Source organism: Emydura macquarii, unplaced genomic scaffold, assembly GCF_026122565.2.
Source record: "Emydura macquarii macquarii isolate MOO-44397 ecotype Brisbane River unplaced genomic scaffold, CSIRO-AGI_Emac_v2 contig_1626, whole genome shotgun sequence".
In the NCBI taxonomy this organism is placed as follows: domain Eukaryota; kingdom Metazoa; phylum Chordata; order Testudines; family Chelidae; genus Emydura; species Emydura macquarii.
In genome coordinates this window covers 155,772-282,356 of record NW_027131763.1, presented here as the reverse complement: position 1 = coordinate 282,356, position 126,585 = coordinate 155,772, and the positions used below count along the sequence as shown (strand labels likewise).

Sequence of the window (126,585 nt, the reverse complement as noted above, 5' to 3'; positions counted from 1 at the left end):
GGAGTGCAGCTCCAACGCCCGGCACGTGGCAGTATAAACTACTGTTGTGCAAAGAGGAGTACAGCTACAACGCCCTGCAAAAACGGCCAATATATTTTCTTTTAAAGAAGGTGTGCACACCGGATTTAACAATACATACACCAATTCTCCCCCTTCGCAACTCTCCACCAAAATGTTCCACTTATGAAATGAACAGCAGGATCTTATTCAGGGACAAGGCAGTATGCCGCCTTTATTATGAATACAGAAAATATTTGAAAAAGCAATTGCCTAAAACACAGTTACACACACACACACACACGCACACAAACACACACACAGAGTTCTGCAGCAGGGATATAATTACCAGCCTCTGTGTTGCTTGAGTTGAACCACTGGCCATGTGACTCAGACACGAAGACGGAGCTGGGCTCTGTCGGTCACGACAGGATGCTCCCTGGGGTTTGCAGAACGAGCCCAAAGTCCAGGTTTTTTCACCCCATTTTTGTATTTATTTATTTGTATTTGGGTCTCTGGGTTTTGTTCTGTTAGCTCGTCTCTTGTTTGATGTCATTGTCAGTTACGTTTGCTATCACAGGTGTGACAGCTTTCCCATTGTTTTTTCATTTTTGTTTACACTGTCTTGTTTTTCTCTTTGTGCGTTAAGGTCTCTGTTTTCCAGGGTTATCTCGAAGATGATCTTCAGCCCTCTGGGTTGTAAAAGTGTTTTAAACAAAAGCATTTTTTCTCCCTCCTGCCTTTAGAGGTGGAGAACCATTACCTCAGCAATCACTTCCCCCCCGTCTTATTTCAACAGACACACTGCATTCAGTCCTCACTCAGATTTACTGAAAGTTATTACATTCTTATCCCGTTCCATTGGTACATTACCTTCTACTTACTTACTAACATCATAAAACCCTTATACCTCCACCAATGCTATCAATACCAATTTTACTAAGAGGAAATAAAAGGAATCTTATTTGCCCTCTCACTGCCCGTGATTTACAAGTTAGCTACATTCCTGATATGCGTGGGGCACCTTACTTCACTTGTAAGTTATCACAAGTCGATTTCAGGATGTTCCCAAACATTCGTAGGTGGGTCTTCCCAAACAGCGCCCCAACGGGTCATAAACGTGAAATCACAGAACGTTTAGGCAGGCTGGTCCCACTCCTATGTTCAAGCAGTCAGTTATCACAGTGGCGCCTGGGGTGGCCGGAACAAACAAACAATGTGTCTGGAACACCCCATCCATAATGCCTGGTTTTATTTTTCTTAGTGTGAGGAGTGACTCTTAAGCTCCAAATACGTATCCATGGTCCGGGCCTGTTCTGGTCCAGGCCTCACCACGGGCCAGGCCTACATCATCAGCGGGCTGGGCAGGTGCTGCTGTTTGCCGGAGCTGGGCATGCTTGACAGGGTAGATCACGGGCTGTTCATCCCCTCGGAAGCACCTGGCAGTGGCCCCTGCGGACCGACAGGGTGCTGGGCAGGATGGACCATCGCTCTGACCCAGTCTGGCCAGTCTCACGTTTACCAGCCAGCATCGGCAAAACCCCTCCACTTATCACACGTTCCTGCTGCCGAACCCACGGCCTCTGCGTCCCCCACAGCCTCTGTCCTGAGCTCCTGCCTCCAGCCGGCACCAGCCCAGATCCCGAAACACGTCCACGCCAACCTGCAGACCCCGAAGCGGGAGGGGACGTCAGCCTGGCCCTGCAGCCGCCTGCCCCAGACGTCCTGGGCCTGATCAGCGACCGCCGGTGAAAACAGGAGCCTCCGGGACATCCCACCCCACAGGTCCCTGCTCAGACCCATGTCCTGGCGCAGCAGGGCTGGGCCATTCCCTGCACATCACGGGGTGAACACGCTGCAGCTCCCCATACGCTGAGCTGTGGCAGTGTCTGGGGCCAGCCCCTCACCTCTCCCCCTCCCCCCGCCATTGGGGGAAAGTTGTCCAAGAGCCAGTGGGGAAGGAGGGAACGTTGGGCAAGAAACTCACTGAGCAACAAATCTGGGGGGCAGTGCAGAGCCCTGAACTGGAGGGCTGGGGCAATGCAGAGCCCTGAATTGGGGGGCTGGGGCAATGCAGAGCCCTGAATCCTGGGGGGGGGTAAGGTGGGGGGATGTTTCCATCTCCTGGATCCCACCCAGCAGCGCGAGCACGTTCCTACCCCGCCAGTGCAGGGCCTGGGGGCAGAGCTGGGGCAGGAATTAGCTGAAGGGGGGGTTGCAATGGGGGCTGTGGGGAATTGGGGAGCTGGGGGTACAGCGAGTAGCGGGGTGGGGGAGGGGCGGGACACTGTTGCGCTGTGGCTTTCTTACCCAACATCCCCTCCCCTGGGGCCTGTTAGGCAACAACCCTGCCCCGCCCCCGCCCCCGCCCCCGCCCCCGCTCCCACCCCTGCCCTTCGCCTGCTCTGGGACCAGCCGGGCAGCCTCGCCCTGCACCAGCCCTGATCAACCTGCGCAGCCCGGACCATGGGTCGCCCGGCTGCCCCCCACGCCCTCACACGGGGCAGCGCCTGGACAGGCCTACTCCTGGCAGGTGAGGGGCAGGGCAGGGCTGGGCTAGCAGGGGGCTGTGGGTCGGGGGTGGGGGGCAGGGCTGGGCTGGGGGGAGGCCCCACTTCTGACACCCTGTCCCCCCCCCCCCGCCACAGTCTCTGTGATTTTCTCCTGCCTCCCGCTGGCCGAGGCCATTGATTTTGGGGTGGCCGTGGTGCCCCCCCACCCCGCCGTGGGGCAGACCGTGACCCTCCTGGTGTGGGGAGCCCGGGGAGTCGCCCAGCGCTGCACCTGGTACCGCAGATTCTCCACGGTTGAGGCCAATCGGATCCTGACCTTCACGGCTCCGGCCACATTGGACCAGGGCCCGTCGGCCACGGGGCGCGAGAGGCTGGGGGCCGACTGCTCCCTGCGCATCACCGGGCTGCGCCCGCAGGACCACAGGACCTTCACCTTCATCATCAGCGCAGCGGGTCAGACCCACGTGCGCTCCGTGCTCCTGCAGCTCTCTGGTAAGAGAACAGGGGGAGCCGTGGGGCAGGGAGTGGGGTGGGGGGGTGAGCAGGGGGTGCCGTGGGGCAGGAGCAGGGGCTCAGCGGGGGAACCGTGGGGCAGGGAGTGGGGTGGGGGGGTGAGCAGGGGGTGCCATGGGGCAGGAGCAGGGGCTCAGCGGGGGAGCCGTGGGGCAGGGAGTGGGGTGGCGGTTGAGCAGGGGGTGCTGTGGGGCCAGGTCGGGAGCTCAGCGGGGGGCACTGTGGGGCAGGGCTGAGTGGGATCAGCGGAGGAGGGGGGATAGACCGCACCCGCCCCCTCTGACGCTCCCTCTTTATTCACAGGCTGACCAGGTGCTGCCGGGAGTCCCCCCCCCCACCCCCCGGGGTCCTGGTGTGACCCGATCCCAGCCCGGCCCAGCCACCGCCGCGAGGGATGCCGACCCGAGGCCCCCCCACCCCACCCCCCAATAAAAGTCCGGGATGAGCCCAGCCTGGATCCGGGGCTGTGTCTGGGGGGCGGGGGGTAAATGGGGTGTCGGGTGCATAGGGTGGGGGCCGGGGGGGGGGGGTCTGGGTGATGGAGGGTTCCCCCGTCACCGGGTTGGTCTTGGGCCCAGCTGGGGGGGGAGGGTGACACCCCTGCTCCGGGATCCATGGGACCAGAGCGATGGAGTTCAGGGGGGCTGGAGCCCCCCAAAGGGGAAACTTCCCACATTGCCCCCCCCCACCCGCAGGCACTTGTCGGGGGGAGGGGGGCTCCCAGGGCTGGGAGGGGTCCTGGGTCTCAGCCTCCGTCTGGGGGGCAGCGTTAACCCTGCAGTCCCCCCTCCCCCCAGGCTCTGCTGCTACGTCGGCATCGTCTTTCCCCCCCCCCCCCCCGGGGCAAACCGGCCCCTCAGTCTGTGCCTTGCTTCAGAGGGACACGGCCCCACCACGCCGGTTTGTGCGGGGGAGGAGCTCTCTGCCCAGCCCCACACACCTCTGCTCCCACTGACTCCCCGGCTCCCGCCCCTTCTACCAGCTACCCCATTCGGGGGGGCTGTGCCCCATAACCTGGGGGGGACAAACCCACAGAGCACGAAGGGATTCTGGCCCGGGAGGGGCGGGGCAGGGGGAGAACAGAGTGCCCAGGATGTGGGGGGCAGATGCAGAGTGGGGCAGGGTGCAGGGCAATGGGGGGGTCAGGATTCCTGGGGGGGAGGGCAGGGTCCCTGGCATGGGGGGTCACAGCGTCTGGCCTAAGCTCCAGCCTCATGGGCTGACCCCTCAGTGGGCCAGTCCCCAAGGACCCCACGTGTGGCGGGGGGACAGGCCTGTGGCCTCCAGAATCTGCCCCCCCCCCCCGAGGGCCCTGCCGGGGGTTGCTGACTCCTGCCCGTGCGAGACCCTGGAGTCTTTCCAGCAACCCAGCCGCCTGCAGCGCCTTCATACGGCCCCTCTCGGGGTGTCCCGCTGACGGGGGGGGAGGGGACTTGTCCAGGCCTCGGGCAGCTCATTGTCCGGCTCATGGACCTGCTGGTGCTTTGGGGGCGTTTCAGCCCATTTTTGGATGGCCCAGCCCATCCCCCACACAGCCTTTTACAGGCAGAGTGCAGAGGGAAACTGAGGCACAGGCAGGTTTCATAGAACTGTCCCGAGGGGGCTGCCGTGGGGGCCGAGTGGTGGAGCAGAGGGGCAGTAGCTCTGCCCTGGCCCCGATGGGTGCATTGGTATGCCTGTTACGGCCTCACACCCCAGCACTGTGGGGAGGGGCCGGGGCACTGAGGGGGGCACAGGGCCGTTAAGGAATGGGCGGTGGGGGGGGCAGGACTCCGTCACTCTGTGAGTTTCTTACCCAACATCCCCTCCTTGCTCAGGCCTCTTGGGCAACCCCCCCCCCCACTCACCCCCCTCCAGCAACGTTCACACAACACACACGGGCCCTGGGGCGACTCCCCCGCACCCAGCCCCTGTCCCGTCCCTCCCGCAGGGGGCAGCTCTTGGATGTGCCAAATCCTGGCAGGTGAAGGTGGAGGTTTACCCAGGCCTGGGAGAGCGGGAGGGCTGCGGGTCAGGAGTGGGGGGGCACTGGCGGGGGGGGGGGGGGGGGCCCCAGTTCTGATGCACTCTGCTATTCCACCACCCACCCCTGCAGTCTGCGTCCTGCTCTCCGATGGCAGCCTGGTGCCGGGGACCCCAGCCCGTGTGGGGCAGGCCGTGCCCTGGCCGTGCGGGGATCTGGGGACTTGTCCACGCGCCGTCCCAGTGCACCCTGCTCTTTGTGCTGCATGGGCGCGGCGCCGGGTGCGGGTCCGGCCTGCCCTGGGTGCAAGACACCGGCCAGCGGCTGCTCCCTGCCCATCGCCGGCTTCCTCGGGGCGCCTGCAGGGCTCTGGTAAGAGCAACAGGGGGCGCCAGGGAGGCCAGGCCAGGGCAGGGGCGCAGTCGGGGGGGGCTGTGCTGCAGGGAGGGGGCGCAGTGGGGGGCAGCACGGGGCAGGGCTGGGAGGGGTTCGGGGCGGGTGGGGCTGTGACCTTCCCCCGTGATGAAGTTTCCTGTTTTCCAGGGTGACTAGATGGGGCTGGTTTCACCCCTACTCACGCCCAACTGCGGCAGAGAGAATTGGGGGGGCAGCGACCAGCCTCCCCCCATCCCAGCAACCCAACCCCTCCCCCAACCCCCTTGAGCCTCAGTGAAGGTCTTTGACAGCAGAGCCCAGCCTGGGGCCGGGGGTGGGGGGGGGCAGGGACGAGGAAGGACTGTCTGGCTAAGGGCAGCCCCCTGAGTCTCCATCCCACCCGCCCATTTCCAGCTCCCCCCTCCTCCCCCGCACAGCTGGACCAGAGAAAAGGGGAGACGGAAGCAGAGGAACCAGGTTTAATAGTGGGGCGCTGCTGGCCCCCCTCTGCTCCCAACCCTGGCCTCCAGCTCTGTCCCCAGTGGTTGGATCCAGCCTCCGGCAGCAGCGGCCCCGGGGGGCTCTGTGCGGTGGGGGGGTCCCTGGATATGCTGCTCAGGGACAGACCCCCAGGGCGGGCTGGGGGCAGTTTACAGGGGGATTATGGCTGCCACAGGGTCCCCCGGGGATGCTGCAGGGGCCAGTCTGGGTGCGCAGAGCTTTCCATTGAGGTCCCTGGGAGAGCACCCCAGCTTTTCTGGGGGCTCCCCATTGGTGGGGTCCCTGCAGGGGGGTTTCCCACAGCAGAGGGGGGTCTCCAGGGGCTCCCTGTGGCAAGGGCTCCATGTTGTGGGGACCCTCGGGGGGTTCCCGTGGCGGAGGGGGTGTCCCGGGCAGTTCCCTTGGGGGAGGTTCTCCAGGGGTTCCCCAAGTGGGGGGTTCCCCCTTGTGGACTCTGCGGCCGGCGTCACCTCTGGATCTGGGCGTACACGGACTCCGCTCGCCGCAGCAGCTCCTGCCGGGAGAGGGGTTGTTAGGGACAGACAGACGGGGGGGGGATCCCAGACACACAGACCCTCCCAGCCCTTTATATCCCCTGCCCACAGGAAATTGAACTGGGGGGGCAGAGGGGGACTCACCGTGTAGTTGGGGTCCGGCTGGGGGGCCCTAGGGGTGGCCTGCAAGAGACAGACAGAGAGACACGGGGGGGGAGAGGGGTTCGTTATAATCGGCCTTGGATCCCACAGCGCCCTCCAAGACCCCTGGCATGGGACAGACCCCAGGGAGATGCAGGAGCTTGTGGGGGAGGGGCCGCACAGGCAGGGTCTGGAGGGGCTGCGTGCAGGGGTTCGTGTGGCCTGCCCATGAGGTCCCCAGGGGGCTATGGGGCGGTGCCTGGAACATACAGCCCCACTCACCGGGAGCGCTTGGGGCTCAGATCCAGGCCCTCTCCCCTCGAGCTGCGGCAACTCCAGCGGAGACTCCATCACCTCGTAAATCGGCTCCATGTCATCTGGGGAGAAAACTGGAGCTAGAACCCAGGCGTCCGGGCTCTCAGCCCCCCACCCGACCCCGCAGCAGGCTGGGACTCACCCCTGGCAGATCTCGCTGGTTTCTTCCCCTTGGGATCCAGTCTCCCTGTGGAGCTAAGCAGAGAAGGAAGCTGGTGACAGCAAGTGTGATAATCCCAGGGAATCCCCTCACCACCAGACAAGAACCCAGGAGTCCTGGTTCCCAGCCCCCACGCTCCCCTGCTCTAACCACTAGCCCCCACTCCCCTCCCAGAGTCGGGGAGAGAACCCAGGAGCCGTGCCCCCTCCTTACCCTCCGGCCAGGTCCGACTGCTGCAGGACCAGGTGGTAGATGATCACAGCCCCCAGCGCTCCGGCCAGCAAAACCCCGACCACGACACCCGCCACCACCCAGCCCAGGACCTGGGGGGTGCTGGGAGCTGCTGACGCCGAGGGGGTCCCCGTGCCTGAGTCAGGGGGGGGCAGTGTCCTTGCGGTGGGAGTGGTTGCCGGCACTGTGAGGAAGAAGAGAGATGGGGAGAGGTTATTGGGGGTCCTTGGGGTCAGAGCAGAGGCCTGGGGTGGGGGGAGGAGGGGTGGCTGGTGGGGTTTGGGAGGGGTCACCCTCTGGCTCCCCCGGGAGCTGAAGGGTTGGGGGTCCCTGGGGGGGATGGGGGTCCCTGGAGTGACAGGCACCTCTGGGAGAGTTCTTGGGGTCCCACGGGGGATATGGAGAGGGGCTGAGGGGTGCAGGGGGAACTGGGGGTCCCTGTTTGCACTGACGACACAGAAAACATGGAGCTTCTTTCACCCAGTCTGTCATCAACACCCTGCCCCGGCCAGGCCGCTCGGCTGCTCTCTGCCCTTTGCTGCCGGGCACGTCAGGACGTGGGGAGCGGCCAGGCCCTGGTGCCGGCACCAGCCCAGCAGCCAAGCCCCTTCCTCTTCCGCTTCCACTGCCATCGTCTGCGTTGGCGGGACACGGGCAGACGGCGCCTCGCACTCTGCTCCCGGCTGGCACGGGCAGACAGTGCCTCGCACTCAGCTCCCGGCTGGCGGTGTTGGCGGGACACGGGCAGACGGCGCCTCGCACTCAGCTCCCGGCTGGCGGTGTTGGCGGGACACGGGCAGACGGCGCCTCGCACTCAGCTCCCGGCTGGCGGTGTTGGCACCGGAGAAGGGAAATGCCGCTGGGGCTACGTCTGCGGAGCCGCAAACAGGAGCTCGTCACAGCCTGGGCCTGGCGACGTCTGCACAGCCTGGGCGAGGGGCGCCGTGCTGGGCCCGGGACGACCAGCGTGAGGAAGGGACGTGCCAGATGGGCAGATTTGCAGAGCCGGGCAGGCCGGGTACGGAGGGGGTCATGGAAGGTCAGCGCCAGCGCGCCCCGCAAGAAGCCCAGCGGCTCATCGGGCTTCACCCCGCCTGGGAGGTTTTGCATCGAAGTTCTGGAATTTCCCACCAGTGCAAGAAGCTGCAGAGGAGACGACGTGTTTCCTGCCTGGCTGTGGAGGGCCCGGTCACATCCACAGCGGCTGTGCCAGCAGAGGGGCCTGGCCACGCCGCCCCGTGTCACCCCCCGGCAGCAAAGCAACTCGCTGAGAGAAACCAGCCAGGGAGCCCTCCCGCCGGGTGCCAGCTAGCGCCTCGGCTCTGCCGGTGCCCGGCTCGCTCTGCCAGGCGGCCCCCGTGCAGGGAGACCCAGAAAGGGACTGGAAAGGACCCAGCTGTTCTATCCGGAGTCCCTGAGCGAGCGCCTCTGCCTGGTCATGCCAAGAGTGAGCAGGGCCCCCCCGCCACCCCCACAGCACAGACCCTCATGGCCCACCCTGAGCTCACCACCTGCACCCTGCATTGCCCCCCAGGGCGGGCTGGTGCCGCTTCTCCAACCGGCCGTGTCTGGGTGAAACCCCTGAGGGGCCAGACTCTACCCAGGGCTGGGTTCGCACCAGCCGGTTCAGGCTCCGGCTAGAAGCAAGTCGGAGCCAGTGAGTACTTGAGAGCACTGAGACTGGAGAAGCTCATCACACAAGCCACACCAGGCCCCGTAGCCAGAAACCAGCCACTGCCAGAAACCCACGTTTCCCGGGACGGAGCCTAACGCGCACAGATTTTGTGGTCAGGTTCACGCCAGCTCTGGCGCAAGGAGGAAGCGGGTTTGTGAAATGCAGATTGCTCCACGGCTCGAGGAGACGCCCCCTGAGGTGGCACAAGAAGCTAGGAGTGCGTCAGCCGCGCGCCCGCCTGCACCCTGGGGGTTCGTGCGCAGCGGTCGATGCACGCGGTGCAGGACTGGCCACGGGGCCTGGCGCGCCAAGCTGTGCCGGCGCAGGGACGCGGCTCCGCTGCGAACCCCACTTCCGAAGCGGGCGGCTCCCTTGCCGCAAGCGGCCCGTGGCGGACACGCCGGTCTGGGCGAGGGGCTACGCGGGCACCAAAATCTCCTGCCCAGACCCAGGCACTGTGAGGAAACAGTTGCCTCTGAAACAAAACTGACACCTTGAATTAAGGGAAGGGATTGACTGGCCCTTGGTAATTGCGCCCCCAGCTGGGCTCCGTGGGGCTCCTGCACTCACCGTGGGCCCCGCTGTCATTTCTCCTGCTCTCAATGTTCTCTTGCTGCTAAACTCAGCCACTTCCCTCCGTTACTAGCAGAGGCGACTGGCTCATTCAATTCTTTAGCCCCCGTGAGCGTTATAACCCAGCTTTCCCACAGCTCCATGGAGGGACGTGGTGTTGGGGGGCCCTGCGGGATGGTGGATCCCTGCAGAGGGTCCCTGGGGACGTCATTTGCCACCCTCCTGCAGCCCAAGGTTGCGTCTCTCGCTCACGGGGGATGTGTGTTGGGGGCCTGTGGGAGACGGGGGGGTCGGAGGGAACCTCACCGCTCACCCGCAGCTCCACGCTGCTCTTCTCGCTGCCCTGCGGCACCAGCTGCACAGAGACCCGGTAGGTGCCGCTGTCATTGGCCAGGGCGCCCTGGAGCAGCAGCGACCCGTTGGGGAAGCCGACCTCACGCCCTGTGAACTGTGCCCCATTGCGCTGGGGGCGGTCCTGGCCTGGGAAATAGCTGAAGATGCGGGTGCCACCGTCAGTCAGCTTCCCCCGGTACCAGTCGAAGTGACGCAGGGGCCCCAGGCTGGTCTCCACGGACAGCGTGACGTTCTGCCCCACGGACGGCGCCTCCGGGACCACACGCACCACGAAAGTACAGACCCCAGTGGGGGGACCCCAGGACAACAGCAGGCAACCTGGAGAGAGCGGGGAGAGGAAGAGAGATGGTGAAGGTGCCCCTCACTCCCGACCCGCAGCCCCCTGCTAGCCCAGCCCTGGGCTTCCCCCACGCACTGCTGTGTCTCACCTGCTAACAGAACCCCCTTCAATGGGGTGTCCCAGAAGCAGGGTCTTACCATCTTCCCCAGACGCAGGCTCAGAGGAGGGTCCCAGTCTGTGGAGAGAGCAGAAGGCACCTTAGGGAGAGTCCTTGAGGCTCTGCTCAGTTGGATGCCTGGGTCCCTTTGCTGGCCTGCCTTTGCCAAGGGCCCCAGGCTCAGCTCCACGGACATGCTCTGGGTGCGGATCTCCCCGGCTCCCGGCTGCGGGGGAGGCAGCAGCCCTGGGAGCTGCTGAACCCGTCTGGCCCTGACTCACCAGTGCCTGGAGCCAGGGCTGGAACCCAGGGGATGGGGCCTGGGAACCAGACCACCCTGGGCCTCAAAAAGAAGGGGAGAGAACCCAGGAGTCCTGGCTCCCAGCCCTCCGCTCTAACCACTAGACCCTGCTCCCCTCCCAGAGAGAGAACCCAGGAGTCCTGGCTCCCAGCACCCCTGCTCCCCTCCCAGAGCCAGAGAGGGAACCCAGGAGTCCTGGCTCCCAGCCCCCCCTGCTCTAACACTAGACCCTGCTCCCCTCCCAGAGCCAGAGAGAGAACCCAGGAGTCCTGGCTCCCAGCCCCCCTGCTCCCCTCCCGGAGTCGGGGAGAGAACCCAGGCGTCCGGGCCGCCAGCTGTAAGGGGGGAAAGGGCCTCACCAAAGCACTGCAGGGTCCCTCCCCGTAGCGCGGTGGCAGAGCTGGTCTAGAGGCTGCGGCAGGCGGTCGGTCCGTCGGTCGGTCCGTCTGTCTCCTTCACCGCAGCCTCCTCCCGTCTCCGGCTCCCTCCCCCGCGGTGCCGGCCCGGCCCCGCCCCGCGCCCGGCGGGGCCCGACCAGGGTGCGAGGAGCGCCCCACTGCGCCCCTTTGCGGCGTCCCTGCGCCGATCGGTGCTGACAGACAGACAGACCGACCGACCCCCATTGTCACCCCCGAGGGCTGGCCCCGCCCCCGCGCTCCGCGCCTGCTCAGCGGCCAAAAACTTTTCCGGAGGCTCATCGGGGACCGGCGGGGGGGGCCGGGATCCAGTCACGGGGCCCCGCCCCCACGCCGCTGCCTGGGGGGGGCGTCCCGGCCCCTCCGCTTCCCCGGGAGAGAAGAGACAGCAGCGCTGGGGGGGGAGCCCCCCCATGCTATTGGGCCCAGCCCCTCCCCCGGCCCGGCCCCATAGACAGACAGCAGCCTTGCTTCGGGGCAGCCCCCCCGTCAGTCCGTGCCTGGCCCCCCCGCGCGTCCAACCGTCTGTCCAGCCCGCTCCGCTGCGCACCTGGCCGGACACAGGCGCATTTCCGCATTTCACCACCAGGTGTCCTCGCTGTGCCATGGCGGGCTCCTGCCCCCCCCCCCCCCCCCCCCTGGGCCGACGAGGGGGGCCGGGTTGGCCCAGCAGCCCGGACTCCTGGGTTCTATCCGGGCTCTGGGCAGGGAGTGGGGGGGGGGGGGGACGCGCCCCTCTCATTCTCACACTAGTCTTTGCACACACTCCCCACCAGCTTCTGCAGACTGTCCTTGCACACACACCCTTGTACTCTCTCCACCAGTCTTTGTACACTCGTGCAAGGATGCACTTTCACACTCACTGATCCTTCTCCCCTACCCTGACACGCTCACCACACCGCCCGTGCACACTTACCCACCCTGCTGCACATCCCTCTGTGCGTCACCCCCTTCCAGCCGGGGGGGGCACTGCTGGCCCAGCCTGACCCCCACTCCAGCTCCTCCCCCCTTGGCCCGGCTCCCGACTCCCCCCACCTGGTGGGGGGTGCAGGAGCAGAGCAGGGACTTTCCAGCCCCATCGCTTCTGGTAAATCGGATCCTACTTCCAGGGGTGGAGCCTGGGTAGAAGGGGGGCTGGTGGGGGCTGCACTGGGGGTGCACGGAGGGAGGGCAGTGGGGCCTGCTTGCAGACAGCCAGTCGAAGGCATGGGGGTGGATGGGCCCTGGCCCCCTGCGCTGCTCTGCCTCTGCTTTCCAGGGTGTTGTGTGTTCTCAGAACACCCCGCGCAAGCCCTGTGTGGCTACACAACACACACACACACGGCTCGCACCCCCCTCACCCAGCTAGTGTGGGGTGTAGGGGTCACTGCAGGCATAGCAGGAGGGATGGGGCCAGAGTCACTGCGGGGGAACAGTGGGGGGTGGGGCAGGGTCACTTCAGAGGAAAGCAGTGGAGGGGTGGGGCAGGGGTCACTGCAGGGGGAGCAGTGGGGCAGGGGTCACTACAGGGGGGGTCACTGCAGGGGGAGCAGTGGGGTGGGGGAGGGGTCACTGCAGGGGGGAAGTGGAGGATGGGGCAGAGGTCACTGCAGGGGGAGCAGTGGGGGGCAGGGGTCACTGCAGTGGGAAGCAGTGGGGGGCAGGGGTCACTGCAGGGAGGATCAGCGGGGGTGGGGGCAGGTTATTTATCTACCTCCCCACCCAGGAAATCCCCTACTAGATCAACAGGGCAAAGTCTCCCCTGCCCTCCCCCCCCCCCCGCTGCTCCCTGACCCCAGCCCCGTCCCCCAGCCGTGGGTGCCCCATGGCTGCTCGGCTCCGCCGCGGTGACTGACCCCTTTGCAATGGGCTGAGCCCATCCTGGTCCCTGGGGCCAGAGCACGGCGAGGTGTCAGAGCACTTGGGGGGGGGCGGGGAGCCAGGACTCCTGGGTCCCATCCCAGCTGTGCTGGGCGGGGACACGCTGCCAGCTGTAGCTGAGTCACTCCCTCGCTTGTGGGGTTCCCCCCCCCCGAACCCCAGCACTGCCCCGGGGACGCTTTGAGATCACAGGTGCCGCCCTCCGGCCCAGCCCCTGCCTGGAGCCAGGCTTGGTCCTCGAACCTGGGCGCTTCTCAGACGTGACGGGGTGGGGGTGGGGGGGGACAGGCGGAGAGACGGACACACAAAGGGGGCTGGAGGCGTGTGTGGGGAGGGGTTGAGTGGAGATGGGGGAGGGATGCACAGATGGGGTGCGCTGGGCAGGGAGGGACGGGGACACCCAGTCACAGCTCGGTGGGTGTCGCAGTGACTCTGGATTGACCGCGGCCGGTAACTCCGATTTGCCCCTGCCCCAGGCGCCTACCCTGGGAGCGTCTGTACCCGGCCCTGACGCTGCCCCCCGCCCCCAGCTATGACCCCGGAGGGGGAAATCCTCCCCCCCCCCCCCCCGCTTCCGCCGCTTCCCAGGAGGCAGCTGTGCCTGGCGCATCCCTGCAGCCCGCCCCGCTGCCAGCCCATGGGGCCCTTCCCTAAGCAGGACAAGGTTGCGCCCGCAACACACACTAGCCATTACAAGCCCCCTGGGCTGCTCGGGCCAAGCAATTGCTTCCTCTGCGCCTGCCTGGCGCCGGCTTTGGCTCCCGGGGATCCCGGGGACCTCCCTTCCCTTCTCCTGACCTCTGGGGATCCTAGTTCCTGCAGCCCGCCCCGGGCATGTGCCCTCACAGGCGGGCCCGGAGGTGGGAGGGCCCCAGGGGCTCCGGGTAGGGGCCCAGGGGCTGGGGGCAGCCGAGGGGCGGAGTATGGGAGGCCACCCAGGACACCGGGCCTGAAGCCCCCTTCACTGACCCCCACTTCTCCCGTGCCAGGGCAGGGGGTGGAAAGGGTTAACCGTGTGTCTGGAATGCGCCGAGCTCGTCCCGCCCCGGGGACCTCCCTGCTCCCCTCCTCCGCCGAGTCCGGGGCGTTCCCTGCCGCTCCCCCCCCCCCCCCCCCGGGCGTTTCCGGTGGGGAGGGGAGTCCGGGAAGCGAGCGGTGCGCCCAGGGCGCACACCGCACACTTGGCACGGCGCCCTGGGCGCACGGCGCGGCGGGGCTCCCCTGCTGCTGCTGCTGGCTGCTGCTGCTGGGGGCGGGCGAGGGGCGGGGCGGGGGCCGTAATTCTCCTCCCCAACTGGGGGGGGGGGGGGGGGGTAAGAGGCGGCTCTGAAAGTCCCTAGCGTTCAGCTGAGCGGCCGGGGAAGTCCCCGTCGCCCTTCCTCTACCAGGGCTGCCTGCTGCAGCCTCCCTGGCTTCAGTTGGGGGCTGTGGGCACCCACGGGGCAGCCAGGCCGCCCCCTCCTGCGTGCCCGCCCCTGGAGATGCCCCGGGCTGCAGGGACACCTGCTGCGGAAATGAGTTTGCAAGAGGACGGAGCGGGCTTTGGCCGGTGACCCCCCTTCACCCACCGCCCCCCCCGGGGGCGAAGGACCCAGGAGACCGAGCGGGGCTTGGCTGGCGACCCCTCCCCCGTCCCGGGGCCAAGGACCCGGGGCTCCCGGCAGACCTGGTGCAGTTTAGCTGGCCACCCGCCGCCCCCATCCGGGGGCAAAGGATCCAGGCGACCGGGTGGAGTTTAGCTGTCGACCCCTCCCCCACCCCGGGGGCAAAGGACCCAGGCGACCGAGCAATGGCGGAGGAGATGCCCGTGGACCTGAGGACGTGGCGGAAGGGGGACACCCCCGGCTGCCAGAGGGGCGGGGTGCCTCGCCCCAAGGACCCCGGGGGGCAGTGGGCGGCGCAGGGCAGCTGGACGGTCCCTGCGGCCGGGCACGGCGCAGCGGGGGACCCAAGACCGTCGCCCCCCCACCCCGGGGCGCCGAGCCCGGGGCCCCCCGAGGAGGGGCACAGGAAAGCGGAGACCTCGCTGCCGCTGCGGAAACGCCGCTATGCGGTGCGGGGGCCGGGGGGGGAGCGGCCGGGGCCCCCAGCCGGGAAGGTGCCCAAGACGGAGAGCGACGGGGGCGAAGGGGGGGAGGAGGGCGCCCCCGGGGGGCAGCGCCCCCTCTTCTGCAACGGGCACTGCCCCCCCTACGTGGCTGTGGGCTACCCCCGCCTGCCAGCTGCCTACTACCCAGGTGGGTGCCCCCCCGACCCTGCGCCTCGGCCCCCCCGCGGCCTGCTGCTCCCCGCCCCCGAGGGGGACCCCGGCTCCTTCCTTTTCCCTGCAGACAGCCCTAGGCCGGCGGGCAGCCGGGACAGGTGCGGATCCTGGAGCCCCTCCCCCGCCCGGACGCCGGGGTCCCGGGAAATGGGGGCGGGAGGGATCCGTGCCCTCGGCCTCAGGGGCCGGCGTGAGGATTTCAGTGAAGTGATTGCTCGAATTGCTTGTACGCAGCGCTGGCCCCCGAGTCCCGGCTCCCTTGGGGGGGGTCATGGGGGCGCCCCAGGAGGTGCTGGCCCTGGACTCCCGGGTCCTTTGGAAAGGGTTTTGGGGGCGCCCCAGGAGGTGCTGGCCCCCGATTCCCGGGTCCCTTGTGGGGGGTCATGGGGGCACCCCAGGAGGTGCTGGCCCCGGACTCCTGGGTCCCTTGGGAGGGGTTTTGGGGGCACCCCAGGAGGTGCTGGCCCCCGATTCTCGGGTCCCGTGCCGGGGGTATACATGCTGGGACCCCGGTGCGGGGCCTGGCTCGGACTCCTGGGTCCCTTGTGATTTATATGGGATCCCGTCTTCCGCTCACGCACCCCGATTCTTCTCCCCACACCAGGTCTGGCCGGATCCTTCCTGCTGCCGGAGCGGCCCTCTTTCTTCCACCCCGTGGCCCCCCACCCCCTGCTGCCGGCCCCCCTGCTGAGACTCCCCGCTTCCCCCTACCCCCTGCTCTGCCCCCTGGAGACCCAGCTGGCTGCTGACATCGCTACGGCGACGAAGCAGGACGAGGATGGAGACACGTAAGTGGGGGGCGGGGGGGTGAAACGCGGGGGCGTTTAAATAGCCACCGGCCCCCTGCGAGCGCGGGGAAGGACAGTCTCCGAGCCCGCACTGCTGGGAAGGGGAATCCCCGGCCCCAGTGCGGCCCCGGCTCCGCCCCCTGCCGACGTTTTCTTCCTGCGTAATCGGCCCGCGGCTCAAGCCTCTTACTGGAAGGGGGGGGGGGATGCGTTTCCGCCCCGGCCCCACGGCCCCTCCCGACACCTGGCGGGGCACTGCGGCGGGGAAGCTCACGGCCCCGGGCTCCTGGCTGGGCAGTGGCGGGGCACTGCGGCGGGGAAGCTCACGGTCCCGCACGGCAGGCCTGGCACTGTGGCGGGGAAGCTCGCAGCCCTGCCGGCGGATCTCGGACCCGGCCTGTTTGAGACAGGAAGTGGAGGTCAAGGGCGGCTGGGAGCAGTTACTGGAAGCCCCGTTTGCCCCCCCCCCCCCCTCGCTGGGCCGCGCTGATAAGAGGTTTCCTTTTATTGTAACTTCGCTGCTGGAGCGATTCTCTGAAATCACCTGCACCTGGGGGGGCAGCAGAGCGGGGGGGGCAGGGAGCAGAGGGAGGGGGGGCGGGGCTCTGTCAGGAGGGGGAGAGCTGGGTGGCCAAGTCCTGGGCATTGGGAGGTGGGCTGGGGGAGCCAAGGGCGACCTTGCCAAAGGGTGGGGTGGGGCGGGGCGAGGGGGGCAGAGAATGCAAAGGGGAGGCTGTGGGGGGAGGAGCCATCTGACAAAGGGGGACCTTGATAACGTTGCAAATTGCAACCCCTGTTCTAAGCAGCACCAGTGTCTCTAATGGATCTGAAGGCACCAGCATCTCTGCAGTGGGGATTGGGGAGTGGCGAGGTGGGGTTGGGGACTCTTAATAACATTGTTGCAGCTGCTGTTCTAACTGGCATCTGCTTGGGGACTTAGCGAACTGTTGGTGAAAAGGAGCCTCTTGGTGTTTAGGGGGGCACTGCCTGCAGCAGGGGACCGTCTGAGCTGAGATGATGTGGGGGATTCCAATGACACTGTTGCAACTGCTGTTCTAGCCAGTCCCTGCCTGGGGAATTTTAACCTGCTGGGGGAGGGGAGAGGAACTTGCAGTGGAGCAGGGGGACCCTAAGGAGGCTGTACCTGCCCCCCACATCCTGCTGATTGTCTCTCTCCCGCCTGCCCACAGGGCTCTGCACATTGCTGTGGCCCAGGGGAACCTGCCTGTTGCCCAGCGCCTGGTCAGCCTCTTCCTACAGGGTCAGCGGGACCTGGACATCTACAACCACCTGTGGCAGGTCAGACTGGGGGGGCCCTGGGGGTCCCAGGTCAGTCTGGGGGGGCTGGTGCTGCTGTGGGGTTTGATGCCAGACTGGTGGGTGGGGGGAGAGCTGGGGGTGGGGGGGCTGGTGAAGCTGGCGGGGAGAGCTGGGGGTCGGGGGAGGGGTGCCATGCCAGCCAGCCCCTGTCAGGTGGCACCAGGCCAACGGGAGGGGGGGACCCGGGCACGACGTTCCCAGAACCCACGTGCCCAGCCCCGCCCAGCCGCAGCGCAGCTGGGACTTTCCCCGACAACTTCCTCCCCCGTTGCCTGGGAGACGCCCCAGGGTCAGAGCCTGAGTCACTGGAGGGAGGGGACGCGGACAGACGCATGCACACCTGGAGCAGCAGCACCCAGGGCGACACCTGCTCGCTCCCAGAGCACTGGGGCACGCTGTGTGCACACTCACCGTGAGTGCTGGGACACACACTGACTCACGCTCACCTCCTGCAACACCCATATTCTCAGGCCACTGCACACTCATGCACTGGGGCACGCTGCATGCACACTCACTGTGCACTGCTGTGACACGCTCACACACACTGTGACTCACACTCGGACACACTCGCTCCCTGCAACACCCATATTCTCAGGCCACTGCACACTCATGCACTGGGCCACGCTGCATGCACACTCACCGTGCACTGCTGTGACACACTCACGCACACACTGCAACAAGCATGTTCCTGGAGTGCTGCTGGCTGATGTGCTGGGACGCAGCGTCGCACGCTCCCGCTGTGCTGGCCACACGCACTCACACACACGCCTGCTCTCGCCGAGACACTGTCTTTCTGGGACGTGCTCACGCACGGTGACACCCGGGCACACTGACCCTCTCAACACCCCCCCAACACACACACCATTTGCCACAGTCCAGAAGGAGCAGCCGGCTCCTCCCTACGGACAGGTGCCCCTCACTCCTAGCCTGCAGCCTCCTGCTATCCCAGCCCTGCTCTGCTCGGGTTTCGGGGGGCGGGCGGGCACCCTCTCTGGGTCCCATGTTGTGCACCCGTTTCCCGTAAACCAGCACCTGAGGCAGCTCCTGCCCCTTCTCAGAAGTATTTGCGTCAGCGCGGCGGGCGCCGGGGCCTGTGGTTAGCACGTCGGGACCGGGCGGTTTCCTCTGGTTACAGGGTGCGCGGCAGCCGCTCACAACTTGCGTGCCTTGGCGCTGCGAGCTTCCCCGAGGCAGTGCCCTCTGTGCCCCAGCTGGGAACACCCACCCTGGCACTGCGAGCTTCCCCGAGGCAGTGCCTTGCGCTGACGACTCTCTCCCCGCTCAGACCCCCTTGCACCTGGCGGTGATCACCACACAGCCGGCCCTGGTGAAGCTGCTACTCTCGCACGGGGCTTCCCCGATGGCACTGGACCGGAATGGACAGACATCGGTGCACCTGGCCTGTGAACACAGCAGCCCTCGCTGCCTGCGGGAGCTGCTGGAGGGGGGCAGCGACCGGCCTGAGCTGGAAGTCCGGAACTACGAGGGTAAGCTGGGGGGGGGGGGGGACAGACGGGAGAGGGTGCAGGGATGGGGCACAGATGCAGGGAATGAGGGGTGGGGTCAGGAGGTGGCTGGTGGTTTTGAGGATTTTTCCAAACAGCTGAGAACTGGGACCAAAATCTCTAGAAAAGCCAAAAGGGCCCATCCTCCCCCGCCAGCCAGGCCAGCCACCCCCCCCCCCCCACATCCTCCCCCACCAGCCAGGCCAGCCACCCCCCCATCCTCCCCCCCAGCCAGGCCAACCCCCCTCCTTGCCCCTCCCCGCCACCAGCCAGGCTGTCCCCCACCCCCGACCTCCCCGGTGCCCCTGTCCCACACCTGCCTGTTCTCCCCCCAGGTCTCACCCCCCTGCACGTGGCTGTGGGCACCTCAAACCGGGACACGGCGCTGCTGCTGCTGGAGTACGGGGCCGACATCGATGCCGTGGTGAGTACGGGGGCCACCTACCCCCACCCCACAGACATGGAGCATGGGAGGCTGGGCACGGTGGGGAGGCTGCAGAGCTGGGGGTGCGGGGAGGGCACTGTGAGAGCTGGGGGGCGTGTGTGTGTACGTATCGGGGGGATATGTACCGGGGGGGTCTGACCCTGCTGTGCACCCCACACAGGACATCAAGAGCGGCCGCTCCCCTTGCTCCATGCCGTGGAGAACAACAACCTGGACATGGTAGAGCTGCTGATACAGGTGAGAGACCCTCCCCACCCCCGCCTAGCCCCTCTCCTCCTCCCTCCCCCCCCCCCCAACCTGGCCCCACTCTCTCCTCAGCTCCCCCAAATATCTCCTTGCCACAGCAGGACCCGTCGCTGCCCCCTCCTTCCCTAGACGCCCAAGCTCTGCCCCCTCCCCGCCCCCATCTCCCTCACCTGGTGCCCTGCCCTCCCATTGACACCAGCCCCTGGTGCGCTGGGGGGGAGGGGAGGAGGACTGTCCAGTCTCACCCCCACCTCTTCTCTCCCCTGCCTGGCAGAACGGGGCTAGCGTGAATGCGCAGTCCTACGCGGGGTGCACGGCGCTGCACGTGGCTAGCGGACGGGGGTTGCTGGACGCCCTGCGCCTGCTGGTGCGGAATGGAGCCGACTGTGGTATCAAGAACTATCACAACGACACGGCCCTCATGGTGGCCAAGAACCGGCGGGTGAGGCGGGGGGGAGCAGGGCCGGGAGGGGTGAGCCCTGGGGGCGGGGGCTGGGCTCAGGACAGGGGAGGTTGGCAGGAGGACACTGGGTGGGAGGGCTACACAGAGAGGTCACTGGGGGCCACTTTGGGGAGGGGGATGGTGGGGGTATGGCAGGTTGGAGGGAGCTATGGGGCTGGGTATGAGTGGGGGAAGGGGGTGCAGGGAGGGGATGGGCCACTGCTGCCATGGGGGGATGGGGAGGCTAAGGGGCCTTGGGGAGGGTGTAGGGGGCAAGAGGCTCCCGCAGGCCAGGGTAACCCCTCCCTCTCCCGTTCCCAGGTGATCGACATCCTGAGAGGAAAGGCTTCTCGGCCCCCCCCAGCGCCCGACGGCCGCCAGGACAGGGCCTCCCCCACGCCCAGCTCTGCCAGCTCCCCTGGCGCCCGCCTGACCCCCCACGGTGAGTGGCCCCCAAACACCCTGGGGCCTGCCTGACCCCCATCAATGGTGACTCCCCCTGCCCAATGCACCAGCCTCTCGGGGCCATGGGGTCCTGCCAGGTCCCTGGGGAGGGCAGAGAGTTTCCAGGGGGCAATGGCTGAGCTAGGCTCGGGGGTTCCAGGTTCCCTTGGGGGGGTTGGGATCCAGGGGGGGTTCCAGTTTCCCCTGGGGGGGTTCCAGTTTCCCCTGGGGGGGTTCCAGGGTCCCCTGGGGGGGTTGGGTTTGGGCTGCTCCCTGATGTCCCCTCTCTCTCTCTTCTCCCTCTCCCCCCAGGTCTTCCCAGCGCCTCCCCTGGCTCCCCCCCCTCTGCCCCGAGCCCCACACACACCCCAGGAGCCTGCAGAACTGCCCCAGCCAATCAGAGACCAGAAACTGCTGATCCAGCCAATGGGGCATCAATGCCCAGCCCCCTCCACGGGTTGAAACTGGAGGGAAACATGGCCCCGCCCAGCCTGGGGCAGCCAATGGGCTGCACCACTGCCCCCAAGCCCTTTCTGCGATTGGCCGAAAGCCTGCTGGAGCCTGCCCTCCATGGTGCCATCTACCCAATTGCGTCTCCCGGCCAGGACACCTCAGCCAATCACCTCTCGCTGCTGCCGGTTGCCTTTCACCCGCCAATCGTCTCGCTGGCCCAAGGGCTGCCACCCAATCGGATTCACCCGAGGAGCTCTGGGCCGGACCAATCACGGACTCTGCGTGCGGCAGGGAGCCCGCCCTCCAGTGCAGCCAAGGGGCAGCGACTTTGCAGTGGGGACTTTGGGGGCAGCTGACAGCAGGAGTCCTGGGGCTGCACCCGGGGAGACTCTAGCCCCACGGGCAGATAGCAGCGGGGGGCCCTCAGGGGGCAGGCGTGGGGCGGGGGAGAGCTGCCGCCTATGGGAGCCCCGCATCTCCATGCCTCGGACCACACCTGTTCCTGAGGGACCCAGGCATCCGGGCCTCCTGGGCGACCCTCGCTGCCAGCGACAGCTGCCCACTCCCTACAGGACCAGGCATCCGGACGTCTCCATGTGTTCCTCGGAGCCCCCCCACTGCCAGGACCGGCTGCCCCCCTCCTAGGGGACCCAGCTGTCCAGCCAGGTCCTAGTCTGGGTGAAGCCCTGGGGGGTGGGGAGGGACAACTGTCCAACAGCCCCTCTGGCTTTGGCCTCCCACCTGGTGTGATATGGGAGGTGGGATGTGGGCCACACTCACTCTCCACCTGCGCCCCCGCCCCTGGGAGCCAGTGCTGAGGGGCCCTGCCAGGATCTGGGCCCCAAAACGTCCCCATCAGGTGTGGGGGCAGGGCACAGCCAGAGCCTGGGGGGGGCGGTGCTGGAGTTGGGGGAACCTGGCTGGGGAGATGGATCCTGGGGAGGGGGGAATTGGCTGCACTGAGACTGGACTTCCAGGGTCCCTCCATGGTGCCCCCTCCCTCTGCTGCTGGGAGTCAGCCCCCCCATTTGCTAGCATTAACCCTTCTGCTCCCAGACTGCCCCCTCTGTGCTCTCCTGGCTGCAGAAGCAGGTTGGGGGGGGGGATCTGCCCCCCCCAGTTGCCTGCAGTAACTGATACTTGAATCTCTCAGGGGGATTGGGGGTCTGGGGGTAACTTATGGGGGGGACTTTTAAAGCCGCTAATAAAATATTTTTTGTACTTTTAATCGTGAGGCTGAAGGAGACGGGGGGATGGGACGGGGTGGGCTGGGTGAGCCCATGGAGCTGATGGGTGGGGGGTACAGGGGACTAGATGCCCATGGAGCTGCTATGGGGCTGCATGGGGCCCATAGGGCCGAGGGGGCGATACAAGGTTGGATGGGGCTGGGGGCTGATACGGGGCGGGGGGGCCATGGGGCCCATACAGACCTGGAGGGGCCTGTGGGGCTGATAGGGGGATGGAGGAACCTGTAGGGCTGATACAGCCCTGGACTGGCCTGTGGGGTGGATAGGGGGATGGATGGGGCTGAAGGGGGGCAATACGGGGCTAGACGAGTTTGTGGAGCTGACACAGGGCTGGGGGGGCCGAAGGGGGCAATACAGGGCTGGCGGGATCTGTGGGGCAATATGGGGCTGTGGGGGTCTGTGGGGCTGACATGGGGATGGATGGGGCCGAAGGGGAGGGATGTGGGGGGGGGCCCGTGGGGCCGATACGGGGCTGGGGGGGGGGGGGCTGTGGGGTGGATACGTGGATGGACGCGGCTGAAACGAAGATCAAAGGGGCCGATACGGGGCGGGGGGCGCTGAGTTATAATTGTTCCGTGGACGATCATCCGAGCAGCGGCGCCACCTGGTGGCCACAGGCAGCGCTGCAGGCGGATTCCAGCCTCGCCCCCGGCTGGGGCAGGCGAGGCCGCAGGTGAGTCAGCGGCACCTGGATTTACAGGTAGGTTCGGTCCCGGGCCCGGCTGCGCCTGGACCCTCCCGCCCCGGCAGGAAATTACCCAGAGACCCGCACAGGGTGTGACACAACTGACAGGCGGCGCCCCTCACTCCTGACCCACAGCCCCCCCATTCCAGCCCTGTGCTCCCCCCCATGCCCCTCACTCCTGACCCACAGCCCCCCCATCCCAGCCCTGTGCTCCCCCCCCATGCCCCTCACTCCTGACCCACAGCCCCCCCATCCCAGCCCTGGCCCCCCCCCGCTAGCTTTGCTGGTGCCCCTCACGCCTGGCTCCAAGCTGCAGGTTCACACGTGCCCGGACAGGTGCACTGTGTGTACAAAGGCCCCAGGCTCCCTCCCTCTGCTGGGGGGGGGAGTGTCTGGCCGGATGTGCTGGGGGGGCTCCAGGCCTGGCCGTGTGGCCCATGTGAAGCTGTTTGTTTGTGTCGCTTCCTCTGTGTGTTTTTCTCTCTCTCTTGCTCCGTCTTGTTCTTTTCTTCGTCCCCCCCCGCGGCCGGACCCGCCCTGCCCAGCCCTGGGTGCAGGAAGTGCGATCGCTCCCCTCCAGCCTTCGCCTGCACCATGGCTGCTGCAGGGGGACCGGGCGCCTGCCGGGGCCCCTTCTCCCCAGGCGCAGCCGCTCGGCGCTCGCTGGACAAGGCCCTGCGGGGGCTGGAAAAGCTGCAGCGGCTGGCGGAGCAGCCTGGGCTGGGACTGAGCAGCAGCCCCCCCTGCCTGCCCCATCTCCTGCCCCAGACGCGCCAGCACCTGCTGCTGATCCGAGGCCAGGCTGGGGCCAGCCTGAGCCGCCTCTGGGAGGCTGGCTACTTCCCCGTCTGCATCGGCAACCTGCAGCGCAAGGTCAAACAGGCCAGCAAGCTCTTCAAGGGAGACCCGGAGGGGATTTTCCAGGAGGGGTCGGCCTCCAGGTAATGGCCCAAGGGGGCAGGGAGCGATGGGGAGCCAGGGCTGGGGTAGCAGGGGCTGTGGGTCGGGAGTGGGGGGAGGCAGGGCTGGGGTAGCAGGGGCTGTGGGGCGGGGGTGGGGGGAGGCAGGGCTGGGGTAGCAGGGCTGTGGGGCGGGGGTGGGGGGAGGCAGGGCTTGGGTAGCAGGGGCTGTGGGGCGGGGGTGGGGGGAGCCAGGGCTGGGGTAGCAGGGGCTGTGGGGCGGGAGGAGGCGGCCCTGGTGAAAGGGAGCGGCCCTGAGTTACTGAGTAACCAGCCCGTCTCAGGCAGCGCCAGGGCCAGGTAAAGGACCCAGCACCGGGCACACCCAGATCCAGGCCCTGGCTCCCCTGGTTCCCGACCCGCAGCCCCCACACAGCATCTTCCTTCCCTCCCGGTGGCTGTTTCTGGGGTGTCTGGAGCTGAGGCTGTGGGTGGGGCAGGGGCCTGTCTGTCCGTCCGTCCGTCCATCCGTCCCCCCCAGCCCAGGGCACTCCAGCTCCAGCAGCATCTCTGGGCCGCTGCCCCTCCACTGGCCGCCCGGCGAGTGCCCTGCTGCCGCTGCGCTGCCCATGCCCGTTCTGCCCGCAGGAGGAAGCTGACCAAGCTCTCGCTGATCTTCAGCCACATGCTGGGGGAGCTGCGGGCCCTGACCCCCGACGGGCAGGACCAGGGGCACCAATACCGGCCCAGCCAGCCGCCCGCCGAGGCCTTCTGGAGAGGGACATGGGGGGCACGGTGAGACCCCCCCACCCTCCTCCCACCTGCTTCCTCGGGTGTCCCTGCCCCTCCCCCCATCAGCCCCCCACTGACCCCCTGCCCCCGCAGGAGCCTGGTGCCCTGGAGCGAGTTCCAGGCGGGGCTGCAGCGCGCCCACCCCCTGGCGCCCGGCCCCATCGCCGCAGCCCTGAGAGCCACCATCGACCTGACCTGCAGCGACCACGTCTCCGTCTTTGAGTTCGACGTCTTCACCCGCCTCTTCCAGGTATGGGGGGCCGGCTGGGGGGGCAGCCCTGCCACCCCTTCTCTGTCTCGGCCCTGGGCTCCCCCACCCAGCTCTGCCCCCGGAGGGGAGTGGGGGGGTTCCCGCGATGGCCAGTCTCCCACAATGCCCCTCTCCAGCGGCTTCGCTCTGGTCCCTGCCCCCCCCCCGATGAGCAGGGCCCGGGGGCGGCCCTGACCCCCCCGGCAGGATGTGGTGTGCCTGGCCCGCTTGCTCTGCGCTGACCCGTGGGCGGGGGGCAGGGGGGTTTCCGGCTCTGCAGCAGCAGGTGTGTGTGGGGGGGGGAGGGTATGGGGGGGTCAGAAAGGGGAGTCGGGGGCGGGCGGGCGGGCGGCAGGATGCGTTGCCCAGCAGCTCCCCCTCCCCCCGCAGCCCTGGCCCACGCTGCTGAAGAACTGGACGCGGCTGGCGGTGACGCACCCGGGCTACGTGGCTTTCCTGACCTACGACGAAGTCCGGGCGCGGCTGCAGCCCTATTCCAACAAGCCGGGCAGGTAGGGTCCCGAGGGGGGCGTCCCCCACTGAACCCCCCCTTCCCTTCCCTGCCCTGCAGCGCAGCCCCTAACCCCGTCTCCCCCCAGCTACGTCTTCCGACTCAGCTGCACGCGGCTGGGGCAATGGGCCATCGGCTACGTGAGCCCGGAGGGCAGCGTCCTGCAGACCATCCCCCAGGACAGGCCCCTCTTCCAGGCGCTGATCGAGGGGCACAAGGAGGGCTTGTGAGTGGGGGCTGGGCGCAGCGGGGGCGGGGCAGAGCAGGCGCAGCGGGGGCGGGGCAGAGTGGGGGCGGCGGGGGCTCTCCTGGGCAGATCATGGGGCCCTGGGGGGCAGAATCGTTATGTCCCTGGAGGCTGTGGGTTCTGCACCGGGGCAGGGTGGGGCGAGGCGGTTCTGGCCAGGTTGGGTTGGGTTGGGTTGGGTCGGGTGGAGGCGGGCCTGGCCCGGGTTGGTTCTGCTCAGGGCATGTGGCTTTCCTGCTGGCTCAGGTCACTCGCCTTTCGGGTGCGCTGGGTCTGAGGCCGACCCGGCGGGTCCTGGTGTGGGTCGGGGGCTCTGGTTCTGACGAGTGACTCGCCCTCCGCAGTTACCTGTATCCAGACGGGAAGAACGTGAATCCGGACCTGACGGAGCTGACGGAGCCCCCAGCTCAGAACCGGATCGAGGTCTCACTGGTCCGTACCGGGGCTGCCCCGCCCCCCCTGAGCCCGCTCGGGGCCATTCTGGCCACCTGTGCGGGCGTCTGCCCAGCCCGGGATCAGGCCCAGCCTCACCCCCTCTCTCCCCAGGACCAGGCCCAGCTCTACTCGCAGATGGGCTCCACGTTCCAGCTCTGCAAAATCTGCGCCGAGAACGACAAGGACGTTCGGATCCAGCCCTGCGGGCACCTGCTGTGCAGGGCCTGCCTGGACGCCTGGCAGGTCGGTCTGACCCCGCCCCCTGCCCCCTGCTGGGCGGGGCCTGCCTGAACACCCGCCCCCTTGACCCCTGCTGGGCGGGGCCTGCCTGGATGCCTGGCAGGTCGGTCTGACCCCGCCCCCTTGACCCCCTGCTGGGCGGGGCCTGCCCGGATGCCTGGCAGGTTGGCCTGACCACTCACTCCCTTCCAGCTGTGGGGTGCCGGTTAGCCTGGCAGGGGTGAAAGCCAGCCAGGCCTGTGACCCCCGCCCTGTGAGCAGCCCCCCCTGACCCCTGTCTCCTCCCAGCGAGCCCAGGCCCAGACCTGCCCCTTCTGCCGGCGGGAGATCCGGGGGCGCGAGGAGGTCCGCATCGAGCCCATTGGGGCGGGGGCGGCTCCCCAGGAGGACGAGGAGGACCTGGAGGACGTGGAGTCGGTGCTGCGGGAGCTGGCAGCCCTGCGGAAGGTGGGGGCAGGGCGGGGCGTGGAGGATGGAAGGGGGCCATGTGGGGGGTGAGGTGGTGGGAGGGAGGATGGGGCAGGAAGGGGGCGGGGGTGGGGAGGAGCTGGAGCGCCCCTCACATCTGTCTCCCCCCAAGGCAGGGCATCCTGCGTTCCCCCCCGGCCCGAACCCTGAGCTGCCGGCCCCCCCGGTTCCTCCCCGCCTGGACCTGCTGCAGCCCAGGGACCCGGACCCCCCGGCCCAGGCGAGCGACGCTGGCTGGGAGCCAACTGCAGTGAGTGTGCACCGGCGGGTGTGCGAGGGCGAGTGTGCAAAGTTCATCCCTCCTGGTGTAACCGCGTCCCTTTCTCTCTCCAGGCCCCCCCACGGCCCCTGCTGGGCTCCTCTGGCCAGGACCCCAGTGACTGGATCCGGCATCGCCCCCTGCCCCCCTCTCCCAGGCCTCGGGGGCGCCTTGTCCTCCCCCCCTCCCAGGGAGCCAAAGAGCCCAGCTGAGGAGGGCGGGGGGTGTCGACAGCGCCAGGGACACGGTGAGTGATGGGGGGACAGAGAGATGGGGGGCAGATGGAGGGGGAAGGGACAGACAGACAGACAGGCCTTGACCCCAGCTCACAGCCTCCTTTCTCCCCTCCTCCCCCCCAGCTCCACCTGCAGCCCCACAGCCCCCGCCGAGCAGGGAACCCAGGAGCCCAGCTCCCCCCGCAGCACAGCCAGGGTGAGTCTGTCCGTCCTGACGCTGCCCCCCAGCTCCCCGCTTGCTCCAGCTGCCCCCCCTCCTGGGCCGTGTGTCTGTCTCTGATGCATGTCTCTGTCCTTCCAGGTCAGCTCCCCAGGACGCCCGCCAGCCTCGTGCAGCCCCCCCGTCCTGCGGCCAGCGAGGGGGCCGGCCCTGCACTGACCCCGTGCCCCCCCCACGGATCCGGCTGTGTCCCTGGCACCCCCAGGCACGCACGGGAGCAGGGGCTGGGGAGCTGAGGAGCACCGGGGGCGGGGGGGGCTGAGCGGCGGGGGGGCTGGATTGGCCTGTTCTTGCGACTCAGAGAAGCAATAAACAAGTGCCTGGAGCTGGTGGCCGTCCGTCCGTCTGTCCCCTCTGGCTCTATCTGTCTGACCCCGACTGCGGGGAGGGGGGGAGGGGACGTCTGAGCGGGTGCGAACGATCCCAGCAGTGGCCACCAGGTGTCGCCAGCACCTCATGGCAGGCAGTGGGGGGGGGGGCAGACAGGCCTCCCCTGCTGCCCCCAGGTGGCTGGCTCAAGTGTGGGGGCTCCCATCTGCCCCCCCAAGGGACTTCCAGGACTCGGACCCCGCTGACCTCCATGGGCTGCCCTTCCAGCCCTGCCCCTTTCCCCAGGGCTCCCCCTACCAGATTCTGCCCCCCGCCCCTGCTTAGCCGTGGGGCTCCATGGGGGGGGAGGGGAAGCAGGGAAGGGGTGTGGCTGTGGGAGATTCCTGGTGTTCCCAGCCCCCAGCAGGGGAGCAGCCGAGGTGGGGAGGGTGAAGGGGGGGCCGCTGGACCCCCTCCATGCTGCCCTGCCCCCAGCCTGAGTGCCCCCTGCCGGACCCCCCGTACTCCCAGCCCCGGGGCCCCCCTGCGCTGTCACTGCCCCCCATCTCTAGGGTCCTCCTTGCATGGGCAGCGCCTCCCCTGCCCCAGGGCGAGTGCCCCTGCTGGCCCCCCAGCTCCCAGCCTGCCCCCCCCCCCGATCTGAGCACGGACAGAGCTATGGGGCTCAGACCCTCCCTTGTCTTCCCCTGCCCCGAGTCTCTGCAGGGCCCATCCCCCCCCCGGCCCAGCCCCTCTGATGAGTGGGGAGTGGCGCCAGGCTCCTCCCCGCCCCCCGTGTCCCACGCTTGGCTGCAGCCCCCACTGGTCCTCCCATCCCACTCAGAGCGGGGGGTCACACCCCAAAAGGAACCAGCTTGGGGAAGCCTCCCTCCTGGCCCCTCCCCCTCCCCTCATCACGCCCCCCCCCCAGCTTTCATCAGGTTCCTAGCTGCAGCGCCCCACAAGCAGCCCCGGCAGGGGGGTTCCCCAGCAGTCTCAACGCCCCACTGCAAGGGTGTGATGGGGCCTCAGGGAGGAGGGACCCCCCCCTCGGCGGCCAGGGGGGCAGGGCAGCAGGAGCCCGTTTCCAAGGGTGGCCAGGAGCCCCTGGCAGCCCCATGGGTGCGGGGAGGTGACAGTGCTGGGTGGCAATGGGGGTCACAGAGGCAGGGCCTGGGCTCCCTCCAGCTCAGCTCTGTCAGTGCCCCTCACTCCCGACCCACAGACCCCTGCCATCCTGGCCCCCCAGCTCTGCCGGTGCCCCTTACTCCCGACCCACAGCCCTGCTCCTGTGTCTGGGCCGGGCCGGGCTGACGTTGCTGTCTGGAGCCGGCAGCTCCCTGCTTGGGCAGCCCATTAAATCTGCCCGGCTCATGAGCCCCCCCTGCCAGTCCCACCCCGCCATGCCCCCACCCTTGCGCCTTGCTGTGGTGCTGGGCCAGGGCCTGGGGGGGTGCGTGAACTTTACTGGGGCATGTGCCCTGGGTTGGGATCGGGGGGAAGATACGAGGTGCCTGCAGGGGCGACCCCCAAGCGGGGCTGTGGGGGGAGCTGCTACAGACACGCCGGGTGCCTGCAGGGGCTGGTGTTACCCGGCTGGTACCAGAGCAGGGCAGCCTGGCCCCGGGGGGCCCTGAACCTCATTCGCCAAGCGAGGGGGGGGTGAGTTGGATTTGCCCCATTCTTGGTGCTAATTGTCTCCCGGGGGCCGGAGCAGGGCAGCTGCTGCCTGGTGATTGAAGCGCTGACGGGGGCCGAGCCCGCGGGGTGGGCACAGCGCTGATGGGGGGGCTGGGGGCCGCACGGGCCCTGCCCCCTGGGCACTCACTGCAGACCCGGGCTCTGCGGTGGCACCTCTGCCCGTGGCATCACAGCGGCTGGGAGCGCCCAGCAGCACCGGGACACGCAGCAGAGGCAGGGCGGGGGGGGGCACAGCCACATTGCTGGACGCTCGTCCCCCCCCGGGATGGGAGGGGAACCCCTGCAAACACCCCTGAACTCTGGGTCCTCAGCCAAGCGAGGGGGCAGGGCTGTGTGAAAGGGATGGGCACTGCAAGCTGGGAAACTGAGGCAAAGGCCCCTGCCCAGGTCTGGCTGCCGAACGCTGGGCTCCCCCGGCCCTGGCAAGGCGAGAGGAGACTCGGGTGTGTATTTGGCCCCAGTCACGGCTGTGCTGCTGGGGGGGCCTTGGTGCCGCCACCCCCACATGGGCAAAGTCACGGATTTCTGATGGGGCAGTCCTTGCCCACACGGTGGGCTTTGGGGGGCTGGGGGACTGGTCCTGCCTCCAGCCCAGGGCTCTGGGGTCCCCCCTTCCAAGGCCCAGAGACTGTTCTCCCCTCCACCCCCCACCCTCAGCACAGGCGACCATCCTGGCCCATTGGTGGAGGCCGCATCTGGAACTGCACGTGGCACTGAGCAGCCCATCCCCCATCCTTCTGCCCCAAACGTGCCCCCCCCCCACCTGGGCATTGGGGAACCTGCCCCCCCACTAAGCTATTGACCCCCCCAGAACAGGGAATGGAACCCAGGAGTCCTGGCTCCCAGCCCCCCTGCTCTAACCAAAACAACAGTGGTAGATAAACACAGCACTCTGGGTAGAACGCAGAGTTTACAACTACAAACCCATGCTGCCAGTGGCAGCAAAGAATACCATCGTCATGCGGAGATGTAGTGAACTGAAGGCAGGGATTGAAAGGAAAAGAGAAGAGTTAAGGAAATTGTCGTTGAAAGTTGTGGAAAGTGTTATAGGAAAAGAATTCTTGGTTTCTTTGCAGTCACTCTGCACTAAAAAATGGGCCCTTTTCCCCAAGGGCTGGTCTGTGAATCCTGACTGAAATAACTGGCATATGGCTGATTTGGTTCAAATCCCTAAAGGAAAAACAAAGGGTGTCTTTGGAACGTAACTGCCTCCAAACGTATAAAAGGGAATGGAACGTGTGTACAGCTGTGTAAAAATAATTAGATCGGTGCAAGGAAAAAATACTTTGTGTGTGCAAATATCTTGTGTAAATCTGTAAGGTTTGAAGGCCCTAAACTCATATTTCTGGTTTGTAAACCCTGGGTTGTAAGCTAAGATGAATTGGTTTGGTTTTGGGTTTTTGAAATAATGCCACTAAACTCCATTTGAATCATTCATTCAGAGCTGCGAAGCTGCCAAGCCCCTTTTTGCCAGACCCGGGGAACCGAGCGCTGCTTGGCTTTGTCATGCAGCATTGCGCTCGGGAGAGGTACCTCCATGCTTTACAGGCTTAATATTTTTTTAAATAAGGACCAAAGAATGTGGCCATGGCTGCGGAGGGGCAGCCGAAACAGGAGAATGAAAGCAGATTCTGGATTCTTTTTATTGTTGGTAACAAAATAGCAGATCAGAGCTGCAGTAAAATAATAAGAACTGAAAAGGAAAGTGTCTCCTTGGAGCAACATCAGGGGTAAGATGCAAACCACTGGGCCTCAGGTGACTCTGAGTAACCAGACCGTCACTTTGGTTAGGGTACATGAAAACTCCAAGCACAAAACAAACAGTGACACCTTATGTAAAACTGGGTATGGTGAATATAATGTTATAGAGAAGTTACTTTATGAAATAAATGTGCATTTCCCCACGACATGTGCAGTGTATATTGTAGAAGGGCTAAAAGAAAAGTAAACCAAACTTGCTACTTAATTCAAATCCTACAAGGGCTCAAAACGGAGCCAGGCTCGGTTGTGTTTTCTTTTTCAGATCGCTGTGTGCTTTGAGGACAAACAAAAGCTGACAACCAGTGGTGTCTGTTGGAGCAAATTCCATAGCTGAGAGGGAAGGAAGAGACCTGCCCAGAGAGGGTAGCAGAAAGGGGCTGCATGCAGATAATGGACAGGAAAGAAAGCTATGAAACCAGTCCGTCCTAAGAAGAGTTCCCCACAAACTTCCCCCACCAGAACTCGGAGGATGTAATTAAATGAAAGCTTATGCAAAGATTCCAACAGGATATCGAACGCCCTGGCCTCAGCGACAAATGGTCTAAATAAAAGGCCTGGTATAACGAGCTACTTACAAACACCCACTGGTAACACTCGTCAGACATGTGCTGCTAATGTTATTAAACCTTGAAAGAAGTGTAATCTTAATGAGTAACAATGTATAATGTGGATAGTTTTTTGGGGGGAAATAGTAACTGAAAACACACCGCATGTTAAAAAGCCTTCTGGTAATGATACTTCCCAGCTATTACCTGTAGAAAATCTTAAAACTTGGCACAGCAGAGAAAACATTACAAGCCTGGCCTGCTGTATAAAAAGGGAAACTGAGGTACACCACCTCATAAATTTCATGAATAAAAAAAAAAGAGTCACCCTAAAACCTTAAAAGGTAGAAGCCACTACAAATCTGGCCTGCCTATAGAACAAAAACACAGGAAAACAGGTAATTCCTCTGTTTTGCCTGCAGTCAGAAAGGAGATTTGTAAAAGAAAGGGGTATTTTAAGCAATAATCTGCCGCCCCCCAAAAGGGATAGAAAAATGTTCTTTTTATCTTTCAGAACTTCAGGAAAAGCTGGCGCCAGCAAAACAGCTAAAGAACAAAATCATGGATCTACTGTTACAACAAAGATTGTGTTTTGTGTTTGTCTTCTTGCTAACATTGTTGTGTATGGTATTGTGTTTTTAAAAAAAGGCGAGGTACTGCATGAAGCAGAAAAGAGTCAAGGAGCACGGTAACTGCATTTACAAACACATCCTCCAGCAGGGAGGCAAGAGGAGAACTGAAAGACAATCAAGTTCAATGAAAACAGACGTCTTGGCAGACGTAAAAGTGCCAGGTAACTTTGCTAACGGAGTCCTATGAAAAATGCCTCCGGTGACACCCTGGAAGCCTCTGAAAATGTCAGTAACCCCTAGGCAAAGCAGCCAGGGCTTGCGATGAATTTGCTGAGCCCCATGTGGGTGGGGTGCTCAAAGCACAGTTAAAAACTCGAGTCCCCTCCCAGGGAAAAGGAAAGGCAGTGAGGCCTGGCTGGGTCTGAGAGTAAAAGTGAATTCAATTAGCTGAAATGTTTTCATGATGCTCCCAGACAGGGAGGGGGAAGGTTGTTCTGCTTTGTGTTGCAGATGAACAGCCTGTGAAAGCTGGAAGATCACGAAGCACCTAGATAAATGCCACTCTGCTGTTAGCCTTTTTGCCCCTAATAACTCCGTGTGTGTAGGTAGGTGATCACTGGGTGTGTCTCAGACGCAGCTGCTCTAGGCTGCTTGTTAACTACCTCCGGCAGGTGGATTAGCACCCGCATGACACTAGCCGGCTCTGAGGTGGTGTCGCGATTCGGGCTGTGATCTGGAATTTCAAGTGCTTGAACCCAGATACGGTCGGTTAGACGTGCTGTGACCCTTTGACTCTGCTGTCAAACCTGCACCACTTGCAATGACTGTGGCTGTTTTCCAAACCTTGCTTGTGCATCCTAACGTGCAGAAGCAGCTGCGCTGCCAGACAGGAAGGGCGCAGTCATGGCTATTGTGCCGCAGAACCTCAACACGGGTATTTGCAAGAACTGGCCGGGATCTAACACGTGAGGGGTGGGCGGTATTGTTGCAATGGCTCCCCACTGGCCTGGCAAGCTTGAATTTGGCCTGCGCCCCATTGCAGTGATTTTGGGGTTCCTCTTTTCCAGCCAGTGTATGGCATGCTGGATCTGGTGCAAAACGTGGCCCCGTTCCCCGCCAGAGGAGCAGTGGCTACTGCCAGCCTCGCTCTGTCCTGGAAGCCGTGCGTTGCGTTTGTCACCCCTCTCTTGGGAGGAAGGGGAGATGGCTGCTGGTCGGTTGCTGGGCTGCTGTGCTGAGTACGGGATGCCAAGAAGATCATTAGCCCGGTCTCAGGTGAGAGCCTGGAGCTTTCGTTGGATCCCGGAAGAAACGTGAGGCAGTTGCGCCCCATGCTATAAGAAGTGGCCTTTTACGGAGAGGGACCATAGGGGGATTTTAATGACCAGCCCCGCGCAGCTGTGGCAGAACTAAGCCAGGAGCAGAGGGGAGCCTGTGCCTGCCTCTGCCCCTCCCTCCCTGATGCTCTGCTGGACGTGATGTGATCTGTCTTTAAGAAAAAAAAAAGACCAAGGAGGTTATTTATAGCTGCCCTCCTGGGCTGGTGACACACAGCCATTGTTCATTGTGCGACTGCTAAGATGTTTATACCTCCTGTAATGTGCGCTTGGGTGAGAAAAATGTATCTTAAAATGCAGCCCTGAGCTCCGGGTGTCTCTCAGTACCTCGCCCCGAGACAAGTCCCTACGGTGGGACGCGCTCAGCACCTGCCAACTGCAGGGTCCGAAGGGGGACACCGAGCCTCCACGGGAGCTGTGCAAACCAATCCGCTGTAGACTGTCATGCTGGGCCCATGGGGGGGGGGGGGGGGAGCGTTTGTGCCGTGGGTTAACATCAGCGTGTCTAAACCAGAAATGTTGGTGTGAGAGGTTCCATGTGGGGCACTGTTGGGAAGTGGTAATGTGCTGAGTCAGATGCTAACACTCATGTTCATGTGTAAGGGGTGAAGAGGAAGCTGGCTGTATTTAAGACATCTCTATTTCAGAGTGTGCTGCCTGGGCAACAGCTCAGACAGGATGGCAGCAAGACAATAGCCCGCTTAATGGCCCATTCAGACACTCACAGAGGCAAGAGGCCCAGGCACACCCGAAGAGTTACCAGGATCGGCCCACGTGACTCTGGACTCCATTTTAACTCTTGTGACTTTCCCCAGGCCGCATGGCCAGGGACAGAGGGTTTATAAGATCAAATCAGAGGATCCATCTTGGTCTTTGCTCCTGTCCAGCTGCAGACACACACCGACCTCTGGATCAATTCATCTTGCAACTGAACTGAAGGACTCAGACCCATCCAGGTACTGGATGTGAACCAGAGGGACTGTACAAGCTGCAACTCCACATTTCTTCCAGAAACCTGATGTGTCTAGACTTTGAATCATTTGTATGTATCTGTGATTTGCTTTAACCCTTTAACATTTCTCTCATGGTTTGTTTCTTTCTTTTTACAATAAACCTTTAGTTTAGTTACTAAAGGATGGGCTGGCAGCGTGGGATTGTGGGTAAGATCCAAACTTACATTGCTCTGGTGCTGTGGCTGACCCCTTGGGGTCAGAGGGAACCTTTTTGGCAAAGAGCAGAGAGTTAAATAACTGGTCTCTTTACTGGACCTGGTGCTGATTTGGGAGCCTGGAGCTGAAATGCAGTGAAGGGGCTGCGGGTATTTGTGGACTGGCTTCTTGATAACCAGTGTGGGGGAATCAGAAGCAGTTCGTGGCTGGTTGGGAAGCCGGGCTTCAGTGTAACCCACCAGCGCGGGGAGAATCTGCTCTCTTTTTGCAGCCTGCCCTGAGCTTGGCATTATCAGTTGGCTGCCCTGGGCACGGCCGGGTCACATAGACGCCTTGTTGTGTTGTGTAGTAAAAGTTAGAGAGAAATGTTTATGTTAATGGGGCAGGGCTGGGCAGGCGGCAGACGTGGGCTCCAGCCTGGTAGTTTCTTGAAGTGAGTGAAACTCTGGCCTGAAACTGGTGGCATTGAAGCTAACCATGCCTTGATGAATTCTGTGTGTGCGAGTGAGGAATGGATGCGCAGGGCATAAAAAGACGCCAACCTAAACTGCTCTGACAACCAGAAGGGGAGTGAAGACCCTGCCCCTGCCAGCGAAGAACGCCTGTCAACGCCCCGGCCGTGCAGCAGGCTCCAGCCTGGCCCAGACAAAGCACAGACAGCAGAGAACAGGCCGGCTTGCAATTCGCTGGAGATTCACAGCGATGCAGACCCCGGGGCAGCAAGACACAGCCAGGCCCAGAGACTCCCACGAGAGCCAGCGGCAAGTGTCAACGCTGGGAAAAACATGGACACTTCGGGTCTCGTTCTGCAATCGTCATCTCGGAGCAGAGGATCCGCCACCGACCGAGCCCGGCTCCCTCCTCGTGCCCGGCCCAGTTGGCCACTGGCTGCTGCAGCAGGGCAGAGGACTGGGCATTGCACGGCAGCTGGCAGAACTGTCTGCGTATGTGTGGGAACGTGGCGGCTCTGGGCTGTGCTGACACCTACAATGAAGGCAGCGTGTTGCCTTGGCCCCTGAATAAGATCCGGCTGGGCTTTTCCTTTACAAGTGTAGCAGCCGTCCCCACCGTGCCCTGGCCACACACGAGCCGTGCCCCCCACGCCCAAGCCACGCTCTAGGTGTGCCCTAGCTGTACCCTGGGTGTGCCTGCCACCCTTTAGCTGTGCCTAGCTGCACCCTCGCCGTGCCCTCGGCACAGCACCATGCCCTCACTGTGCCCCAGCCCTGCCAAGCCTCTGGTGCTGATGTGGCTCCAACCACAGCTGGCGCTTCAATTTCCTTCTCTGCGGCGGGAGGCTGTGGCTGGATGACGCCTTGTCTGCAGCCCCCCCCCCCCCCCCTAGCTGCTGGCACCCGAAGGAGCTGGGCTCCCAGGATGGGCAGCAGCTGGCAGGGGTCATTGGCAGGAGATGGGCTGTGTCAGAATAACCCAGGCGCTGCCGCTCCAGGGGCCAGGTTGCAGCCGGATGCCTGGGTCCCTGCCCCTGTGCTGTGCGCTTCGCTCCAGGAGCACCAGCCAGGCTCAGCCGGACTGAGGGCCCTGGGTCTGACTCATGCCCATCTCACCGTAGGCCTAAGCTGGAAACAGGGGCCGGCGCTTTCAGCGAGGGTCCAGGCCCGTAGGATCACAGCAGCTGCTCCCTCCCCATTTGTCCGCCCCGCGTGTGGTCCCGGACAGGTGGAGGGACTGCGGGGGCAGCTGGAACTTGCCAGCTTTGTGCCGGCCACGCGGAGGGGACAATGGGCCATGGGAAGGGGGCTGGGCACTAAATGAGCAGCCTAAGGCACAGGGACGGGGGCTGCCCTGGAGCGCACACGGATGTGTGGGGTGGGGGGGCAGTGCAGTGCAGCACAGCTGGGAACCCCGGACGCCTGGGTTCTGTCCCGGGCCCTGGGCAGGGAGTGGGGTCCAGTGGTTAGAGCGGGGCGGGCGGAGGAAAGCAGCCCCCGGGGCAGCGGAGCTGCTGGCACGGCCAGTCACTGCGCAGGTTTCCCTAGCAGGGCCCCAGGGACCGGCAGGGGCGGAAACGCCTTTTCCAGTCCCTCTGCTAGGAACAGGCCTGGTGCAGGACAAAGGCACTGAGGTTCCCCCAGCAGCTTCCTTCCCCGGCGACGCGCAGGGCCCCCATGTACCCCGGGGGTGACGGGGCGCCCAGGGGCCATTCACAGCCCAGGCAGCGCAGGTGGAAAGAGGAGCCGGATGTGTCGCCAGCCTGGTGTCATTCCCGGCCCCCTCGTGCCCGGCTCTGGCCTTGGTTCGCCCAGCCCAGCAAAGCCCAGCATCCATCAGGACCCAGAGCCTGCCCCCCAGCCCATCCCCCACGCCGTGGGAAATCCCCCAGGGACTCGCCCCGCAGCCACATGCCAGCTGCTTCCCAGCAGCAGCAGGGCGGGGGGGGGGGGGGGCAGCGAGTTCAGTGGGGCCCAGGGGCAGGAAACCCCTTGGAGCAGGCGGAGCCCAGGCGGGGTGGGGGGCGGCACCATGTTTAATACCTAGACACGGGGCAGAGCAGGGGGGAGAGGGGGACAGCAGGCAGAATACAGGGGGCGGTGGAGCTGTGAGAGGGGGACCCACTGTCCCCATTTTATAGGGCCAGGTCTGCTCTGTGGGGCTCTGTCTCCTATAGGCACCGTGGACACCTCCCCCTCAGGCCCCATTTCTCACTCGCTGGCTGCTCACCTGGGGGGCAGCGGGGGGGGGGGTGCACATGGACTAGACAGACCAGCTGCGGCAGGGCAGGGGGGATTCACCCCGGCTGGAGCCCCACACCCCCACATATCAGCATCACCAAGGCTCTTGCTGGGAGGCAGCAGACCCTGCTGGGGGGCAGGGGGCAGCTCGCTGGCTGAGAAAAGGGGGCAGGATCCTAGCCTAACCCCGTCCCCTTCTGGCGGAGCTGGGGGGCGCCTCTGAGGTGGGGGAAGGGCTCTGGGAGTGGTGGGGCATCATCACCTGGGAAGACGGGGGCAGGATAATCCTGGGGGGATGGGGGAGAGGCCGTGATCCCTTCCCTAGGGCTGGGGGCAGGAAAGAGCCATAAATAGCCCCCACCTGGGCTCATGGGGGGAGGGGGCAGCTCCTCAGGGTGGGGGAGGGCTGGGGCCCCACTTTTTTCAGTAAGGGAGGGTGCCCACGGCCCATGGGTCCAAGTGTGGGGGGTGTCAGGGTGGGGGTCCCCCATTCTTTCAGTGGGGGAGGGTCTCCAGGCTCTGCAGGGGGCCCTGCTGTTTCCTGTGAGGGCTCAGCAGAACTACTGGGGGGGTGGCGGCGGCAGCAGCTGCTGGGGATCTTGTCCCCCCCCCCAGGACTCCCCCAGGTTCATTCCCCCGCTCTCAGCTCCAGCGCCCCCCCAGACAGTGCAGGAACACGAACACGCACCCCACGCCAGTGTCACAACTAGAGAAGGCCCCGGGGGGGGGGAGGGGCACAGATAGGAACAGACCCTTGGAGGACAGCAGAGCCCCCCCCAAAACACTGGGAAATAGAAACATTCACAGGCAGATACAAACACAACACCCGGGGGGGGGGGGGCGCAGGGGGCCCCTGCTCAAACATCTGGGGGGGACGGACATGACCTATAGCTGGGGGGCCCAGGGAAGGGCAGAGATGGGGGATGGGTGCTCCTGGGTGTATAAACTCGGGGGGGGGGCTGCTGGCAGGGGCAGTTGGACCCTGGGGGGGCTGTGCTGTGGGTAAAGGGGCACTGGTGCCACGGGGGGACAGATCCTGAGAGTGCCAGTGCTGGGGGCAGTGGACGAGAGCCGGGGGCGGGGGGGCAGGAGAGGGGCAAGGATGGAACATGCCCACATGGGCCTGATCCCCGTAGCTGCGGCCAGGTGAGGGTCTCCCCCGGTTCCAGCTGCTATGGGGAGAAGGGAGTCCGGGGGGGGGTCAGAGGAAGCCCCCCCCCGGTGGCATCTGAAAAAGCCTCTGGATAAAAAACCAGGCGTTGAAATAAAGAAGCGGGATGATGGAAAACGCCCCCAGCCCTTGGGCAGGAGACCCCCGGGGGGCACAGGGCAACGTCCGTCCGTCCATCTGTCCGTTGTCTTCTCCCAGCTGCAGTCCCAGCTCTTCTTCCTGCGGGGCAGCGTCCGGTCCAGCCGCTGCGCTGGGGGCAGGGCTCAGCACTGGGTGGAGAATCACACACTGGGTCCATGTCCCAACCCCCCCCGGGGAAAACTCCCCCCACGCACCCCCCACCTACGCCAGGGTCTCCCCCCATCTCCAAAGCTGCAGCCTGCAGTTCCTTCCCATCTCCCTCAGGCTGTCCCCCGCCACCTTATGGCCCCCCCCCCCCACCTCATGGTCCCCCCCTCACCTCGTGGCCCCTCTCGCCCCCGCCCCCAGTGCCGCTGGCGCTCAGCAGCCCCGTCTGCTCAGTCCGTTTGTCTGTCTTCATCTCCACGGCCGCGGCCGAGGCGCCGCCCTCCTGGGGGGTCCTGCAGGATGGATGGACAGGTGAGGCCCACAGCACACGGACAGGCAGAGGGGGACAAGGGGAATGCAGGGAGGCTATGGGGGGGCCACAGGCAGGGGATGAGGAGGGGTGGGGGAGTTCATGATGATTTCTCCCCTCCAGGGGGCTGCTCTGCGTGGGGGTGGGGCTGTGAGGGGTCGGGGTGGGGTGCTCCGGCTGGGTCGGGGCTTTGGGGGGTGGGGTGCTCCGGCTGGGTCAGAGGTTCGAGGGCGGGGGGTCACTCACAGCGATCTCTTCTCCCCCGCCCCGCAGGACAGGTGGCCCCGGCGCCGCATGCAGTAGAAGAAAGCGACGATGAGGAGCAGCAGCAGGACACAGACCACGACAGCCACCACCGCGGCGCTGCTGCCGGCCGGGGCCTCAGAGCCCCCCGCTGCAGGGAGAGAGGGGTGAGCCGGACGCCTGGGTCCCTACACGCCCCTCCTCCCCCCTCCCCGCTGCCCTGGCTCAGAGCCAGGCTGGCACTGCGCGGACCCAGCTAGCCCGTCTGGGCGGAGCAGGCGGGCTGGGTCCCGCAGCAGGAAGGGCTGAGCTGAGCTGAGCTGCCTGCACGACGGCCCAGGTAGGAGCTGCCGGGGCTGGGGGCTGGAGCGCGGCGCCGCGGGGGCCAGGCTGGGCTCAGGAATAAAGGGGCAGGGGCTGCTGAGCCTGGAGGGGGTCACAGGCCTGGCTCCCTGCCCCCACTCTGGGGTTTTGTCCAGACTCTTACTGAGGAAGGGGCGAGGCGCCGAGTGACCCGGCTGGACGCGGTGATGGAGACGGGGCAGGATGCCCTGCACCCTACGCATGCCCCCCTGCACTGCTGCCCCCTGGGGCTCAGCCCCCCCATCCTCCAGGCCCCCACCTGGGCAGCTCTGAGCTCGCTTCACCCCCTCCCCACATCCGCCAGCCGCCACCTGTCCGGTCCCCTGGGCAGCCTAGGCGAGGGGGAGGAATCAGTGGGGGCAGGAGACCCCGCGGGCACGGGCCTAGGATGCCCCCGTTGTGCCAGACACCGCCCTCAGGCTGGCAGCGTGGGGCAGGGCGTCCCGTGGGGGGGGGCACTCACCTGCCGGGGAGGAGGAGGGAGTTGCTGCTGGGGGCTCTGCAAGGGGAGACAGACAGACAGGTCAGAGCCCAGACGGAGATGCCCCCCACCGGCTCTGTCTCCCTGCTGCCCCGTCCCACCCCCCACTCCCCTCCCCAGCTCCTCCCTGCAGCCCCACCCCCGCACTCACCGATCTCCAGGGTGAAATGCTGCGTGGCCTCCCCGAACCTGTTCCTGGCCCGGCACCAGACCCCAGCCTGGGCCAGCGCCGGCGTCACCTCCACCGTCACCTCACTCGTCACCCGGCCGCCCGCGCTGCTCACCACCGGCTGCGGGGACACGTGGAGGGACCCTGACACTCTGCTGCGTCTACACTGGCCGCTCGGAACCGGCGCAAGGGACCAGATGTTTCCAAGCCTGGCCTTGAGCGTCTGCACTGCGCGTAACCTGGGCTATGGAGCCGGGCTCTGCCCCGGGCAAACACTTCCACACTGCGCATAACCTGGGCTACGGAGCCGGGTCCTGCCCCGGGCAAACACGTCCACACTGCGCGTAACCTGGGCTACGGAGCCGGGTCCTGCCCCGGGCTAACGCGTCCGCACTGCGCATAACCTGGGCTACGGAGCCAGGTCCTGCCCCGGGCAAACACTTCCACACTGCGCGTAACCTGGGCTACGGAGCCGGGCTCTGCCCCGGGCTAGTACGTCCACGCTGCGCGTAACCTGGGCTACGGAGCCGGGCTCTGCCCCGGGCTAACGCATCCGCACTGCGCTGTGCAGGCTGCGGCCCCACGGTGAAATGGCGGGGCCTGGCCAGTCCCGGCCAGTGAGGCGGGCTCCGCCTGTCCCGGCAGGGTCCTAGGACGGGGCTCCCCAGCGCTGGCTGACGCTGCACAGATGGCGTGTGTGGACGGAAGGGGGGGTCAGACCGGAGTCAGAGCCCGAGTTTAGTGTGCAGTGTGCACAGACCTGGTGGGGTCAGGGACACTCCCACTCCTCTGGCCCCCAAGTTCTCCCTCCCCTTTGAGGCTCTTCCAGCCACTCCTCCCCCATTAGACTGGGGGGTCGCTGCATCACCCTGGGAAGAGCCGCAGATCAGGCCCCCCCAGCACATGGGAGGGGGAGGGGGGCTCGACCTGCTCTGCCTCCCACTGCTCTGTGACCGGCCCAGGGCGTCACCCGCACACGAGCCCCCGCTAGAGGCTCACGCTGCAACCCCCCCAGCCGGGGTGTTCCAGGCTCTGCAGAGAGGCAGCCCCACTATGTGACCCCCTCACGGCCCCCAACGCTGCCCCCTGCCCGTTCCCAGCCCCCTCGCTCCCCACTCCGTCACAGCTCTGAAGTGCCGCTTGCAGCTGTCTCTAGAGCAGCTGGGCCGGGGGCGAGGGGGGAGGCCTGCAGGGTTGGGGCAGACCACCCCTCCCCCAGCCTGTGCCCCCCCCCATACTCTGAGACCCCTCCCCCTGCACCAATGCTCCTGCCCCCTCACCTTGGCCCCCGGCAGGCTCCAGCTGATCTGCGGCTCGGGGTGCCCCAGGGCAGAGCAGGTGAGCGGGATGTGCTGCCCCTCGGCTGGGAGCCGGAGCCGGCTCGGGCGCTCCTCCATCTCCGGCTTCCCTGGGGGAAGGGCAAAGTCAGAGATGGGGCCCCCCAGGCCTCCCACCGAGTCTGCCCTCCCAGCTGCCTGCACTCAGGGACCCACAGCTGGCCCCAAGGCCCCCTGGCATGGACCCCACCCCCATCCTGCCACCAGGTTACCCCCAGCCCAGCTCCTGACCCCAAGGAGCACCCCCTGCCCCCCAGGTTCTCCCATACCCTGGACACCAAGGTCCCCCGTCCCCAGCAGGGTGCCCCACACCCTGCCCCATCTCTAGGCATCACTGCCCCCCACCCCATAAGGGGACACCCCAGGGCCCTGTGCCCCCCAGCCTGGATCCCCCAGGGCTCCCGGCCACTCCAGGGCTGTGACCCCAGCCTATCACCCTGGGGGCAGAGGGGATAACTGGCTCCACCTGGCCCAGGGGCAGGGTAGGGCTGGAACGGGCGGGTCTGTGCCCACAACCCGCAGCGCCCGGCCGAGGCGGCTCAGGGGCGCGTCTGGAGGGTGGATTCTCGCTCTGAGGTTCCTGCCAACACAGGCTCTGCCAGAGCTCGAGGGCGCCAGGCGACCCCCCTTCCCCCCGGCCATCAGGGCGTGACTCATCTGTGCACCTGCCGGCCCAGCTAGCGGCCCCACAGGGCACCGGGCGCTCCCCGACATGGCTGCGCTGCTCCAGCTGCTCTGCTGCAGACGGGGCTTCGGGGATTCGAGGCACCGTGTAGATCCCCCAGATCTGCCACCCCACGCCCTGTCCCGCCCCACAGCCGTGCCCTGGGCAGGCAGCCCCCTACCTTCCACCGTAACCTGGACGCTCTGGTCCCGCTGCAGCCCCGGGACGCTGGGCACGGTGGCCTCGCAGCTGTAAGTGCCGCCCGTGTGGTACGAAGCCGAGCGCAGCGTGAGGGTGCCGCCGTGAGCCACGCGCTCCTTGCCCTGCAACGAGAGGGTGCTGGGCAGCAGGGGGGGCGGGGCGGGGGCTCTCCCCTCGCAGTCAGTGTGGCCCCCCAGGCCTGGCACAGTGCTAGGGGCCTGCGTAGCAGGAGGGGGCTCCGTAGGGGGCAGCTCCCCAGAATTAGGCATTAATTAGAGGGACCCAGAAAAATCACAATATAAACAGCCCCCGCGCCCCACCCCAGAGGTGACTGCATCTCAGCACTGGGGGGAGGGTCCCTGTATAAACAGGCCCCCCTCTGGGCCTGGCGGTATCTAGTCAAGCCCCTGTGGGTCTCACCTTCCTCCACACCAGTTTGGGGGTCTGGGAGCCCCGTGCGGAGCAGGTGACTGTGACGTCTCCACCCAGCGGCACCGTCACTTGTCTGCCTGGGTGCAGAGTCAGGGGGTCCAGGTCTGGGGGGAGAGAGAGAGGGGCAGGGATGGGCTAAGCTGGAAAGCAGAGGGTTCCCCAAAACATAGCCCTCCCCATCCCAAACCAGCCCCTGGGCACTCAGCCCAACCCCCATCAACTATCTCCCAGCAGCCCCTGGGGCACTCCCAGCAGAGGTGGGGGTGCGGGGGTGGCATATCTCCCAGCAGCCCCTGGGGCACTCCCAGCAGAGGTGGGGGTGGGGGGTGTGGCATATCTCCCAGCAGCCCCTGGGGCACTCCCAGTGGACGTGGGGGGGGGGGAGGATGGCGTATCTCCCAGCAGCCCCTGGGGCACTCCCAGCGGGGGGGGGGGGGGGGAGGATGGCGTCTCTCCCAGCAGCCCCTGGGGCACTCACAGTGGACGTGGATGGTCACCTCCTTCTCCAGCTGCACCTCGGAAGGGCTGTCGAAGTCCAGCACCTGGCACCGGTAGGTCCCGCTGTCGGCCCTGGAGACGCTGGGGAGGGTCAGGACCCCGTCCGGCTTGGCGGCCAGTTCCACGTCCTGGGGGCTCTGGGGGCAGGGGGCAGGTGTTCAGCGCAGCCCGGTACCCCCCATCCCACCCACCCCCCCCGGGCTGGGCGTCTGCGATACCTGCACGCGGTAGAAGACGTACTCCGGCTCAGGCTGCCCGTCCCCCCGGCACCGCAGCCGCACGTCGTCCCCCTCCGTGATCACCAGGGGGGACTCCAGCGCGAACTCCACGTTCTCCGTGAAATCTGGGGGCGAGGCGCGTCACGGGTCAGTTCACGCCCCTCCTCAGCGTGGGAACGGGGGGTCACGGAGCAGCAGCAGGCGTGCGAGCATGTGAACAAGTGCGTGCAAGGGTCTCTGCACAGATTGCACGGCCAGCAGGGACCTGCCCCCAGGACTCCCGCCGCGGCAGAGCTGCACACGCCCGTCTCCATTTCAAGGCCTGCAGCCGTGGAGAGACTCAGGGCTACGGAGCCTGTCACCACAAGGCAGGTCTCTAACCCATCAGCCATTCTCGTACCTCTTCTCTGACCCCGCCTCTGACCAAGCTCAGGTCTCCGCCGCGCTCGCACAGTGGGTCAAACACTTTAGGCGTCCCAGGATCGCGTTAGCTCGCGTGGCCGTGGAGTGACGTGCAGCAGCTCACCCGCCCGCCCCCAGTCTTTTCAGGGTCACCGCGTCCCACCCACTCCCCCACCCGGGCATGGCCGGCACCTTCGGGCCGTTTCCATTTAGCCACATTTAAATGCAGTCTTTGCGGGCGCCTCGTTTCCCGAGTGCCCCAGGCCTCTCGACTCGGTAACGTGTCCTCGTCGTCATGGGCCACAGCCCGACATGTGTCATTTGCAACTTTCCCAGTGACGATTCTAGGTTTTCTTCCAAGTGATTGATAAAGATGCAAACCAGCGCAGGGCCCACAACGACCCCTGCAGGACCCCCTGGGACCCCCCGGCTCGAGGCCTGTTCCTGTTCTCGGCACATCCTGAGCCCTATCGGAGCTGATGTGAGCAACGTGCATTTTACATCTTTCGAGATTCTTAACCACAATGTCATGCGGGGCCAAGCCAAAAGCCACACGGACGTCGAAGTGCGTTACATCGACAGCGCTACCATCAGCAATCAAACTTGTCATCTCGTCAAACCAGATAGCAAGCTAGCCTGAGATCTGCATTGACTACCTGACCCGACTTGAATTCCTTATTAATAATTAAATTACAGAGGGACCTAGACAAACTGGAGGATCGGCCCAAAAGAAATCTGCTGAGGTTCAACAAGGACAAGTGCAGAGTCCTGCACTTAGGATGGAAGAATCCCATGCACAGCTACAGACTGGGGACCAACGAGCTAGGCAGCAGCTCTGCAGAAAAGCACCTGGGAGTAACAAGCTGGAGATGACTCAGCAGTGTGCCCTGGGTGCCAGGAAGGCTAATAGCATATTGGGCTGCATTAGTAGGAGCATTGCCAGCAGATGCCTCTATTCTGCCTCTATTGCCAGCAATGCCTCTATTCGGCACTGGTGAGGCAGCATTTGGAGTATTGTGTCCAGTTTTGGGCCCCCCATTACAAAAAGGATGTGGAGAAGTTGGAGAGAGTCCAGTGGAGGGTAACACAAATGATGAGGGGGCTGGAGCACAAGACTTATGGGGAGAGGCTGAGGGAACTGGGCTTGTTTAGTCTGCAGAAGAGAAGAGTGAGGAGGGATTTGGTAGCAGCCAGCGACTACCTGAAGGGGGTTCCAGGGAGGCTGGAGCTAGGCTGGTCTCACAGTGGCAAACGACAGAACAAGGAGCAATGGACTCAAGCTGCAGTGGGGCAGGTCTAGGGTGGATATAAGGGGGTGGTGAAGCACTGGGATGGGTTACTAGGGAGGTGGGGGAATCTCCATCTTCAGAGGTTTTTAAGGCCTGGCTTGACACAGCCCTGGCTGGGATGATTTAGCTGAGGTTGGTCCTGCTTTGAGCAGGGGCTGGACTAGACACCTCCTGGGTCCCTTCCACCCCTCGTCTTCTCTGGTTCTAAGTCCTATAACAGCTACTCCGTTATTCTGCCCAGGATCAATGTCAGGCTGACAGGTCTAAAATGTACCCTTTTTAAAAATTGGTGCCACATTTGCTTCCTTCCAGTCACCTGGAACTTCCCCAGTGCTCAAAGACTTATTGAAAATCAGCATTAAGGATCCAGCCAGCTCCTTTTAACTCCTGGACGTGAGTTACCTGGCTCTGCTGACTGAAAAGGTCTGACTTTAGTAGCTTTTGTTCAACATCCTCCAGAGATCCCAGGGCAATGGACAGAATGGTATTACCGTGTGGTAAGAGTATATCATCCATTTCATCGCCAGATACTGCACAGAAATATTTATTGGACACTTCTGCCTTTTTTGCATTATTAGTGATAATTCTACCATATCCATCTAGTAATGGATTTGTCAGGATTATTTTTGTTCCTAATATATTTTTTTAAACTCTTTATTGTCCTTAACTCTGCATGCCCCAGATGTCTCCTAGTGTCCCTTGGCTTCCCTTATCAATTTTCTACAATTCCCAACTTTTGATTTATATTTATTCCAATCAACTTCACCCTCCTTCATTTTTTTAAATGATATATACTGTATAGTTTGCTTCCCCTCTCAATGTGGTTGGGCTTTTAATTAGCACAGCTTTCTTCCTCACTTGTGGGATTGCATGATTTTGGACATCACATAAATTGTTCTTAAATTATTCCTCGGCCTCTGTGCAGCAGTTGTGAGATGCTTGTGCAAGCCCCATCCTGCACATACACGAGGCAGAGCCACTGGGACACGTGTGAGGGTGGAGGCTGCGGGCAGGGCTGCGTGCACAGCTCAGTGTCTGGCTGAATGTCTCACACACCGTACTGCCTTCACTGGTGCTCATGTCAGGAGCAGTGCCCATGCAAATGTGGCGGCCCTGCGCGTGCGCGCACAAACACTCGTGCAAGGCTCGTGTCCTCATGCACACGCCACGCCGGCACCCTCGGCGCAGCCAGCCCCGTTTGAGTGTGGCGGGGGGGGGTACTCACAGTGCAGCATGAGGCTGAAGGGCTCCGAGGTGGCGTTGCCCACCTGCCCCCGGGGCAGCGGGTACCGGACCAGGCAGCGGAACTCAGCGTCCTTGTCGGCTTTGCTGGGGCGCAGGTAGAGGGTGCTGGACACGGACTGCAGCCCCGAGGCCTCCTTCACGGTGCGAGACACCATGTACATGTCTGGGGGAGAGCGCGGGGGGGTGAGGAGGGACGGGCAGCCCAGGTAGGAAGTGGGGAACTTGGCTGCCGGGGCAGCTGGCGAGGGGCAGCGGGGGAGCTGGAGGGGGCCCAGCAGCACCGGGGGGGGAGGGGTCTCTGTTACCATCGTTGCGTTCGCTGGGGACCCTCAGCGGGGTCCCATCCTTGAACCAGGCGATGGCGGGGGCGGGGTTGGCATTCCGGCTGCTGCAGGTGGCGATCTGGGCACAGACACACGGCATCACGCCCAGCACAGCCCCCGGTGCCCCCCCGCCCGAGGCAGGCCCCAGAGCGCTGGGTCCCAGTGACCCCAATGGCCTGTGGAACCTGAGCCCCACCCGTTCCCTGCTCCTCCCCCAGGGAAGGACCCGCCCAGCCCTGCACCTCTGACACTGACGACTCCGTCACGGACAGGATCCCGGGGTTCCTCGTGAGCTCAGGGGCCTCGGGGGGCTCTGCGGGAGGAGAGGGAGGAGAAGGCACTTGGGGGGCAGCTACGGAGAACAGGGCCAGTGAGCGTGCGTGTGTGCGCTGCAGAACCCCCCAGGGAAGGGGCTTCAGTGCGATGGAGGCACAAGCAGCCTGGGCCACAGGTCACACGTGTGGATGCAGGTGCAAGGGACAGGTGTGCGAGGGGCTGGTGTGTGAGGGGCTGGTGTGCGAGGGGCTGGTGAGCAGGACCCGGGCCCTGCCCAGGGAGCTGAGCCAGAGGCAGCTGCACGGGTGGAGCCGGCACCAGCTCAGACACCCCCCACATCCCGCCCCCCATTTCCAGTCCCAGCTGCTTCCACACGCTCCATCCAGCTCCAGCAGCAAGGGGGCAGAGGCCAGCAGGCTGGCTGAACTGGAGTGGGGGGCAGTGGGGGGCTGAGGGAAGGGGGTGCAGTGTCTGGGGGGCAGTATCGGGGAGTGGGGGGCGGGGGGCAGTGGGGGGCTGAGGGAAGGGGGTGCAGTGTCTGGGGGGCAGTATTGGGGAGTGGGGGGCACATCCCCAGGGCAGTGTCAGCGGGAGATGAGGGGTGCACGCAGTGGGGCCAGGACAGCTGGGGGTGCTGGGGGAGGGGTCTCACCGTACACCCGGAGTTGGGCCACCCCCTCGGCGCTGCCGGCCGCGCCCGCCGTCACCTGGCAGGAGAAGGGCCTCTCGTCGCTCACGTCGGCCTTCGGCAGGACCAGGCCGAGGTCGGGGTCCAGGGAGACGCGGCTTGAGTACTCGGTGCCCTGGTCTGCCCCCCCGCGGCCCTCCTCGCTGTAAACCACACGGCGCCGCTGCCCGTCCCGCTCCGTCTGGGGGGCAGAGTTAGTGACTGTCCCCCTCGCACACGCAAGCACGTGGGCTCCACCCCAACACCCCCTTGCACCCGTGCGCCTGGGATCTGCCCCCAATGCGCCCCGCGCACACATGCACGCAGCATTCACGTCACACCCAGCCCCCCTCACCTGTGGGATTCTCACACCTCCTTTCAGCACAACTGGATTCCCCCCCACGGCCCCACCACATACAGTGAGACACACGTACCCCTCCCCCCACAGCCCCTCAGGACTCACACCAGCCCCCATCACACCCTCCCCCGGCCGCTCACCAGCGCGTGCCGGGATACTCACGATGAACCATTCCACCAGGCGGGCGCCGGGCGCCCCGGTGACGCTGTGCGTGCAGGGGATGGTGACCGGGGATCCCAGCATCACCTCGACCTGCGCTGGCACCGAGACCTGCACCATGGCCAGGCCGCCTGGGGGGCAGAGCAGGGGTGGGGGCGTGAGACGGGGCCAATACCTCCCCCATCGTGGTGCCGGCGTCCTCCCTACAGCCACGATTGCTCCTCCCGCCACAGGTCCCATATCCCCCTCCTCCTGCCCCAGAGAACCCATCGCCGGGGGTGGCCAAACTCACTGCCCCCCCGAGCCCCTCCCCGCCCGGCAGAACCCGCCTGCCCCAGGGCACAAGCTCCGTGCTCCCCTGCTCCAGCTGGTAGGCGGGGTGGGGGGGGGGGGCACCGGGGACTCCCCGAGCTTCACTTGAACTGCGAAAGAGCCTGCCACGGTGTGTCCCCCCACACCCCTTCCTTCCCCTCACAGCCCAGCCTCCTCTTCACCCCCCCTCCAGGACCCCCCACGCTGCAGGTCTCAGGAGTGAGGGGGAGCACGGTGGGGGTGGGGGGAGGGAGCGGGGCGGTGAAGGGGGTGGGGGGCCAGCATCAGCCGCCAGCAGCTGTTTGAGATTCCAGGCCCGGCGGGCTAAGCCAGGTCTTTGTTCCAGGATAAAACCCGGAGGGGGGCGCAGACGAATGCCAGAAGCACTCAGTGCCAGGGACACAGTGGGGACAGACAGACAGACCCTGGGGGGGGGAGAGACGGACAGAGGGAAGTGATGAGGCAGGGCAGAAGTGGGAGGTTATGGGACGGGGAGGTGCGGAGCCCCCTGCCTGGCACCGAGGGGGCATGGGCAGCACTTGGCACACGGGCAACGCTTGACTTGTTTCCCTGCCTGGCAGCGGCCTGGTGATGAGATGTGCAACGGGCTCCTCGCTGGCTGGGCGTGTAACACACACCCAGGAACACTGACGCACACACACTGGCCATGCCCCATGCACACTCACAAGCATGTTTCGTACACTCAGGCACGTGCGCCGGAAACAGACCCCGTTCGCACCGTCCCATACGACTGTGCACACTCCCCGGCTCTGTCCACGAGGCCCCCGCGCCCCCGCGCCCTCCTGACCATGCTGCCGGCTCCGGCACCAGAGACCGGCCCAGCTGGGTCCCAGGGCTCCCCTCCCGCCCCAGGCGTGTGCAGCGAGAACAGGGCAAAAGAATGAACTGGGCACAGATCTCGCTGGGCTGGTTTAGTCGGGGCTGGTCCTGCTCTGAGCGGGGGGGGGCGCTAGATACCTGCTGGGGCCGCGTCCTACCCTCTTCTTCCATGACTCTGTGATCTATGGGGGGCAGGCACAGACCCCACGGCACTCAGGGGCAGGGGGTACAAGGCCTGGTTCTAGCGCCCAGGGGTACAAACCCCATAGTGGAAGGGGGATTGATCTCCGTGCTCGTGCACGGGGGCGGGGGAGAGGATCTCCGTGCTCGTGCACGGGGGGACTGTATGTGATTTTTCTGTGCTCACCAGGCTGCAGGAGCTCAGGCCGGGGGGGGAGTCGGGGGGGCTGGGGTTTCAGGGTGTAGGTGAGAAATGGGGGTGGGCGTTTTGCAGACATTTGATTCCTCTCCCTCTGCTCCCCTTCCCCCGTCTGTCCCCCCCCCACTCCCGCCAGCTGAGGCCCTACCCCCATCGTCTGGGCACCGGCAGGGGCGGCTGGCGAGGGGGGGCCATGACAGATTAGCCTCGTTAGCAGACCCCCACGGGGGAAAGGATGGTGACAGCTGTCGCCTGCAAGTCCCTGGCCACGCCAGGCACAAGCCATGGGGCCAGAGGAAGGCTATGAGGCAGGGGCAGGATTAGAGCCCCCCCACCACTGCCCCACATGCGGGGGGGGGAGAAGTCTGAATAAATCCCAGACTCTGCCTCCCTTATAACAAAGGGCGTCAGGGACAGGAGAGAACCCAGGAGTCCGGGCTCCCAGCCCTTCCCCTGGCTCTAACCCACTAGCCCTCACTCTCCTCCCACAGCCAGGATGGAACCCAGGTGTCCGGCCCCCCCCCCCCCCCCCAGGCCTCTGCTCTATAGACACTGTGCCCAGCTGGTTTCAGAGCCCAGTGGGGGGGGGGAGTGTTCTTCTCTTCAGTGCCCAGGCTGCAGATGCTGGCAGATTATGCCCCCTCCCAGCGGGGTTGCCCTGGGTAGGCCAGGGGGCTGGGAGATCTAGGGCTGCAGAGTATTGGAGAGGAAGAGGTTATGGGTCCAGGCCGGCAGGAAGGAGCTGGGAGCAAATTAAAGAGTAACAGGTGCGGCCGCCCCAGGGCCCAGCTGTCACTGCCTGAAACCCGCCGGGCAGCCAAGGGAGGGGTGGGGGGAGAACAGGGCTGGGGCCCCCCTCCCCTCTGCACAGAGCGGGCCCAATCCCTCCGCCACACACAGACGGGCGTCTGCTCCCACAGGTGTGCACGAGGGCTGTGTGCGCGAGGGCCCAGCCAGGGGCCACGCGTGTGCCCAGGGCACAGGACACACTGGTACGTGCGTGCCCAGGGCCCAGCTACCCCATCCAGACGTGTGCCTGGGGCACAGGACCCACTGGTACGTGCGTGCCCAGGGCCCAGCTACCCCATCCAGACGTGTGCCCGGGACACAGGACCCACTGGTACGTGCGTGCCCAGAGCTCAGCTACCCCATCCAGACGTGTGCCCGGGGCACAGGACCCACTGGTACGTGCGTGCCCAGGGCCCAGCTACCCCATCCAGACGTGTGCCCGGGGCACAGGACCCACTGGTACGTGCGTGCCCAGGGCCCAGCTACCCCATCCAGACGTGTGCCCGGGACACAGGACCCACTGGTACGTGCGTGCCCAGGGCCCAGCTACCCCATCCAGACGTGTGCCCGGGGCACAGGACCCACTGGTACGTGCGTGCCCAGGGCCCAGCTACCCCATCCAGACGTGTGCCCGGGGCACAGGACCCACTGGTACGTGCGTGCCCAGGGCCCAGCTACCCCATCCAGACGTGTGCCCGGGACACAGGACGCACTCAGGGTGAGGTGCGTGCGCAGGAGCAGGGCGCACTCCACTCCTCCGTGTGCGAGGGGAGAGCTCGAGACACGTCCCTGCACGTCCATCCAGCCACGGGCACAGCCCGCCCGGCTGTGCGACCCCCGGGGCTCTGGCGCCTGGTTCTCCCCTCTCCGCGTCTGTTCTTTGCACCAGCCCTGCCCGGCCCCGGCTCCCCCCGCGGCCCATGCTGCCGTGAGAAAGGCCAGGACCAAGGTCCGGCTATGAATAGCCTCACCGGCCCCCAGGGCCCAGAGCGGCTAGAAATAACCTGGCAGAGACTTTTCTCCTGGCTGGGGGGGAGGGGCTGTTTATAGCTCTGCGCCCAGGGCCAAGGGCTGCATGGCAGGCGGCCCCCAGCTGCCCTGGCTAATTAACACAGGGCCTGGGCGGGCACCTCTGCCACACAGAGCTACACCCCACACCTGCTCCCTGGCCCTCGGCCACACTCGAGTCCCCCGTTTGCTCAGCCCCTGGGGCTGCGCCAGGACCTAGCTGCTCCGTGCTGGGGCGGCCAGACAGACAGACAGGGGCGGGGAGGCGGGAAGCTCTCGCAAGGAGCCAGGAATGCAGGAGGCAGGAGAAGAGCAAACAACGGGCTGGGGCATGTTTGAGTAGAGGGCCTCGGCGGGGCGGGGCGGGGGCATCTCCTGAACCCCCCCCCCCAGCATCCCTTCCTCATTCCAGCTGCCCCAACCCCCGCCAGCCCCTGACACCCACAGAGCCCGGAGCCAGGGCGCGACCTCTGCATTCCAGGGGCTGGGCGCCAGGACTCCTGGGCTCTAGCCTGGCTCGGGGAGGGGAGCCTGGGGGGCAGGACTCCTGGGTTCCATGCCCCGTGCACCCACACACACACACAACTGTAGTGGCTTTTCTTATCGTGTCACTTGGCTCGCCAATCGCTCACACACAGTCCCGGCTAGGCTGAGCTGGGCGGGCAGGTGCTGGCGGGCAGCTGTTAGAAGGGGCCCGGGGGGGGGGAGGGGACTTGTGGGGGGAAGGGGGCATAAGGGATGCGAGGGGGAGATTCCCTAAATCCCCTTTTACCTTCCCAGACCCCTTTGCTCGCCCCACTGCTTTCAAAGCGTTAATGAAAGGGGGTCTGAGACCCACGGCCAGCTCCAAAGACCACAGCCGGGGGAGGCTGAGCCATCACCCCCCAAATTCTGCCCCCCAGCTACCCCTCCCCCGCTACCCCCCCGCCCTCAGGCCCACTCGGGGAGGAGGGTCCCGCCCCGGCAATGACTGATCCAGGCCCGGGCCGGGAGGGGGGCAGGCGAGGGGCTCGCAGATGTCACCCCAACAGGCCAGGCTGAAGTTCACCTGCAGGAGGGGGGCGCTGGGCAGAGGCTGCCGCGGGGAGCGGGGGGGCCCGGGCGCACGGTGAGGGGCGCACGGGGCCGGGCCGGGCCGGTACCTACCTGGGCAGCCGATCAGAGCCAGAAGCAGGAGGCCCCGCAGCGGGCAGCGGTCCCGGCTGGGGTCCGGGTCCGGGGCCATGGTGCCCGAGCTGGGTCCGCGGCTCCGAGCGACTGGAACTGACTAGCTCCGAGCCAGGCCCCCGCAGCCCCGCCCCGCCCGCAGCCCCCGAGCCTCGCCCGCCCCGCCCCCTGCCTCGCCCCGCCCCCAAGCACCCATCTGCTCCAGAGAGGCGGGGCAGGGAGTCCCTGGGACCCCCCACCCCAGCACTGCCCCCCCAGCCTCGCCCCGCCCCGCCCCCAGTGCAAGGCCAGACCCCGCCCGGCTCCCCTCGAAGCCTCCAGCACCAGGCGGGCTTAACCTGCGCCCTGCTCGCACCCGGACAGACACCGGCCGCCAGCCCGCCCGGGTCAGGAGCTGCACAGGGTGGGCTGGAGCGGGGGAGGGGGAACCGAGCCAGGACTCCTGGGTTCTACCTGGGCCTGCCAGGCTCCGTTTACCAGTCCGCCAGCACCAGAGACTCTAGGCCGTCTGGTGTATGGAGCCCACGGGCCTGGGTCAGACCCTGGAGTCCCGGCTCCCAGCCCCCCGCACAATCCACTGGACCCCCCTCCACTCCCAGAGCCAGGGGCCGGACCCAGGCATCCCAGCTCCCAGCCCCCAATGCAAGCCCACCCCCGCCCGCTGCCTGACCTCTCTGCTCTCAACGTGCTGCCACCTGCCCTCGCCTTCCCGCCCGAGGGGACCCAGAGCCGCACAGCCACGTGCCTGTCTCAGGGACTGGGGGCAGAGGGTGTGGTGCGTGTGCAAAGGGAGGGGGTGGGCAATGGGGCAGGGGGCCTTTCCCCTCCCATGGGTGCCAGCTTTGTCTGGCCTCAGGGCCATGGGGGGTGGGGCACTGGGTGGGCTGGGGACGCATGTTCTCCCCTGCCTGCCCTCTGCATCCTGGGCCAGAGCCAAGGCCGGGGCGGGGGGGAGGGGCTGGGTTGCCAGCCCGGAGCTGGGGGATTAACGGCAGAGCCGCCCAGCACACTGCGGATCACGAGTCGGGGGCATCAGAGACAAGCTAGTGCAGGGCCCTCCCCCCGCCCTGGATCCGCTCCATGCGCCTGGGTCCCTTTGTGTTAGGGAGACTGTAATCTGAGCCGCTAAACCTGGCCGCCAGGCATGCTGGGGAGTGTGTGTGTGGGTGTGTGTGTGTCTGTGAGAGAGAGAGAGAGACACCAGGCAGGTGAGTGTGAGAGCAAGTGTCTCCCTCGAGTCAGGGAGTGTGTGTGTGCATGCACAGCTGTGTGTGTGCAGGCTGCACACTCATGTCTGTGTCCACAAACAAGCTGGCACGTGTACAGGCTAGTGTGAATGTGTAAGCAAACTGGGGTGTGATCCTGCATGGGGGTTTGTGTGGTGGAACTGTGTGTCCAGGCGGCTCCAGTCAATGTGCAGCAGAGGGTGTGTTGCACAGCAGTGTATGTTGTGTAGCTGTGTGTCAGGACCATGAGTGTGGGCAGTCATGCCCAATGGTTACAGCCACAGGCAGGGCAGGGCGCAGGAATCAGGAACAAAGCAAGGAAGCAGGAGGCAGCTGCACACGGGCTCCAGGCCCCTCAGGGCCAGCTGAGAGGAAAGGGGCTGAGCCAGGGCCCAGCCACACACTGGTGTACGCACACACAACCTTGGGTCAGCCCTAGGGACACAGCTGTCACTGACGCCCGCTCACGCTCACACACACACACACACACACACACACACACGCCAGAGCCGCAGCGACACCGCCAGGTGAGCTGGGATCCTGCGCAGTCGTTTCATCACAGAGCGGCAGCGTCACCCTGTGGTCACTCCTGGGAATGCGCAGGGATGGAGCTGCTGCTAAGGTCCCCTTGGGGCCAGCAGGTGCCCAGCCCCTCTTCCTGGGTTCTATCCCCAGCTCTGGGAGGGAAGTGGGGGCTAGTGGTTAGAGCAGGGCGCTGGGAGCCAGGACTCCTGGTGTCTCTCCCCAGCTCCGGGCAGGGAGGAGAGGGGAGTGGGGGCTAGTGGTTAGAGGGGGAAGCAGGCTGAGAGCCAGGTTTGCTGACTCCTAGGCCTGGTGCTACCCCTCCTTGTGTGTGCGCACTCCTGGCTGCCCCCTGAGCCTCTGGCAGGTGCTGTGAGCGCGGTGCTGGCGGTGCCAGGGCTAATTACCCTGCTGAAGGAGGAGGCAGCTCTCCTCGGAGCCAGGAGCTGTTCTCTAATTGCTCCCAAAGCCCCACATCTCCCAGAACAAGCGTGCAGCCTCTGCGCCTGCCCTGCTCACGGTGCCCTGCAGCCACGGTTGCTCCAGTGAGCTGGGGCGAGGAATCCCCAAGGAGCCTGGGTCTGTCGGCAAGGACCAACCCGGGGAGGGGTGCTGGGAGCAGAAGGCTCCTGAATCTCACAGGCCGAGGCAGAGCTGGGAGCCGCAGCCAGAGAGAGTCCGCCTCCCCTCCCCCCGCATCACGGGCACCCTGCATCCTTGGAAAGAGCCCCTACTGTGGCTCTCCCTCGCCCTCTATCCCTGAGGGAGGCCACCCCCAGTTCCAGCTCCCCGGCTCCAGGGCTGGTACCAGCGCACCAGGCACCGTTGTGTCCCTCACGTGGTGTCACCACTTCAGGGCCGGGTGGTCGGGCACTAGCACGAAGGGGCTCCCGCGCAGGTAGCATCGTAGCGCCTCCACTGCCCCCTTCCCAGCCAGTGCCTCCTCCTCGCCCCGCACGCAGCACGGTGCTCCCTGGGCAAAGCTTCCGGCTGCTCTGCAGCACCGCCTGTTCTGCGCCGTCGCTCTGGGGACAGGACGGGCCCAGGCCCCGGTGGATGTGTCCGTCTGGACGATGAAGCCCTCTGAAGTCCGGGCTATACTGCATGGGCTCTCGCCAGTGCGCAGCCTTGAGGGCTCGACCCGCCCGCTCGCACGGAGGGGGCCATGGTACACGCAGCGGCTGGGTTCTCGGCAGGGGGGCTGGGCTGGTGGTGAAGCCAGGGATGAATCCCACCAGCCCCAGGAATTGCCTGACCTGTTGCTTCATGGTGTGGGTGGGTTGTCCCTGGATTGCCTGGACCTGCCCGACGAGGGGTCGTACCACTCCTCATCCCAGGCTCTACCCGAGGTCTGTAGCCTCCCACCATCCAGTGCGGCACTTCTCTGGGTTGGCTGTTAGGCCAGCATTCTGCAGGGCTCACAGGACGGCCGCGACCTGGTTGAGGTGGTCCTCCCAGTGACCACTGTAGATAAGCCTGTTGTCCAGGAACGCAGCCACGTATTCCAGGTGGGGCTGCAGGAGTCAGGCCATCAGTTGCTGGAAGGTTGCGGGGGCCCTGTGTAGGCTGAAGGGCATCCTGGTAAATTGGTAGAGGTCCTTGGGCGTGGCAAAGGCCATCTTCTCCTTTGATCCCAGTTCCATGGGGATTTGCCAGTAGCCCTTGGTCAAATCGAGGGTCGAAATATACGGGGCCTCCCCCAGGCGCTTGTCGACCCATGGCATCGAACCTGGATATCAGATTGACCTTCTGAAAGTCAACACAGAACCGGGGGGGCGGACCCGTCTGGCTTGGTGACCAGGACGAGGGGGCAACGCCACTTGCTCGTCGAGGGCTCAATCACCCCAAGGTCCAGCGGCGTCTGGACCTCTTGATCTATGGCCTCTGGCAGCTGCTGCGGGTGGGGCCAGGTTGGTGCCCGGACCACCTCTCCAGGGTTTGTTTGGATATGAGGGTGTACTAGCGTAGTCCGAGCCGGCATCACCGTGCACGTACGGGGAAAGGTCTCCAGGAGGCGCCGGGCTTGGTTTCGCTATCTCTTGGTGAGGGTGTCGCCAAGTGGGGCCCCCTGGAGATAGTCTGGGTGCAGGGGTCACAGCCCTAGCTCTGACTCTGGGGGATAGGGCGCAATCATCAGAGCATCCCGTTCGTGCCAGGGTTTCCGCAGCTTGATGTGATAGGCCCCGTCACTGCATCAACCCCACTGCCGGAAGCCCAGGCAGGTCTATCTGTCGGGTGACCTCGTATGGGCCTTGCCCCCAGGCCAGTAGTTTAGATTCCTCTGTGGGGAGAAGTAGGAGGACCCGATCCCCAGGTTGGAACGTCCTGGTGCGGACTCCCCCGTTGTAGGTTCGGGCTTGTGCTCTCTGGGCCTCCCGGAGATTCTCCTGGGCAAGCTCCACGGCTTGGCCAAGCTGTCCCGCAGCATCAGGATGTACTGGAGCAGCCCCTGAGCCCGGGACGGGGCCCGTTCCCATTCTACTCCCAGGTCTAGTAGACCCCGCGGTTGTCACCTGTACAGCAGCTCGAATGGGGAAAAGTTTGTCGAGGCCTGCAGCACTTCCCGCATGGGCCAGAGGGGAGGTGGAGGAGGAGTTGGTCCCAGTGGCGGAGCTCGTGGGGGTGAACTTCTGAAGCATCTCCTTCAGGGTCTGATTAAACCGTTCCCCGAGGCCGTCCGTCTGGGGGTGATAGACGGAGGTCTGTAGCTTCCTGATAGCCGGGATGGCACACCCCTCCCCCAGTAGGTGGGAGGTGAAGTTGGTTCCTTAGTCCGAGAGGATTTCTCAGGGCAACCCTACCTGGGCAAAGATCTCCGATTTGGGCCGTGGCGTTCCTCAGGGGGACGGCCTCGGGGAAGCGGGTGGCATAGTCCATGACGCCCAGGATGTATTGGAATCCAGCCGCACTTTTGGTGAGGGGTCCCACCAGGTCCACTGCAACCCTTTTGAATGGGGTGCCGACTACAGGGAGAGGCATGAGGGGGGCTCGTGGTATGCCCGGGGAAAGAGAGCCACCCTTTGGCACTCCAGGCATCACGCACAGTAGTCCTTCACCTTCTTGAGAACCCTAGACTAATAGAAACGGGCCAAGATCCAGGCCAGGGTCTTCTCTAGCCCCAGGTGGCCAGCAGCGGGGATGTCATGGGCCAATTTCAATACGGCCCAGCGATGGACCCGGGGAACTACCAGCTGAGCCCGGGGCTCCCGGGTTCAGGGGTCTTGTTCCATGTGGTACAGCTGGTCCATGTGGAGTTCAAAGCGGGGCCACTGGTTGGTTCGGCTGGGACCGGTCGCTACCCCGTCCACAAAGGCGAGCTGCTCATAGGCCCAGCTCAGAGTGGAGTCGTTGCGTTGGTCCGGGCAGAAATTCCCTCTGAGGTTTGGGGACTGGCCATCTCCCTCTGACGGGTTCTGGGGGATGTTTTTGGCCCCGTCCTAGTCCTTTGATGGCAGTGGGGTCACCTGAGGCCCCGGGTCCTCTGGTTCCGGGGGTGATTACCCCAAGGGGCTACCCCAAGGAGCACCATTCGTCCTGGCAGCTCTCAGTGGGCGACGGTTTGCAGGACCTGGAAAAACTCCAGCCAGTCCTGGCCGAGGAGGACCAGGTAGGGCAGCCTGTCAGCTACGCCAGTGACAGTTAGCAGGAGTGGACAGGTGGGGTATTCCCTCACATCCCCACGGATGCACTGGAGGTGCACCTGTCTCTGGGTCTGTCTGCCTGGTGGGATCTGCTCCTGGCGGACCGGCGTCTGTCTGCATCCTGAGTCAACCAGCGCCTGCACCTGCTGATCAGGCAATCGCATGGGAACGGTCACTATGGGCACCTGTTGTCTCTGGGCTCACCCTTCCCGGTGCACACCAGGCCGAACAACAGTCCACGGGGGCAGTTTCTTTGTAGGTGGCCATACTGGCCACAAGCAAAGCAGGGGCAAACCTCTGTGGGTCCAACTCGGGCTCTGGTAGTGCAGGGCTGGTTGTGCAAGCAGCAGGAGACTGAGGCCCATTACAGACCATGACGGGCTGGGCCCGGCTGGCAGCTGAGGTCAGCGGGGCCGGAGACCAGCGTCGACTGCCTCCCACACTCAGGCCCGACTCAGCAGGGCACCATGGGTGAGATGGAGACTTGGGGGCTGAGGGGTTCCAGGTGGTCCCGACGGTCAGGGTGGCCTCAGCCGCTAAGTCCTCCCTGAGCTGTACTGCGTCACTCAGCGTGGCCGGGCGGTGGCACATGACCTAGGTCGTCTCTCGTGGCGGCAAGATCTGGAGGAACTGCTCTGTCACCATCTGGTCTGCAATTTCTGAGGCCAAGTGTTGGTCTGGCTGCAGCCAGCGCCAGCGAGCATCCCTTAGCTCCTGGGCTACGGCGCGGGGCCGGGCGCCCGGGGGAAGGTCTTCTGCTGAAATCGACACCTGAAGGTGTCAGGGCGAATGTCCTGGGTGTCCAAGAACACGGCCTTATAGTCACGGGCCTCCTCCTCGGAGGGCCCGATGGGAGTCCTGCAGACAACCTGTCAGGTAGGGGGCCAGCAGGGTGACCCATTGCGTGGGGGCCCAGCCTGCTGTCCAAGTGGCACACTCAGGGGTCACCAGGAAAGCCTCCGGGTTGTCCTCTGGTCCCAGTTTGGTGAGGAGGAGCAGCATTGGGGCCCTGTCTGGGGCCATCAGCCCCCCCAGCAGTCAGCCCACTGGGGTTGGGGAGCAGGCAGACAGCTGCTGGATTCACGGGTGTTGCTGTTCCTGCTGCTGCGACCCCAGTTCCCTGATGAGCGGCTGCTGCTGGGCCCCCAGGATCTGGATCAGCTGCTTCTGCTGGGTCTCGGACCTGGACAAGCTCATGCAGCGGTGGGCCATCTTGGCCTGTGGAGAGGGAGTGGCTGCAGGTCGCCCCCTTGCCGTCAAGGGGCGAGAGGTGCCCGCATTCTCCACCACGTGGAAATGGTCCCGTTGTGGGTGGTGCAATCCCCGAGGGAGGCCACTCCTCCCTGCACCCGTGCCTGTGGGGATCCCAGACGAAGAGGTCATCTCCTGCCCTCAGCAGGGTAAGCCCTGCTCTCAGGCCCTGGCCTTAGGAGGGTGGGCCAAACAAGGGGATTAGTCTCTGGCCCTGTGGTAGGGCACGATGTTGTCTAAGGCCCTGACCTGTAGGCGGGGCGGGCCGGCAAACAGGACCAGTCTTGAGCCCTTTGTAGGGCGAGTAAGTAGTTGTGGGGCCCGACTGCCAGTGGGAACTGTCTCTAGCCCTCACCGGGCGAGGAAAGAGTCCAAGGCCCAGCCCACAGCAGGGTGGGAAGGCCGCGAGGAAAGCGGTCTCTAGCCCTTGGCAGGGTGAGTAAGTAGTCCCAAGGCCCCAGTCCTTGGGCAGGGCAGGGCAGGGCAGACACAGGGAAGAGGCTGTGGCCCGAGGTCAGGGTAGGAAGGGGGGAGGGGGACGCAGGTCCACCCATCTATGCTGCGTCCCAGCCCGGGCCCTGGCAGGAACAGGGTGTCCCATCACCGGGTCAGCGGGGTCCGGCTGAAACGCACCGCCTTAGTGCGAGCGCAAACTCAGCTGGACCGTAGTCGGCTCCCGGCTACTTCCTCCCACCCCCTCCCTAGAGCACCTGGAGTCCCTCCCCGTCTCCTCAGAGTGCTCTGCCCACGGGAAGCTCCAGAACCCCTCAGGCTCGTTGCTCGACAGCAGGTTTGGGAACCTGTCTGGATCATCCCCCGAGGGCAACTCCCCTAGGTTCTCCAGGCCCCAGCCGTGGGCAGCTCCGGCAGACTCAGGAGCAGGTCCGATCTGGCACCCAGGGGGAGACATCCTTCCCCCCCAGGCACCTCCCTGAGAGAGGGGGAAAGCCGGCCTTTTATACTCCCTGCCCCACCCACCTGCTTCCAGTCAGGTGTCACTGCAGTGGGCTCTGCCCCCCAGGGGGGTTTTGGCCCTCCCCCGCCCTCAATCTCAGAGGGAGGCCACACCTCCCAGCTACATGGGCCCCTGCACCCCGATCCCCTCCCCACACGCATGGGCCCCCACACGCAGGGCCCCCTGCACCCCCATCCCCTCACCGTACGCACACTTCCTGGGACGATCCCTTCACACACTCCTGCACACCTGTCCCTAGCCCCCTTCCCCAAACGCCCCCAGGAGTTCAGAGCATGAATTTAGGTGACTGAAAATAAAAGGTTAAATTCCAGCATCGGAAGAGCCCGATACTAAGCTGGAGCAAACTGGTGTGGGCCCTTGGGCTGGATGGTCCGTGCTGGGGGCTCTGGCCTGGAAACTGGTGCTTGTCTTTCCTCTGGCACGGCACGGCACGGCTCGGCTCGGCTCGGCTCGGCAGCAGGGCTGGGAGGCTGGCCTGTCACAGCGGTGCCTGTGTGGAGACCGGCATATAAGACAGGAATGCAGCAGCGGGGTCACGGGGTGTGTGAACACACACGGGGGGCGGAGCCAAGATGGGAACGCCCCCCCCCGCGTTTGCTCTGACCCTGCCCATGCCCTCGGCTCCCAAGGGGCCTGGCAGGGGAGAGTTCAATGTCTCCGGAATTCAGGGAATCTGCAGCCACAGCCCCTCCCCCCGCCACACACACTCGGCCCCGCCCTCACCAGGGTGAGGGGCCGGGCACTGGGGCAGGCACAGGATTCCTGGGTTCAATTCCCAGCTGTGCCCATGGACCAGGGCCAGGGCCTGCCTCTCGCTGGGCCGCGTCCCGCCAGGAAGGTGTTGGAGGACTGCGAGCTGTGTGTGGCAGGGACCATCTCCCGTGTCTGTGCAGCGCCTGGCACAAGGGGGGGCGGATCTTGGTGGGGCATAGGCTGGGCGCTGCACAAACCCCAGGGCACACTGCACCCCTCCCCCGCCGGGTGCTGAGACGGGCCCCTTGTGCTGGGCGCTGCACGGACGGGCAGGGGGCTCTGTCCCTTTCAGCAGCGAGGCCTGGGGCAGCCGCCTTGTTCAGTGAGGCGGGCGGCCCCTTTAAGGAACAGGTGCTCAAGGGAACAGGCGCCCAGCTGGGGCAGGAGCGATCCCACTGCGGGCCGGGGCTCGGTTCGCCCCCGGGGATGAGCGCAGCAGCTAGCTGGGGGGCTGCCCCATGCAGGCGGCTGCGGGGCCTGGCGCCCGGGGGCTGCAGTGGGACCGGCCGGGCTCCAGCCTTCCCAGACTCCGCGCCCCCGCCCCTCGCCGAGCTGGACCCGCCGGGCCCGGGGAGGGTCTGAGCCCGGGAGCCGGGACTCCTGGGTTCCTTCTCCAGCCCGCGGCCGCCCCGCCGGTCCCCTGCGCCGACAATAGCGGGGCGCTGCGGGCGGGCGGAGCAAAGGGGAGCCCCTGCGCCGAGCCGAGCCGAGCCCTGTCCGCGGGGGCTGCGTGCGGCCCCGGACTCGCCGGCGGGGCTTTGCCTGGGCTCCCCCCGCGGGCTGGGCTGGGGGTGCGGGGGGTGACTCGGCCCCCCCTTGGAGGCGGGGCGGGGGCGGGGCGCCGAGGCGCATGACTGGGCCGGGCCGGGCAGGGCAGGGCCGCGCCGCGCCGCGGGGGGCGGGGGCGCCGGTCGGAGTCGGACTCGCAGCGGCGGCGCGGGGCGAACGGACGCACGGACACGGCGGTGCCGGCAGGACAGAGGGACGCGGCCGGCCAGACCCCGAGCCCCGGCGGGGCCCCTCCGCCCATGGGCGCGCGCCGCAGCCTCTGCGCCGCGGGCAGCCGCGTCCTCTGCTGCCTGCTGAGCGGTAAGGCCCGGCCCGGCCCGGCTCGCCGGGGGAGGCGCCCCCCCCCCCCCCCCCCGATCCCGTCCGTGCGCCCGCGCCAGGCTCCCCGCGCCCCCCCACTCCGCCCCCCCAGTTTCTCCCCCAAGATGGCGAGGTGCCGGGACCCGCAGCGGCAGACTTTGCCCGGGGGGGGCGGTGCCTGTCCCTCCCCCTCCCCCGCCTTGAGCAGTGGGGGGATTTCAGCCCGAAGGGGGGATTCCTGGGCTCGGAGGGGAGCCTCTTTCCCCGGCTCGGGTAGCTGCTGGAGTGCGGTGCAGCGAGGTGGGGGTGCAGCGAGGTGGGGGTGCCGGCTCTGCGCACAGCCGGGCTGTTGGGTGTTTGCTGCGGTGTCGGCCCCCGTTTCTGGCCCGTGGGAGCCCAGCGACCGGTGCTTTGGTGCCAGGCCGGGGGCAGGACAGTGGCGGGGCGCAGAGGCCTGGGTCTCTTGTGCCCGGGGTGGGTGCTGGGCGGTGGGAGGGCCCAGGGCGGAGGAGGAGGAAGGGGTCCTGGCTGGAGGGCTGAGTACTGAGCGCTGCCACTGAAACCAGAACTGGCCAACAGGGAGTGACTCCGCTAACGTCCCTCTGCTTTAATCTCTGTGTAAACACCGGGGCAGCAAAGGCTCCCAAACCTGACCCTGAGCCTCCCTTGTGCCCCGGGGCGCAAGCCTGGTGTTGGGACGCCTGGGTCTGTTCTGGCCAGTGTGATAGGCCTTGTCCACACTGAAGGTTTTGCCCCTGTAGCTAAACCAGTCTAGCTAAAGTGGCTAGCAGCATGGGACATGCTTGGCCCGGCCCAGCCCTGCTCTGGGAGGGTCTCCTTGATTCTGAGCAGATTCTGCGTCCTCGTAGAGCCAGGTCGCTGTTTGGCTGGGCCGCGGGACCCCGCAGGCCCCTGGCTAACCCCTGAACCAGTGCCTCTGCACCTGTGGAGACGCTCAGTCCGAGCTCAGTTATCCCTCATCACTGCTTCCTGTCCCTCCCGCGGAGCAGGATGCGCTCGGTGGGCGGTGCCTTTCTCCCAGGCTAACTGTGTCCCTGCTAGGCCTTGACCCAGTATAACCAGACCTGCCAGCAGTTGCGGTGCTGGCCGGCGGAGGGGGTGAGGCGTGCCGGTCAGCCCGTGGCGGGGTCGTGGTGGAGCTGTAGATCAAGGTGGCAATTCGTAGCTCCAGGGGAGTTAATGGGGGTTGTTATGCGGTCAATAGGGATTATCGTGGGGCGGGTCTCGGGCCCGGGTTATATGGGATGGTCACAATGGGCCTGTCTGGCCTTGGAGTCTATCGTACCATGGATGTTTAGCGGATACCTGCGTGCGCCCCCGGTGTCTGCCAGCGCAGCGGTGCCCAGGCAGCTGTCCTGGGTGGGTTGTACTGGGTGTCTGGCCCGTGCTGCATGGCTGTCTGTTGGTCAGTCCGAGCTGTGCCTGGAGCAGCTGCGGTCGCACCTGGTGCTGCGTGGCTGGGCCCCAAGTGCGTGGAGGCGCCTGCGCTTGGCAATGCGGGGAAGTGCTCTGCTCCCCTCACAGGACGAGATGTGTTGTGAGCGGCTCAGCAAGGCTGGCGAAGGAGCTGCCTGCCCTGTTTGTTGTGGGGTGCTCTGCCTCTGCCATCCAGAGCCTGCCTCAGAAGTCTTTGTATTCGTGTAAACAGCCCCCGGCTTCCCAAAGAGGACGGGAAGTCCTGGGAAAACTTCACCTTCTTTGGGACTTTTTTTTTGGGCACAAAACAGATGGAAGATTTTCATTTTGTTTTGGGTTTTTCTGGGTTGACCTGGAGGGAAAATGACAAAACAGAAATCAAACAAAACACCCCCTCCTCCCCTCTCCCCAAGCCTCACAAACCAGGAACATGGAATCTTAGTTTAGTTGGAAAATTCTTTGTGGAATGACAAATTGTAACTGTCAAGCTGCTTTATTGCTATTTCTGCTGTCAAAATGCAGGCAGGCCCCGGCTGTGTAGCTGTGCTGTGGACATGAGACACCTGTGCGTGTTTGTGGAGGGGCTGTACCCGCGGGGGGTGATGCGGTTCTGTAACACTTCCCTGCACTCATGCATGCTCGCACACACAAAGGCATTTCTTACTTTGTCTGTCAGCTGTGGCACGTCTTATTTTTTCTTATTTTTTCTCCAGCGTAGCCGGCTGTGTCGGTGACAGAGGTGCTTTAGATCTGGGCCGTTCTCTGGGTCTGTAGGTGCTGTCGGCTGTAGCATGTCCGCTGTAGAAAAGCAATATGCCAGAGGTGTGCAGTACTTCATTTCTATTGCCCGTGTGCTGGGTGCTGCACAGACGCTGAATAGACAGGAGAGACGCAGGGTGGGAGGGAGGGAAACAGGCCTGGAGAGGGGAAGTGACTTGCTCAAGGTCGCACAGCCAGTCAGTGGCAGAGCTGGGACTAGATCTCCTGGCTCCCAGCCTGACCCCTTTCCCTGCAGGACCCTGTCGTTTCTCTGGGGCAGGCCTGCCTTGACCCAAGCGTGGGGGGCGGTTTGTGCCAGACCACAATGAAGGCAGGGCACTGGGCGGGGTGGGCCATTGGGCCAATGTGTGCAGGGGGGTGCTGAGTCATTGAACCGTCAAATGGGAACGGGTTGCAGCAGCAGCTGCCCCCTCCCCCCCCCTCCCCCGAGTTGGTCCGAGCCCGTGTGGCCCTTGCAGGAGAGGTGTGGTGTGGCGGGGTCCTGGCTGTACCTGTCTCGGGGGGCGCCACATGCAATGGACTCTGGGGCTGAAACGTGCCATGGCCCGGAAGGGAGGGCTGCGTATGGTGATGTGCAAGGGGACCCCACATACACGGCTCCTTTCTGCGGGGGGGGCGCTCTTGCTGTATGCCTGGGTGCTGGAGAGAACATACCCGAGTGTAGGAAGGCGGGGTGTGGGGGGGCATGTTGTGAGCCCATGCTGTGTGTGTGGGGGGCAGTCCCTGTGTGCTCAGCTTCCTGTAGGGATGCGGGCTGTGGGAAGGCAGGGCGTCCCTGTGCTATACGTGTGAGAGAAAAGCCCAGCAGGGTCTTATTCAGGGGGCCAAGGCAACACGCGCGTTCATTGTACACGAGAGAGAGAGAGGCGGTGTTTTGATTTTCATGTAAGAAAAGCCGTGTCTCCCTCAGACAGTTCTGCCAGCTGCTGTGCAATGCCCAGTCCTTCTCTGCCCTGCTGCAGCAGCCAGTGGCCAACTGGGCCGGGCACGAGGAGGGAGCCGGGCTCGGTCGGTGGCGGATCCTCTGCTCCGAGATGACGATTGCAGAACGAGACCCGAAGTGTCCATGTTTTTCCCAGCTGTGACACTTGCCGCTGGCTCTCGTGGGAGTCTCTGGGCCTGGCTGTGTCTTGCTGCCCCGGGGTCAGCATCGCTGCGAATCCCCAGCGAATTGCAAGCCGGCCTGTTCTCTGCTGTCTGTGCTTTGTCGGCCAGGCTGGAGCCTGCTGCACGGCAGGGGCGTTGACAGGCGTTCTTCGGCCGGCAGGGCAGGGTGCCAGGCAGGGTCTTCACTCCTCTTCCGGTTGTCAGAGCAGTTTAGGTTGGCGTCTTTTTATGCCCTGTGCATCCATTCCTCACTTGCACACACAGAATTCATCAAGGCGTGGTTAGTTTCAATAGCACCAGTTTCAGGACCGAGTTTCACTCACTTCAGGAAACTACCAGGCTGGAGCCCACGTCTGCCACCTGCCCAGCCCTGCCCGTTGTCAGAACAGCAAAGGGGAAATCTCTCTAGCTCTCATCTATCTCACTCACACAACAGACCAAGGTGTCTACGGCGGGTTTGTTTGCACAGCTCCTGGGGAGGGCTCATGCCTGTGGGGCGCCCTGTGCGCAGAGTGTGGGTCTGCTTGCTCGGGGGTGCATCACGCTTGCTGTAGCCCACAGGTTCCCCACTTCCTTTGCCCCCCTACATGCAGTGTCGTGTGCCGTGAAGGCCCCAAGTCCCCGGCCCGCCTGCGGAGGGATGAGCTGGAAAACAAGCCCGGTGTGTGTGTGGGGGGGGTGTTGAGTGCTGTCCCCCCCACCCCAGCCCCACTCTGGGCCCTCTGACTTGCTGTGCCCTGGTGCAGCACTGCACGGGTTGCACAGGGACGGCCACGCTGCAGCCCTGCCTGCCAGCTTGGTTTTTGAGATTTCATTTTTGAACCCTGGGCTGTCCCCAGATCTGGCCCCAGCCCATCCTTGCACCCCCTTCGGGAGCATTCAGAGCCCCCAGCCTCTCCCCAGCTCTCCTCTCCCGTCGTTGGCGTGAGAAAAACAGGCCCAGCCGGGAGCCCTGGGAAAGGCCTGGAGGCTCGTGAAAAGCCCCTGGCCTGTCCTCCCTGCGAGCACTCGCCTGCATCCTGCTCCACGAATCGCGCCTCGGCGGGGGCATGGGGGGAGCTGCATGCGCTGGTGCAAACTCTCACGCTGGGCCCCGGAGTCGTCACTTTTCATGGGACATGAAAACCCTGCCCCTGGCGCTGTGAGGAACATTCGGGGTCTGGCGAGAAAACACACCTGTTTTGGGGGATGGGGATGGTTCAAGAGAATGGGGCTTTGTGAAAATCCACCTTTTCCTGCCAGAAGTGGAGACAAATTGGTCCCCCCCACCAACCTGGGGCTGGGTTTGCCCCAGTTCTGATTCTGTGGGGAAAACCTGCCAGCCGGCTCAGGTGCTGTGGTAATGGGGCGTGTCAGCCCCCCGCTGCCAGCGTAGCATCTCCTCTTCCTCAGGCCTGCACTTCCCCCCCCTCCGCCGGGGTGAGGGGGCAAAGGGCTGTGGGCTGTGCCGGAACCCCCCCTCCCCGCCCCGCAATGAGCCCCAGAGGTCCTGTCCGCTGGGCAGGGTTTGAGCCCGCAGCACCCAGGACACTTGCGAAGATCAGTGGACTTGTCCTCCCTGAGCCCCTGGGAAGTTGGGAGCTGTCACATTCCACAGATGGGGAAACCGAGGCACAGGGAGATTTTGACTCATGCAAGGAGCTGGGACTAGAGCCCAGCTGGGAGCCTGGCGTGGTTGGTGATATGACAGCCCCGTCCATGCCCCTCGGGCCGGGCACCGCACAGGTCCCTAGTCCACGTCCGCATAGCCAGAGGGGGCGCCCCTGTGTCACCGCTGCAAGCGGGACAGGGACAGGGCCCAGGGGCCCCAGGTCAGAGAGTACGGCCCGGATGTATCAGGAGAGAAAAGCAGACGCCAGAGACCGCAGGGGAGGCTGGTGGAGACCTTGCCTGCCCTGGGCCTCTCTGCGTGGGGGTCGCCCACCGTGGGGCAAGCAGCCAGTGCAAAGCCCCTGGACTCTGTTTGTACCGGCAGAAGCAGGTAACGTCCCTCAGTAGGTCCTGCTCCATAGTGCCCCGGGCTTCTGGCCTGCTCTGTGCGCACCCCCGCCCCGGCCTCCTGCGCCAGCTCCTCCCTGCCTCTGTCTCCAGTGCCCCAGCCTCCTGAGGCTGCATGCCCACCTCCAGCCTTGGCAGGGAATGGGGGCTGCAGGCCCGGACTCCTGGGTTCTATCCCGGCTCTGGGAGGGGGTGGAGTCTAGTGGTTAGAGTAGGGGGGCTGCGGGCCCGGACTCCTGGGTTCTGTCCCAGGGTTGGTGGTTATAGCGGGGCGTGTGTTGCAGCCCTGCTCCGTTGGCAGTGCCTGGCTGGCCTGGCGTGGGCGGCTGGGCGGAGGTGGGGGCAGGGAAGGCGCGGGCGCCTCCATAAGGAAGTGAAGAGATGAGCTGTGAAGCGCTGTCTCTGCTCGTTGGGATCTCCCTGGGCTGCGGCGTTGCCCTGGGCCCCACAGGACATGGAGCGTAATCCTGGTGGACGTGTGACCCCCCACTCCGCCTGTCAGCGTGATACTGCCCCCCAGGACAGAGATGGGGGCTCGTTGCAGCGGCCAGACCAGGGACGTGGAGAGAGAGAGAGACTCCTCTGCAGCCTCAGGCCTGAGCCTGGGTCTAGTGGTTGGAGCGGGGGGATGGGAGCCAGGACTCCTGGGTTCTATCCTGGCTCTGGGAGGTGAGCTGGGTCTAGTGGTTGAGTGGGGAGGAAGCGTGTGGGGGGGGTGCAGGGAGCCCCCTTCTGTTACTCTCTCCCCCTCGAGGTCTCCTCCCCCCCGTCTCCCAGCCCAGCACCTGCCGGGCCTCCCTGGCACCAGGCAGGGAGGTGCGTGGCCGCTCCGTGTAAACAGCTTTGGCTGCGCAGCGCTCGCTGCTCTGCTCGCTTCCCCTCCCCCAGCGCATCCCGCCTGGCGACCTACTTCTCCCGCAGCGTTTGCATGTGTTTAAAAAGCCGGAGAGAAGCCGGCTCTGCTGCTGCCCCAGGGGCTGTTTGCTGCGTCTTGGGGGTTCAGCTTTATCCAGCCATCTCCTGGGCCTGGCGCACCCCCGGCCCCTCCGATCCCCGCCTTGTCCTCTGGCGGCGGGCGGGGGGTGAGACCTTTATGGTGAAGACACTGGACTGGGACTCCTGGGCTCCATCCCCCGCTCTGGGTGGGGAGGGGGGTCCAGTGGTTAGAGCTGGGGGGCTGGGAGCCAGGGCTCCTGGGCTCCAACCCCAGCTCTGGCCACCGGGTGACCATGGGCAAGTCACAATCCTCAGGCGTACAAAGGGATGCGGCGGGGCAGGGCGGGCGGATTTTCCCTTGTCTCTGGCCGTGGAGGGTGAGGCTGGCCCTGGGCTGGGGCACATTTGAAAAGCTGCCGGGGGCGGAGAAGAGCCACAGAAACGGGGTCAGGCAGAGGGAAAGGCCTGGGGCAGAGACGGGCGCAGCTTGGTGCTTAGCTTCTCCGAACGCAGCTGGAGAGCTGCCTCGCTCGGGGGGCGCGGGACCTTCCCGGGGAGAAACCCGGCGCCGGCAGGGCTCGGAGCCGCACCAGAGCCAGCGGCTGGACACGGCAACCAGCCAGACCCCGGCCGAGCCGCGAGGCCCCTGGGTGACACTGAGAGCGATTAACGTGGGGAACAAACTGCCGAGGGCATGGCTGGATCCGGACCGGCTGCCTTTCTGGAAGGGGCTTTAGCCGGAGACGGGCTCGTGGTTCAGCGCAGGGGTCACTCGGTGAGGCTGTCCAGCCTGCGAGGTACAGGAGGTCAGAGCAGAGAAGTGAATGACCCTTTCTGGCCTTAAAATCTATCAAAACGACAGTTGCAGCCTCACACTGTGCCTCAGTTTCCCCCCGGTTGGATGTAAAGAATTGGGCTCTTGCTGGCGGGCTGTGTGCTGGAAAGGTTTTGTGGGTCAGCTGGGCGTGAGCTGCCGGCAGCATGCTGTGGCTAAGCGGGGGTGAAGGGTCCCTGGGGTGTATGCACAGGAGACCGGCCAGCCAGAACCGGGGTTCTGTCCGTACAGCACCGGGCACCGCAGCCGGTTCTGGTATCTGCGCGGCAGAGCTGCCAACACAGTGGGAGGGGCTCGGAGAAGAGCTACTGGAATGGTTCGGGGGATGGGAACCCGGCCTTTGGCCCAGCTCCCAGCCCCCGCATTCAGCTTCTCCCGGGAAAGGCGAAGACGTGGGTCTGTCCCAATCAGTGTGGATTGCGCCCATCCTCTGCCCAGCTGGCAAACGCTCCGCGATCATTTGGCTGCTTTGCGCCGGACGGGTGGGCCGTGGTGTCCCGAGGGGGCCAGGCGCGACCTCTGGGGGGTGCCGTGCTGGCCCTTCGCGACGTGCAGGGGGTGGGGGCGCAGGAGGCTCTGAGGGGTGGCAGACGTGCCCCCCACCCACTGTGTGTTGTGGAGGCCGGCCCGGCGCCTCCCTGCAGGCTGGGGTGAGGCTGCCCCATCCGAGCCGGCACCGGGCTGCAGGGCTGGAGCGGGAGAGGCGGGCGCCGTGCGGCGGGTAAGTGCAGCGCCCTCCCCCCCCGCGCAGCAGGAGGTAAGCGGCATGTTCCCCCCTCCCCCTGCCAGAGGTACAGACCCCACCCCCTTCCATGGGGCAGCTGGGGGGCAGCGCCATCTTGTAGGAGCCGGGTTCCCCTCCTGCCCTGCGCTGGGGGGGAGGGCGTGTGAGACCCTGGGGGGCCCAAATGCAGACTTGGCCCCAGGGCGCCGGAGACCCAGGGTATGCCACTGGAGCCGGGCGGGGGGGCCCACAGTGTGGTTTGCCTCAGGCCCCGCACCCCCTAGGGTCGGCCCTGAACCCAGGAGTCCAGGCTCCCGGCCCCCTGCCCCCTGTAACCACTAGACCCCACTTCCTTCCCAGAGCCAGGGATAGAACCCAGGCGTCCGGGCCCCCAAACCCTAACAATGGCCGGAGTGTCTCCTCTCCCGTCCATGCAGGGGTGTCTCTTGTCATCCTCTTCCCACTGCCAGCTTCGTCCCACCCAGCTTGGCCCTTTTCGTTTAACCTGCCCCTTCCGCGACGGTGGAGCCTGTGGTCGTCCCCCGCCCCCCGGGCGCAGCATTGTCCGCAGAGCTCTGTGGAGCAGCTGGGGTGCCGCTGCCCCTGGGTGGGAGCCCCACGGCGGCGCTGTGGCCGTAGCAGGCCACGTGTGGCTGGGGGGGCAGTTGGCCATGTGCAGCCTTGTGCAGCTGAAGCCGCATGTGCATTTGCAGCCGGGCTGCTGCTGTCTGGTGCTGTTGGCGCAGCTGGAGGCCCCACTCCTAAGGGAGAGTCAGGCACCTTCCCTGCCCCACACCACTCCCCACTGTTCCCTCTTAGCACCACAGCTTGCGAGCACAACGCCAGCCGCTTGTCTTTCCCCTCGACCTTCTGCGCTCAGATGCAGCTGCTTGTGGGTGTGGCCCATGGGCTGTTTGTACAGGGAGCTCTTGCTCAGCTCTGAGATGCAGCCACTTCTGGGGTGGAGCATGGGGCCCAATTAACAGCAGCACAGCAGTAGTATTTAGCTGTGTTGTAGGATTGAGAAGGGAAAAGAGAGATCCCGTGTCTGATTGAACTGCGCAAGGGCTTTGGGTCAGAGACTGATTATAAAGCCAGGAGAAAAGGGGCTGACCCCCTGCCATGCCCCCTCCCAAAGCCAGGCTGATCTCAGCTGGGTCTGGGTCTCTGGTACCACCCCCAGCCCGGAGCTGTGCAGGATATGATGCATCTCTACAATGAGCTGATTCCTCCCCTTTGGCTTTCAGGGTTTTTGTCTTTCCCCGTCATGTAAAGCTGAATTTTTAATGCTCCCACCTCACGCTCGATCTGTTTCCTTATTAAATTAAGGGGCTTCATTCACGCTCCCGGAATCATTGTGACGGCAGCGCGCAGCTAGGACGGCTCTGTCGCTTCCCATTACGAGCAGGGCGCTGCGTGCCGGCTCCCTGGGATCATTGTCCTAGGAGGCTTTGCAAAGCAGAGCAGAACTGGGGCCAGGCCAGTCACTCAGCAACTATTGCTATTTCTAAAAAGTGCAAGTGTCCGTGTGTCTCGTCCCTTTGTCCGTCTGTCCTTGGTGTGTGTCTCTTGCGAAGATCCCATTGCTGACTGGGAGCAAAACCAGCCTTTTCTTCTGCAGCAGAGTCATCAGGCCAAATGGCCTGGTGTGTCTTTCCTCTCGGCCCCGATGGCCGTGGAGCGCAGCCGGCGGTGTTGGTTTGTTGTCACACCAGGGCCCCTCCCCCTGTTGCGCCGGGCGCTGTACAGACCCCTCCCCTCCCGCTGAAATGGGGTCAGGGACTGGCCACGGTGAGGGCCCCAGTCGTGTCGGGCACCTGGGTGAGGTCGGTAGGGCCCCGTCATGCCAGACGCTGTGTATATCACCCTGGCTGCCAGCGGAGGGCTGGGTGTGGTGCAGACGCCCAGCGAGGGGCTCCCCTTGGCCCACGAGGCTCGCGGTTGAACCGGCCCAAGGCAGGGTCGCTCTCCCCACCTCCCAGGTGGGCGCGGGGGTCGGGGAGACACAGGGCCTGGCCCGTGATCGCACGGGGAGCCAGAGCAGAGCTGGGAAGTGAGCCCAGGTGTCCGGAGGCTCCGCTCACAGTGCAGGCAGCTCGGCCCTGGCCATTGCCCCGCGGCTGTGAGATCCGCGGAGCTGCACTGAGCGTGCAGGCTGGAGACTGCTGCGCTCCCAAGCCCGGAGCCAGCGTGCACAGAATGCGGCTCGCTTGCAGAGTCAGGCAGGTGCCCCCGTGTGACCACGGCCAGACCCTGATCCTGGCCTCAGCTGCTTTCAGCCCTCTCCTTCCTTCACCCCTCCTGCCCCCCCGCTCTGAATGGGCCTTGGACCCCATTCCAGAGCCTGGGAAGGGCCGTAGCGAGACCGGCCGCTGACGAGGCTCCCCGCGGCTCCGGCAGGCAGCCTGTGGCTGAGCTGGGGAGCCAGGCGCTGCAGGCAGCCAGCCCGCCCCGTAACTGCAGAGCCTGGGATGGGCCCAGGGGCTGCCTTCGGTTGCCCCAGCGGCGCCGGGTCTGGCACCTCCTAATCTTTGACCCTGCCGCTGCAGGAACCTCCCGCGCAGCCGCCTGCCTGGGCCCTGCCAGCTCAGCTGACCATCGGAGGGGCCCAAAAGGTTCTGGTTCGGCAGAGCTCATCCCTCCGGAGGCGCCACGAGGGAAAGTGGGGGACCAGCCTCCCGTGGGCCGGGAGGGGAGCCGGCGGGGGCTGGGAGCCAGGACTCCAGGGTTCTCTCTCCAGCCTGGCAGGGGAGTGGTGTGCAGTGGGTTAAAGCGGGGGTGGGGGCACAGGGAACAGGACTCCTGGGTTCTGTCCTGGCTCCAGTGTGCTGGGCCGGGCCCGCCATAGGGTTACAGTGTGACAATTCTCTCTCCCCATCCCAGGGCAGCGGGTGGGAGCTGCCCTGGCTCGGATCTCTGTGTCCCGCACTCCCTGCTGACTGCGGCAGGTCCCCTTCCTTTCTCTGCATTGTTTGGGCGGAGGAGGCGGGTACCCGTGTGTGGGAAACTGGCCCCGTCCTCCCGCCCAACCAGGAAAGCAGCTGCAGCAGCGACGGTTAGTGTCTGGGAAGCGGAGGAGCAGGGATCCTGGACGTGCTGCATGGCTCGGACCCGGCTGTTCTTTGTGTGCGCGCGTTGGATTTGCATCCATGTCCCCTGCTCAGATACCAGGCTCTGAGTGACCCAGCCTGCATGGACATGGGGGAGCAGACTGGTCCAGTGGTGAAGGGGCTGAACTGGGAGCCCGGACTCCTGGGTTCTGAGTGGAGGGCGGGGTGCAGGCTAGAGATGGGCAGCCCGATCCTGCAGTGAAGCTGTGAGTTAGGGCCGTGTGTTAGTCTGGGTCCTGGTTCAGCAGATCTTTCCCTCTCGCTGTCTCTTCCTCACATGACTCCAGTGCTGAGTTTTGGAAGACGGGGGTTGGAAGGGACCCAGGAGGTGTCTAGTCCAACCCCTTCTCAAAGCAGGACCAACCCCGACTAAACCACCCCGGCCAGGGCTGTGTCAAGCCAGGCCTTAAACACCTCTAAGGATGGAGATTCCCCCACTGCCCTAGTAACCCACCCCAGTGCTTCACCCCCCGAATATCCACCCTAGACCTGCCCCACTGCAGCTTGAGACCATTGCTCCTTGTTCTGTCACCTGCCACCATGAGACCAGCCTAGCTCCAGCCTCCCTGCAACCCCCTTCAGGTAGTCGCAGGCTGCTGCCAAATCCCCCCTCACTCTTCTCTTCTGCAGACTAAACAAGCCCAGTTCCCTCAGCCTCTCCCCATAAGTCTTGTGCTCCAGCCCCCTCATCATTTGTGTTGCCTTCTGCTGGACTCGCTCCAACTTGTCCACATCCTTCCTGTAGTGGGGGGCCCATGGACTTGTGCATGTCCAGCCTTTCTAAATAGCCCTGAACCTGTTCTGTCAGCACTGAGTGCTGCTCACCTCCCCATTCTGTGCCGCCCAGTGCAGTAGTCTGGGAGCTGACCTTGTCTGCGAAGACAGAGGCAAAAAAAGCATTGAGTACCTCAGCTTCTTCACATCCTCTGTTACCAGGTCGCCTCCCCCATTCCGCAAGGGGCCCACACTTTCCCTGACCTCCTTCTTGTCGCTAACATATCTGTAGAAACCCTGCTTGTTCCCCTTCACCTCCCTCGCTAGCTGCAACTCCAGCTGGGCTTTGGCCTTCCTGATTTCACACTGCAGGCTCCAGCAGCATTTTGTTCTCCTCCCTGGTCGTCTGGCCAAGCTTCCACCTCTTGTGCGCTTCCTTTTTGCGGTGAAGCTCACTGAAGATTTCTTTAAGCCAAGCTGGTGCCCTGCTCTATTTGCTGCTATTGCTGCACATCGGGATGGTTGTTTCCTGCACCCACAATAAGTTTCCTTAAAATACAGCCCCCGAGGTGACGCCTGCAGTGCTGGTCTCCTCCCTGGGGACTGTGGTGCCATGTGAGTCAGGCCTGGTGCAGATAACACAACCATTGTGTGCTGATAACAGGGCCTTGGTCATCAGCTGTGCTGGCCTGGAAACAGTGCTCCCCGCCCCCGCGACTTCCCAACAGCTGAGCAAGCCTGGAAATGGAGATGGCATGTGTGACCCGTCCGTGCTGGGCAGCCAGCTGGAAATGCCAGGGTCAGGGCAGGCTGGTAAAGGAGAGCAGCTTCTCCCAGCGCTGGTGGGTGACACTGAAGTCAGACGTCACAAACTGCGCTTCTGATTCCTCCAAACTGGTTATCAAGAAGCCAGTCCACAAATACCCGCAGCCCCTTTACTGCATTTCAGTCTCTGGCTCCCAAGTCAGCACCAGGTCCAGTAAAGAGACCAGTTATTTAACTCTCTGCTCTTTGCTAAAAAGGTTCCCTCTGATCTCAAGGGGTCAGCCACAGCACCAGAGCAATGTAAGTTTGGATCTTACCCAAAATCCCACGCTGCAGCCAATCCTTCAGTAACTAAACTAAAGGTTTATTGTAAACAGAAAGAAACAAACCATGAGAGAAATGTTCCAGGCTCACAGCAGATCAGATACATACACATGATTGAAAGTCCAGACACATCAGGTTTCTGGGGGGATTGTGGAGTTGCAGTTTGCACAGTTCCTCTGCTGTGCACCCAGTACCTGGATGGCCTTAGTCCTTCGGTTCAGTTGCGCAATGAACTGATCCAGAGGCGGGCGTGTCTGCAGCTGGACAGGAACAAAGACAAAATGGTTTCCTGGGTGTCGTGTGCAGTGAGTCTGGTGTGTGCTGAGAGCTCCTGCTCTGCGGGTGACAGGAGGGCAGAGCGGGGGCTGGGAGCCAGCTTCTGATGTGGCTTGGCGCCGTGGGTGTCAGGCGGGGGGTGAGTAGCGGGTCCCGGGCTCGGCGCAGTGGCACTGCACTAGCAGGTGGGCGGGGGCGGCTGGCAGGCAGCATGGCACGGGCTTGTAGCACGTGGAGTTGGCCAGCTCCCCGGGGGTCTGTCAGAGTGGGTGGCGCTATGTGGGTCAGGGCCAATACAGGCACAGCAGCCTGGTGGGGGAGGGGATGGTTGTGGGGGGGGGGACCTTGCTGGCTCAGGGCAATGGGATGCGGCCTTTCCCCCACCCCGGGTGAGGGGCAGGAGCCATCCTAGCTAATGGAGTCTCGGGGTCTGGAAGCTCCTCGCCACCCTCCATTCCTGGCTCATCCTGCCTGTGAGGGGCTGCTGGCCGGCCAGCCCGTGCTGCTGTCTGCACTGGGGCACCCCAGACCTGGCTGGGGGCCATCTGGGCCAGCACCCCGCAGAGCTGTCAAGGATGGCGGCCGGGAGTGAGCGTGGCCCCATGGCGTGTCTGCAGCTGGCTCAGAACTGGGGTTGGCTTTGGGGGTAATTGGGGCGGGCTGTTCATGGAGTGCATTTGCTCAGCGCCCATAGCCGCACTCAGCTGGCTGGGCTAAAAGTGTTCCCCTCTCCCATTGCTGGCTGCCCCCCCCCGTCCGCTCTGCCCCCTCTGGATCGGGACTTTGAACTGCACGCTTGCTCCTTTACTGCTTCCTGGAGCGAGTCAGGAGAGACCCTCATTGGGGGCAGCTCCTGGGGTGCTGGGCTTGCAGGCAAGTGCCCCATCGCATCCCCGCCGGGCTGGGGTGCATGGGCTGTTTATTCAGGGACCCCTCGCCCAGTGCTGGGCTCCCTGCTCTTCCCTCGTGGAGACAATTTCCCAGCCTGCTCCCTCTCTCTTCCTCCACCTTATGCAGCCTGTCTGTTCCCCTTCTCGGACCGGCCCCTGTTGTCCCTTGGCCTTGTCTACACACGGCTGCACCTCTTTCCGCTCGGGGCTGAGAAGGATTTAGACAGCTGGTGTAAAAGGCCATGTGGACGTCTGGTTTGGGCTCTGGTCGAAGCAGGCAGGAAGCTGCCGCTGTCAGCCATGTCACGGCAGGTCCCGGGCAGCCCTCGCCCCGGGGCTGGTACCTGGCGCTTTCATACAGGGCTTTGCACGCTGCAAACCCAGCCGGGTAACGGGGGCGGTGAAGATCTGAGGCTGCAGAAAACACCTTGGCGTGAGAGTGCAAGAGCTCGGTCTGCTAGCGTATCGCAAGGTCACGGGGCCCGGGGCGCTGGACACGTACTGCACCCCTCTGCGGGGGAGCCGCGGTCCCAGCTGCTAAAGCTCTCGTCACCTAGCAGCAAAGCAGAGCACGAGCCGGTGGCTGGCTGGTAAAGTGACCGAAAGGAGGCGCCAGCTCTGAGGGGCCTGGCCGAGACTCGGCAGGGCAGCAGGGGCGTCTCGCTGAGATGACTGGCGTTCTCTGGCCTGGGCTATACGGCAAAGTCGAATGGTCCCTTCTGACCCTCCTTGCCATGGGCCCGTGGGCAGGAGAGTCCTTGGCCGGCAGGTAACACGGGCCGGCGGCCGAGGGGCTGTTAGATCATCTAGTCTGACCCGCAGCGTCACACATGCAAGGGAAATGCTCCTACCTGAATCCCCCTCCCAACCTGCTTGTCCCTCTCTGGGATTCGGGCCCCCCGACGTCCTCCGTTCCCTACGCGAGGGACTGGGCATCTCGGGGGTGCTGGGGCCTGGAGCTCAGTGTGGGATACTGGTGGGGGGGGCCTCTCTTGTTCTCCCCCCACAATCACTAGCCAGCTCAGTCTCTCTCTAGGCTGTGAGTCGGGACCCCTGGGTCCTGTCCTGGCTCTGGGAGGGGAGTGGGGTCCAGCGGTCAGAGCAGGGCATTCCCTGTCCCCTCGGCCCGGCTGACTGGCTCTGTCTCCCCGCAGCGGCGCAGGCCCAGCGAGTGAAGGTCCGGGCCGAGGTGACGGGCTACGTAGGGGATGAGGCCAAGCTGCAGTGCCTCTTTGCCGCCACCAGCCCCGACATCAAAGTCAGCCAGGTCACCTGGATTAAGGAGACGGGCGGCAAGAAGCAGAACGTGGCCGTCTACCTGCCGGGGCACGAGCCCAACTTCCCCTCGGAGAACAGCGGCCGGATCCGCTTTGTGAACGTCTCCCTGCAGGACGCGACGCTCGTCATCCAGTCGCTGCGCATGAGCGACGAGGGCACCTACGTGTGCGAGTTCGCCACCTACCCCAACGGCAACGAAGATGGTGTCACCAGGCTCAGCATCCTGGGTGAGAGGGCGGGGGCCTGCCAGCCCCGGGGGGTGGGACCTGGGGCCTTCCCCTGGGGGCCGGTGCCCATCCAGCCCAGGGCGGGGGGTGGGGGAAATGGGAATCCCCCTCTCAGGGGCCCCGGCTCTGATCTGGGGTAGCGCGTCCGGGCCTGGCGGCTTGGCCCGTTGCCTGTCGTCTCGGACCGGTCTGTGGGGCAGCCTGCGATCAGGTGTCCAGGACACCTCAGGGCGGCCCCCGCCAGGGGCCGGGTACTGAAATCGGCGCCTCCTCGGGGTCTTTGTGCCGGGGCTGGCGGGTGGAAGGTGGCTGCTCCTCGCTGGCGGGAAGGACGGGGCGGCGCCGTTACCCGCAGGAGACGCTCTCGGGGGCAGCTGCTGGGACCGGGGCCTCAGCGACGGGACCTGGGCTGGGACGCGGCTCCTGGCTCTGTTCCCACCGCACCGCTGCTGAGCCTGCCTCTGCTCCCTCCTAGCCCGGCCCACCAACACAGCGCAGCCCTGCCGGGCAGTGGCGGGCAACACCACCAGCCCCGTGGCCGTCTGCACCTCTGCCAACGGCAAACCCCCCGCCCTCATCAGCTGGAGCTCCCCCCTCCCCGGCACCTTCAACGCCTCCGAGGTGACCAACGCAGACGGCACCGTCACCGTCACCAGCCACTTCAACATGGTGCCCACCGCGGGCGCCGACCGGCAGCAGGTCACCTGCCTCGTCAGCCAGAGGACGCTGGCGCAGCCCGAGGCTCTCCCGGTCACGCTGGCCGTGCAGTGTGAGTGCGGGGCCGGCCGCCGCTAGACCAGCCTGAGCGCCAGGATGCCTGGGTTCTCTCGCTGGGCGGGGGAGGGGCTGTAGTGGGTTATGGGGGGAGGGGCTGGGAACCAGGACGCCTGGGTTCTCTCACTGGTGGGGACTGGGGCTGTAGTGGGTTATGGGGGGAGGGGCTGGGAACCAGGACGCCTGGGTTCTCTCGCTGGTGGGGGAGGGGCTGTAGTGGGTTACTGTGGGGGCACAGGGTGGGCTGGGTCCCTGTCTCTGTGGCGGGGACAGCTCGGGCCCCAAAGGCAGCCAGCAGGTCTAGCCCCCGTCTGCTCTCCACAGACCCCCCCCAGGTCACCATCGAGGGCTATGACGACAACTGGTACCTGAGCCGGGGCGAGGCTGTGCTGACCTGCGTGGCCACAGGGAATCCCAAGCCAACCCAATTCTCTTGGAGCACGTGAGTCCCTGCACAGCCCCATGGGGGGACCCCCCCCCAACACGCTCCTCCCTCCTGGGGACTGCGGCTGTCACGGCCTGACTCCGAGAGCGGGGTCTAGGAGCCAGGACTCCTGGATTCTCTCCTGTCTTAGGAAGGGCAGTGGGGGTCTAGTGGTCAAAGCAGGGGGCTGGGAGTCAGGAAGAGATGTGGCAGGCTCCAAGGGGATGAAAGGGAAAGGAGGGGGCTGGGGCTAGGGCTGGGCTGGCAGGCGAGGCAGGGCGCTTCTCCCTCCCTCCCCGGAAATGAAAACACAAACCAGTTTGCAAACCTGTTTTTCTAGACCCAAGGGCTTCAGGCCTGTCCTGTGTGTGGCGGGGCCCTGGGCGCTGTCCCTGTGGAGACGGGCTGCCTGGGAGGGGCCGTCTCTTTCCTCCCTGCTGCAAGGGCCCAGAGGCTGAACTCCTGACCCGGCAGGGCTGGCCAGGGTCTGGACCAGTCCATGGCCCCCCGGCCCAGGGAAGAACGGCTGCACCCTGCCCCCCGCCAGCCGTGCTGAGTGGTGCAGCGTGGGGAGGCCTGGGCGACGGGTGGGCTGGTGTGGCAGCCACGCTTGCCTTGCACATCAGAAGGGCTGCTCGGGGGGGCTCCCCAGCCAACCCCTGGCCCAGATCCCCCAAGCGTTGCTGCTGTGACTGTGCCCCACCCCCGGGTCTCCCTCTGCCCCCCACACCCCACGGTGTGACGGCAGCCGGCGTGTTGGGGGCTGTTCATACTTTGAGTGCACCCCCAAAGGAGTCAAACGGTCAGACTGGGGGGTGGGGGCTGGGAGCCAGGACTCCTGGGTTCTATTCCTGGTTCGAAGTGGGGAGTCGGCGGGGGGGGTGATTCTCTGACTCTAACCCAAGGTCTGAGCGAGGTGTGGGGTTGGGGGGCTGGAAGCCAGGCCCCCTGACCTGGTCTCTAACCAGTCTCTCTCCCCACAGCCCCAGCGGGTCCTTGCCCCCCACGGTGCAGGTGCAGGATGAGCGGCTGGTGGTGCACTCGGTGGACATGGCGGTGAACACAACCTTCATCTGCGGGGTCACCAACGCCGTGGGCACGGTGCGGGCGGAGCAGCACGTCCTGGTGCGAGGTGAGCGTGCGCGGCTCCTTCCTCTGCTGGCTGAGAATGGGGGCTCCCCCCCGGGCGAAAGGGCCTGGTCGGGGGCCAGGGTTTGTCCCAAGGGCTGGAGGAGCCCGGGGGGCTGGGGGCTGTTGGGGGCGTTCCATGGGGCAGGGTTCCCCGGGGCAGGGCTGTGGCGGCTGTGTCACGCCCGGGGAGAGGGTGTTCCCGCGGATGCTGGGTGGCTGCCCCCGCGAGCGAAGGAGGGGCAGAGGCAGGGTTGGCCTGGCCCGGCCTGGCTGGGGGAAGCTGCCCGGGGAATGTTACCCCTTGGGCGGGCGGGGTGGGGGGGACTCTCCCCACCCCCCAGCTTGCTGTCACCCAGCCTCGCCAGGGACTCCTGCTGCTGGGGGCAGTGCGGTAGAGTGGTTGGCGCCGGGGCTGGGGCGGGGGTGCCTGGCTCATGCCCGAAATGACAGGCCCCAAGGACTGGCAGCCGGGGTGGGTTGGCCTTGCAGCGCGCCGCCCAAGTGCATTGTGGGAGGGGCGGGCAAACCAGCTGCCAGGTGTTGTGTGCATGTAGCAGGTGGGCAAGCTGGGGTCCAGGTGCGTTCTGGGAGGGGGCGGGGCATGAGCCTCTAGCAGCCAGATGCCTTGTGGGGGTGGGGCAGGGGGCGGGGCATGTGTCTGGAGCCAGGCACGCTGTGGGGGAGGGGCGGGGCATGTGTCCGGAGCCAGGTGCGCTGCGGGGGAGGGGCGGGGCATGTGTCCGGAGCCAGGTGCGCTGCGGGGGAGGGGCGGGGCATGTGTCCGGAGCCAGGTGCGCTGTGGGGGAGGGGTGGGGCATGTGTCTGGAGCCCTGTGCATTGTGGGGGTGGGGCGGGGCATGTGTCTGGAGCCCTGTGCGTTGCGGGGGAGGGGCGGGGGCGGGGCAGGTGCCCACAGCGAGCTGTGGGGCAGGGCGGGATGAGTGCGCAGGGGCAGGGTCATGGTGGCGCTGGCAGGCTGGGTGGGGTGTGGGGGGCTGTGCCGGGCAGCGGGGAAGGGGGAGCCCCCCACTCGGACCCGGCTCTGCATGGACGCGCCGCTTCAGATGACGTCGGGGTCGCCACGACCCCGCCCCCCCCCACGGCTCCATCCGCGGCTCCTCTGCCCTGCGGCACGTGGCGAGCGACCCCCGCGGCTCGGAGAGTGACCCCCTGCCCGTCTTTTCTCTACTCCAGAGCACCCCGCGAGGTCGCAGAGCAGCGCCGGAGCCGTGGCTGGGGGCATCGTGGGGGGCATCCTGGCCCTCGCCCTGCTGGGGGCTGTGGTGTTCTTCCTGGTGCGCCGGCGCCGCGCCCCCCCCGCCAAGGGCACCTATGAGCCCAGCACCCGCGTCTTTGGCAATGGGGCCGCCCCATCCCACATCGTCTTCCGCCCCGACTCGGAGCTGGACCGGCCCCTCAAGGCCGCGCCGGGCGAGGGGGCCCCCGGGGAGCGGCCCAGCCCCTACGGGCACCCCGGCCGGCGGCAGGAGGAGGAGGAGGAGGAGGAGCGGTTCGACGAGGTGGGGCCCATGCTGCGGCTCAGCGCCCCCCCCGGGCACAGCCCGCCCCGCGGCTACGAGGATGACGACATGGAGTCGCAGCGCGACGGCTCCATCATCTCCAAGACGGCCGTCTACGTGTGACCGCCCTGCCCGCCCGCCCACTGCCCCGGGTGCCGAGACAATGGGGCCCTCTAGGGCGAGGAGCAGAGACGGCCCTTGCGGGGATAGACGCGGGCGAGAGGCTGCCGGGGGCCATGGACACTGGACCCGGCTCGCGTCGGCCGAACACGGGACCCCCCAGCCCCAGGCCGGGGGGCTTGGCTGCCGGGCGAAGGGGGGAGATGCGCCCTTGTACTGAGGGAAGGCTCCGCTGACACCTGTGTGCTGGGGGGGGATGCTCTGCACTGGGCGCCCCTGTACTGCAGGGGAGGGGGGGCAGGATGGGAGATGACCCCCCCCACGCGAAGGTTCGTGCTGATGCCTTATTTTTTGTACAATGAAGTAGTTTCGGAGCTCTGTCCGCCTGCGGCAGGTGGGCCAGTGGTGAGGGGGGTTGCGCTGAGGAAGCTAGGGCATGGAGCAGGGTGTGGGGTCTGGGTGCTGGCTGCCCTGGTCCGGAGGGTCCCCCAGCCCCCCAGCTCTCTGTGCCCCATGTGCATCTGTCTGTGTGTTTCTCCCGGTCTCCCAATGTGTGTGTGACACTGCCCCTCCCCCCCACTCTGTTCCCAGCCCCCGTCAGAGCCGTGCTTTGGGGTGCCAGCTCCCTGCCCCTCGGTGTGAATGTGTGGGGCCCCGAGAGCGAGTTCCCCTAATGCGGTGGCTCTGGGCGCGGGAATGTGCGTGTAATAAAGTCCCCCTGGAGCCTGGCCCGGCCCTGTCGCCTCTCATTGCCGGGGGGTGCTGTGTGGGGAGCAGGGGCTCTGCATTACTGGGGGCAGGTGTGGTGGGGGGGGGCGCGTGCCTGCAGGCTGGGGGGCACTCGGGAAGGGCCTGGCAGAGGGTGAGGGTGTCTCGGGCACGGGGCGTCGTATCGCGCGGGCGGTCGGGCGGGGCCATGGGGAAAGTGAGTCGTCGACTGACCAAGGTTGGGCCAGAATCAACTGCTGTGGTCAAGAAAACCCCAAACTCCCCCCGAAGAGCCGGGGCTTTCTGTGCTCGCAGAAATTTCCATTTGAACCAAAACAAAACAGAAAAATCCCCCCGGGGGGAGGGGTGGCTCAGACCCCCGGGGGCGGGGGGAGGGGGCTCTGGGGCAATGGAGAGCTTTCATGGGACTCGGTTTCCCAAACCCAGCCTGCTGTGGGGGCAGTTTTGGGTTTTTCACTGGAAAAACTGGGCAATGTCAGTTTTGTCTTTAAATTCCTGGCTTGGTGGCTGGCTCCGGGGGGGGGGCCACCCAGCTCTGGGGGGGCCACAGTCGTTCTGCTCCCCCCCCCCCATCGTGCCTGAGGGAGTCCGACGGATGGGGGAAGGTCCCGCTTCTGGGTCCAAGGGTGGGCCTGGAGCCCTGGGTGAGCGGGGGCTGTTGCCCCTGGCCAGGTGCTGGGCCGAGCCGTGGGGCTGTGGTGGGGGGCGGCCGCTGCAGGTGTCGGCGGTTTCGGGCCCACGTCACCGCAATTGGCAGCCGCTCAGCTGTGAAATGTGGTTTACGCTTCGTGCAGAGGCAGCGTGGAGCTGAGCCGGGGCCGGAGCCGGATGCTGGGGGGGCAGGACACCCACTAAGGGGGCCCTGACTGACTTGCTATCCTGGGTCTCCTCCCTGCCCCACTGCCGGGATCCCGCCCAGTTCTGTCTGGCCTGTGCTGCCAGAGCTGCCCCCCAGGGGCGCGGGAGCTGGGGTTGGGGAGACGCAGGCTTTCGCCTGTGCTGGGGCCCCCCCCGCTGCTGCCGCTGCCCTGGCCTGGGTTAGCAGCCCGGGGCAGCCCTGCCCAGCCGCCCCCGGGAGCTGGCGGTGTCAGTCCGGCACCCCTGCTCTGCCCTGGGTTTTGGCCGACCTGGCCTGACCCCGCTGGCAGCTGGCAGCTTTGAAGTGCTCTCAGCTGCTCGGGGCTGGCTGGGGGCGGGGGCCTCCTTTCACCCTAGCTGAGCCAGTTTCCTCCTCCTGCCCCCATGGCTGGAAAGGCCTGGGACACCCCACCCCACGCCCCTGCCCCACAGCTGCCATCTCCCCAGCCCAGAGTTGGACCCTTTGCCTGGGGCCTGGAATGGGGCGGTTGCCAGGCGAGGGCCCATCCCGTCTCCCGTCCGCTGCCACATGTCTGAAGGGTGGCAAGAGCCCCACCGCCTCCCCCGGGCTGATATCGGCCACCCCCACACCCATCGGGGCAGGTCTCCCTGGCCCTCCTCCAGCGTGGTGGCGCCCTGCAGGGGTGTTCGGGGGAGTGCTGGGTCTGGCCCGGGTCTCGCCAGGGCTGGTGGCAGTGAGTTCCCCAGGCAAATCGCTTCCTTCCGTCTGTTGGGAAACGCGCCGCTGGCCATTTGTGCTGAGCATCCCCGTGGCGAAGCGGGGGGCAGCCCCCCACAGGGACACCTCCCCCCTCTCCTACCCCGCTGCGGCCCCAAGGGTACCGGGCGTGGTCTGAAGGCAGCTTTTGCAGGTGGCTGAAGCCCAATGAGCTGAATCTCCACCCCGAGCTGCAGGCCCTCCCAGAACAGCAGCAGGGGCACCTCCGTGTCCCCCCCTCCCCTGGGCTGTTTAGGGACCAGGTGACCCCCTGGTGGTTTGTCCAGCCACCCCCCAGCTGGACCCGGGGCCGGGGGGAGGCTGCAGGGACGTTGCTGCTGCAGGAGATCAGAGAGATGCCCCATGGGCCCCTCCTGCACCCAAGTCACTGCAGGATCTGCCCCATGGCAAGCCCTTGTGCTCCAGACGGTGGGGGGCTGGATACAAGGCGACACCCCCTCCCGCCCCATAGAGCCTGCTCCACGGGAGGGTAGACATTGCCAAGTGCTGGCAGCTGAATGCCAGGCCTTTTACCCACCTGCGCCCCCGCACCCCCTCCTCCCAGCACAGAGGGGCCGGGGACCCGCCCGGCTCCCTTTGCAGCCGCTGCCTGGCTCCCGGGGTCGGGGGGCTGTTGCCATGCTGGGGTGCAGGCTGAGTGAGGGCATGCCAGGCAGGGTGCGGGGGGGATGCCAGCCAGGTGCAGGGGCTGCGCTCAGCTCCGTGCATGCCGCTCGCTGCAGCCCAAGGGGAATCCCCTGGGGTGAAGGTGGAAGCGAAAGGGTGAGTCCTCAGACACGGGTGGGTGACGCGGCCTGGGTGTGCCCATTCCTGGAAGTCGGGCGACTTCCTCTCGGCGGTGCGCCGGGGCTGCCGGCGGCTGTGGTGTATTAATAGCCCCGCGCCTGTTCCTGGCAGGGAAGTCGGGCTGCAGGGAGAAGGGGGGGGGTTTCTGGGGCAGTCGTGGTCTCACTCCATGGCCAGGCTGCCTGGAGGTGAGCGAGCCGGGGAGCTGGTCCGTGTTTGTGTCGCATCCGGCGCAGGGGCTCCCGCTCTGTGCCCCCTGGCGTCTTTCTGAGCCCGAAGGGGTCGCGCTCCGTCGTGCCTGGCTTTCCTCCCAGATAAATGCAGGCTAGAGATTCACGGCTAGTTTGTGACATGCGCAAGCTGAGACCCTCCTGGCCCCTCAGCCCATGACTCCGGGAGCAGGGGGTCTATGAAAAACACCAGCCTTGTGTGACATTCCCTCGGCCCGGCACGGCTCTCCGAGCGCCTCGGCGGCTCACAGGGAGCCCTTGGGTTCTCGGAGTCTGCAGCCGCCTGGAGCAGCCGCTCGGTGTGGAAGGGTCAGGCGCTGGTTCGAGGATGCTCCTGGAACAAACTCAGGCTGGGGCTGGGCAAGCTGGTGAAGGAAGCTGGAGCCTTTTCCTGTCTGGCCTCGAGTCCCGTCCCCGGGTTTCTCCACTAAACAGAAACGCCCGCGAACCCGGAGTCCGAGTGGTGGTTTCTGTTTAGACGGAGGGGGAAGCACCCAAGCAAAACCCAGTTTCCTATTTTGGTTTCATCAAAATATTTCTTAAGGAAACCCTGGTTTCCCGCTCAAACCTCCCGGCAGCGGGAAGGGGCTGCTCTGCTCTGCTCTGCTGACCAAACCTTTCCTCCGGCCCTGCTGTCTGGCAGCGTGTGGCCGCCCTGCTCTTATCTGGCGCTTTGCAGCTGGAGACCTCCCAGTGCTTCACAGTCTTTCCCTACACTGCCCCCTCCCCCTGCTGGGGGGGCGCCGGCAGGGCTGCTATCCCCATTGTACAGACGGGAACTGAGGCACGCAGCCCAGAACTGCAGCAGCGCGTCTTGGGGGCTGGGGCACTGGCCCGGCATCCGTCACCCTCGCTGCCCCGTGCCCAGAGCTGCTGTGATTGGCCCCTCAGGGCCGGGGCGTGGGGGGGAGTCCAGGGGGGCTATTGGGAGCGCGAGGGTCAGAGCGGGGGGGGGGGGGGATGTGAGCAGGGCACACGCCAAGGCCGTGGGTGAAACCTGACGCGCCCCCGCCCAGGTGCAGCCGTGCAGGGCATCGCGGAGTCTGGGCCAAGCAAACACCGGCTAAGCCGGGCCGCGGGGGGTAGCTGTCAGTGGGCTGGGCGGGGGGGCTGAGGCTCAGGGCCGGGGGGCGGGGGAGCAGGGGGGCTGGCGGCCAGGCTTAGCTGCGGAACCAGCCGGACTTTGTTCCCCGGGGAGGCAGGAGATAAGATAAGGTGCCTGCTTGGTTCCCGCTGTGGGAATGTTTCATGGCTTTGGTATTTCACCTCCCGTCCCTGCGCACCGTGAAACTGCCTCGGATTCCTCCCCCGCCCCCCATCAGCTGCGGGGGAGGGGACCCCGATACAGCTCCTCCCCCGAGAGCTGATGGGTTTCGGATCCGCCCATGAGTCACCTGCTGACGTGGGAGGCCCTGCTTCTCCCTGCCCCCGCCTCAGCCTGCCAGTGGGGCCTAGTGGTTAGCGCGGGGGGCTGGGCTCTAGCCCGGCTCAGGGAGGCGCGTCTGCCCGCTGAAAAGCCAGGCTCCCTGGCGCCCCGAATTCCCAGGCACTTTCGGAGAGGGTGGTTACTGCTGCCGTGGTACGGTGCGTGGAAGGCCTGGCCCAGGGCGGGGCCTTGTGTCAGGCCAGGCACTGTGCAGAACCCAGCGAGGGGGTCCCGTCGGGCTGGGGGCTGATGACAGCCAGAGGCAGGGCTCTTAGCCCCTTTTCACAGCTGGGCCGTGACGCCAGGGAGCGGCAGGGACTGGCCCGAGGGCAGCCCGGGAGTCAGAGAGAGCTGGGGATAGAACCCATGCGTCCTGAGCCCCAGCCCCATTCCTTACATACCCACCTCCCTGGGGCAGGCGGGTAAGACTCCACTGAGATGCCCCGAGGGGAGCCCACATTTACAGTCACACGTGCATGTCCAGTTCTCAGCTGGGGAGAATTAGGCTTTCTGCGTGGCTGGGCCCCCCATACCTGTGCGGTTGCTGGGATCTGTCTTGCTAGGGGAGCCCAAGGCAGGGTTGCTGGATGGGACCAGCTCTGCTGGCTGTGAAATCGCTGGCTCCAGGCAACTTGCAAGTTCCCCCTTGCCTCCTTCGAGGCGTTTGCAGCTGCCTACGCGTGCTGCTCGGGCTGTGTAGTTCTGGGCTCTCCCGGGACAGCAGGGGCAGGGGGGCTGTAGGCTGGCTGCTCCCCACACACACGTGCAGTGTGGCCTTCGGGGCAGCGGGAGGTTAGGGTGGAACAGCTGCTGCCAGCGTCTATAGGGCAGGATGATGCCCCCACCTTGAGAACCAGGAGGCGGGGATTTCTGTAGCCCCAGAACCCAGGAGTCCCGGCTCCCAGCCCCTTGCTCTAACCCCCTACACCCCACTCCCCGCTGGGCATGGGACCCAGGAGTCCTGCCCCCCACTTCCGAGAGCCAGGGGTAGAACCTGAGTCCTGGCTCCCAGCCTGCTCACTGTCTTGTGCTACGTGCAGCGTGGGCTGGCGAGCGGGCTGGGGTCCGCGTTCCCTGGTGGGTGCCAGCCGGTCCAGCGCCCGGTGCTGGGCACAGACCGGCCCTGCCTACCCAGCGCAGCCTGCCAGCGCCACCTGGTGGCAAATGCTCCGAGAACTGGCAGCTCCTACGGGGCTGGCCCAGAGGGAGCAGCGGGGACTCCAGTGGGGCTGAGGGGCGAAGGAGGGGCAGGGGCTGGGGGTGGCGGGTAGGGCCAGGTCGGGGTCAGGGGTTAAAGGTCAGTCGTGTGGCGGGGTCGGGAGAAGCAGGGGGCAGGGGCTGGCGTTGGGGGGCTGGCGGCTAGGGATGAGGGCGGGTCCGGCTCCGGCTCCGGTCCGTGATGCTGGGGATGCAGGGCCCCGAGGCGGGTTTCTCCATGCCCTGCGGGCGAGGCAGCCCCCGGCACTGCCCCCATTCACGCCCCCTCCCTCTCTCCTAGCCCATCCCAACATGGCTGGTGCGGGCACCACGGGGGGCATCATCGGCGGGATCATCGCCGCCATCGTGGCGGTGGCCGTGGTGGTCACCGCGGTGCTGATCTTTCGCCAGCAGCAGAAGAATCAGACCGAGCAGGACGAGGAGTGAGTGGCCCGAGGGCTGGGCTTCGGGCACAGGTGGGGGCGGGTCAGAGGAGGGGCTTGGCAGTGAGTGGCGGGCAGAGGTTCAGGGGGCGGGAGAGGACAGCGGGTGGAGGGGTTGGGGGGTGATGAGGGTCAGGAAGACGATTTGGGGAGGGGGCTCAGGGACATGCTTTCCCCTCCCTGCCCCCACCCTCACTAACCTCTCTGCCTCTGTTTCCCCCCACCCTAGAATGGATGGGCCCCCGGCCTACAAGCCGCCCCCGCCCCAGAAGAAGATTGAGGACCCTGAGCTGGTAGGTCCACGTCTCTGCTACACCCAGGGGTGGGGGGCTGGGTGGAGTGCGTTAGAACTGGGGGGGGGGGGCTGGGAGTCAGGACTCCTGGGTCCTCTGACCAGCGCAGATGAGCAGCTCAGCACACTTCTGTCTCTGGCCTGGGTTCAACGTGTCTGGTTTATTCCAGGTCTCTAACCCCTCCGAGGCTGAGAATATCCCACTGAAAGCGCCCTACTGCGAGCCCGGCATCGTGGCGGATTCCACAGAGCCGGTAATTACTGGGGGGGCGGGGGGAGGACAGGCTGGGATTCCACCCCCCCCCCCCCCCCCGCAGGTAACCCACCCCAGTGCTTCACCAGCCCCCGAATATCCACCCTAGACCTGCCCCACTGCAGCTTGAGACCGTTGCTCCTTGTTCTGTCACCTGCCACCATGAGACCAGCCGAGCTCCAGCCTCCCTGTGACCCCCTTTCAGGTAGTTAAAGGCTTCTATCAAATCCCCCCTCATTCTTCTCTTCTGCAGACTGAACAAGCCCAGTTCCCTCAGCCTCTCCCCATAAGTCCTGTGCTCCAGCCCCCTCATCATTTGTGTTGCCCTCCGCTGGACTCTCTCCAATTTCTCCACATCCTTGTAGTGGGGGGCCCAAAACTGGACACAATACTCCAAATGCGGCCTCACCAATGCCGAATAGAGGGGAATAATCACTGCCCTCCATCTGCTGGCAATGCTCCTACTAACGCAGCCCAATACGCCGCTGGCCTTCCTGGCACGCAGGACACACTGCTGACTCCTATCCAGCTTTTTATCCACTGTAAGCCCCAGGTCCTTTTCTGCAGAACTGCTGCCTAGCCCGTCGGTCCCTCTTGGAATCTCTGCCCCAGCCCTACTACTAGACCCATTTCCCCTCTCAGAGCTGGGGATAAAACCCAGCCCCCCTCCAACCCACCAGACCCCATTCCCCTCCCGGAGCTGGGCTAGAACCCAGGGGTCCTGGTTCCCAGCCCCCTGCGCTAACCCATTAGTTCATCCATCCATCAGTGAGCCCAGAGGATCCCCTAAGGATCGGAGACCCCTGCTGCCTGCCCCACATGTCTACCCATCTCCTTGCAGGACCTGCCGCGGTACCACGAGCTGCCTACGCTGGAGGACAAGGAGCCAGCAGCAATGCTGGGACCCAGCCTGGAGGATGAGTACCTGGACCAGATCAACCCCATCTACGACGCCCTGTCCTTCGCCTCTGGGGAGGGTGCCCCAGAGCAGGGCTTCATCATGTCCCGGGCCCTGTATGTCTGACGCCCCGACACACAGCTCCTGGACAGACAGACAGCTCCCCGGCCCGGAGACGTGGGCGGAGGTGACCCAGGGCTCCCTGGGCTGTGGGGAAGCTCTCTGGCCTGTTATACAGGAGATCAGACTAGATGGTCCCAGTGGTCGTGTTTGGCTTTGGAATCCCTCACTCCCCACCCCCAGCGGTCCCTGGGCAAGTATGTCTGGGCTCCCCAGGCTCAGACAGACACGTGGCCATGGACGTCTGAGATCCCCACCCCCCTCGACTTTCTAGGCAGGCACCTGGCTCTGCCCACGTCTCCCTGGACTGGCACTGGTGCCTGGCTCTCCCCCCAGCCGGACCCCCCTCCTGTCTGCTCCCAGTGGGGCTGCAGCCCGCAGCAGCTCGGGGTCTGGCCTGGGGGGCAGCTGCGTGCCAGCAGTCTCAGTTGGCTGAAGGTCAGAACTCCTCCTCCTGCTCCCTAGGCCAGGGGAAGGGTCTCGCCGTGTGTCCCGGCCCCGTCTGAGCCTGCGGGGCTGAGCAGAGACGGGAGGGTTTTGTGTTACACACTAACGAATAAAGCTGCTGCTTTCGATTCTTTCTCCTCGACTGGACAGTGAGTGTGAAAACGGGCCCGTTCCAGCAGGGTGTAGCTGTGTCGAGCAGACGGTCCCTGAGGTGGGGGGCCGCAGATCAGCACAGCGGGGCCCTGCCCTCTGCACGCTCACAGGAGAGACGGGGGAGCAGCCGCTGTCTGCCTGCGCAGCCCCCCCGCGGGGCCTGGCGCTGGCCTGGGGCCATGCCGGCGGAAACGCTGCGGGGGCGGGCGTGGGGCAGGCGTTCAGCGTGGGGCAGGCGTTCGCCGGGGGGCGTTCGGGCCGGGCGTGGGGCGTTCGCCGTGGGGCAGGCGTTCGTTCACGGCTGCCCCGGGGACAGGTTCGGGGTGTATCGGCTGTTGCTGAATCAAGGTTTCTCAAGGGACGTGGGGCATTCGCCGCCGTGGGGCAGGCGTTTGCCGTGGGTCGCCGGGCGTGGGGCAGGCATTCACCGTGGGGTGTGGGGCAGGCGTTTGCCGTGGGTCGCCGGGCGTGGGGCGATGGCGGGTTGGGGATGAAGGTTTCTCTAGGGGTGGGGCCGATTCCAGGCGATGTCGCGGTGGGGGGGGCCTTGAACCCACGTCCCTGGGAGTCGGGGGGGGGGGGGGGGGCTGGACACTACCATGCTGGGGGTAGGGGGCAGGAACGTGCCATCCTCGGGCGGGGAGTGGGGGTCTGGCTCCCCCTTCCCGCCCATTCTTTGGGGGCGGGGCTGGTGTCTGGCTCCGCCTCAAAAATGGCGGCAGCGAGCTCGCACTCCCCCCGTAGACTCTATGGTTGCCGCGGTGCATGCCGGGACTGTGCCGGAGCCTGACCTTGCGCCCGCACCGTACAACCAAACTTGGTGCCCTCTGGCCCCGCCTCTGGGAGACGGCCAATCAGCGGGCTGCTCTTGGGATCGGCCCCGCCTCCTGTAGAGTCCGGCCAACGGGAAGAGGGCCTGGGGCAAGAGCGAGACACGGGGATACAGTGGCCAATAGAGCGGGGGTATCGCGGGGAGGGGCGGGGCACACCCAGGCTCTGGCCAATAGAGATGGTTCATGGAGGCAGGGCTATGAGGACTCCACCCAATGGCGATCCGCCGTGGGCCGGAACGGGCGGAACGTGCGGGGCAGCAGCTCATGAGGACAGGGAGTCCCGGAAGTGGGCGGGGATTTCTCCTACATTGGCCAATGGATATCGAGCTGGCAGAGGGAGGGCGGGCCGAGGTCGGGGCAGGCCAATGGCGGCGCGGAGGGCGAGGAGGCGGGGCCGAGGTAGCGGTGCAGGCGGGTTCGGGTGTCTCCCGGCTCCGGCTGCTGCTGCCGCCTCGTGAGTCTGAGGCGGGCGGGATGGGGGGAGGCGGAGGGAGAGTCTGGGGCGGGGGGGGCTGACGGGGGGTATCGGGGGCTATGAGGGGGGCTGACGGGGGGTCCCGGGGGAGGTCGCAGCCAGCGGCTGTTGTCAGGGCAGGGGCGGGTGCGGCCTGGGGTGTCGCGATGGCGGGCTGTGGGGGGCCGTGGCGGGCTGTGGGGGGCTGTGCGGGGCGTTGTGGCTCCGCGGGGGGCGGGCAGGGACCCGCGGCCCAGTGCCCGGCAGTGTGGGTCGGGCAGGTCCGCGGCGCGGGTGGGGCCCTCCGGGCGGACCCTGGGGCCGGTCTCTGCCCCCGTCTCACCCCTGCCGTCTGTCCTGCTCTCTCCGCAGCCCCGCCATGGGTAACGTCCTGGCTGCCAGCTCCCCCGCGCCCTCCCCCGCCATGCCGAGCCCCGGCTCTGGGCTGGTGTCGGTGCCGCCCGGCTTCACCATGCCCCCGGTCGGCGGGCTGGGCCCCCCTGCACCCGAGCAGCCGGCGGAGAAGGGGGATCGGCTGCCCAACCCCGGCACCTTTGAGGAGTGTCACCGCAAGTGCAAAGGTGAAAGCGCAGCGCCCGCCCGCACCTGCCGGGAACGTCGCCGCGGTGCAGAGGTGCAGCACGCGGCCTGGGGGAGCCTGGCGCACAGCTGGGTGGGGGGATCCCCGGGGGAGCAGGGACACCCCAGGTCTGATTGGGGTCGGGGGTTACCAGCAGGCGGGAGGGGCCCAGGGGTGGGCTCGGTGCTGACTGTTGCCGTCTCTCCCCCAGAATTGTTCCCCGTCCAAATGGAGGGTGTGAAGCTGACAGTGAATAAAGGTCTTAGCAACCACTTCCAGGTAAGGGCTGTGCCTGCTGGGGCTGAGTAGGCAGGGCCGGGCGAGGCTGGGGCAGAGCTGTAGCCCTGGCACGTGGGCCTGGGTGAGGCTGTTCTCGGTGCTGCCTGTCTTTCTGAAGTGCTTGTTTGGTGCCCATCACCGCAGCACCTGGCCCTGCCTAGTCTCTGATGCATTCTCCCCCTGCTTCCTGGCGGGCCGGGCAGGGGCCTGTCCTCAGGGAGATGGGGCAAGGCCCAGAGGGTGCAGTCACTTGCTGCAGCTCTGCAGAGAGTCCGGTGGAGAAGGGCCTTGAAGCCAGCGCCCTGGGCCCCCTGCCTGTGCCGCGTCCCGCTCACTGCCGGCTCTCCCCAGGTGAATCACAGCGTCGCCCTCAGCACCGTTGGCGACTCCAACTACCACTTCGGGGTCACCTACGTGGGCACCAAGCAGCTCAGCCCCACAGAGGTGAGTGGGGGGTGGGATGGAGCCGGCCAGTGCAGATGGGGTGGGGCTGTGTGTATGTGCGGTGGGGGGAGGGGTTGATTTGGATGTTGGGGCTGGGGGGCTGTCAGCTCCGATGGTGGGGAGGTTGGGGTGCAGCAGATGCTCTGTGTGGGGGTGGGGCGGCGCGAGGCTGTTGCCCGCCTATGGGAAGGGGCTGGGGGCTGTTACTCAGCTGCATTTCACACTCTCCCCCCCACCCCCTCCAGGCCTTCCCGGTGCTGGTGGGCGACATGGACAACAGCGGCAGCCTCAACGCCCAGATCATCCACCAGCTCTCGACCCGGCTACGCTCCAAGGTGGCCTTCCAGGTACTGGGAGCCTCACGGCTCCGGGGGATTGGGGGGCGTCTGTGTGCTCCTCGGCGTTGTGGGTGGCGGGGGGCGAGGGCAGCCTCATGGGTCCTGCCGCCAGTGGGGGGGGGGGATCTGCGCACTCCTCGGTGTCACGGCTGGCAGGGGGCGAGGGCAGCCTGGCTGCTCCCTCGCGGTAAGGCAGTGGTGTGCCCCACTGAAGGGCACGTGTGGCTCCTGGGGGTCGCCCCATTCTCCCCATGTGCCCCACTCTCCTTCCAGACGCAGCAGTCCAAGTTCGTGAACTGGCAGGTGGACGGAGAGTATCGGGGGGAGGATTTCACAGCGGCTGTGACGCTGGGAAACCCCGACATCCTGGCGGGCTCAGGTGAGAGCCCCTTCCTCCTCTGGTCCCTTCCCAAACCAGCCTGTGTCTGAACCCCCCGTCCAGCCTGGCCCTGCCTCCTTTCTCCAACCTGCAGCCTCTGCTCCCACCTGCGCCTGCCCCTGCCTTCCATCACCTCCACCTGATTCCTGCCCCTCATGGCCCCTTTGGCTTAGCCCCAGCTGAGCAGTCTGTCTTCGCAGGGATCCTGGTAGCCCATTACCTGCAGAGCATCACACCCTGCTTGGCGCTGGGCGGGGAGCTGGTGTATCACCGCCGGCCGGGAGAGGAGGGCACAGTCATGTCTCTGGCTGGGAAATACACAGGTACTCGGGGAACTGGGGCAGGGCGCAGACAGTAGCTGTGACATCTGGGTTCCATCCCCAGCTCTGGAAGGGGAGTGGGGTCTAGTGGTTAGAGCGTTGGGGTGAGGGGATGACTGGAAGCCAGGACCCCTGGGTTCCATTCCCAGCTTTGGAAGGGGAATGGGGTCTAGTGGTTAGAGTGGGGGGGGCGTTGCTGGGAGCCAGGACTGCAGCGTGGGGCACAGTTCACTGCCTGGTGGATTCTCTGTACCTTGAAGTCTTGAACCCGCAATTTGGGGCCGTCAGTGACGCAGGGCTAGGTTTGGGGTCTGTCACAGGAGTGCGGGAGGTTCTGTGGCCTGCCTTGTGCTGGGGTCAGACCAGCTGGTCAGATTGGTCGCTTCCCGTCTTAAAGCCTATGAGACTCCTAGGCTCTGTCCCCAGCTCTAGGAGGGAGCGGGTTCCTGTGGGCTAGAGGGGGCTGGGAGCCCAGACTCGGGGTCTGTTCCCTAGCGCTCGGGGGGGCCTGCTGGGACACTCATCGCTCCTCCCCTCTGCCCACAGCACCTAAGTGGATTGGGACCTTGACGGTGGGGCAAGCCGGGGCCCATGCAACCTACTACCACAAAGCCAATGACCAGGTACACGCTGCTCAAAGGCCCACGTTTCACCTGGTTCCCCTCTGAAAGGGGGCGGGCGGGGAGCAGCGGGTGGGGGCAGCTGACGTGTGGAGAGCTGGGGACAGGAGATCTGCGGGGTGCAGAGCTGAGCCTGGCTGGCAGGGGGGTGTGGCGGAGGGGTGTCCTGTCCCAGGCACAGGCTCCAAATTGTCCTCAGGTCACGTTAGGGGTGGCGGGGCTGGGATAGCGCTCGGGGGGGTGGGATCCTGTTGGGAGGGGTATGAGTGGGGAGTCGGGCTCCCTGCTGACCAGACGTACCACCCCATCTCCCCCAGCTGCAGGTGGGCGTGGAGTTCGAGGCCAGTACGCGCATGCAGGACACCAGCATCTCCTTTGGCTACCAGCTGGACCTGCCCAAAGCCAACCTGCTCTTCAAAGGTAAGGCAGCCGCCCTCCCCCGTGCCCCCTCTGGCCTGCACCTCCCCATGCCCCCCCTGTGCCCCTCCCGGCTCTGCTGATCTTGCTGTCTGCCCGCAGGCTCCGTGGACAGTAACTGGATCGTGGGGGCCGTGCTGGAGAAGAAGCTGCTGCCCCTGCCTCTGACGCTGGCCATGGGGGCCTTCCTGAACCACCGCAAGAACAAGTTCCAGTGCGGCTTCGGCCTCACCATCGGATAGAGCCTCCTCCCTCCTCCTCCTCCTCCTCCTCCCCCCCACCTGCACAGTCCCAGCGTCCGCCCAGCCCAGCCTGCAGCGTGGTTGGACCCTCTGCCCTGTGAAGCCCGGCGGGTGGGGTTCCAATCCCTCTGCAGGTGCCACGAGAGCCCGGGGCTCTGATCCCCAGGCAAAGGGCGGGCGAGCCCCTTTGCGTGGCAGCGCTGACGCCGGCCTTGGGGCTGGGTCCCTGGGGGCTGCTCAGCCCCCCAGCCCCGAACCCCGGGTCCAGCTCTCTGTCCCCGGGGTGCTGGAAAACAGGGAAGTGGCTGGTGCAGGCTCAGTGGCTGCTGGGACCCTTCGGGGGCTCTGCCTGCCCCAATGGCCCTGCTATTCCTGTGGCTCGGACATGGAGCTGGGGGCTCTCCCAGGGAAGCAGGGAGGGAGGAGAAGGGGGGCACCCAGTGACAGGATAACCCCCCCACACCCCATGGGTGTAAAGTGCTCTCTTCAGCCTGATTGCCTGCGCTGACATCCCTCCTCACCAGGAGGCGCTGTGACCTCAGGATCGGTCCCTGCCTGTGGCACAATGGGCAGGGGGGGGGACTGGCTCCCAGCAGGGGTCACTTGGCCTGTTGCACTGAGTGGGGCATCGGGGCTTGGCTGGTCCCAGCTTGTGGGGTGAACTGAGCCTGCATCTGTCTGCCGGGGGGCTGGATCCCTGCCCAAAGCTGCCCCATCTCACTGCCCCCCTCCCTCTGCTCCAATCACGCCCCCTTCCGTCGTGCCCTTCTCTGCAGCCTCCTGCCCCAGGGAGCTGTGGGGCAGACCCTACCCTGTGGTGATGGGGCTTATAAAACCCATCTGCTGCGCCCCAACTCCAGCCCACTTCTTCCCTGCCAGCCTGCAGTGATCCAAAGAGCCACACGGGACCTAATGTCCATGGGCGTCCACACCCATGTCCCCCCCAGAAGGAGGGGCAACGGTTGGGGGGGGGACTTGCCTGCATCCATCCCCACCCAGCAGACTGGGAGGAAGACCAGCAACCCCAGGAGGAGCAGCGGATGGGGGGGTCCCCGGCAACCCCCACAGCAGCACCAGGAGGAGCAGCGGAGCCCCCCCCCAGGAGGAGCAGCGGATGGTGGGGTCCCCCAGCCCCCCCAGGAGGAGCAGTGGATGGGGTCCCCCGCCACTAGAGACTGCGTGTAAATCATGTTTATAAGTTATGGGAACTGAAGGCTATTTTACAGAGACCCCCAACCATCCTTCCCCCCCCATGGTGTTGGAAATGGCCTGTCTGAATAAACCCCCAGCATGGGGGCTGCCCCCACCTGCTTGTGCCTCGGCTGGAGGGGGCGGGGGCGTGATATGCGCTGCAGTTGGAGACCTCCCTCTAATGGGGGGTGGGGCAGCAGAGGCCAGAGTGTTATTCCCATTGAGACCTGGGCCCAAGGGTCTGTCCAGGCCCCTTGGCCTGGGGAGCTAGTGGGGGGGGGAGCGGAAGTGTGTCGCCCGGGATGGGGGTGGGGGGAGGAGGAGAGGCAGCCCAAGGGGGTGTCCTGCTCCGTGCCCGTTGGGGAGGCCAGTAGGTGGGCATGTCTGCCCCAGCAGGGAGCCTGGCTGTGGCTGTGGTGGACACAGGCCTGGGGCTCAGGGCGGCAATGCACTGGCTGATGCGGGGGGCGGCTGGCCGTGGGGTAGGGTGTCTGCCAGCAGAGGCTGTCTCAGCCCACGAGCCAGGCAGAAGCAGAACTAGCCGTGCAAGGGGCGGCTTCTGAGGCCAGCTGGGAACGGCAGGGTGTGAGGGCCAGGCCTGGGGTCCAGGGTTCTGGTGCTGGGGCTCAGCCCGTCCTGCTGGGCTGGGTGGCAATGGGGCTGACCCAGCAGAGGGCCCTATCGCTGGGGCTGGGCCAGCTAGTTGTGCTGGAGACCAGTGTGCTGCCCTCCCTCCCCCGCAGCTCATTGTGCCAAGTCAGAGTCGGGGGGGGGGGAGTTTTCATGCCGCTATTTGGGCCCGATCCCTGGGTTTCTCTGGCAGCCCCGTATACCTGAGGCCGGGCTGGCGCAGTTCCTCCCTGACCAGTCGGGCCGAGGTAGGGCTGGAGCGGGTGAAGCACATGGAGACCACGGACTCTGCGCACGGGGCTGGGGCAGGATTTTATTTCTGTGTAATCAAACGCACTTGCCATGGCCGGCCGTGCTCCGAATTCCCAGCCAGGGCGAGCGGCCGGCCTGCTTTTATACTTGGGCGCTCGCCTGTTACCTCCCTGCCCCAGCCTGATTCTTCACGCTAGCCATCTGCTTGCCCCGCCCTGCCCTGCCCAGCCGGTGGAGCCAATCATTGGGTGCTGCAGTCGTCCTGCCCCATGGATGGGCACCTGGCAGGGCCAGGCCACTCACCGTTCTCTCCTGGAATGGGGCCGGGGTCAGGTCACTGCAAGGTGGGGTGCCCCTGGCGCCGGGCCAAGGAGGGGTGGTGGCCGGAGGGGTGAGGAGCTGGTGCTGCTTCGCGCGGCTGTGAATGAACTGGCGCTGGCTGCGGGGTGCTGCCACGTCCCCCAGGAGTGTGCAGCCGTGCAAGGTGCAGGGATTGGCCGTACGGGCCCGTGCGGAAGGGGCCTTGCCCTCTTGTGCCGATCACAGCTCACCCTGTTGGCTTCCGACTGCTCCTCCTGTCACAGGTTGAGGCCGTGGCATGTCCCCACCCCAGAGCTGGGTGCAGCGAGGCGAGGAGCAGGCCTGGGGTGCGAGCGAATGGCCCCAACCTAAAGCCAGGCCTGATGGTTGGTTCCCCAAGGCTCCTCCCAGCTGCCCAGCGGCAGGGCACCGCCAGCCCAGCCCAGCGCACGGGAGCCGCACAGCACGGCCGGGCCGACGAGGAGGTAGGACTCCCGCTGCACGTCAAGGTCTGACTTGCCTGGGCTGTCCTCGGGGCCTGAGGCCCTGCCGGCCTTTTCAAAGGGCTCGCTCCGCATGGCAGGTGCTGAAGGCTTAAAACCTGGCCCTGTGCATGGCAAAACCGGGGGGCTCAGTGCGGTGGGGGCCAGAGGGGCCCGTTGTGACTGGCTAACCCAGGCAGCGGCAGCCCTGCCCCACAGCTGCTGGGGCCGCAGCTCAGTGATGGGCTCCAAGTAGTGGAGCATCTCAGCCAGGGCCCATCTCGCCTGGCCCCAGGGCAGCCGGGGCCAGAGGAAGGTGTGAGAGCCCCACGCTGGCCCCCGGCACAGCTCTCATCCGGACCTGCTAGAAATCAGCCTGACTCCAGCCCCCGGCATGTTTATATTCCTGCCACATTGAACTCCCAGGCCTACGCCTGGATGCTGGTGTGCACAGAGCCGGCCCGCCCAAGCCGCTTTCCCCTCGCAGTGAGTGGCTCCTGGGTCCTGCTCGCCAGAAAGGTCAGAAGCCCCCAAGCGCCCTTCTGTGTGTTCATGTCCCCCCGCACGCCCTCCGCTCGAAGGGCAATAGACCCGTCCAGTCAATGGGGCGGGGCAGGCCAGGCCAGGCCCGCAGCAGGGTTCATGCTAGACAGGCGGCTTGCTGCCAGTTGTAACGGCTGATTTCAAGGCCCAGCCAGAGAATCCGTCCGCCTGTGGCGCTGACAGTCCTTTTTACAGCACGGAGAGGGGTGAGAGCAGCGCCCGGTGCCCCACAGCAGGCTGCCTGGAGCTGGGAGCTGCACCAGCAGCAAGGGCCAGGCCGTGCTAGAAAGAGCTAACAGGACCCAGCCAAGGTCACACATGGGTCAGTGCAGAGCCGGGGTTACAGCCCAGGCGTCCTGGCTCCCAGGCCCCGCACTCTAATCCGCCTCGCCTCCCAGAGCTGGGGATAAAACGCCACAAGTCCTGCCCGCCAGCACTGCGCTCTAACTGCTAGACCCCACTTCCTCTGGGTGCTGGGGAGGGACGCCCTGGCAGTAACGCCCCCCACTCTGTCTGTCAGTTGCTCAGGCACTGGGGGTTTGCTCCTGTTACGCCCTGGGCCCAAGCCCCTCCCAGCGGCAGGCAAAGCCAGGCTGGCTGGGCACTAGCGCGGGGTCCCGGGTGCCAGGCTGGGCTGAGAGGCAGGCGGGGCAGGAACATGCTGCTGACAGCCACGCAGCCACCCCACGCGTGTCACCAGCCAGCCTGGCGCGCGGCTGAGCGGGCAGCTCCCTGCACTGTGACCCGCTGAGCTGCTGGCTGAGGGGGGGTTACTGTTACTGGGGGCACGGTCCTGGAGCCCTGCGCCAGCTGGGGGGGCCATGCCGGGCACAGCTGGGCTGAGCACTCAGGGAAACAGGCAGGGCGGCCAGGGCTGGCGGGGGACGGAGGAGACACTTGTAGCGGGTCCTGAGCTGGGCCCCCATGGCTGAGAACGGCGCCGTGGCTGGGCCTGGGGGCCAGGAAGCTGGGGGGCCGCAGGGCAGGGGAGCTGGGGCTCAGCCGTGGACTCTGGCCAGGCCGGGCCGGTTCAGTGCCACGCTGGCAGCTGATGTGGACCAGCGAGGAGGGAACCAAAGGCCACTTTGTGATAAGGACCCAGCTGGGGGGAGGGGCTGTGAGCTGCTGCGGGGGAGGGGGATATCAGGTCATGACAAGCCCATGGGAACATGGGGGCAGTGACAGGGCGACACCCCCCTGCTGTTCCCCTCCCCCGAGACCGGCTGATGGAATGTAGCTGTTATGGGGGCGGGTGCTGGGAACCTGGACTCCTGGGTTCTCTCCCTGGTTCTGGGAGGGGAGTGGGGTCTAGTGGTTAGAGCTGGAGGGTGTGGGGACTGGGAGCCCGGACTCCTGGGTTCTCTCCCTGGCTCTGGGAGGGGAGTGGGGGCAGAGGGTGCTTTACAATCCATCAGGCCCACTCTCTCCGGACGTAGGTTTGTCTCAGCAGCACGGTGCCAGTCTCCACCCGCAGAGCCTCTGGCTTGGCAGGAATCGACTTGGCTGGGGGCAGCTGCTCCCAGCGGTGGGGCCCATGGACTCTGCTCCCAGCCAGGCGCGGCTCAGTCTGGGGCAGGACGGGGCTCCCAGGATGTTCTCGGGCATTGCAAGCCCCGCAGTGGTACCCGCGCCCCAGCAGAGCTCTGCGTGCCCTGCAGGAGGGCCGGTGTCTCTGGGGCTGGGCAGGCCCTCAGCTGAGATAAGGCATGGCTGTGATTACTGCCTCGCCCTGTTATAAATAGCAGGCGCAGCGGGCGGGAGGAGGCAGGGATCTGGCAGCCGGCAGAGCCAGGTAAGGCCAGCAGCAGCTTGGGGAGGGTCTGTCTGGTGCTGGACGCGGGCGGGACGGCCACTGGCCGCGGCTTGTGAGGAGGCTGCTCCTGTGGCCGGTGGTGGCCTCCATCCTCTTCTGAGCACGAAGAGTCGTGCTCCGGCAGTGCCGGGGCTCAGCTGCCGGGGGCAGAGTCACCCTCTGCTTCACGCTGGTGCTGCGAGGGGCTGCAGGCCCCGAACTGCTCAGCCCCGCACGCCGGCGCCGCCCTCCTGAAAATGCAGCCGTTTCGCTGCCTGTTGCCACACCGTCTCGCTGGGTGCCTGGCTCCCCACGTGGGCAGGACGCTCCCCACGCCGGCCGCTTCGCAGCATTTGCCCTCTGTGAGCAGCCAGGCCCCAGCCGCCGGCGTCGCTCTGACCCCGGGCGGGGCTGGCAGAGAGGGGCTGGTAACCCACATTTACAATGGGAGACGGACCCGGCAAGATTTTAAAACAGCCCTTTTAAAAGGAGCCCCCCAGCCGTGCTCCATGAACCCCCCTGGGCTGCCCAGAGTCCCTGGCTTCCACTAGTGGGGTATTAATGCCGGCCCTGCCGCCCCGGCATGGACTCTGCTGCTCCGCCCTAGCCCAGCGAGGCCTGGGGAGCTAGGCTCTGCAGCCAGGGGCCCTGGCAGTCGTCTCGGGCGCTGGACGAGTTAGGGGTTAGCGCGGGGCGGGCAGTGCTGGGGGCAGGACTGGCACAGCCCCATCTGTCCGCGCCCTCGGCTCTAACTCGGCTCTTTCTGCCGCCCCGCCAGGTTCTCAGGGAGCTCCCAGCATGAAGCGTTTTGGCCCCGTCCTGGTGCTAGCTGTGCTGGCAGGTGAGTGCATCCGGGGGCCGCTCAACCTGCCCCAATGGGGCAGCCCATGAGGGGCTCCTACCCCGATGCCCGTCCCTCCGGGACCGTCCACCTACGGTTACACAGAGGCCGAGGTCCCCCAGACACACACACAGGCCTAGCTCACGCGCACGTACACAGCTCTAAACCATGCACACACACACGTTTGCACACGCGCACAAACTGCACTGAAAGGGCAACAAGGACACCACAAAACTTCCCGCACGTGTTGGGCACAGCAGCGAATTGGTGGTGTCACAAGGGGGAGCTGGGACTCAGCCCCCGGCCCTGCCGCAGACTCCCTGGAGAAATCCCTGAACCTCTCTGGGTCTCAGCTCCCAGCTGCAAACCAGGGAGAATAACCCAGCCTTTCTCTGTCATGCAGCTGTCCGGCGCACAGGCTGTCTGGTGCTGGGCAGTGCCTGGCACTGGGGGGCCAATCTCGGCTGGCTCTGTGCAGCGCCTTGCACGGGGCAGGTGAGCTCGATAAGAACCTGAACATTTCCCCAAATGCTGAGCCCAGAGCCTCACAGGGAGTCAGGGGCAGAGGCAGAAGTTGGAGCAGGAGTCCTGAGCGCAGCCCAGGCCGCGAGCACGCCCCGCCCCGCAGGGAAGGGAAGGCAGCTGAGTGTCTCCCGGGGCCTGCAGCTTGCAGTGACCATGTCTTGCTGGGGACCCTTTCACCCCACAGGCTGCCGGGCATCCTTCCTCAGCGATGAGGCCCCATCGAGGCGCGAGCAGGTCCGGGAAGCCTTCTGGGCATACGTGGCCAAAGCCACCAGCACGGCCGAGGAAACCATGGAGCTGATCCGTAAATCTGAGCTGGGCCAGGAGATCAAGTGAGAGCCCTGCACTGACCGGGGGTGGGGGGATGGGGGCGTGTATTCCATCCCCCGCCCTGTGAGCCAGCCAGCCGGTCCCCTGCCCTGGGGCCGGATCAGAGCCAGTGCCCCCTACCCCGGGAAACGACCCATATCCCATCCCCCGCCCCTCTGAGCCAGCCCCTCCCCCGCCCTGGGGGCAGATTGGAGCCAGCGCCCCCTGGAGGGGAAAGGCCCCGTGCCCCATTCCCATCTCATCCATCCCCTTCCCCACAGCAGCCGCATCAGCCACAGCCTCGGGGCCACCGAGAGCTACGGCTCAGAGCTGCAGCAGCAGCTGCCCCCTGCAGCCCAGGAGCTGCTGGCCAAGCTGAGTGAGGACACGGCGCTGCTGGTGCAGAAGGTCGCTGGGGACCTGCGGGATCTGAGCCAGCGGGTGCAGCCGTACACGGAGGAGCTGCAGCAGACGGTGCAGCGCAGCGTGCTGGAACTGCAGGCTGGGCTGGCGCCCTATGCCGAGGGGCTGCTGGAGCAGGCGGAGCAGCGCGCCGAGACCCTGCGCCGCAGCTTGGCGGCTGGCACCCAGGAGCTGAGCCGCAAACTGCAGCAGAGCGTGGAGGAGCTGCGGGGCCAGCTGGGGCCCTTTGCCCAGGAGCTGAGCGGGCAGCTGCAGCAGCGTGTGCAGGACTTTCAGCATGGGCTGGAGCCCTACGTGCAGCAGCTGCAGGGGAGCCTGAGCCAGGGCGTGCAGCACGTCCGGCGCAACCTGCACCCCTACGCCGAGGACCTGCACCAGACGCTCAGCCCCTACGCTGAAAACCTGCAGGGGCGGCTGGGCTCCCTCTGGGCCTCCTTCCAGCAGCACTTCCAGTGAGGGGCCGCGCCAGCATGGAGCCGGGGGGACCCCGCGCTCGTCCTGCTCAGAGCCAGGGGCAGGGGTGAGACACGGAGCCCAGCCGTGCACGGAGCCTTCAGGGCTCCCAGGGCCTCGAGAGGGGTCTTAAGGACCCCGGCGTCCCCGTCCATCACCCCGGCCGTCGCTCCCTGGGTCTGTAGCAACCTGCCAGTGGCTCAATAAACCAGCTGTGGATTACGGACCCCGTGTCTCCTGCTGCCGCTCGCTGCCCGGGCTCTGTCCCCAGCGGGCTGGGTGCAGGATGCAGTCCCGCCCAGTGAGGGAGGCAGGGCAGGTGGGGAAAGATTTTGAGCATGTGACGTGGGCCAGTAGGGCAGTCTCCTGGGCTGTAAACCTGCCCCAGCTCTCGCTCCAGCCCTGCCCTGGGACCGCCCCATAAGCGGCTCTGCCCAACCCCAGCGTTACCTGCAAACTCTCCTCAGCCTGCTGCCCGCAGTGCCGGCCCCTGGCGCCGCTCTGGGGCATTGGGACCCGCTGGCACTGACTGCGGGGGGAGCACGCCTCCTACTGAGCTCCCCCCCACACCAAGCTGGAGCACAGGCCCCCCCCCAGCCCAGCCCAGCACTGGGGCACTGGGCCCAGAGCTGACTGCGAGGGAAGCATGCCTCACGGAGCCCCCCACCCCATAACGCTGTGCAGCACGACACAGGGCCCTGGCTCTGCTCTGGGGCATGGGCCCCATGCTGACTGCGAGGGGGGAGCACCTGCTCCAAAGCCCCCCACGCTCCCTGCGCCCTGCAGCGGGCCGGTTCCCTCCCGGTGGCGGGACCGAGCCGTGTGGGGGGAGGCTGGCAGCACAGGGAGGGAGCAGGCTGGGCACGTCAGCGGCCGCACCACCGGACCGTGACTGGAGCATTCCCGCCCGAAAGCCTCCCGCTGCCAAGGGCGGAGTTCGGGGCTACTTTGCCAAGACATTTTTTCTGTAACTTTGCCAGCCTGAGGTTATGGGGCGGGGCAGGGATTTCACTGCTCCCCTGCGCGGGCCCAGCAGCGACGCTCCTGTTCGGGGCAGCCTGTGGGGGGTCATGGCTGCCAGTGGCAGAGGCGGGGTGGGGAAGGGACAGGGGGCCTTTGCCCTCCAGGTGGCACCAGCTGTGAGCCCCAGGTTCAGCTGCTCTTGACCGTTTCTGGGGCAGCCCCTGGGAGGAACCTTCAGGGTCTGTCTCCTCGGCTTCTCCGCCTCCCAGGCCTGAACTCTGGAGCCTGCAGCCCCCCTGGATCCCCCATGAGCCCCCTCAGCGAGTCCACTTGCATGTGAGCTCTGGTAAGGACCTGCACCTCCAGAGGGCCGTGCCCCCAAGGTCCCTAGCCCCGCGGAGGGATTATTAGGTGTATGGAGCACAGGGGAGCAGGTCCTTAGGTTAGCCTAGAAACCAGCAGAGTCCATCTGGGTCCGTCCAGTGCCAGAGCTCACCCGGAACGCCCTGAGCCCAGCCAGCAGCGTGTCTCACAGGCACCCCAGCTCCGGTCTTTGTTCTCCTGCTGCGCCGAGCTGGCCAGCTCCTGCCCCGGCTCGTCACAATAACTAATCGCCAGGCCATTGACTGGGGCCCGGCCCTCAGCCCCACCTGCATTCTTCTGCAAAGAAACCACCCTTCCCCACCACCTTGTTAATCCTTCACCACAGGAGAAACTGAGGCACAGAGCGTAGTCAACGAAAGCTGGCAATTCCCACTCGGTCACGGGGAGAGAGGAATACGATCCCTCTTACCAGCCCGCCCAATGGGGAGGGGGTGTCATGGGGCGGGGCCCCTCCTGCCTTCTTCCCCACAAAAACTGCTGACCCCGTGCAGAGTGCAGTCACAGCACCCGTGCGCTGTCTGGCCCTCGGCCAGGCCTGGGCGGAGCGGAGCGGAGCAGAGATCTTTGCCCTTGAGGTCTCTGTGCTCACTGAGTCCTCATCTGTCTCCCAGGGCCTCCCTCCTGCCTCCCTAGCAGCCCTGGGCTGATGGGGTGGTCGGCGTCTTAGCCCGGCAGCCTGCGCGTGTGCGTGCGTCCGGGAGCTGCTCGACGGGCGGTGGCAGGGCCGGGCTGCGTGCACTGTGCGGAGCTGCCAGGCATTAGCGGCTAAGCTGAGGAGCTGCACCGCGGGAGCACGTGTTTAAGTGAGATCCCAGGGGGGTTGGGCACTTTGTGGGGAGGGGTAATTGGGGCCTTGTCTCTCTACCGGCCAGGTGACCTCAGGCGCTGGGGGGATTGACAGAGGTGCAGCAGGAGCAGTCAGTTCATTAGCAAGCAGCTGTTTTATTGGGGGGGGAGGGGCGGAGACAGACTCAGGGAGAGACCAGGGGGTGGGGCAGGGAGCCCAGGCAGGGGGTGAGGGAGCCTGATCTGGGGGCCATACAGAAGAGCCTGTCCCCTCTCGATCCCGTGGGATCACTGTGGGCTCCAGGGGGGCTGGCAGGGCCTATGGTGCCCCCCCCAGCGGATCTCCTCACTGGAACCACTGCATGAGGGAGTCCCAGCGGGAGATGAGCCAGCCATGCAAGTCCTCAGCGTAGGGGCTGAGCGTCTGCCGCAGGTCCCTGGTGTGGGCTGCCAGGCCACGCTGCAGCTCCTGCAGCCCCAGCTCCTGGGCATAGGAGCCCAGCTTCTCCTGCAGCTCCTCCCGGGCCGGGGCAAGGCTGGACACCTGCTTGCCGTACTGCTCCAGCAGCTCCAGAGGCCCCTCGCTATAGGACTCCAGGGCAGCCTGCAGCTCCTGCTTGTAGCTCTGCACCGTCCTCTCCAGCACGTACAGGTTGCCCAGGATTCCACTCAGCAGCCCGTCCGCATACCGGCTCAGCTTCCTCAGTTGCTCCTCGACCTGGGGGGGCAGCTTCTCGCCGAGCTCATCAAATAAGTTGTCAATTTTCCTGTAGAGCGTCCATTGCCTGCAAAGAAAGGGAAGCAGCTGGGAGAGCCGCCCTCTGGCTGGATCTGACCCAGGGTGGGGAATGTGGAACCTGTCTCCTAGCTCCAGTGTCGTCCCAGGACAGGGGAACTGGCTGGCGCACGGGGGCTGGGGATTTGATATGGAGTGGTGTGGTGTGGCTTTGATCTGGCCCAGCCCCCATGTGAAGGGCACTGGTTGGCCCAGGGGCATCGGGCCCCGTCGTGCCAGACGTGGACTCAATTCTGACTCAGCGAGCAAAGCCCCCGGTTCTGACCCCCAGCACGGCAGGGTCTCCCAGGCCAGGCCGGTCCCCGTGGAGCTCAGAAGCAGAGGTGTAGGGCCTGCAGTCAGGGATGTGACTCTAACCCTCTGCTGTGAGTCCCAGGGATGGAGGGGGGCTCCCAGCCCCCAAGGAGGGTTTGTCTCCCCCACCCCGCACGCCCCCATAGCAGGGCAGAATCCTCACTCGATCTCCGTGCCCAGCTCAGATGTCTGGATCAGCTTCATGGTTGTTCCAATAACTTCATGCGCATAGTTGGAGATGGCTTCCTTGACCTGCTCCAGCCGTGGCGTGGGCTCCTTGCTGAGAGGAGAGGCCTGGGAACCTGGGAAGGGAAGAAGCCCCCGTGAGACAATGTCAGGCCATGCCCCAGCCCCTGAGCCCAGCACAGACGTGCCACGGTACCTCTCTGGAAGGAGAGGCAGGGTAACAGCTCTGGCAGAGGAGGGAATTCTGGTTAGAGCAGCGGGGGCTGGGATCCAGGAAGGACTCCTGGGTTCTAGCTCCACTCCCCTAGGGACTCCTGATAAGGCAGCGGGACACAGGCATTGCCAGGCTGGATCAGACCCATGGTTGGTCTAGGCCAGGATCAGGCAGCTGGCACCAGTGGTTCTGGGATGGTGCAAGACCCCTGCAGGAGCAGATGTGGATATTTTTCTTCTCACCCTAATAGTTAGCCCTGGCGCAGCTGGGCTCATGCGCCTTCCAACTCTCTCACTAGTCTATTGCCAGTCTGGGTGCGCCCATTATCCAGAGAAATGCCGCTGGGAGTCCTGTGACCATGTTGGCCTCAGCAACTTCCTGCAACGGTGAGTTCCACTGGTTCTGGATTCATCACCCCACTGTCAGTGACTGTCCCCTTCTCCTTAGGTTAGGAGAGGAGGGAACAGAGCATCCTGAGCCCCTGGAAGGTGTTACTAGCTGCAGCCAATCACAGACCTGGGTAGAGGCGATGAGTTTACTAAGCGCCCGTCACCCTATGAGCACCTGGAGAATAATAGGCTTATCAATAGCAGCCAACAGGGATTTGTCAAGAGCAAATCCTGCTCAGCCAGTTCCTTCTCCAAGTGGCCAGAGGGGAAGCTGGAGATGTGCTAAAGCTCGGGTTTAGTACGGCTTTTGAAACAGTCCCACGTGAGTAAATCATGTGACGTGTGATCTAAAGGCAATTGCTAGAAGGTGGGTGCAAACCTGACTGAAAGCCTGTACTCAAAGAGCAGTTATCAAGGGTGCACCTGTCAAACTGGGGGGGACGTATCTAGTGGGGTCCCACAGCGGTCTGGCTGGGGTTCAGTATTATTCAATATTTTCATTAATGGCTTGGAGAATGGAGTGGAGAGGATGCTTATTAAAATTTGCAGCTGGCACCCAGCTGGGCGGGATTGCAAGCACTTTGGAGGAGAAGATTAGAATTCAAAACCCACCTGATAAATCGGAGAACTGGACAGAAATCAACAAGATTCAATTCAATAAAGACAAGTGCAAAGTACTTACCTTAAGAAGGAAAAGTCAATTGAGCAACTACAAAATGGGGACTCAGTGGCTAGGCCGAAGAGGCGCTGAAAAGGCTCGGGGGATTAGAGTGGGTCACAAACCGCGTCTGAGCCAAGAGCTGCAGAAAAGGCTCATATCGCGCTGGGGTGTATTGACAGGAGTGTGGCGTGTAAGACACAGGAGGTCACTGTACTTGGCACTGGTGAGGCCTCAGTGTCCTGTTCCAGGTGCTGCACTTTGAGACGTACGTGGCTAAATAGAAGAGAGTCCGGGGGAGTGCAACAAACCCGAGAAATGGATCAGAAACCCTGGTCACAAAACTGGGCATGTTTCATTTTGGGGAAAGAAGATTTAGGGGGGACCTGAAAACAGTCTTCAAACAGGCTGACATTAAGAGCAATTAAATACCCCTTTTTGAAGTGAGAACTGACCCCACAGAAGCCACCACCCAAGGCACTCAACAGCGGGGCAAGGCCTGAGCAGAAGGGGTTTCCCTGGAGACTGATTGCAAATGCAGGGGATGGGGCACAGGTTGGTTGCAGCTGTATCTGTGTGTGTCAAAGGCAGAAAGCCAGCAGACAGGGAGAGACGTTGTTGTGAGCATTGGCCTGGGAGGGAACAGAGCCAGGGCTCCTTGGGGCACAGAACTGGTGAAGAGGCAAGCTTGGATTTCTGGATAAGAAAACTGCCTGCTGCTGTGTGTTCCTGTTGTGTTCTGGGAACAGGAACTCTGCCCCCATCCTCTGGAAATCAACAGGATTGTGACAAAAGAGAGACCTGACTCTTACAATTGATTTCTCCTCCTAATGGAAACATCCCGACAAGGCCCCAAACATCGGCTGCCCATTGGGAAAGGGGGCAATACGTTTATCACATGCCCTTTCAGCTGTCTCCTGTTTAGACAACAGGCCCAGTGTTTTCATCCTCTCCTCCGAGGATTTTTTTCTCAGACCCTGGATCCCCCTCGTTGCCTGTCTTTGAGCCCTTCAGATCCTGCAGTATCCTTTTTACACCACTGCGAGTGTTTACACCAGCGGGGTGATTTTCCCCTGCCCTGCCAATGTTCCAGTGAGCCAGTGTTCACACGTGTGTGGAATACCACAGTTCTGATCTGGATGTGTCTTGCACTAGTGCGGCACATCCACACCGAGGGTTAGGACCAGTGCCTGAAACGTCCAGTGCAGACAAGTCCTGAGATTCCCCAGTCCTGAGATTCTCAGCAAACCAGGGAGTTCCCAGAGCTGGGAAAGGCTCCGTCGGTTACTCAGTCGCTTTCTAATTCTCATTTCTACCTCTGCATCTGACGAAGTGAGCTGAGCCTCGCGAAAGCTTATGCCTGCTAAAATTAAATTTTAGCCTTTAAAGAGCCACAGAACTCTCCTTGTTTTTTCTAATTCATGTTTCCTGCTCCTCCCTATCCAAGCTCCTGCTCCTGTGACTGCCTGCAGGTGACCGAGTCTCTATCAGATACTTTAGTGGTTCCCACTTGTTGATTCCTGAGGGAGAGGGCTCCCAAAAGAGCAGGCATCACTTCAGAGGGATCCCCAGGCATCAGCCAGCACCCAGTGGGGCAGGTGTGGGGCTGCACTGAGACACACTCACCTATCAGCACGGCCAGCCACAGGACACCAGCGAGAAGCTTCATGCTGGGAGTTTCCCCGAGAACCTGGCGGGCTGGAGGAAAGACACAAGTTAGAGCCCAGCGGAGTGGGCGCCTCTCCTGTAACTCATTAACCCACATGTCCTGGCACGGTCACGTGGCACACGTCCTGTCGGGGGCGTGGCTGTGGGCTCCCAGCCCCTGAAATGAAATGGCCTGGGCAGGTGCTGGCCAGAAGGCCCTGATCTCAGATGGTTCCTATCCATCCCCACCCGGCTCAATTCCTCCAGCAGCCGCCTCTCCGGCCTTGCCCCACCTGCCGGCTGCAGAGATCCCGCTCTTCGCCCGTCGTGTTGGCCAGATCTCTCTTCTCGTCACGCCTCTTTGCTGGCTCCTTGTCTCGAGCGTAGCCCCAGTGTTACGCTCTGAGCTCAGTGACGTGCGGGGCGCAGCGGGGAGGCAGACGGATGATGGAGTAGTATTACCGTGAAGGCAGTCTTGTTTATTCCCAAGGAGCGTCCGCAGTCCTGCTTCTGCAAACTCGGAACGAAAAGCCCGCCCCATAGTCAGAGCCTGTCCGCACTTATAGCGCTGCAGCTGGGCACTGGAGCGCCTCGTGAAGATGCTGCCCATGCTGCTGGCAGAGCTTCTCCCGTCAGCGCAGCTGTTCCACCTGCCAGGCGGCGTCGCTATGTGGCCGGGCGAAGCCCTGCCCTCGACATAGCACTGCTACACTGGGCGGGCCGTCGGTGTCACTGTGTCACTCAGGGTGTGGCTTTTCCATAGTTACACCGACGTACGTTCATCGTGCAGACCGGGGCTCAGCAAAATGCCCTTCTCCCAGCCAGCTTCAGACTCTCAGGCGGGTTCCCAGCCCCTTTTGCCTGGGGGCAGGAGGTTGCAATGAACATATCCTGCCCCGGCTGCTGGCTGAAGGGGCAGCTGCACCATTCTCAGAGGTTTGTGACCCCGCAGTCACCAGAACCTCCCACCACAACAGGATCAAGCCAAAGCGACTTATCTTCCCTTCCAAGGCCTGCCACGTCACCCCATCGCCCTGCTGTCGCCTGGCACTCAGCCAGGCTCGGTCCCTGCCGCAGACGGGCCCGTGCCGCCAGCCTCCATCGCCCGCTGGCCTGTCGCGCTGCCCCTCACGCGTGCCTTAAACACTCCCAGCAGCCTTCACGCTCTCCTCAGCACGCTGCTCCGCTGGGACGCCACCACCCACATGGCCACGGCCAGGCCGAGACCGCGGCTATGACAGCAACATTTGTGCCGTTGTGATGTTGCATCCAGGGGTGAAGATGGGGGGGCATGTAGGGCACTGCCCTCTCCCCCCATTGCATCTTTCCACTCCCCTCCCAGCCCTGGCCCTTCAGCGCAGCTCCAGGGCGCACGCTCCAGCCACTTGCCCTGCCTGCCCCCGCCTGCCTGGAGAGTGTGTTTGGGGGGGGGGGTGAGAGGGATTTGGTGGGGGGGAAGCTGGGGTTGGGCGAGCAGCAGAGGCGCAGCTGGAATGTTTCCTCCTCCCTTCCTCAGCGCCTGGCTTGCAGGAGACGGGGGGGGGGGGAGTATTGGGGAGCCCCCGAGCACTGAGCTGTGCCCCTCAGTTGCCGGCAGTGGGGAGCAGGTGAGCTGTTTTGCAGTGGGGAGTCGGGGGAGTCGCCAGGGCACTGACTGGTGCCCTTCCCCCCTCCCATCTCCGCTATCCCGGCTAGGAGCCGTCCCCCTCCGGTTCCCCCCTTCCAAAACCCCCGTAACTCTTCCTACGCTGTTAGCCCGACGCCCGCCACAGCCACTTGGGAGCAGTTCCTCTGTGGGTCGGGGACTGTCTTTTTGTTCCGTGTTTGTCCTGCGCTCGCGCAAGTGGGTCCTGGGCCCCGACCAGAGCTTCCGGGCGCTTCCGTAAGACACCGAATGAAAAGCAATCACTGAAAACAGTCAAACACTGAACTCATTGTCCCCTCCGCCCAGGGCTTCTTGCGTCCCTCCATTCCTCCCCCCATGCCCTCTATTTCAGGGCCACCTGGATCTCCCCCCAGCTGCCCGCCTGCCAGGGCTTCTGTGAGCCCCCAGTTCTCCCCTCCTCCCACACCCGGCTCCACATTCTCCGCCCAGTGCATGTCCCCTGCCTCCTGCCCACCACGGGGATGTGTTTGGACGAGAAGTCACCCAGGCGTGGCCCGGTTCTGCACTGTTGGGCGGCTGGGTAGCGCCGAGCAGGGAACTGTTCTGCTGGGCGGAGTTCGCGGTACACCAGCCGGCTGTGCAACCTGTAGCCAGTGCAGAGATGTTGCAGACGGCGGCTGTGCTAGCCAGATGGCAAGAGCTCTGGGTCGGCCCCATTTCCCCGCTTTGGCAAGCCATGCCTGGAACGCGGCCGGCCATTCTGGAGCTGAGGGTCCCAGTGTTCAGAAGTTCCCATGGAGCTGCCAGACACAGAAACACAGCAAGACGAGCGTAAGGGCCGTGCCAGCTCGGCCGGGAATTAAAAGGAGAGAAGGTGCCAGGTGCTGGGCCTTTGTTGCCCCTCTCCTCGTGCAGCCGAGCACATCTGAATGGTGGCACTTCGCAGTCACTCTTCACTGGCCCAGGCAGCGGGCAGGGACTGACCTTTTGTTCTGTGACTGCAGGGTCGGGCACCCCCGGCTGCAGCTCCTGCATTACAAAGAATAGCTAAATAGAAAGGTAATCGTGTTAGCCAAACAGCAGTGCAAGGCTCTGCACAGCCCTCTGGCAGCCTCCTTGCGCGCCCCTCTCCCTTCCGGCCCGGTCGGGTCTCATGATCTCTCGCGCTATGAATCACCCCTGCTGACTCATAGAATCATAGAATATTAGAGTTGGAAGGGACCTCAGGAGGTGTCTAGTCCAACCCCCTGCTCAAAGCAGGACTAACCTCAGCTATATCATCCCAGCCAGGGCTTTGTCAAGCCGCAGCTTAAAAACCTCTAAGGATGGAGATTCCACCACCTCCCTAGGTAACCCATTCCAGTGCTTCACCACCCTCCTACTGAAACACTTTTTCCTAATGTCCAACCTAGACCTCCCCCCCTGCAATTTGAGACCGTTGCTCCTTGTTCTGTCATCTGCCATCACCGAGAACAGCCTAGCCCCATCCTCCCTGGAACCCCCTTTCAGGTAGTTAAAGGCCACTATCAAATCCCCCCTCATTCTTCTCTTTTGCATACTAAACAAGCCCAGTTCCCTCAGCCTCTCCTCATAAGTCCTGTGCTCCAGCCCCCTCATCATTTTGGTTGCCCTCCGCTGCACTCTCTCCAACTTGTCCACATCCTTTTTGTAGTGGGGGGCCCAAAACTGGACACAATATTCTAAATGTGGCCTCACCAATGCCGAATAGAGGGGAATAATCACTTCTCATGACCTGCTGGCAATGCCCCTCCTAATGCAGCCCAATATGCTATTAGCCTTCTTGACAACCAGGGCACACTGCTGACTCATATCCAGCTTTTTATCCACCGTTACCCCCAGGTCCTTTTCTGCAGAGCTGCTGCCCAGCTCGTCGGTCCCCAGTCTGTAGCTGTGCATGGGATTCTTCCTTCCTAAGTGCAGGACTCTGCACTTGTCCTTGTTGAACCTCAGCAGATTTCTTTTGGCCCAATCCTCCAGTTTGTTTAGGTCACTCTGTATCCTATCCTACCTTCCAGTGTATCTACCACTCCCCCCAGCTTCGTGTCATCTGCAAACTTGCTGAGGGTACAAACTACCCCATCCTCCAGATCATTGAGGAAGATGTTGAACAAAACCGGCCCCAGGACCGACCCCTGGGGCACTCCGCTTGTGACCGGTTGCCAGCTAGACACGGAGCCATTGATCACTACTCGTTGAGCCCTATGCTCTAGCCAGTTCTCTATCCATTTTATAGTCCATTCATCCAACCCATACTTCTTTAACTTGCTGATAAGAATACTGTGAGAGACAGTATCAAAAGCTTTGCTAAAGTCAAGGTATATCACATCCACCGCCTTCCCTACATCCACAGAGCCAGTCACCTCATCATAGAAAACAATCAGGTTGGTCAGGCATGACTTTTCCTTGGTGAATCCGTGTTGACTGTTCCTGATCACCTTCCTCTCTTCCAAGTGCCTTAAAATGGATTCCTTAAGGATCTGCTCCATGATTTTTCCAGGGATTGAGGTGAGGCTGACCGGTCTGTAGTTCCCTGGATCCTCTTTCCTCCCTTTTCTGAAGATGGGCACTAGATTTGCTTTTTTCCAGTCCTCAGGGACCTCCCCCTGTTGCCACGAGCTTTCAAAGATAATAGCCAATGGTTCTGAAATCACCTCAGCCAACTCCCTCAGCACCCTCGGGTGCATTGCATCCGGCCCCATGGACTTTTGTATGTCCAATCCTTCTAAATAGTCTTGGACCCGTTCCTTCAGCACTGTGGGATGTTCGCCTCCTTCCCATTCTGTGCCACCCAGTACAGCAGTCTGGGAGCTGACCTTGTCTGTGAAGACAGAGGCAAAAAAGGCATTGAGTACCTCAGCTTTCTCCACATCCTCCGTCACTAGGTCGCCTCCCTCATTCTCTAAGGGGCCCACACTTTCCCTAATCTTCCTCTTGTTGGCAACATGCCTGTAGAAACCCTTCTTGTTCCCCTTCATGTCCCTTGCTAGCTGCAACTCCAATTGCGCTTTGGCCTTCCTGATTTCATTCCTGCACGTTCGAGCAGTATTTTTATAATCCTCCTTAGTCATCTGACCAAGCTTCCACTTCTTGTAAACTTCTTTTTTGTGTTTAAGTTCACCAAAGACTTCTTTGTTAAGTCAAGCTGGACGCCTACCATATTTGCTATTCTTTCTGCACATTGTTTACTGGGAAGGCTGATCTCAGCCAGGGGATTCTCCCGAGACCCCAGCAGCCCCCAGCTTTGATCCCAGGGCAGAAATCAGCTCAGGCCACCCACACTTGTCTGGACCTCATAGAAGCTGGGGTAGAGGCAGCCAGTGGCGGTGAGGTGGGCACCAGCCTCAGAGCCAGGAGATCCTTTGCCCTGCTCGGCCTTTCCCCGGCTTGCGTCTCAGCTTCTCCTCTCTCTCTTTGGCATTTAAGCTCTTTTAGGCAGGGTCCCGGCCAGGCCATCTCTCCCTATTGGGATGTCCACACTGCAGCTGGGCAGCCAGACCCTGCTAACGCTTTCCAATGAGCAGCGCCAGCAGCCACCCATGTAACACAGCCTGGGGGCAGGGAGCTTGGACGCATGCCGCCGGCCGTGCCACAGTACCCACCCCACACTGCCTGCCTGCACTGGGTGGGAGGCACCCTCCCAGCTGTACCGCTGTGTCTGTGCAGAACCTGGCATGACAGGCAGGGAGCCAGGACTCCTGGGGTCTGTCCCTGGCGCTGGGTGAAGTGGGGTGTGATGGGCTACAGCAGGGGAGACTTGGGAATCAGGGCTGCTGTACGACTGAGCGAGTCACGTCACCTCTTGGTGACTTGACATGCCCACCCCTGTGAAATGGGGGTGGTAATGCCAGCTCCTCCCCAAGATCTGTGGGTGAAACGTGCTACAAAACACCCTTCTCTGGTTAGTCATTGTCTTGTCTTCTCCGCACTTGGGTGCATGGAATCCGTGTCCCCAGGGAAGGGGTTTGTTTACACTAGCTCAGACCTCAGGAGGATGGGGAGTGGGTGTGGGGGGGAGGAGGATGCAGCTGGCATGAGGAATGCAGTTTAACCAGGGGAGTTCAGGCGAAAGTGCTGGAGGGGCAGAAACAGAGGCTGGAAATCCTGGCTGCACACCACAAAGGAATGTGCAGAGGTTAATGAAACGGCAGGCTGGAGCCCAGCCACTCGCTCTCCGATCAGAGGCAGAGTCCCCTCTGCTGAGACAACGGAGCAGAGCTCTGTGTGCAGAGGTCAACAGCCGCAGGGAGGTGCCGCCAGCAAATTGTAGCCGCAGGGCCCGTCCCTGCCCACCTGGGAGCTGGAGCATGGCTTGGACCATGGTTTTCTTCCCAGCAAAGGGGCTCGGGGCCACAGCTGGGCACTGGGCGATGGGTCCTGGTTTCTGACTGCCAGACGGCAAATAACCCCGCGTGGAAAGGAAGGGGCAGGTTCAACTGTGTTATTCCAGGCTCCTGCACAAACATCTCCTCACCCCAGCAGTTAACATAGAGCCAGCCTTCGTTATGCAAATGAGCTGCTGTTCTATAATTAGAGCCCCTTGGCAGCTCCCAGCCAGGTGGTCTGGACACCAACTTTCTGTTTGTCTCCTTGGAACAACCAACCCTGAAGCCGTTTGCCAGGCGCTGTGTTCCGGTGCCAGCAGCTCTCGGTGCCAGCCTGCAGGGTTCCCGGGCTCAGCGTTTGGAGGGGAGACACCCAGAGGGGGCGGGTGCTGGTAGGGGGCTCTCCCTCCCTCACACTCAGTCAGTGCTGGCCCCAGTGCCCCGGTGTGGCAACAGGGCGCTGTGCTGGGGGTGCCTCCGTCACAGCTCAGGGCAACGACACCTGGATTTCCCCTCAGTGGTCCAGCAAAGACCCCTGCTCTTGGCTTCCAGCTGCCGGCCGCGGGTCGCTGCCATTCTGGGGGAGAGGGGCCCCACCCCGCTCCCATCTGAGCAGGGTGCTCCCCGGCTGCACCCTCCCTGTCTGCGCTTCCCATTTCCCAGCAAAGACCTTCAGAGAATCCTAGAGTGGAAGGACGGGAGGTCTAGGCCAGTCCCTGGCACCACGGCAGGGCCGAGCGTTCGCTCGTCCAGCCCTGGCGGGCGTGTGGTGACCTGCGCTTACAAATCTCCGGTGACAGAGATTCCACGACCTCCCGGGCACTTCACTCACTGCTGGACTGCCCAGACCGTTAGGACGTTTTCCTGACGTCCGACTTCACCCGCCCGTGCTGCCATTTCAGCCCGCAGCGTCGTGTCCTGTCCTCCGAGGTTCAGGAGAACAATTTTCCTCCCTTCTCCTCGTAACAACCTTTTCTGTACTTGAAACCTGTTCTCATGTCCCCCAGGCTCCTCTTCCCCCCTGAACACAGCCAGTCTTTTCAATCTCCCCTCCTAGCTCCTGTTTTCTGGACCTTTCCTCAGGTTTGTTCTTCTCTGGACTTTCTCCACATCTTTCCTGGAACGCGCTGCCCAGACCCGGACGCAATACTGCGCTTGAGGCCTGGTCAGAGCAGCGTGGAGCGGAAGAATCACTTCTCGGCTTGCTGACAACACCCTGCTAACACAGCCCGGGCTGACCTTTGCTTCGGTGCACCAGTGTGACACTGTGACTCATATCGAGCTTGTGATCCACTCTGAGCCCACATCCCTTTCCGCAGCTCTCCTGCCTAGCGGTCATTGTAGGGTGCAACCGACGGGTCCTTCCTTAGGGGACCACTTTGCATTTGTCCTGGTTGACTTTCCTCCTAGTTACTTCAGAGCATTTCTCCAGTGCGTCCAGCTCGTTTCGAATGTTAACCCTATCCCCAAAGCACTTACAACCTCCCAGCCTGGGCGTGGCTGCCAATGGCCTCTGCGTGCCAGGCACTAAATCACTGATGAAGGTATTGAACGGACCCAGCCCCAGCCCTGCCTGCTTTCTGTTCAGAGACGGGTGATCACTACGGGTCTGAGGTGCACCCAGCTCTTCCAAAGAGAGCCGCTTTGTTCTGAAGGTGAAAGCAATGGAAGAACTGCTCTGCATGCTGATTAGCTTCCAGCCACCCCCCAGCCGGGGTTCTGGCAGGAGCGGTCCCTGTGGTGCCCAGCTCAGCACCGCCTCAGCTCAGCACAGGTGCCAGGCTCATGGGTCCTTTCAATCCTCCCCAAGGACAGGACGCCCTGGCCCAGGAAGATGCCCTGCATAAAGAGCAGATCTGCCAAACAGCAGCAGCACAACCTCCCGGGGCTTTCGGGGGGATTACATGTGTCACCCCCAAACACCCCGCACGGGTCCTCAGCCCCCCCAAACACCCCACACGGGGCCTCAGCCCCCCCAACACCCAGCACCAGATCTCAGCCCCCCAACACCCAGCACCAGATCTCAGCCCCCCAAACACCCCGCACGGGGCCTCAGCCCCCCCAAACACCCCGCACCAGACCACAGCCCCCCCAAACACCCCGCACCAGATCTCAGCCCCCCCAACACCCAGCACCAGATCTCAGCGCCCCAAACCCCAGCACCAGATCTCAGCCCCCCCAAACACCCCGCACCAGATCTCAGCCCCCCCAACACCCAGCACCAGATCTCAGCGCCCCAAACACCCCGCACCAGATCTCAGCCCCCCCAAACACCCTGCACCAGATCTCAACAGCCCCTGACACACTTTGTGCCCCCACTTCACCCCTGCCCAGCCTGCCACACTTGGGACACTTTGCGAAGAGGAGGCTAAGCCCCGCTCTGCCCCTGGGGGGCTCCCCTCTCCCTCCTGCCCCCAGCCCCGGGGTCCCGCCCGCGGGGCGATGTGATGGGAGGAGCTCGGGGCTGGCTGCGAAGTCCCGGCACGCCGAGGGTTAACACTTTCTCCGGGCGGGGGGCGGGGGAATAACCTTCGCCCCTCCGTGCCTTGGCGAGCTGCGCTGGCTCGGCCCCCCCGGCCCGGCCCGGCCCGGCCCCCGCGCGGCCGCTGCGGCTATTTAAGGCAGCGAGCGGGGCTGGTGGCACGTACAGCCCGGCCCGGACGGACCCAGCGGAGGTGAGCGCGGGGCGATGGGGGCAGCCCAGAGGCCACGGGTGAGGGGCAGGCTTGGAGTAAGAGGGGGCAGCCCAGAGGAGAGGGGCAGGGGCTGAGTGGGAGGGGGGTGCAGCCTGGGGCAGGCTGGTGAGGGCAGGTTTGGGGCAGGGGCTTTCCCTGGGACGGGGGTTGCCCTAGCGCAGGGACTGGCTGCCTCCATGCTCCGTACCCCAGTGTGTATCCCCTGGGGGGGGGGGCGGACGGGGCGACCCCCCCCCCATGGCACCTCGTTCACCCAGGCCCCTTCCTTCTCTCGCCGCAGGCAAAGCTGCAGCCATGAAGTTTTGGATTGTGTTGCTGGGGGCGACGCTGCTGGCAGGTAAACGCCCCCCCCCCCCCCCCTCCAGCCGTGGAAGCTCCCTCCTGGTGTCTGTCAGGAGTGACCCCCCCTTGGAGTCAATGGGGCTGACTCCCCTTTCGCTCACCCCGGTGTAAACCAGCAGGAGGGCCCAGGGGGTAGTGAGACTTCTAACCCCAGCTCGGGGAGGGGAGGGGGTCTAGTGGTTAGATGGGGGCCGGGAGCCCTGGGTTCTAGTCCCGGCTCCGCACTGACTTGCCAATCACCCCAGGCTTTGTCTTCCCTGCCAGAACCAGGTGTGTGTGTGTGTGAGTTTGCCACGGGATCACCCGCCCGCTGTAGCTGTTACCCCCAGGCAGTAAAAGCTGAGCTGAGCCTCTGCAGTTCCATCAGGAGGCCAGGCGCCGGCAGGGTGCGGCGCTGAGCTGCCTGGCTATGGCCCGGTGAACGGGGCAAGTGCCTTGTCTCTAGCGTGGTGGAGTGGGGTGGGGCTGACGAATGCGCGTTAGTTATCGCACTGACAACACCAGCTTTCCCTGGCGCTGGGCCTCCCCCAGCCCCTCTGCTCGCTCCAGCTGGGAAGCCCTTCGGGGCAGGGACCGTCTCCTGCCGGGTGCTCTGTGCACAGCCAGGACCCTGCTCCCTGTTGGGATCTGCAGCGCCTGGCCTATTTGCAAACAAGGGCACCGCTCAAGGCCCCTTCCCCAGCCCAAGGGGAGGAGCCACCAGACCTAGAGAGCAACTAATTTCGGGGGACAACAAATGTAAAAACAGGAAAGGGCATGAGGGTCAGAGGTATAAACGAAGGGAACCGGAAGGGGACACCGCGCAGAGAACCCCATACAGCATCCACCGATCCCGGAAGGTGTCAACGGAGCCGGTGGACGCCGCCCAGAAGAACTCTGCCCGGAGACGTGAACAGAGAAGGGAACGGAAATAGGCCCCACAGTCGCAGGACGCCTCCCCAGCCAACCTCCCCTCCCTGGTATTAAAGATGGCGACTTTGGCCAGGGCCAGGAGGAGGTTGACGAGGAGGTCCCGCGACTTTGTGGGGCCACGGACAGATTGTGCATAAATAAACAAGTGCGGGGAGAAGTGCAGCCAGAACCTCAGCAGGAGGTTCTGGAGGAGCCGGAAGAGGGGCTGCAGCCTGGCGCACTCCAGGTACGCGTGCGCCAGGGTCTCCCTTGTGCTGCAAAAGGGGCAGGTGTCGGGGCGGGGGGTGAACCGCGCCAAGAACATGCCCGTGCTCACGGCTCCGTGCAGGAGCCGCCAACTGATGTCCCCGGTGGGCCGTGGGGTCAGCGCCTGGCGCAAGGGCCCCGCATCGGTCGGCATCTGCACAGGGCCGCCCAGGGACACGGGGCTGGGCTCCATGCACACAGCTCGGCCCTGGTGTCGCACACGAGGTCAGACCAGGTGTCGTGGGCCCTGCTGGCCTCTTAAGTGGTGAATCTGTGGAGGGCCCTTGACTCTTTACCTGCAAACTCTGCCCTCTCCAGGCTGCCTGGCCAACCCGCTCTTCCAGGACGAGCCCAAGACCAAGTGGGAAGAGGCTGTGGACGTCTTCTGGACCCACGTGTCCAACGTGGGCCGCGCCGCAGACGATGTCACAGCCCAGATCAAGAGCTCCCAGCTCACCAAGGAACTGGAGTGAGTGACCCCTGGCTGGGGGGCAGCGGGTGGCACACGGACAGAGATGCTAGCCCAGTGCTAGCTCTGCCGGGAGCCGGGCTGTGCTCAGCACCGTGGGTGTGGCTGGTGCACTGGCTAGTGTGTGGCCCGGCCCGGCCCGGCCCGGTGCTGCTGCTTTGCTGTGCTGGCGGGTCAGGAGCATCGCTAGCGGAGGTGCCCAGCCAAGAGCCACAGCTTGGGGCACAGAGCGGTGACGTGGGGTCCTTGGGGGAGCCTCAGTGCCCTGATGTAGAGCAGGATTTGGATGGGCTCAGTGTGTGTGTGTGTGTGTGTGTGTGTGTGTGTGTGTGTGTGTGCGCGCGCGCGCGTGGGGGGGGGGGGGGGGGGGGAGGGCATCTCTGCCTAAAGTGCAATGGGGCCTCAGTGTGTGCGCACACGTACCTGTGTGCGCGTCAGGGGAGCCCCGCCCAGGCAGGGAGTGCGATGGGGGCTGTGTGCGCGTGTGTGTGTGGGGGGGGGGGGGGCATCCCCGCCCAGGCAGGGAGTGCGATGGGGGGCGCAGGTCAGTGCAGGGGCAGGGAAAGGCCCGGGCCCAGCTGCTCTGACCCTCCTTCCCCCCTGCCAGTCCCTGACCCAGACAGGGCTGAGTGGGGCCCGGGGGGGGTGGGCAGACCCAGATCGCTGCTCTCTCCCCTGCCCCAGTGGGCTCATCCCAGGCCCACGGCCCCGGGCAGTGGGGGGAGGTGCCGGCCAGGCCGCCCCGCACTGACCCCTGGTCCCCCGCAGCGGCCTGATCGCAGACACGGTGGCCGAGGTGGAGGCGTACACGGAAGAGCTGCGCACCCGGCTCGGCCCCTACGCCCAGGAGACCCAGCAGCGCCTGGGCAGCGAGGTGGCGGCCCTGACGGGGAAGCTGCAGGCCGACATGCAGGAGGCCAAGGGCCGGGTGGTGCAGTACACCAGCGACGTGCGCCTGATGTTTGACCAGAACCTGGAGGAGGTGCGGGCCCGGGTCGGCATGTACCTGCGCAAGCTGCGCAAGCGTCTGGGCAAAGACGCGGAGGAGCTGCGCCGCAAGATGGCCGCCTACACCAGCGAGGTGCAGGCCCACGCCGACCAGCGGGTGCAGGCCGTGCGCCAGGGGCTGCAGCCCCTACTCAACAAGAGCCAGCAGCGGCTGGAAGCCCTGAGCCAGGCCATGGGTGAGCAGAGCCAGAAGGTGCGCGAGAGCCTGGGCGCCCGGGCCCAGGAGCTGCACGAGCAGCTGCAGGAGAAGGCCGAGGAGGTGCGGGGCTCCCTGGACCAGGCGGCCGAGCAGGTGCGCCAGTGGTTTGCACCCTTCCTGCAGGAGGTCAGCACCAAGCTACAGGACCTGGTGGAGAAGCTGCAAGGGAAACTCCCGCTGTAACAGCACCTGCCCGCCCCACACTCCGGCTCCCGGCAGCCCGGAGCCCTGGCAAGTCGGGTCTGCGTTCCCAGGGCAGCTCTGGGACTCCCCGAGTGAGTCACCTCTCACCTCCCGCCGGGGCCCGGCTCTTCATTGCGCCTGCGTTAACGCCGGCCATAGGGGCCCTGCGCTCACACTCGGGCACCACTGAGCTGTTGTGCACACACTCTGGAGATGTGAGAGGGGGTAACCCGCCCCCCCAGCAGAACTCGGCGCTCCGCGGCTTTCACCGGTAACAAATAAATTCCTGCTTTGGGCAAAGCTCCCACAGGCCTTTAATTCTCTGAGCTGTGTTTACAAGTGAGACACGTTCGGCTGCCCCGCTGGTGTAAATCAGCCGCAGCGCCACTGGGGTCCGTGGGGCCGGCTGCCCCGCTGGTGGCAACTGGCATCGGCCCAGGGGCCGCAGGTGCACCAATCCCTCCCCCGGCTCTCCGTACTGCACTGCTCCATTCACCACTGAGCCGTCTGGCCCCTCCACTGTCCAGGCAGCACAAAGGGCTGTGGTGCAGCCAGCTGCCTTGAGATGTGAGCATGGCAGTGGGGCAGGTAGGCAATTTTACCTTCACCTTTTGGCACTGGTGCGATGGCTGCTGGAATCCTGGGTCCGGTTCTGGTTCCCCAGGGCAGTGGGATGCTGAGAAGCTGGAGGGGGCAGAGAAGAGCCGCACGATGGATCAAAGAATTAGTCGTGACAGCCTCCGGGAGCTCCCTCGCTGTAGCTCCCCACAGCCCGGTTGAAGGGCTGACTCGCTCTCCGTCTGTAAGTGCCATGCGGTCTAGCAGCCAGCAGCCTGCCGCGCTCCCACGGCTGGACGCTGAAGCTAGGCACATTCAGACTGGAGTGAAGGGTACATTCGTGGTGCAGACAGCAGCAAACCAGTGGAACGATTTGCCAAAGGGGGGGTTCTCTAGCGCTGGCCATTTTAAATCAAGGCCGGGTGTTTTCTAAGAGCTCCTCTGCTCCAGGAGTTACCCGGAGGCACTTCTCTGGCCTGGGCTAGGCAGGAGGTCAGAGCCGATGGCCCCAGGCCTCCCTTCTGGCCTTGGGATCTAGGAATCCACTGGAAACAGGGTATTTGTTTAGCTAACGCGATGTGTTCAACAGCCCCAGCCTCCCTGGCAACCCTCACTTCTGCTTTCCCGTGAATCCCCTCCCGGCAGTGCTGGGATCCCAGGATCTGCTCCCAACCCCCTTTTACACAGACACGGCCTTTCCCTTAGGGCCTCTGGGTTCAGACTTGCCCCAGATGCTTATCTGCTGGCTGCTTCGGTGAGAAATGCTGCTAACCAGCCCCACCCGCTCCCTCCCCAGATCCCCACAACCACGTCTTTGGGGAAAGTTCTCGGGGGAGTTACATCAGCAGGAAATTTGGCCCATTGCATTTCGAAGGAGTTCACCTGCTCTGCTCCAGCCGCAGCAGCCTGGAGAGTGAAGGAATGAGCGTTCGCACACAGGCGTGCACACAGGCGTGCACACACGCACGCCCCGCCCCGCCCCGCCCCTGCAGCAGGCGTGTCTGCTCCGCGGATGGTTTCTTTGAGGGGTGAGATCAAAGCTGAGATCCTGACTTCTTCCTCCTGTCCCTGCAGCAGGAGCCGAGCAAGCTGGCTTTGTGAGGGGGAGCCAGCGAGCGCAGGGTTGTGAACAGCGCAGCTCACAGCTGGCTGGGGGCCTCTTCGCCCAAGCTGTGATTTCAACACATGGTTGTTTTCCAAGTTTCTCTCCCGGCTCGCTCGGCATTTCAGCTCACATGTTCCAGGAGAGCAGGGGCCTTTCTTAGCCTCATGGCATGAGGGCATGCAACTGGGACTGGGGAGGAGGGTGCCAAGTGCCTATGGCAACCTGGCCCCAATCCAGGAACTCCGTCTGCTGCACTTTCGGCTCGTCTTCGCCTAAAGAGCTGGTGCTCTGCCTGTTAACCACCCCCGCCCCTCAGGGGGCTGCAGCTCAGCTCAGGGCAAGGGGACCCTGCATAAACAGCCTCCAGGCCCTGCCCCAGAGGCAGCTGTGTCTTAGCACCAGAAGAGAGGACCTTGGATTAAACAACCCCCATCCCCAGGCTTCAGGGGAGTGGGGGCCCTGTGTAAACACCCCTCGTTTCCGGGCTCCACATAGAGGTTGGGGTGAGGTGTTTCTGGGACCCCATCGTAGGGCGTGGCCGGCAGGTCAGTGGCGCAGGGTGCAATCTCACCGCTCCTTTCCTGCTATTCCTAGCGGCCTGGGCACAATTCACCATTGTCCTTTCACCCCACGCCCACTGCTGCTGCGCTCACCTGCTGGGGTTTTTCACGGCCCGTGCCCTGGCGGAGGAGACTCGTGCACGGCACAGAAGGGGGCAGTTTACACTAGTGCAATGTGGGTGTGAACAACAGACAATGGCGGGGTGGGGAGGGGAGCTGGGCACCGGCTGTTTTAGCTTCCCCTGATCTCAGCATCTGCAAAGCCACCTCACATGGGCTAGTTCCTGGTGGCTGATATTGATGAGGCAGAGGGATCACCGGGGGCGCTGTCACACACAGGCTTGTGAGTGCTGAGTGTGTGAGCAAGGTTTGAGGCTTGGGGAGACATGCCGTGTGGCTGTTGGTCTGGGGCTATGCAAAGTTCTCAGCAGAGGCAGCTTTGGGCACAAGGGAGCTGTGCATGGCAGAGTTGCTGCATGGGAACTGGTGGTGATTCCTGGGAGAAGGGATGTCCCTGCGTATTCTTTGATCACCATCTTCCAGGGCTGGATGTTCGTGAGTAAATAAAGCAGGTTACACCTAAACTCTGCCCCGGCTCCATGTCACATAGAATCAGAGAAGATGGGGGTTGGAAGGGACCCAGGAGGTGTCTAGTCCAACCCCCTGCTCAAAGCAGGACCAACCCCGACTAACCCACCCCAGCCAGGGCTGTGTCAAGCCAGGCCTTAAACACCTCTAAGGATGAAGATTCCCCCACTGCCCTAGTAACCCACCCCAGTGCTTCACCCCCCGAATATCCACCCTAGATCTGCCCCACTGCAGCTTGAGACCATTGCTCCTTGTTCTGTCACCTGCCACCATGAGACCAGCCTAGCCCCATCCTCCCTGTGACCCCCTTTCAGGTAGTCGCAGGCTGCTGCCAAATCCCCCCTTACTCTTCTCTTCTAAACTAAACAAGCCCAGTTCCCTCAGCCTCTCCCCATAAGTCCTGTGCTCCAGCCCCCTCACCACTTTCGTTGCCCCCCGCTGGACTCTCTCCACCTTGTCCCCGTCCTTCCAAGCCTTTGTCACAGGTTTCTGCCCACGAGGACTGTGTTGGGCCAGGCCTGCCTGGGACAGCTGCTGGCACTTTCTGGAAGTGAGGGAACATGCTGGGCTCAGTGCAGGGGCCTGGTGGAAATAATCTGGCCTGGCTCTGCAGGGGGTCAGTCTACGGGACTGACTGGTCCCTTCTGGCCTTCACCAGGGAGATGGGATCTGGGAGCACCCGCCTCTGCTGGCCCCAGGCCTGTGTTCTCTTCGGAGCAGCAGGTGCTGGGGCCCATGTGGGGCATTTCCAGCCGAGCCTCGGCAAAGTGCTGATGCGAGCTCCTTCATTGTGCAAGCAGCACTGGAGCTTGGCTGGCGAGTGACTCAGGCCGGGCTGAGCTTTCACAATCCAAACCTTCCAGCTGAAAACAGCCAGCTCCAGGGAGGGGAGGGCGGAATTGGGTTTCTCAGCAAAAACAAAACATTTCTCAGCGTGGGCTGCGGCTGAGCTGGTAACGAGGCGCTGGCCACACAGGCCCTGCCCGGAGGGTTACTAGCGGGCAGAGGCCTGGCTGGCTGGAGAAGAGCGTGTGGGCGCCCGGGGGGGGCAGTGACCGCAGATAACCCCCTGCTCTGCCAGGGCTCCTCCCTTCCCGGCAGGGACCCTCTGTGCTGCCCTTCACCCCTGGCTGGCGTCTCCTGGGGGGAGAGCGGCTGGGTGGGGAGGGGACTCAGGGGCTCAGCAGGAATTTGCCCCCCGCCCCCGCTTGATGTGGTGTCCATCACACACCGGTGCCAGTTTGGTTGTGTGGCTCTCCCCCCGGGGCTGCACTGTGCAGATGCCTGAGCGGGAGGAAGGGGGCGGCAGAGCAGACAAAGAACCACGGCCTGTCCTTGGTGCGAAGGGGAGGAGAGATTGCAGAGGCCGGGAGGGGCCTGGGGCTGCCAGCTTTGGTTGGACGTTGGACGTGTTCTTGGAGGTTTCGTCACACGACATAATCTTTAATTAATGCTTAACTTTAATTCCTGGCAACTCCAGGACAACCCTGGATGGTTGGCCACCCTAGGGGGTCCCCTCCCTGGGGAAGGGCCAGGGCAGGACACGGCTCACTCAGGCTCTGCGGGGTCCCTTTCCAGCAGCTCCCCAGGGCGCCCAGGGCAGGCTCAGGCCCAGCCCGCAGAGCCTGGCTCTCCGGACAGTGACAGCGTTCACACGGCTCCCCTCAGGTCCTGGAGCCTCAGCCCATCTCTGGCCAAAGGGGTTTTGGCCTTCCCCAGTGGGGGGCGCCTCAGCGGATTGGGGACAGCGTCAGGCACAGGGCGCCCCTCGGGGAGGATAGGTTGGAGGGGACAGCTCTGGGGGCTGGCATGGGCTGTCGGGGTGAGCCCCCCACTCCGCCCCAGAAGGAATAGATGGTAGGGGACAATCCCACCCACTCTCCCCTGGAGCCCCTTTCCCTTCCCCGCCTTTTGCTCTTTTCCTGGACTGACTGACTTTCTCTATCCTCCCGTGTCTGTCTGTCCATGTCCCTCGTGCTCTCTCTAGGTAGAAGTGGCATCAATTTCACTGAAGCTGCGGTTTTAAAATAGGTTCGTTTAAATTCAGTTTAATGTGGTAAAAATTTGGAATCAGCTGAACTGAAATGACTCCCAATGTTTATGGTGAGCTTGCAACACTTGGTGTGTTTTCTTAAATCCCCAGCTCCTGGAGTCCTGTGATTATGGGAGCAGCTTGGCTTTAATTTAAACAAACCCAGTACATTTCTAGCCCCTTGGTTTTAGAGAAAAATCGGATCATGCTTCAGCTACCGGTTCAGACACCAGAGGGCAAAGGAACAGTATTATCATGAGTTTTACTTCCATAGGGTACAGGTGCCCTAGGATCCCCCTTGTGCTAGGTGCTGGACAAACACAGAGCAAAGAGCTGGTCCCTGCCCCACAGGGGTCACAATCGACGTGTCAGACGATAAGAGACACAGATGGGGGCACACCAGGGCATTCAGAGTCAATAACAGAGCAGAGTCCCGTCCCCCCCCAGCTGTTGATCTTACAGTCGCTCAGCTTTTCAGCTGATCT

At 64.6% G+C, this 126,585-nt stretch overlaps 10 protein-coding genes across 19 annotated transcripts; 6 read left to right on the top strand and 4 right to left on the bottom strand.

The window, feature by feature from the left end:
- Nucleotides 1-5,827: 5,827 nt before the first annotated feature.
- Nucleotides 5,828-11,254, bottom strand: CEACAM19 (CEA cell adhesion molecule 19). 2 transcript variants are annotated; one of them, XM_067555332.1, is made up of 8 exons: nt 10,903-11,254; nt 10,234-10,320; nt 9,758-10,123; nt 7,186-7,387; nt 6,955-7,007; nt 6,780-6,874; nt 6,501-6,539; nt 5,828-6,376 (listed from the first exon to the last, which is right to left on the bottom strand). In XM_067555332.1, exons 2-8 carry the CDS (start codon nt 10,283-10,285, stop codon nt 6,329-6,331), a joined length of 855 nt encoding a protein of 284 aa, XP_067411433.1. In that variant the 5' UTR covers nt 10,286-10,320; nt 10,903-11,254; the 3' UTR covers nt 5,828-6,328. The 2 variants fall into 2 exon arrangements, with proteins under 2 accessions (XP_067411433.1, XP_067411434.1); XM_067555333.1 differs by lacking the exon at nt 6,501-6,539.
- Nucleotides 11,255-14,165: 2,911 nt separating this feature from the next.
- BCL3 (BCL3 transcription coactivator) lies at nt 14,166-21,862 on the top strand. The gene is given in 10 exon segments (XM_067555319.1): nt 14,166-15,056; nt 15,687-15,870; nt 17,061-17,169; nt 18,476-18,677; nt 19,031-19,119; nt 19,301-19,316; nt 19,319-19,377; nt 19,661-19,828; nt 20,150-20,270; nt 20,585-21,862. Coding segments are annotated over 10 exon segments (1,893 nt in total). The 5' UTR covers nt 14,166-14,608; the 3' UTR covers nt 21,082-21,862.
- Nucleotides 21,863-22,967: 1,105 nt separating this feature from the next.
- CBLC (Cbl proto-oncogene C) lies at nt 22,968-27,539 on the top strand. Of its 5 annotated transcripts, none has more exons than XR_010921258.1 (12): nt 22,970-23,598; nt 24,205-24,351; nt 24,442-24,598; nt 24,989-25,110; nt 25,198-25,335; nt 25,701-25,788; nt 25,903-26,034; nt 26,320-26,478; nt 26,612-26,749; nt 26,833-27,005; nt 27,118-27,190; nt 27,296-27,360. XR_010921258.1 is itself a non-coding variant. In XM_067555320.1 (12 exons), exons 1-12 carry the CDS (start codon nt 23,252-23,254, stop codon nt 27,474-27,476), a joined length of 1,851 nt encoding a protein of 616 aa, XP_067411421.1. In that variant the 5' UTR covers nt 22,975-23,251; the 3' UTR covers nt 27,477-27,539. The 5 variants fall into 5 exon arrangements, 3 of the variants coding, with proteins under 3 accessions (XP_067411423.1, XP_067411422.1, XP_067411421.1); XM_067555320.1 differs by having other exon boundaries at nt 22,975-23,598; nt 26,616-26,749; nt 27,296-27,539; XR_010921259.1 differs by lacking the exon at nt 26,612-26,749 and having other exon boundaries at nt 22,968-23,598.
- An 8,603-nt stretch (nt 27,540-36,142) lies between these two features.
- Nucleotides 36,143-52,976, bottom strand: BCAM (basal cell adhesion molecule (Lutheran blood group)). Of its 2 annotated transcripts, XM_067555318.1 has the most exons (16): nt 52,870-52,976; nt 48,399-48,526; nt 47,864-48,080; nt 47,178-47,248; nt 46,918-47,014; nt 46,593-46,775; nt 43,677-43,801; nt 43,439-43,595; nt 42,949-43,064; nt 42,509-42,650; nt 41,607-41,734; nt 40,309-40,447; nt 40,140-40,175; nt 39,317-39,464; nt 38,933-39,053; nt 36,143-38,741 (listed from the first exon to the last, which is right to left on the bottom strand). In XM_067555318.1, exons 1-16 carry the CDS (start codon nt 52,946-52,948, stop codon nt 38,736-38,738), a joined length of 1,893 nt encoding a protein of 630 aa, XP_067411419.1. In that variant the 5' UTR covers nt 52,949-52,976; the 3' UTR covers nt 36,143-38,735. The 2 variants fall into 2 exon arrangements, with proteins under 2 accessions (XP_067411419.1, XP_067411418.1); XM_067555317.1 differs by lacking the exon at nt 52,870-52,976 and having other exon boundaries at nt 48,399-48,657.
- A 6,022-nt stretch (nt 52,977-58,998) lies between these two features.
- LOC137157900 (collagen alpha-1(III) chain-like) lies at nt 58,999-62,289 on the bottom strand. The gene is made up of 5 exons (XM_067555334.1): nt 62,215-62,289; nt 61,230-62,113; nt 60,837-60,996; nt 59,364-59,497; nt 58,999-59,137 (listed from the first exon to the last, which is right to left on the bottom strand). The coding sequence occupies exons 1-5, from the start codon at nt 62,287-62,289 to the stop codon at nt 58,999-59,001; spliced, it is 1,392 nt and encodes a 463-aa protein (XP_067411435.1).
- NECTIN2 (nectin cell adhesion molecule 2) lies at nt 62,161-90,269 on the top strand. Of its 2 annotated transcripts, XM_067555315.1 has the most exons (9): nt 62,161-62,348; nt 77,399-77,749; nt 78,225-78,518; nt 78,848-78,965; nt 79,931-80,079; nt 87,985-88,126; nt 88,356-88,419; nt 88,589-88,672; nt 89,513-90,269. In XM_067555315.1, exons 1-9 carry the CDS (start codon nt 62,288-62,290, stop codon nt 89,693-89,695), a joined length of 1,446 nt encoding a protein of 481 aa, XP_067411416.1. In that variant the 5' UTR covers nt 62,161-62,287; the 3' UTR covers nt 89,696-90,269. The 2 variants fall into 2 exon arrangements, with proteins under 2 accessions (XP_067411416.1, XP_067411417.1); XM_067555316.1 differs by lacking the exons at nt 87,985-88,126; nt 88,356-88,419; nt 88,589-88,672; nt 89,513-90,269 and adding an exon at nt 81,273-82,446.
- Nucleotides 90,270-91,457: 1,188 nt separating this feature from the next.
- TOMM40 (translocase of outer mitochondrial membrane 40) lies at nt 91,458-97,844 on the top strand. Its single transcript, XM_067555313.1, has 10 exons — nt 91,458-91,576; nt 91,949-92,157; nt 92,368-92,435; nt 92,787-92,879; nt 93,125-93,226; nt 93,491-93,596; nt 93,797-93,919; nt 94,463-94,539; nt 94,854-94,956; nt 95,056-97,844. Exons 1-10 carry the CDS (start codon nt 91,488-91,490, stop codon nt 95,193-95,195), a joined length of 1,110 nt encoding a protein of 369 aa, XP_067411414.1. The 5' UTR covers nt 91,458-91,487; the 3' UTR covers nt 95,196-97,844.
- Nucleotides 97,845-98,808: 964 nt separating this feature from the next.
- Nucleotides 98,809-103,449, top strand: LOC137157898 (apolipoprotein A-IV-like). Of its 3 annotated transcripts, none has more exons than XM_067555330.1 (4): nt 98,809-98,915; nt 101,164-101,226; nt 101,936-102,083; nt 102,345-103,449. In XM_067555330.1, the coding sequence occupies exons 1-4, from the start codon at nt 98,912-98,914 to the stop codon at nt 102,937-102,939; spliced, it is 810 nt and encodes a 269-aa protein (XP_067411431.1). In that variant the 5' UTR covers nt 98,809-98,911; the 3' UTR covers nt 102,940-103,449. The 3 variants fall into 3 exon arrangements, with proteins under 3 accessions (XP_067411431.1, XP_067411430.1, XP_067411432.1); XM_067555329.1 differs by having other exon boundaries at nt 98,861-98,915; nt 102,342-103,448; XM_067555331.1 differs by lacking the exon at nt 98,809-98,915 and adding an exon at nt 99,939-100,385 and having other exon boundaries at nt 102,342-103,447.
- Nucleotides 103,450-105,223: 1,774 nt separating this feature from the next.
- Nucleotides 105,224-109,364, bottom strand: LOC137157897 (apolipoprotein A-IV-like). The gene is made up of 3 exons (XM_067555328.1): nt 109,233-109,364; nt 106,323-106,461; nt 105,224-105,854 (listed from the first exon to the last, which is right to left on the bottom strand). Exons 1-3 carry the CDS (start codon nt 109,273-109,275, stop codon nt 105,416-105,418), a joined length of 621 nt encoding a protein of 206 aa, XP_067411429.1. The 5' UTR covers nt 109,276-109,364; the 3' UTR covers nt 105,224-105,415.
- Nucleotides 109,365-117,783: 8,419 nt separating this feature from the next.
- APOE (apolipoprotein E) lies at nt 117,784-122,092 on the top strand. The gene is made up of 4 exons (XM_067555312.1): nt 117,784-117,877; nt 118,179-118,235; nt 119,717-119,867; nt 120,636-122,092. The coding sequence occupies exons 2-4, from the start codon at nt 118,193-118,195 to the stop codon at nt 121,255-121,257; spliced, it is 816 nt and encodes a 271-aa protein (XP_067411413.1). The 5' UTR covers nt 117,784-117,877; nt 118,179-118,192; the 3' UTR covers nt 121,258-122,092.
- Nucleotides 122,093-126,585: the final 4,493 nt, after the last annotated feature.

Bases quoted from the DNA above. Each gene is read 5' to 3' on its own strand.
- CEACAM19 (XM_067555332.1), bottom strand. From the start codon at position 10,285: ATGGTAAGACCCTGCTTCTGGGACACCCCATTGAAGGGGGTTCTGTTA. The intron at 7,388-9,757 runs GTGAGGTTCCCT...TCTTCCTCACAG, and splicing joins CGTGGAGCTGCGGGTGAGCG to TGCCGGCAACCACTCCCACC. The intron at 6,540-6,779 runs GTGAGTGGGGCT...TGTCTCTTGCAG, and splicing joins CTGAGCCCCAAGCGCTCCCG to GCCACCCCTAGGGCCCCCCA.
- CBLC (XM_067555320.1), top strand. From the start codon at position 23,252: ATGGCTGCTGCAGGGGGACCGGGCGCCTGCCGGGGCCCCTTCTCCCCA. The intron at 24,352-24,441 runs GTGAGACCCCCC...CTGCCCCCGCAG, and splicing joins AGAGGGACATGGGGGGCACG to GAGCCTGGTGCCCTGGAGCG. The intron at 26,035-26,319 runs GTCGGTCTGACC...GTCTCCTCCCAG, and splicing joins CCTGCCTGGACGCCTGGCAG to CGAGCCCAGGCCCAGACCTG.
- BCAM (XM_067555317.1), bottom strand. From the start codon at position 48,635: ATGGGACCTGTGGCGGGAGGAGCAATCGTGGCTGTAGGGAGGACGCCG. The intron at 47,249-47,863 runs GTGAGACCCCTC...CTCCTCCCGCAG, and splicing joins GGCCCAACTCCGGGTGTACG to AGCCCCCCGAGGCCCCTGAG. The intron at 46,776-46,917 runs GTAACAGAGACC...GCTCTCCCCCAG, and splicing joins CCCCAGCGAACGCAACGATG to ACATGTACATGGTGTCTCGC.
- NECTIN2 (XM_067555315.1), top strand. From the start codon at position 62,288: ATGGGCGCGCGCCGCAGCCTCTGCGCCGCGGGCAGCCGCGTCCTCTGC. The intron at 77,750-78,224 runs GTGAGAGGGCGG...GCTCCCTCCTAG, and splicing joins CACCAGGCTCAGCATCCTGG to CCCGGCCCACCAACACAGCG. The intron at 88,127-88,355 runs GTGAGTGGCCCG...CCCCCACCCTAG, and splicing joins CAGACCGAGCAGGACGAGGA to AATGGATGGGCCCCCGGCCT.
- LOC137157900 (XM_067555334.1), bottom strand. From the start codon at position 62,289: ATGGGCGGAGGGGCCCCGCCGGGGCTCGGGGTCTGGCCGGCCGCGTCC. The intron at 60,997-61,229 runs GTGAGGGCGGGG...GTCTCCACACAG, and splicing joins GTGCCCGGCCCCTCACCCTG to GCACCGCTGTGACAGGCCAG. The intron at 59,138-59,363 runs GTGAATCCAGCA...GGTTGTCTGCAG, and splicing joins CAGCAGGAACAGCAACACCC to GACTCCCATCGGGCCCTCCG.
- TOMM40 (XM_067555313.1), top strand. From the start codon at position 91,488: ATGGCGGCGCGGAGGGCGAGGAGGCGGGGCCGAGGTAGCGGTGCAGGC. The intron at 92,158-92,367 runs GTGAAAGCGCAG...TCTCTCCCCCAG, and splicing joins GTGTCACCGCAAGTGCAAAG to AATTGTTCCCCGTCCAAATG. The intron at 93,227-93,490 runs GTACTGGGAGCC...CTCTCCTTCCAG, and splicing joins GCTCCAAGGTGGCCTTCCAG to ACGCAGCAGTCCAAGTTCGT.
- LOC137157898 (XM_067555329.1), top strand. The intron at 101,227-101,935 runs GTGAGTGCATCC...TTCACCCCACAG, and splicing joins GGTGCTAGCTGTGCTGGCAG to GCTGCCGGGCATCCTTCCTC. The intron at 102,084-102,341 runs GTGAGAGCCCTG...CCTTCCCCACAG, and splicing joins GAGCTGGGCCAGGAGATCAA to CAGCCGCATCAGCCACAGCC.
- LOC137157897 (XM_067555328.1), bottom strand. From the start codon at position 109,275: ATGAAGCTTCTCGCTGGTGTCCTGTGGCTGGCCGTGCTGATAG. The intron at 106,462-109,232 runs GTGAGTGTGTCT...TTCCCTTCCCAG, and splicing joins GTGGCTGGCCGTGCTGATAG to GTTCCCAGGCCTCTCCTCTC. The intron at 105,855-106,322 runs GTGAGGATTCTG...CTTTCTTTGCAG, and splicing joins GAGCTGGGCACGGAGATCGA to GCAATGGACGCTCTACAGGA.
- APOE (XM_067555312.1), top strand. From the start codon at position 118,193: ATGAAGTTTTGGATTGTGTTGCTGGGGGCGACGCTGCTGGCAG. The intron at 118,236-119,716 runs GTAAACGCCCCC...TGCCCTCTCCAG, and splicing joins GGGGGCGACGCTGCTGGCAG to GCTGCCTGGCCAACCCGCTC. The intron at 119,868-120,635 runs GTGAGTGACCCC...GGTCCCCCGCAG, and splicing joins CAGCTCACCAAGGAACTGGA to CGGCCTGATCGCAGACACGG.